Here is a 144,179-nt window from a genome sequence, read left to right as displayed (position 1 = left end):
CCTGATATTGACAACTGCGAAGCCACAACATTTTTAATTAAAGTTGTCAATTTTGTTCCATCAGGCCTACATCGTTGGAACATTAAAATGACATACTGGCCATATGTTTGTATAAATAATGTAGACAACATTGCAGACTTACATTGGCTACACTCCATATTGTGATCGGCTGCTTTTACTAGCTTATTAAAGGACACTGATTTACTGTCTGGCAAAGTTAAATATATAAATCTTTCTGAGTCTACACTAGTAGTACTTGATACCCTACAGTTCTCGCAGTCATGCTGCCATTGATACGAAAGGCCAAACAGATGATCTACATCTACACCTTCATCTTGCAATACATCAAGCATATACATTAAAAACTCCTGACAATCTTGCTGAATATTTTGAGAGAATTGCGTTTGACCTGAACATTTGTCTAACAGATTTCGAACTTCAGACACACTTTCTATTTTTGTTCTATCAGTGCTACATTTCTCTAACACAGAATTCAACAAACTGCAAAATCTTTGATCCGAATTGACCACAATCTCTTCTTTTAAACTTTCTAGAGAAAAGACAACATTAACCACTACATTAGCATAGCAGTTGATACCAGAACTATTTTCAAATTGAAAACCAACAACATCTTCAACAGAATCTATTTATTTTCTGCTTATAATTTTGGGTTCATCAACTTTTCGTCTTTTTGCTACAACCTCCCTACTATTGGTCACATTTCTTCGTTTCCGGCCTACCACACGTTTCTCAAACAAAGGATATTGAGGCAAATGTGGGGCATACTCTCTTCTTAACCTATTGTATTCCTTAATACAATCTAGATCCGCACAAATGTTTGTGACATCACACTCAATCAAGGACAATCCCGATAAAGTTCTGACTCGTGACAATGCCACATATGCCATACCCTCCTTGAGCACAGAACTGCCAATATTCACCAATGCACTGTCTACACTTAAACCTTGCGATTTATGGATTGTCACCGCATATGCCAAGCAAACAGGAAACTGCTTACGGCGAACATATAAGTCTTTTACAAGCAAAAACCTAGCAGAGCAACGACCAATTAGCTGTACTTCCTCAATGCCATCAAATTTAATTTTTAAAAATTCAATTCCATCTCTATTTCTGTATTTCTCAAAATCAACAACATTACCCATTGATCCATTTACCAGACCTCTTTCAACATGTAAATTCCTTCTTAAAATTATACGGCAATTTAAGCACACATTCAGAGTCTTTTCAAAACCAGCAGTTTTAGATATAGTCTTCTCTAATTAATCCAATTTTGATTTCAAATTCTCAGACAAAATAATTGTTGCTCCCATATGCTCTATTCTGTCAATAGCTTCCAGTTTCACAATCTCTTGGTTTTCTAAATTCAACATTTTGTTGTTGAAGATGGCACATTCTGCAGGAGTTGGCATCAAACATATTCCAGATTTCTTCTCAGTAATTTTCCGAAAAATATTCTCAGGCACAACGTCTTCTTCTGGATACAAATTTGATAGTAATCGTGCATGTAAAGCTTCTTTCCCATGCTCGGTCACTTTTCCGATTCTAACATCTTGTAGAATATTCTTATAATCTTCATCCTTCGCTTGACGCATATTTTCACGCAGTTCAGCATAATTGAAGTTTAACCATATATTAACGTTGCCAATGCTCCCTAGGCACTTCCTGGTATCTTCATGCGTGAGCATTTTGAACACAGGTTGTCCTTTCACTGGTGTCAGCTGCAGAAGATCACCGAAAACAATGATGTGTTTGCCACCAAATAACACATCATACTCTGTTTTGAGAACTTCTTGCATTCTCAAGTGCACAAAGGCAAGCATGACATTGGAAACCATGCTTACTTCATCAATGATAAGAAGTTTCATCTTCTTCAGGACTCTGGAAACTTCACAACAAGCATCTCCAGATAACTTGTGGTATTGTAATTTGTTATCATGCTCCACTGGCAGCATCAGTAGACGATGCAAAGTAATACCTTTAATGTTATGTGCTGCCAGTCCAGTTGGAGCGGTGACAACACAAGATAGCGATGACTCAGTCCTTTTCTGCAAATAGCATGAAATTGCTTTAATGAGGAAACTTTTTCCAGTTCCCGCTTCTCCACTCACGTACAGTCGGACAGGCTTCAACGACGTACATGAGCACTCTTTCTTCTCATGACTTAATCCATGATCAATTTGGTTGGTAACTTCGTCATATATTTTCCTCTGCTCAACGTTGAGTTGTCTTTCCAAGTCTTCTAAGTTAACCGCATCATCCTGAGCATGTGCCATGGCTCTTTCCACTTCAATCATGGCAGTGGCAGCTTCATTTTCGATAACTGGTCCTCCTAGTGGATCCTGACTCAATGAAACAGAACTCTGACTGTCCTGAGAACTGTCTCTAGCAATCTCGGCTGCAATCGTTGCTTCCTGCTCGATTTCCGCATTCAACATTTCTAGATATTTGGGAAAAACAGGACATTCTATGGTCTCCTTGGCGGCATTGAAAGAATCTTCGTAACAGAGGAAATCTCCAAGCAGTTCCTCTTCTGCACGCCAAGGCTTGAAAAGTTGCAAAAGTGCTAAATAGAAAAACTCTTTTCTTTCAGGAGATTCGCCACTCAATTTTCGATGGTTTACCAAGTGGCATTTTCTTTGTTTGACCAGACATCCCTCACTTCCAATTACAGCATACACTCCTTTATCAATATCTTCTTTGATGTTCCTCTTGAATATGTAATTTTGTAGAACCTCATACAGACAAACATTCTCGAGGTGACTGCTTCTATTTGGATAATATGTATCCAACATGTTGGTCTTCAAAATATCGGTACTGTTTGGCTCCTTTTCCGCCAAATACTCAATTTCCCGCACAGGTTTCAGAACTCGATTACGCGTTGCAGCAAGACCAAGACTCGCCCAAATGATACTCCTAGATTTGGCATAGAGACTTGCCGAAGACAACCGGTCAGAACATTCGTAAGCTCCGATCTCTCGATGCGACAACATTTTCAGACTGAAACTGTACAACTTCTTACTGAGGCTCTTTTCATGGGAAATGTCCTCCCACATATCCTTCAATTCTGTCTTTTCTTTTTTGGTGATGTAAGATGTCACATACTGAGCCACAGCCATACAGTTATCAGCCACAAACTGTATATCCATGTTAGCATTCCACATGGACAAAATCACTGGGTTGTAGTCGTTGATGTACTTGGACTCTTCGTTCCTTTTCAAATTGTATGTATTTTTGGGTGATTTCCTCGTCACATTATGTTGCAGCGAAGACATCAAACTGTTCACTCTTCCTTTGGAAATCACCGGTCGTGGAAAGGCGAAAAGACATTTTGTGTAGAACTTGTCCTTGTTTCTGAATTTACGACGACAGTACTTTCCACAACGATGGCTTTGGAAGCGTAAAACTTGTTCTCTTAGGCTTTTGTCTTCCTTTGTCTTTGGAACAGCACATGTAGAATACTGTTCTATGAAACTCATCACTAATTCATCTGGATCTGTTCCAAATTTGGGTGCATCTTTGATCCATAGCAGCATATGTATATGAGGAGCACCTCTTGCTTGGTACTCCTTTCTCCAGAAGAAATCCAACAGCTCTCCAAGAGGTGGATTTTTCTTGTTCATGATGAAAGACATCATAGCTTCAAATCTATGATTGAAGTACCTGCATACATTCACTGGATCCAAAGAGCACAGTTCTCCGGGTGTCTTGAGTTCGATATTTTCAATGTTTCCATTTGCCTCTCGTAGAAATTCAAGTAAGTCTTCCCAGCCATACTCGGCACAGCTGAGAGTGAGGAACCATGTGGGAGTTCCTATGTTCCTCAGCATACATTTTAAATCACCATGACGACGGTACCAGTACTGATTAGTACCACGCTGACACGCCATGAGATTAATCAGGTGAGAATCCAAAATACTGTCTTGCACATTGACTTTATCCATAAAGTCCCTTGCCGAGATATTTTGCATCTGTACACCACTTTTCAAGATGTGGTTCACTGCATATGACAGTCCAGACAGATCGCTTTCAAACAGTAGATGAAAAAAATAGGGAATGCATTGACGCAACCTAGGATCTTCTGCATACAATCGTAAAGTCCGGTATTCAGAAGCAGGAATTTGATCAGGTCGCTCATCATATCTTCCTCCTTGACCTGTTGGAAATAGTTGTGGGAAACACCGAGCTTCCAAACTTTCCTCCCAAACACTAATGGGACTCCCTTTGGCTTGTTTCATTTGAAACAATTCAATAGCATTCTCCATGACTTCCTTGGAATGCAAAGGATGAACACTATAATGTTCATATATTTTAGAGGCTTCTACTTTCTCAATTTGACCAGCACACAAATCGCTATCCTCTTCTTCACTTACTTCCTCTTCTGCTACATATACATTCTTGTAGTACTTATTGTTTTTCTTCAAATACAATGTTGCCTTTTTGACTTTCCTAACATCCACTAAATCTTGCCAGATTTTCTTACTCTTTGTCGGAACCCCATTAACTAAGATAACCAGAGGTTCCTCTTCCACTTTCTCTACTCCAATTGTATTAATGTTTTTCTTCAAATCTAGAGGCAAATAAACAACTCTTCCCTTTAATCCTCTCTGTTAATCTGATGGAGGCAATTTCCCAGTCTTTGGCTCCAATCGTACAATAGCCTGAAAGGGATGGACACTTTGAATCAAAATAGATTCATAAGTATTTAAATCCTTCAATTCAGAAGGAATGTCAACCAATTCCAGATTATTATGAACCGCTCTAGCAGGCATCTGGTTTTGATTTAATTTGTTACAAATCAAAACAATTTTCTACCATCAAGTATGTTGCGAAATCCTTCCATTCACTATTATTTTCCCTTTCACTTTTTGCATATAAATCCACTAACTTAGGGGCCGATTAGGATGGCGGTTTTTCCGCATCCTCCGGGCCGGCGGAAGTGTCCGCCGGCCTGGAGGATGCGGAAAAACCGCGGCGGAGACTCCAAAGACCCACCGCCAAATTAGGATGGCTGGTGGGTCTGATAATCTGTCCGCCGCTTTTCCGCCGCGGTCGGAAGGCGACCGCGGCGGAAAAGCACTAACATGTCTGGTGGTGTCTATCAGACACCGCCAGGCATATTAGGATGTCTGAAAATATATGCTTTTCCGCGGCGGCTTTACCGCCGTGGAAAAGCATACGGACCTTCACTTCGGGGGCCCGTTGCGGGCCCCCTGGGTGAAGGTGGGGTGGGGGGTGCACATGGGGGGTACCTATGGTATCCCCCTGCATTTGCGTGCACAATGCAGCAGGCACCGCGCGGTGCCTGCCGCTTTGTGCACGCAAATGCTGTGCATGGATTTTTTACATTGCGGCGGGTGCAGCTTGAAGCTGCACCCGCCGCAATGTTAGAGATAGAGGATGTGACCGCCACCCTGGCGGTCACATCCTAATTTGATCGGAGGGAACGCCGCAGCCCATGCGGACGTTCCCTCCTCCTCAGGGGTTGCGGACGGACTCAAGTCCGTCCGCGATCCTAATCGACCCCTTAGTCTGATTCTTATAATAAGTGCGTCAACAACACACACAAGTGAAATTAGGCCTCTCACTTGATTTCACCTCAAACGTGGCAATTTCCTTCTGAAAATTATCTGTACTGGAAACCAGTACACTCTCTTCCACATTACCTTCTTTTTCTGGGTTAATTTCAACATTCTCCTCTTTACTTGTAAAGTAACAAAACTCAATTTCTGCACAAATATTCTTCACATCTACTTTTGAACCATGCAAAAGAGCAGTGCATAATTGTTTAAGCATAATTGCTGGACTCTTAGCATAATACAACATTCTAACTAATTTCCTCACTTTATTATGATGCACTGCTAGCATCCTGAAATGATGAAAAACACTCTGGCATACACTCCTGGAAAGACAAGCCAATGAATGACCATGCAAACCTGTCACTTCTCTCACTCTGCAAGGATCTAATTCTTGCAACAACTTCATCTTCTGTTTCAAACTTTTCCTATTAAATGTTCGTACAAAATCACAAAGCAAATTGATGGAATCCTGTCGCACACTGCAAATACTACTACACTTCCAGGTATACACTGGTCCCTTAGGACGTTTTCCTAAAACCTCATTACCTAACATCTCTTTTGCCTCTGTTGTCATAAGTTTTTCTTTTTCAACCGGACTACCATCTTTCACCTCATAAGCTCGACCACTGGTGTCAACTGCATGCACCAAATCATTATCCTGGAAATAACTCTCCTCATTAAAAAATGCCTCACAACTTGAACTATGCATCCATTCTCCTGAAAATACTTCACAAAAATTACTACGATTAACTGTTCTCTTCCATCTACTATTTGATTTAAAATCATAAATTGCCTTGTTTAGTTTCCTAATTCTAATGATTATCAAAATAAATAACTTTCGCTTAATTTCGAATGCCTCATCAATAATTTTCTCAATATTTTTTTTTCTTTTATAAAACGCCACTTTCTGTGGACCTTTCTTAATATTTTTTAACAAATTGCCAATTATCCTGTTGCGGAACATTCGTCTACGAATGTCCCTAAACTGATTTTTCCTTCTACTACCATGCACAGAGTTATCTCCTGCTCTAGCAGGAACATTTTTGATTGGCCTTTCCTTTCCGTTTAAATTGGCTCTCTTTTTCGGGACTAAAACATGTTCTGTAGTAATATTTTTTTTTCTGAAAATATTTCTTAGGAATGATTTCGTTCTCTTACCCGGAGCTTTCTTGGTGACTTGACGAGTTTTTATTGTAGAGGACTGCTGCAAGCATGTACTAAGCTGCTGTCTTTGACGTTTTGTAGCCTTTCTTGTTCTCTCTTTAGATGGCATATTGTAGTTTTGAAATGATCTGCAGTTGAATCTGTGGTAAAATATAATAAACATTTTTTTTAACCAATATTACCAAACAGTAAATCAATAACAGTAGTCAAAAAATTAACATACTAGTTGTCAATTCTACATACAATAATTTTTAGTGCATTTACAAATTTAAAACTCACAAATAGTAGCAAATAAATGGAATGCTTCTACATTTGACCTGTGCTCTTTTATATGTGAATCTGAACTAATTTTATGAGCATATTTCACTATTTTATTAAACACTCTTCACACAAGCTGTTTTTGAAGTTGTATTTAATTTTAAATGAAACGGTTTACATGGTTACTTTTCATTCCCCAGGGAAGCACCAGTTAATGTGCGCCACTGCTCTGCCACCCATGATGTGCCGCATTTACAATGCGGAGCACCATTGAGCAAAAACAGCACAGATGCGTCACGCATCTGTTCCACAAAAGCGGCGCATTGCAGGAATCACGACATAAGCGCGACATATCTACTGCAATGCACAGGGGCAAGCCACACATTGCATGGTGCCTCACTCCTTATGCCTGTTTCAAACAGGCGTAAGGATTTGATTCAGCAATGCCATAAAGCTGACTCAGTGAAATCTTCTTAATTTTACTGTGTTACTTTTACAGGGCTTTCATGCAAATGACTGCCCACCCTGCAACAAAACACCCACATGAAACCTGACACAGGTTTCATGTGGCACAGGACTTTACAGCGTGACACATCTGCCTAGATGCATCAAGTTGTAAATATGTCGCAACATAGCACATCTTTTGTGCCGCCGCTGCGTCACAAAAGTGACGCACAGCGGCGCAAAAGAGTTGCATGGCCATCATAAATCTGCCCCTAACATTTTAAATGATTGATTCAGGATGCCGATAAGGTGTGGCCTATCCAAAGGTTTGTTTGAGGTGAGGCCTACTCAGGTTTACAGATGAAATTTAGGCTTGTTAAACAGTACAGAGGAGATAGTACATGTGCAGGCCTACCAATGAAGTGAGTCATGTCCACTACACTCTTGAACAAAGGCCAGACCTCCTCTGTGTCCCTGACCAGGCCTAAACCTCATCTGCACAATGTGATTTGTAATGTTAGGAAACACAGGTGATGTAATTGAAAAATATGCAATTTATTTTCCTCATTTCACAATCACATCACTTGTCTTTCCTTTGCTTAGGTATCTCATTGTGCAGATGTAGTCTACCATATCAAAGAGTACGCAGAAGGTGACCACGGTATGCATCAATTTTGACACTAACAGAAGATTCAGCTTCTCCATGCCCCCTACACAGTCCTAAATGTTTACAGTTTAAACTGACAGTATGTTGTTGCAGATGAAGTGAGGCCTATCTTGCAACATGGTGCATCTTTTGCATCACTGCTGCGTCACAAAACTGACGCAAGAGCGGCACAAAAGAGGCGCACGGCCATCATAAATCTGCCCCTAACATTTTAAATGATTGATTCAGGATGACGATAAGGTGTGGCCTATCCAGAGGTTTGTTTGAGGTGAGGCCTACTCAGGGATGCAGATGAAATTTAGGCTTGTTAAAGAGTACAAAGGAGATAATACATGTGCAGCCCTACCAATGAAGTGAGTCATGTTCACTGCACTCTTAAACAAAGGCCAGACCTCCTCTGTCTCCCTGGACACGCCAAAACCTCATCTGCACAATGTGATTCGTAATGTTAGCAAACACAGGTGATGTAATTGAAAAACGTGCAATTTTTTTTGCTCATTTCCCAATCACATCACTTGTGTTTCCTTTGCTTAGGTATCTCATTGTGCAGATGTAGTCTAGCATATCCAAGAGTACGCAGAAGATGAGGAATGTATGCAACAGAGCAATGTACATTACTCACCTCCCTTGACACTTACAGAAGCCTCAGATTATCCATGCCTCCTACACAGTTCTAAATATATATCATTATCATCATAGTGACTATGAAACTCTTGCACAACATATTGTGAAACCTTAATGAGTTCAAGAAACGTGTTTTTAAACAGGCAAACAAGGAATATTATTCTCACAGATTCATGGTGGAAACTGAAATATTTATTTAAAGAAACAGACACCAATATGACCTCATAAATGTGAAAAGCATTTTTAAAAAAAATAAAACGATTTTCTGGTCATAATTTGAAAACACAACACAGGTCCTATGTAGAAGCACACCCTGTCAGTACTTAAATTAGCCAAGCACACATGGGGGCGTATTTACAAGAACCTTGCACCAAGGGTAAATGTCTTAAATTAAAATGGGGAAAATAACATCAAAGGGACTCAAAGGCCTTGTAAATATGCCCCAAGCAACCTATGAAACTCTAGCACTACATATGAAGAAACCTACTTGATTTCAAAAAACGTTTTTAAACACATCAAATAAAACAATTAATTACCCACATTCATGGGGAAGTTACTTAAAATGCCCTAACACACATTAAAGCTTATTTTTAAGGCCCTAGCACCATTTTTGCATTACTTTTAACCTGGCTATGTAACTCAAAGAAACAAAATCTAAATCAATCACTGCTACTGAATCATTAGCACAGAAACTCCACATTTTTTTTCATTATAAACTCTTATTTTTTCAACTGCCATTTCATACCCACACTTCATCTGACTGCAGCAGAACCTCCTCTCACCATGTTTTCTGTCTGGATTGTTGGACATAGTTACATCCACTGGGCTGAAACGTATGCTGATAACAAAAATTTACACAACCTCAATTTACAAAATGTGGAAATCAAGTGGATTGGCCACAGAGGATTAAGATGTCACCAATTGATACCATTGGTGAAAACCTTTTTGCATTTGCCAAAACCTGACCTGTTAATTGTGCACTGTGGAGGAAATGACTTGGGCACTTTGAAAGGGGTAGGTCTGGAAATGCTTTTAAAGGACACCTTTGACCAATTGATGGCACTTTTTCCTCAAACTGCCTTGGTATATTCAAATATATGCCAAAGACAAAAATGGAGGTGGTCGAACCAATTTTGTCCACAAATTGAGAAATCGAGGAAGCATGTAAATAAGTCTGTTTCAGCTTACATGAGAGACCATGGAATGGGCTCCATGTACAACAATAACTTGCGTTACTACATGCAAGATATCTACAGAGGAGATGGAGTTCACTTCTCAGATGAGGGGAACAGAATTTTCATCCTGAATTTAAGACTATGTATTGGTACCTACTTATAAGTACCTAAATCTACCACAGACCCAAAAGCTCTTCTCAGAGCTACCCTAACTATGATCTCTATAAACAAATTTTAAATGTAACTTTTTTTTTACTAATTTTCATAATTTACGCTTTCCGGAGCGCTACCCGGTACGCGCACCGGACGCTAACCGCGCGACAATTTGAAAAAAAATTGGGTTTTTTCGCACATATGGGCCTCCTCAGCAACCCTCAGAAAACATAGGGGGTCAGGATACGTCTACCGTGCCCCCTTCTACCCATTCTGAACATTATTTGCCCTCCATCTGTTGTATCTCAATTCTACCGAAACACAAAATGGAGGACTCCCGTAACGCTGCCGGTTTGCGTACCGGGGCGCTCACCGGGAAGCGCTCAATTAAAAAAGGTGGGAAAGTAATTTACAGAAAAACCACTGGAGACAATTTCACCAAATATAGATTAGCTCATGTAGGAGAGTAGGGTCTGCAATCCTATGATCACCCAGATTTTTGCTTTTTGCTGCACTGGTTTACGACTTTCCCTGGCTGTGGGCCTGCTAATCAGACCCACAGCCTAGCTGTTCTCTCTATCCAGATTGTACTCAGGTACTGAATTGGCACTGGGCCCTCTCCAAGTCCCTGTACCCAGGGCTGAGGTGCACCCAGAAGTCTCCCAGGGGCTGAAGCATGTATTGTGCCACCCCTAGATTGACTAAGTAAACTGACACAACTGGCTGCACGACAGCTGGGGCAAGGAGGTGTACTCACCCTTTGCTTTAGATATAGTATACCTATATCTAACCCTAAAATGGACACACAGATCTCCTATCAGTCACTCCTATGGCAGGCCTTAACAATCCTGAAGGCAGAGTGCTTGGAATCGTGTGAGATGGTGCTCTGGCATGAGCTGAGCCTGTCTGCGGCTTTCGGGATCCATCCCTTAGCCGTTTCCATGATATCGCATACCATATACTCTTAAGTGCATTATAATCCTCGCGGTTAAATGCCAACTCTGGTATCGCTTTATCAAAACATGTCGAGTAAGGTGTCATACGAATTGGAATACTAACCCCTCGCCAATTCTGGCGACGGGGTTAGCATTCCACCCTTCTAGAGGGACACGACATGCATGTAGCCTGTAACCCCGGTTAAAGTCAAACAGAGCCTCAGCTCCACAAAATGGATGCTGCCACCGAGACACAAGTCTGCCCTCCTGCTGCTGGGAGTCCTCCCAGAGCAGGAGATAAGGACAAAGGGTTTCCTGCCAGGGGCGGTGCCAGCACCGTCCCAGACAGGATTTTGTGTATTGTAGGTAGGCAGGGCTACAGAGGAAGGTGACTGCACGTGGCACCCCGGTGCTCACTGTGCATAGGCTGGCTTGAACCAGTTCCAGGGACACTCCAGACCCTGTGCTGGGGAAAAGCCCGCCAAGGAAGTGGGTGTAACCACCCCCCTCCTGGTCCCACCCATAGGGCAGGACCTAGTCGCGTGCCAGCCCCCTTTTCCCAGATAAAGGTAGGGACTGGCCCCCTTCCAAAACAGATCATCTTTGAATCCTGAAACTACTTTCCACGAAAGGAAATCAAGACTTCTTCCTAAGATTTCTCCCTTGTGACTAAGGAGTAGTCACCCTGCATCCGCAGGCACCATCCTAAGAACACTGCGGTCTACTGCAAGTCCTTCCTCCGGAATCCGACTGCCCAGCTCGACGAGAACCGGCTTCCCTGGCACCTCTGACCTCTACCCACCTCTACAGCCCAGCTGAGAACCGTGGGTGCGACGAGACCTCGAGGGACCGGCCATCTGCAAGACTGCACGACTTCTGCACAGCAAGCCCGCCAAATAAATTCCTGGTGAGTGCTTTGGGGTCCGAGAAGCCCCGACCCTGAGCAGCTCCAGCACTGAAGTGCAGCCTCCCAGCATCTCCACGATCTGCGTGGGGCCCTTCTGCTTTTTGCTGCTCACCGCGTTGTTTGGCTACTAGCCCGCTGGCTTGTGGCCTTCTGAACGACGCCCGATGACATCACTGCTGCTGGTCTGGTTGCTCCAGACTGGCCCTTGCTCCCTTCCCGAAGAGGAGCACCCCGGACCCTCCTGGTCCACTCAAGACGCCATTTTGAGTCCACCGCGTGGGCTTGAATTAGCCAAGGCTTGTTGCGCAATCCTGGGTAACTTCGACGCCGACAGCTTCATCCATCGTGGGACAGCTCGCCTCTCCATCCTGGTCGCCGACAACGCCTCCTGGACCGTGAGATCTGCAGAGCCAGCGTCACCCACTCACCTAGTCGAGGTGACTGCCATCCGGTGCCCTCCTGGTGCCCACTGACTACTGGCTAGTAGTCACGAACTTGGTCCCCTCTGCTTTCAGGTGTCATCCATCTTCGATCCAGGCTTGGATCACTCGAACAATCTTCACTGGTCGCCTGCCAGCAACTCCTTTCTTCCAGGCTCCTGGTCCGGCAACGAGGATTCCCGACGTCTTTTGAGACCTATGCAGCTGCAGCCCCTGGGCTAGGTAACTTCGGCACTTCGGTGTCCCAGTATCGCCTCACTATCCAAGGGTCAGGATCCACTGTCGTTTTCTCCCTACCAGGTCGGGTTCGCCCGTGAACACTAACTGTAACTTTACTAGCTTCCATAGACTTTGTCCCGCATCCCGCGTGAGAGTGCACACTCTGCACCCGAGTCCCCTAGGCCTCCTAGAAGTAATCTAACGATTCCCTAGTCAAGTCCTAGCGATTCCAAAGCCTATTAGTACTGTACTTACCTGCTAGTAATTTCGCATTCCACTTTTAGAGTATATGGTTTTTCGTGCCCCTTGGGCATTTGTATATACTGTGCTAACTTAAGTATTTTCGTAAGAGTTTTGTTGTGTGCCTAGCACCCTGTCCTCATAAAGAGTACAGGGTTGTTGTGATTCTAATAAATACACTGTTTATTTTCATAACACTTGTGTGGTGTCCTTTCACTGGGTGTTCAAGGGGTAATGTGATGGTAAAACAGCTGGCTTAACACGCCCTCTAGAGTCTTAGCCTTAGACTGCTCGTATCCATGCTACTAGGATAGCTGGTCTATAAGGTTGACTTACAACCAATCATCAATAAGGGTTGTTTGGACTGATATATAGTGATCACTAGAATAGTGAGCACTGCACATCAGGCCAACTTCTCACATTGGTGAGTAGCGGTTGGGATTTGAGCTTGCTGTTGTTTTACCACACATATCCTAAGAATATCTTGTGAAAGATCACATAAGTACTAAAGGTACATATAACTTAGCTTAGAATACTCTGAGTTCTACTGAACCAGCTGTTGTAGCTCCTAGGGCCTAGCACACCCTAAACTACAACTCTAGCAAGGGATCAGTAGGCAAACATATAGTGTAGGTAAGTACACCACTTACACCTCACTAGAAAAGCATGTCTACCCAGGGAGAATCTACTGAGACTCCCCTGGTCAGTGTTGACCCTCCACAGGTCACTTCAAGATATGCAGCTCTCAGTTTCCAGGAGATGAGACAAGTCTGTACCTCCAGGAAACTGAAGCAGGGGTCTAACCCCACCATTCCCTTTCTGATAGGTCTCTTAGAGACATATGATGCCAGAAAGATTTCTCAGTTGCATGAGAATATGCCAGCCTTAGAGGGAACCACTGGGGATCCAGACCTCCCCAACACTGCTACTGCAGTTGAGGAGGAGGATCAAGAGGAACTCTTTGGGGATGAGGTAGACAAAGGTCTTGAGGTAGTCAGAAGGCTAACCAGTGCCAACTTAGACTTAATTGGGCTAGGATCTGGGGGACCCCCAGTACTAACCCTAAGTGGGCCTAACCTTGGAGTTAGGAGAGATAGATCTCTTTCTAGGGACTCCAATAGATCTCTGCACTCTAATGCCTCTTCCCAGAGGAGAAGGAATCCTCCACAGAGGAGATTCACTTCCCCTCAGAGAATGGAGCATGAAGCTAGGATGAGACAAGCTGAACTGAGGATTGAAAGGGAAGAGCTTGCCCTGGCCAAAGAGAAGCTTGCCTTTGCTAGAGAGCAGCAGATGAGTGGGCTAGCTCCCACTGGTGGCAGAAATCTCCCAAGAGATAGAGAGAAGGGTTTAGATACTAAACACCTGACTAAAATAGTGCCCCCCTTTAAGCAAGGGGATGATATCCAGAAATGGATGGCTGCTCTGGAGAGGGCCTGCACTGTGCAGTGCATTCCCCAGAGTCAGTGGGCAGCTATACTGTGGCTCTCCTTTGATGGTAAAGGTAGAGATAAGCTCCTCACTACAAGAGTGGAGGATGCTAACAATTACCAGGTCCTGAAGAATACACTGGTTGATGGGTTTGGTTTAACCACTGAGCAGTACAGGTTGCTGTTCAGAGACACCCAGAAAACTCAGTCTCAGGACTGGTCTCACTTTGTGGATTGTGCCACTAAGGCTTTGGAGGGCTGGTTGCTGGGTAGCAAGGTTACAGATTACACAGGATTGTATAATCTAATGATGAGAGAACAAATTTTAAACAATTGTCAGAACCAGTTGTTGCACCAGCACCTTGTTGATTCAGATCTGACCTCTCCCCAAGAATTGGGAAAGAAGGCAGACAAATGGGTCAGGACAAGGATCAAGCAGAACCAGAACCAGAACCAGGGTGGTCAGAAGAAAGCAGACCAGAAGGGTAATGTTAAGAATGAGCAAAATGACCAGAAGTCTTCACCAGGTCCCCAACAAACCAAAGAGGGTGGGGGTCAGGCTTCCCAGAAGAAGAAGACTCAAGAAGGCCAGTCAAAAAGGTGGTGCCAGTACTGTAAAAGTAAATCTCACTGGTTTAGTGAGTGCACCAAAAGAGGAGGACAAACTCCTGCCACTACAGCCCCTAAGGCAACTGCACCCCCTAGTACAGTCAGTAGTGGTAGTGTACCTCCCAAGGCATTAGTTGGGTTAACCTTGGGTACTGAGGGGTCTGACAACTTAGTTGGCACACTCACTCAGGCTGTCCTTGTCTGTACAGGGGATATGGATATGTCCCCTGAAATAAGTCCCAATACTTTGGGCAAATACAGGCAGACACCTTTGATAAATGGCAAAATGGCTCAGGCCTATAGGGACACTTGTGCCAGTGTCACCATGGTGACACCTAACTTTGTGGACCCTGGACAGATCATGCCAGGTACTGATTTCCTGGTGACCAATGCCAGCAATGTCACTACTAGTCATAGTGTGGCAATTGTGGCTTTCTCCTGGGGTGGAGTGAAGGGACAAAAGAAAGTTGTAGTCAGTTCAGACCTCCCAGTTGATTGTTTGTTGGGCAATGATTTGGAGTCATCACAATGGTCAGAAGTGGAGCAGAGGACTCACATGGAAATGTTAGGCTTGCCAGCACATGTGCTTGCTGTGACTAGGTCACAGGCCAGAAAATGCCCCACTGAACAGGTGCTGGATCCTGAAATTATGGACCAGACACCTCCCAAGAAGAAGAGCAGTAGGGTTAAGGCTTCGCCTTCCCCCTTGCCCCAGGTTGAGGATCAAGTCTCTGAGGAGGCTGATCTGAGAGAACTGAGGGAAACTGAGCCTAAAGAGCTTGAACTTGATCAAGTTGAGTTTCTGGGCTCAGGGGGACCCTCCAGAGCAGACCTGGGGAAGGCACAGTTAGACTGCCCTTCCCTTGAACCCCTCAGACAGCAGGCTGCTGCTGAGGCTGCAGGGAATGCCACAGGTGCCCACAGGGTATACCGGGAAGATGGACTCCTGTACTCTGAGTCAAGAGACCCCAAGCCTGGTGCAACCAGGAGGCTGGTCATCCCCTTGTCTCTGAGAGGTTTCCTTCTCACCTTGGCCCATGAGATTCCCCTTGCAGGTCACTTAGGTCAGACAAAGACTTGGGACAGGCTTGTCTCACACTTTCACTGGCCCCATATGAATGAGAATACCAAGGAGTTTTGTCGCTCCTGTATCACTTGCCAAGCCAGTGGTAAGTCAGGTGGCACAACAAAGGCCCCCCTCATACCACTACCTGTGGTGGGGGTTCCCTTTGAAAGAGTGGGGATTGACATTGTTGGTCCAATGGAACCCCAGACAGCATCAGGGCACAAGTTTATACTGGTGGTGGTGGACCATGCCACCAGGTATCCTGAAGCTATTCCCCTGAGGACCACCACAGCTCCTGTGGTGGCAAGAGCCCTAGTTGGAGTGTTCTCCAGAGTGGGTTTTCCAAAGGAGGTCGGTTCTGACAGAGGTACAAACTTCATGTCAGGATATCTGACTGCAATGTGGAAGGAGTGTGGTGTGAACTACAAGTTCACCACACCCTACCACCCAAAATGCAATGGGCTTGTTGAGAGATTCAACAGGACCCTGAAAGGGATGATTCATGGACTACCTGAAACTCTTAGGAGAAGATGGGATGTCCTGATCCCCTGCCTCTTGTTTGCTTACAGAGAGGTCCCACAGAAGGGGGTTGGCTACAGCCCTTTTGAGCTTCTGTATGGGCATCCTGTAAGAGGACCCCTGTGTTTGGTGAAGGAAGGATGGGAGAGACCTCTCAAAAAGCCTGCAACCAACATAGTGGACTATGTACTTGGTCTCCGCTCCAGGATGGCTGAGTATATGGAAAAGGCATCTAAAAACCTGGAGGCCAGCCAAGAACTTCAAAAAGCTTGGCATGACCAAAAGGCTGTTCTGACTGTGTACCAGCCAGGACAGAAGGTGTGGGTGCTGGAGCCAGTGGCCCCAGCAGCTCTGAAAGACAAATGGTCTGGGCCCCACACCATCATTGAGCAAAAGGGAGAGGTTACCTACTTGGTGGACCTTGGAACTCCCAGGAGCCCTCTCAGAGTGCTCCATGTTAACAGGCTCAAGGCATATGTTGACAGGAAGGACATGAGCTTGCTCATGGCCACAGATGAGGGACAGGAGGAAGAGAGTGACCCTCTCCCAGACCTGCTCACTCAGAATCCTGATGATGGATCAGTTGATGGTGTTGTCTTTTGTGGCAGCCTCACTGAACATCAGCAACAGGATTGCAGGCAAGTTCTGCAATCCTTCAGACATATGTTCTCTCTGACACCCAGCCAAACTGATTGGTGTACCCATGATGTTGACACTGGAGACAGTCTGCCTGTCAAGAGTAAAATCTACAGACAGCCTGATCATGTTAGAGACTGCATCAAAACTGAAGTGCAGAAAATGTTGGAGCTGGGAGTCATTGAGCCCTCAGATAGCCCTTGGGCTAGCCCAGTAGTTCTAGTGCCAAAGCCTCACACCCAGGGTGGTAAGAGAGAGATGAGGTTTTGCGTAGACAACAGAGGCCTCAATGCAGTCACTAAGACTGATGCCCACCCAATTCCAAGAGCAGATGAACTTATAGATAAATTGGCTTCTGCCAAATTCTTAAGTACATTTGATTTGACAGCTGGGTATTGGCAAATCAGGTTAGCTGAGGAAGCCAAACCCAAGACAGCATTTTCTACCCCTGGTGGGCATTATCAGTTTGTGGTAATGCCCTTTGGTTTGAAAAATGCACCTGCCACCTTCCAAAGGTTGGTGAATCAAGTCCTCACTGGGCTGGATGACTTCTGTGCAGCATATCTTGATGATATTGCTGTCTTTAGCTCCACCTGGGAGGATCACCTGGTCCACCTGAGGAAAGTGTTAGAGGCTCTGCAAAAGGCAGGCCTCACTATCAAGGCCACAAAGTGCCAGATAGGGCAGACACAGGTTGTATACCTGGGCCACCTTGTAGGTGGAGGCCAGGTTCAGCCACTGGAGAGTAAGATACAGGCCATCAAGGACTGGACTCCTCCAATCACCCAGACTCAAGTTCGAGCTTTCTTGGGCCTGACTGGGTACTATAGGAAGTTTGTCAGAAATTATGGGTCCATAGTGACCCCTCTTAATGACCTGACAAGCAAAAAGATGCCAAAGAAAGTTCAGTGGACAGCAAGCTGTCAGAAAGCATTCAATGACCTAAAGCAGGCCATGTGCACAGCACCTATCCTAAAGAGTCCAGATTACTCCAAGCCATTCATTGTCCAAACAGATGCTTCTGAGTTGGGTGTGGGGGCTGTTCTGTCTCAACTGAATTTTGATGGTAATGATCAGCCTATTGCTTTCATTAGTAGGAGGTTGACACCCAGAGAGAAAAATTGGTCAGCTATTGAGAGGGAGGCCTTTGCTGTGGTCTGGGCCCTGAAGAAGCTGAGGGCCTACTTGTTTGGCACTCACTTCACCATTCAGACAGACCATAAGCCCCTCTTGTGGCTAAATCAGATGAAGGGTGAAAACCCCAAACTGCTTAGGTGGTCCATTTCCCTACAGGGGATGGATTTTACAGTGGAGCATAGACCTGGTACTGATCACAGCAATGCTGATGGGCTCTCCAGGTATTTCCACTTAGAGCAAGAAGACTCACCTGGTCAAGGTTAGTTTATTGTCCCAAAGTTTGGGGGGGGTCATGTAGGAGAGTAGGGTCTGCAATCCTATGATCACCCAGATTTTTGCTTTTTGCTGCACTGGTTTACGACTTGCCCTGGCTGTGGGCCTGCTAATCAGACCCACAGCCTAGCTGTTCTCTCTATCCAAATTGTACTCAGGTACTGAATTGGCACTGGGCCCTCTCCAAGTCCCTGTACCCAGGGCTGAGGTGCACCCAGAAGTCTCCCAGGGGCTGAAGCATGTATTGTGCCACCCCTGGATTGACTAACTAAACTGACACAACTGGCTGCACGACAGCTGGGGCAAGGAGGTGTACTCACCCTTTGCTTTAGATATAGTATACCTATATCTAACCCTAAAATGGACACACAGATCTCCTATCAGTCACTCCTAAGGCAGGCCTTAACAATCCTGAAGGCAGAGTGCTTGGAATTGTGTGAGATGGTGCTCTGGCATGAGCTGAGCCTGTCTGCGGCTTTCGGGATCCATCCCTTAGCCGTTTCCATGATATCGCATACTCTTAAGTGCATTATAATCCTCGCGGTTAAATGCCAACTCTGGTATCGCTTTATCAAAACATGTCGAGTAAGGTGTCATACGAATTGGAATACTAACCCCTCGCCAATTCTGGCGACGGGGTTAGCATTCCACCCTTCTAGAGGGACACGACATGCATGTAGCCTGTAACCCCGGTTAAAGTCAAACAGAGCCTCAGCTCCACAAAATGGATGCTGCCACCGAGACACAAGTCTGCCCTCCTGCTGCTGGGAGTCCTCCCAGAGCAGGAGATAAGGACAAAGGGTTTCCTGCCAGGGGCGGTGCCAGCACCGTCCCAGACAGGATTTTGTGTATTGTAGGTAGGCAGGGCTACAGAGGAAGGTGACTGCACGTGGCACCCCGGTGCTCACTGTGCATAGGCTGGCTTGAACCAGTTCCAGGGACACTCCAGACCCTGTGCTGGGGAAAAGCCCGCCAAGGAAGTGGGTGTAACCACCCCCCTCCTGGTCCCACCCATAGGGCAGGACCTAGTCGCGTGCCAGCCCCCTTTTCCCAGATAAAGGTAGGGACTGGCCCCCTTCCAAATCAGATCATCTTTGAAACCTGAAACTACTTTCCACGAAAGGAAATCAAGACTTCTTCCTAAGATTTCTCCCTTGTGACTAAGGAGTAGTCACCCTGCATCTGCAGGCACCATCCTAAGAACACTGCGGTCTGCTGCAAGTCCTTCCTCCGGAATCCGACTGCCCAGCTCGACGAGAACCGGCTTCCCTGGCACCTCTGACCTCTACCCACCTCTACAGCCCAGCTGAGAACCGTGGGTGCGACGAGACCTCGAGGGACTGGCCATCTGCAAGACTGCACGACTTCTGCACAGCAAGCCCGCCAAGTAAATTCCTGGTGAGTGCTTTGGGGTCCGAGAAGCCCCGACCCTGAGCAGCTCCAGCACCGAAGTCCAGCCTCCCAGCATCTCCACGATCTGCGTGGGGCCCTTCTGCTTTTTGCTGCTCACCGCGTTGTTTGGCTACTAGCCCGCTGGCTTGTGGCCTTCTGAACGACGCCCGATGACATCACTGCTGCTGGTCTGGTTGCTCCAGACTGGCCCTTGCTCCCTTCCCGGAGAGGAGCACCCCGGACCCTCCTGGTCCACTCAAGACGCCATTTTGAGTCCACCGCGTGGGCTTGAATTAGCCAAGGCTTGTTGCCCAATCCTGGGTAACTTCGACGCCGACAGCTTCATCCATCGTGGGACAGCTCGCCTCTCCATCCTGGTCGCCGACAACGACTCCTGGACCGTGAGATCTGCAGAGCCAGCGTCGCCCCCTCGCCTAGTCGAGGTGACTGCCATCCGGTGCCCTCCTGGTGCCCACTGACTACTGGCTAGTAGTCACGAACTTGGTCCCCTCTGCTTTCAGGTGTCATCCATCTTCGATCCAGGCTTGGATCACTCGAACAATCTTCACTGGTCGCCTGCCAGCAACTCCTTTCTTCCAGGCTCCTGGTCCGGCAACGAGGATTCCCGACGTCTTTTGAGACCTATGCAGCTGCAGCCCCTGGGCTAGGTAACTTCGGCACTTCGGTGTCCCAGTATAGCCTCACTATCCAAGGGTCAGGATCCACTGTCGTTTTCTCCCTACCAGGTCGGGTTCGCCCGTGAACACTAACTGTAACTTTACTAGCTTCTATAGACTTTGTCCCGCATCCCGCGTGAGAGTGCACACTCTGCACCCGAGTCCCCTAGGCCTCCTAGAAGTAATCTAACGATTCCATAGTCAAGTCCTAGCGATTCCAAAGCCTATTAGTACTGTACTTACCTGCTAGTAATTTCGCATTCCACTTTTAGAGTATATGGTTTTTCGTGCCCCTCGGGCATTTGTATATACTGTGCTAACTTAAGTATTTTCGTAAGAGTTTTGTTGTGTGCCTAGCCCCCTGTCCTCATAAAGAGTACAGGGTTGTTGTGATTCTAATAAATACACTGTTTATTTTCATAACACTTGTGTGGTGTCCTTTCACTGGGTGTTCAAGGGGTAATGTGATGGTAAAACAGCTGGCTTAACACGCCCTCTAGAGTCTTAGCCTTAGACTGCTCGTATCCATGCTACTAGGATAGCTGGTCTATAAGGTTGACTTACAACCAATCATCAATAAGGGTTGTTTGGACTGATATATAGTGATCACTAGAATAGTGAGCACTGCACATCAGGCCAACTTCTCACAGCTCATACTACATACCAATCCCTACCATTTTCACAAATTTGGTTGGAATTCCATTTAGCCATTTAGCCTGTACACCTCTCTAAATACCCTGAGGTAAATTACTTCACAAAACACATCTGAAGTGTTGGAATTGACAACCAATTAAAATGTTACTTTCATTTTCTACTTTTTTTACCTGACATTTGATTGGTTATGTACCTGAATATATATATGAAGAAAGAGAGAGAAACACAGCCATTTTGACTACTACTTCCTGAAGTACATTGCAAGAGCATTTTCACTGACAACTTAAACTTGTTTTTAAAAGGTAAGATGTTATTTTGAAAACTGAAGTATATTGTGCACTTTAAGTTCATATGAAAAACTTATTCTGATAGTTATATACTATCCCTCTATAATAGTTATAGATTTAGATAGACTTCTCTGTTATAGTTATGGATGGATTTAAGCTTCTCTTGTATAATTATGAATTTACTTAGGTTTCATCACATACACTTTTTTAAATTTCTGCTTCTAGTCTGATGCCATACACTGCCCAAAGATAAATTCACTGTTAAAAACTACCTATCTAAAATTAATCCCAACAGTGACCTATCTCTACTGATATATATATATTTTTTATGCAATTTTCAGGCAAAATGGAAGGAGAACAAAAAGTGTCATTTGAAATTGTCCTTGCTGACACCAATCAAGAAAACATTGAACCAAATGACATTGAATTCATGGATGAATCACGGGACCATGAACTACTACAATGTGTACAATCTGTAGATTTACTCCTTCAAAATGAGGACATTTCAGACACTCAAATGTTGCAAGTTATGTTCACTCAAAATAATGACATTTCGGACACTGAAAATGACGACATTTCGGACAGTCAAATGTTAGACATTCTATTAAATTTTGAAAAACAATCACAAAAATAAATTTATATTTAATAATCATAAATACTGCTACTTAAATAAAAAAAAAAAAAAAAGAACAATCAATAAACATACAATATTTCAAAAGTCTATCATAGTCTATCATTCTTTTTTCCTCATAGTACGCTTCCCGGTGCGCGTACCGGGCGCTCCCCACGCAAAAAAAACAAAAAAACATTTATTTTGCCCCGCGGGGCCCTTTTGAAGCCTCTACATCAAACTTAGGGGGTCACGGAGGATCTACTATACCCCCTTATGGTCATTTCCCCCCTTAGTTTTGGCCTCCTCTTGACAAGATGGCGGCCGCTCCGGACTGTTTAGAATGTTGACAGACACCGGAGAGCCAATCAGCTTCGCTTCGCGAAGTTCTGTTACGCGTCAGGTACGCGAACTGGAGCGCTAACCGGAGCGCTGTTACAGATATATATATTTTTTTGAACGTTCATTTCTCAAAATCCACTGAAGCACATATATTGAGACCTAGCAAAGGCACATCGGGCAAACAATATCTCCAATTTTGCCAAGTTTCGTGGAAATCCATTCAGCCGTTCGAGCTAAAAGTGAGTCCAACTATGGAAAATTGCATGGGAAAAACACGTTTTGGGACCCCCCTTTTTTCTCGGCCCCCCTTCGACGAACCCCCCCCAAATTTTAAGGGGCTGCTCAGAAACAAAATGTGCAAATTCCATCCACAAACGCCAAAGTTATTAGACATAGAATTTTCAAAAATCCCATAGAGAAAAAATCCTAACTATATATACCTACTGGCGACCGCCAGTAGGTAATATATATACACACACATATATATATGGAAAGCAATCCTGACCGCTATCAGCGCGGACACAGCAGGAGCAGACCACTTCTCCAAGGAAATCACTTCAAACAGGAATTTCAATGAATCGCCATCACACTGTTAGTCGTGTTGCAGTGAAGGTTTATTTGCAGCATGACGCGTTTCGCTCCGCAGGCGGAGCTTGATCACATGACGCGTCAGGAGTAGGTGTTACATTTAAAGAGATTAAAAGCCCTAACAGCCTTAAAAAAAACGGATGAAAGGCAAAAGTGAAAGTGAAGGCACGATGACTGACATAAAATTAATTTGACAGATTATACAATTCATATGTCAAGTGTAAAAATGGCAGTAATTTGGGCATAGTGCTCATATTCAAATCTACTATAAAGGAACAAAGATGAATTTAAATAAAATGGGCATGAGTAACAAGACAAAAATATATATACATTATTATATTGAAAGCAACGCCATGCAACAAATGAGTTAAGAATAAAGTGCAAGTGCAAAAGATTTCATTCTCAACTTATTTACAAAGAGCTATATAGATAAAATATCTCATGACTCAGACTCTATGCTGAAGTAAAGTGCAGATGTAAAGTGCATATAGACTAAATGCATATAGGGCGTTTGAAATTGCAATCAAAAATAGAGTAGAGTGCCAAGGTACTCATTATATCCATTTTTTCAAAAGTTTCTAGTTTTGCAATTTAATGATAATCACGGTCAGCTCCTGGCCTAATGTAACAAAGTGCTAGTGCTTAAAAAGTGGAAACACTCTCTAAAAATAAGAGTGTAATGGTGGTGGCTGCGCCTTCTATTAAGCAACCTATAAGTTCTATGTGTCTTATATAGGTTGATCCCAATATTCAAGAAGAAATTCATATCTATTTACAACAACCAATTAACAAATAAGACGTCTTAACCACAAACCTAGATTAAAATGAAAACAGTTTACACAATAGTATCTTAATTACAGTAAGTTGTGCAATTCATCAATTACATTTAATCCATTTGGGGCCCGTGAATCTAACAGTAAAATGAAGTATGTCTCTTTTTGCCTGAGGAGTTTTTCACGATCACCTCCCCGTCCGGGGTTGGGGACCGAGCCTAACAGTGTGTATTGTAAATCTGCCAGTTTATTATCGTGGATGGCTTTAAAATGGCGAGCCACTGGGTAATTGCTATCCGAGTTGACTATGGCTCGCACATGTTGCAGAATACGTTCGTTTGCTGGCAACTTCGTGCTGCCAATATACGACAGATTACAAGTGCAGGTTAGTTTATATATGACAAATTCACTGCGACAAGTTAGATGTTCATTAATTGCAATGAGTTTGTCACTAAATGCCGATTTGTAATGTGTTCCATTTTTAGCAAAGGAACAAGCACGGCATGAAGTGCACTTGTAAAAACCTGTTTTGGCCAACCAATTGGGTTTAGGAGTTAACTCAGGCTGAGACCTCCTAAAGGTGATAGCAGGTAATTGTGGCAGAATTGGGCCTAAGATAACATCGGTTAAAACAATAGGCCATTCGGAATTAATGATCAGTCTAATCTTACGTTCTTGTGTGCAGTAGTTAGTAATGAGACGTACAGAACAAGTAGAATTAGATTCAGATGTGGTCGTATTGCTGGGAGTCAAAAGTTCATCTCTCGAGCGTAATAACGCTTACGAGAGTGCATCGTTTAAAAGTTTTAACTTGTAACCCCGCTTCAAAAACCTCTGCACTGATTCTGCTAAACACTGGTTGGAGGTGTCATTATCCCTGCAAATTCTCCTAATGCGAATAAATTAGCCATATGGAATGCTTTTAATGGTGTGGGACGGATGGGCACTACGAGCGTGGAGAATTGCATTTCCCGCCGTTGATTTCCTATGTAGCTTAGTATGAAGCTGGCCCTGTTCAATGTAAATTTGTACATCTAGAAACTCAGCCGAGTTTGTAGTGATCGTGGCTGTGAACTTTAGGTTGCGAGTGTTGATGTTAATATCATTAACAAACAACTGGGCCTGATCCTGCGAGCCTTTCCAGATGACGAATATGTCATCTATAAAGTGCCAGTAATGGGCTAGATGTGGGAGCCACTGGCGATGTATTTTATGTAGCACGTGCTCCTCCCACCTGCCAACATGTAAACATGAATAACTGGGGAAGAAGCACGAGCCCATAGCCACTCCTCTTTCTTGATGGTAAATGTCCTTTTCAAACTGGAAATGATTGTTGGTGAGACAGATTTTTATCATGTCCAGTAACATGGCATTGTGCTCTCGCAGGACAGCATCTTGTGTGTCCAAATAATATTTAGAAGCCTCTAAACCATGGGAGAGAGGAATACTAGTGTACAAAGATTCAATGTCCATCACCAAAAAACAGAAATCAGAGCACCAATTGACGTTTTTGATTTTAACTAAAAAGTCTGTGGTGTCCTTTAAATAAGAAGGGAGTGAGGTCATGTGTGGTTGGAGGAAAAAATCAACATATTTCGATACATTTTCATTCATGCTACCTCGTGCAGAAATTATAGGGCGACCAGGAACAGGGGAGATGAGTTTGTGAATTTTGGGAAGAAGATAAAACACTGGGGTGATTGGAAATGGAACATTTAGAAATCTGACCTCTTCTTTTGTGAGGAGCCCCTGTCTTTGCCAATGATGAATGCTTTTGCATGTTGATTCATTAGTTTTCATCATGGCAAACTTGGTGGTTTTAGTATAACACATGGGATCCCCCAAATGTCTTGCGGCTTCTAGTAAATAGTTAGTTTTAGCCCACAAGACAGTATTTCCACCCTTATCAGCGTTCTTAACAATCACAGATGGATCATCTTGTATTTTCTTTATTAGCGTCAGGTACTGTTTGTTGTTGTACTCTTGTTGTTTTTTTCTTCCCAAAATATTCCTGTTTAATTTTTTTAGTTCAGTGACTACTCTGTCACTGAAAACATCCAGTGCGTCCATAGGCATCAGAGGTAGAAAAGTTGATTTGCCACGAAAAGGGCTAGATGCCAGTTTGTTGACTGTGATAACTTGGCTCACAGTTGGTGTTTCTTGTGAGCTGTCCTCGTGTGATAATGAAAGAAGCGTTTGTAGGCCTCCAAGATTTTTTACTTGTAGTGAAGTACTTCCTAGGCTTCCTTCAGGGTTTATATATATATACACATACAGGTAGATTCATCATCGGCATGTTTTGCGAGTCTGTAATAGCGATTATTAAGGAATCGCTATTACAGACTCGCAAAACGGGATTCATGTAAAAATCGCAATATTTATTGCGATTCCTACAGCTTCCTTATTTGCGATTAGATAATTGCTAATCGCAAATAAGGAATAACTCCCCATTCATTCCGATGGGCCTAAAGGCCCATAGGAATGAATGGGAAGACATATCAATGTGCGAATCGCTGTTAGTGATTTGCACTTTGAGTTTGCGATTTCAAGGGTGCAGGGGTGTCCAAAGGCTACCCTGTTGCACACCTGAAATGATATTGGATGCTGGTGTTACGCACACACATGTCCCAAGGACATGTGTGTGTGTAACATGCAACTTAGAAAAATGCACTTAAGTGCATTTTTCTAGGTTTCCGCTATTTACCACGAGGTTTGACTTCGCGGTCCATAGCGGCCCAATATTGCGAATTCACAATTTTTAAATGTTTCATGAATTGCATTTAAGGAATCTCAAATAGAGATTCCTTAAATGCAGTTCCTCGCAGATTTGCGAATTCTATAATAGCGAATTTTGCATTTGGGATGATGAATCCCAAATGCAAAATTTGTGCTCGCAAAGGGCCAGATTCTCAGAATCTGTATAGTATGTACCTGTATAGTACTTTTACAAAGTCTATGCCTTCACCATGCATGCCTTTGCGTTGTAATGACATGCGTGGTAAAGGCATATGCGGAGTAAATGTTTGCGGGGTCAAGGTAGGTCGGAGTAAACGCACTTGCGTTATAAAAAATGCGGTGTAATGGTATGCAGGATATTATCCCACGGAATAACATCACATATTCCACATAACACCTACCATCTACCTAAGCCAACATGTAGACATCAAAATGGGCAACAAGTGTTTTCATACACGTCCCGTAAACTTTCCAAAATGACATTTCCCAGTAACATTGCCACCCACTGCTGAGTCTACAACTGGCTGTGGTTACAATTCACACATACCCCTTCACAACAACAGCATTATCACCAGACAATGGGTATGTTGTATACTCTCACCCACCTTCAAGTGAAGTAGTGGGTGAAGAGCTGTTGACGGCTGTCACCACCTTCTTCCTCTCCACTTTCCTCATCACTGGACTCAAGTTGGTGTGCAGGCGGGGCCTTCGGTCCTCATCATCATCCAGGAGCAGGGGAAACTCCTTACAAATGGCCAGCATTTGGAGCATGCAGCATGCCACTACGATCTGACACACCTTCCTGGGTGAGTATGCCAGTGCACCTCCTGTTTTGTCCAGGCAGCGGAAACGTGACTTCAGCAGACCAGAAGTACACTCCACCACACGACGTGTCCTCCCATGGGCCTCATTATAGTGGACTTCAGCTAGGGTCCTGGCATTCTGCAGTGGGCTCAGCGGCCAGGGACGGTTGGGTTATGCAGAGTCACCTAGGTATGACAAATAGACATTGCAATGTTGCACAGGCAGAGGGCAGTAGGTCACACACCCAGCACGTCATACAACTAGGCATACTCACCCACAATCCATGCATGCTCGGGAAGTAGATTAGCCATCAGCTGGGGCACAATGCTGTTCCGAGGGATGTGGGAGTCATGGGCTGAGCCAGGGAATCTGGCACACAAGTACGAGATGATCATATCTGCCAGGCACACCACTTGCACATTAATGGAGTGGTAATGTTTGTGATTCCTGAAAATGCGCTCACTTGCCTGTGGTGGTACAAGACCAACATGTGTGCAATCAATGGCACCAACAACATGGGGGATTTGACCAAGGGGATAGAAACCTCCCTTCACAGCTGGCAACTTAGCACCCCTAAGGAAATGGATATATCTGTCCTTGTATATCATCATGGTGGACAGAACATCTCGCAGCACCATGCTGAACATCAGTTGTGACATCCCACCAGCACTGGCCACTGTCTCCTGGACTGATCCAGTGGCAAAAAAATGCAGGGCTGCCATCACTTTATAAGTTGGGGTGAAAGCTGTTGGATATGTCCGGCGAGGCTGCAGGTGGGGCTCCAACATATCACAAAGGGTGTTTAGGGTGGCTCTACCCAGACGGAATTTGCGGATGATCGCCACATCCTCCATGTCCTCCAGCACTGTCAAGTGAAAAAACAGATTTGGCCTCCTCCTAGTTGAGATGAAAGTGGACACATGTCAATGAAATACATCATGAGATGAGCACAGCATATCACGTTCTGGATGACACAGCGACAACAAAGACTGACTTAATTCTTGATTGACACACCAGCTTACATGTGGGGACGCCTTCAGCTACAAAAAGGCACACCTCTCTAATTACAAGACACAAGTACCTCAAACACCACATAGGTCAATATGAATGCACAGTGATAGGGCCACATTTCACATGTGCACGCCTGGGAGCATGGCATCCAGCAAATGTGTGACACATCAACACCACTGTCTCATACTGCTGCTGTACCTGTCACACCTTAATGCATCATTTCAACCTGGCACACATCCACAACACAATGACCACAGTTGGTGCATAAATGACAATTGTGTGTATGAGCAGACATAACAGGCCATGCAAGAAACTACATCATACAGTGAGACGACCATTGCTCTGATTATCACTGCACCTCAACACATTGACATGTGTACACATTGTAGAGTCCACACCAACACTGCCTGGCCTCATTATCCATCAAATTCATAAGTGACATGTGAGGGAGTACAGGTCAATGTACCACACACATACACAAACATGGAATGTGTAGTCACCAGTGGAGTCAATGATACATTGGCATTGTGTGCAAAAATATGTGCCCTTGACCATTTGGCCACTGTGCGCTGTTGATGACTGGCAGATGGCCTTTGCCATTGTATGGCACCCATATTGCGGTAGCTACCGCCTGTCCCCGGCGGTGTATCACCAGCACCTCCCATTCACACATGTGCTGTAGTCATTGGCATGGAGACATGTCCAAATGGCGGTTTGCATGCTCCGCCACACAAATCGCAGTGCCTCATGTGATTGTATGGCACCCAAATCGCAGTAGCTACCGCCTGGCTCCGGCGGTGTATTCCCACCATAGAGCATGCCCTAGAGCCAATGGGAACAATGATTGCGGTAGCATGATGCAATTTTGAAAATCGCGGTAGGCGTGCTCTGCCACCGTGGAGGCCTTCATTGGATGCTTTGAAAAGATGCACCATCGCGGTAGCCCACACCGGGCCCCTGCGGTGTATCACCACCATGGAGCATGCCCTAGAACCAATGGGAATGATGATTGCAGTGGAATGATGCAATTTTGAAATTAGCGCTAGGCGTGCTCCGCCACCGCAGAGACAGTCATTGGATGCTTTTGGAAGAGGCAGACCTGGACCACCAATTGCTGCAGCTTGGCACCTTTGAAACAACACCAGGGGGCTATAAATGTGTGGGAGTGTGCTTCACATTTCCACTGCTCACAGACCCTCCTGCCAGAGAGCCCTCATCTGCTGCTGCCTTCAGGGACTGCTGCCTGAGACCCCTCATCTGCTGATGCCTCCAGAGCCTGCTGCCAGAGAACCCTCATCTGCTGCTGCCTCCAGGGACTGCTGCCTGAGACCCCTCATCTGCTGCCACCTCCAGAGCCGGCTGCCTGAGGCCCCTCATCTGCTGCTGCCTCCAGGGACTGCTGCCTGAGACCCCTCGTCTGCTGCTGCCTCCAGAGCCTGCTGCCAGTGTGCCCTCATCTGGTGCTGCCTCCAGGGACTGCTGCCTGAGACCCCTCATCTGCTACTGCCTCCAGGGACTCTTGCCTGAGACCCCTCATCTGCTGCTGCCTCCAGGGACTGCTGCCTGAGACCCCTCGTCTGCTGCTGCCTCCAGAGCCTGCTGCCAGTGTGCCCTCATCTGGTGCTGCCTCCAGGGACTGCTGCCTGAGACCCCTCATCTGCTACTGCCTCCAGGGACTCTTGCCTGAGACCCCTCATCTGCTGCTGCATCCAGGGACTGCTGCCTGAGACCCCTGACCACCCAATTTCACCACAGTTGTTCCATGTTCACAGTGATGGCAAGGACTGAGAAGATCCGTGCCAGTCTATTTACAGCTGGAGCTCCTGGTGGACGAGGTGCTCACACAGTACCCAAGCCTGTATGGGGCCCCAAATGTCGTGGTATGTCCTCAAAAGCGGGGGTGTAGTGCAGTAGGGGCACACATGTAGTTGGACTGATACAGTATATGCCTGAGGGTGTGGGGTTGTGTCATGCACTGCATTACATGCTGTCTCCAGGGGGAAGGTGTGTGTCCCAATGTGACAGGTTTCCCTGCCTGCAGTTGTAGGTATGAGTGAACTGTGTTGCATTGACACCCATGCAGTGAGGCAGTATGTTGGTCATGAAGGAGCCAGGACAGTGATTGTTTGGCAGAATGGCTGTGTGTGCCCCTGTTGTCCATCTCAGTTTGAGCCCAGATGGCCAGCACAGTGCCCGCCCACCAAGACCGGGACACATCACTTCACTTACTGTGTAATTCCTAAGTTTCTTCGCAATGCACTCCAGCTATGCACCATCTCAGCCCTGTAGATTGCACATGACCGGACTTGTGTTGAGGTATTGCTATTTGTGAGTCCATGTTCCTCAATGCCACACCCATGACATACTTATTAGATCACATGGCAGGGACATTGGGTGCTGCACAGTCTTGGACACAGTGAGTCCACCCCCAGACACAGGTTGATATGTGGTGTATGTGTTGCTCAACCATGCAACGGACTGGAGATGTGTGCAGGCCACATAGGGGTTTCAGTGCTGGCATCCTGTATGTGTATGAGATGTGCAGAGACTGTGTTCCCCCTCACAACTGCATGCAATCACATCAGCTTATCCCATGCAGAGTGCCAATGTGAGATGTAGCCTAGTCTCTGATGGACATAGCGTAGAATTTGTAATGAATTTGTATCTTGCTACTATACTTGTACTTATATGTTGGTATATAACACTGTGTCACTGATCATTTCGCCCTCTTGTCCCCCATGCCTGCAACTCCAGGTACACCAGTTAAAGGACGTATGGAGGGCCATTGCAGCATAGGTGCAAGCTCTGGGGGTGGCTAACCAACGGCGCACCCCCTGCCACATGAGGTGGGACAACATCAGCCGGCTGGCAAAGAACGTGGCAGAGATGACCTTGGGGATGCTTCCTCGCGCTGGGCGGTAGGCATGGCACAGCATGACACCACTGATGGGCCACATCTTGGCAGTGACTCAGCCTGAGATGGATGCACATTTGAAGGAGCATCAGCAGCAAGGCAGGGGTGAGTATTTGAGGAGTTTGACTTTGGCTGGGAGAGGCTGCATGTGTACAGAGACTAAGCCAGCGCTGGCCTATGTGATGTTGTTGGTGTGATGCAGTATCATGTAAGTGGCTGCTGGGCTGGGTGACAGTGTCAGGCATTTGCCCTACCTGTACTCAGAAAACTAATTATCCATGCTGTGCATTTCCATTGCAGTATGAGTTGTGCTCTTCAGGTTTCTTCAGCATTGGGGTAGTCTGGGGAATCACATTGGGAGGGAACAGCAGTGTTCCTAATCTGAGTGTGACTTCATCAACACATCCATTGCATGCACCCAGATTGTTGAGGCCTAGACGTCTATCAACAATGTGCACCAGTCTTAGGGCCCCAAACTACAACATGGTGGTTGGCATGGGCTCTTCGCTATTGTGGACTGTCATGTTGTAGTCTGTGTATGTGTTGTCCCTCCGGTTACATCCAGGTCTGTCAGTGGCAACAAGTGGTGTGCCCCCATCATGTCCCTAGGTGTGCGCAGAGCTGGTTGTGTGTCTGGTAGACTAGAGCCACAGGCAAGGTGTTGTGCTGTGTGGCCATCACATGGCTCAGTCATGACAGAATATCCGGGTAACACGCACTGTTTGGGTCTATGTAGTGAGCTACTGCAATGTGAATGCAGAGGGTTGTGTGCAACATGTCGATTTGGTCCTCTTTTGTACTACATTGCTTGCATTGGTTTGTTCTGTTGCGGACACTGACCTGACCCTGCATCTCTCTCTCATGCAGAATCACCTGTGGGCACGGAGGGACAAGAGCCGGACACCAGTGGGGGTGAAAGTAGCACTACAGCTGCACAGGAGCCCAGTGACACAGATGTCACCAGCGCCTCAGAGGGGGACCGGAGTCTGCAGGAGGAATCCCAGCCTGAGCTGCAAAGTACCACGTCATCTGATGCCAGCGGGGATGCATCCATGTTGTCAGCCACAGGGAATGGGGACTCTGCATCATCTTCAACCACACAGCGGCCAGTGCCCACCCTCCCAGCCACTTCCACTGGTGCTGCCCGTGTCCAGGTCACTAAGAGGGGACGAGTTTCCTTCACACCTGGCACCCCTGCTCCTGTCCCTCCTGCTGCCCTCAATGCTGAGTCTGTGGAGCTTTTGTGTCAGCTGTGTGTAGGCCAGACAGCTCTCTTCAATGCCTTAATTGACCATGACAATAAATTGGCCCAGGTGGTTGCTTTCATGGAGGGCATACATTCAGACGTGGGTGGGCTGCACCGTACTGTCCAGGCTTTGTCCTCCGCAGTGATGTCTGCCCTTCAACTGGCACATATTCCCAGTCCTGCTCCAGGGCCTTGGTCCACACCCAGGTTGTGGCCCCTCTGATGATAGTGACCTCGGTTCACATACGTCACAGTCACGATACAGCACATGGAGCACACAGCAGCAACAACCCAAGCGGTCCCGCCGGCAGACACCATCCCCACAGAAGAGCAAAGCCACCCCAGAGCACAAAGACAAACCCCCGTCAGGCAAAACCAAGACCCAAAAAGCTAAGAAGCAGACATGCTTTAGAGGCATGCCCATCTAAGGACTCTCCTGTCCCTAAAACATCTCGCAAAGAGAGGCATGCAGTTTCTGTGCCCACTGAGGAGGTGGTGCATGGCAAGGGTACACCTAAGAAGGGCTCCAAGGCACATTCACCCACCACCTCCACTCCCATTCAAAGCCCAGTGAAGCAGGGGAAGGAGGGCACAGTAGGTGTCACACCTGGCAACCAGGGGATGGAGGGTCAAAGGTGAAGCCAGGGGAAGCGTTCCGCTGGATCCAGCACATCCCCAGAGGGAGTGCCAGCGACTGCACCTGATGCAGCTTTGGTGGAGAGTGTGCCTGTTGTATCCGCCCTACCTCCCACTACTACCAAGACAGTGAGGCCATTTAAACTCCCAAAAAAGTGGAAGGGCACCCCTCCACAATCTCCCAGCCACACTGCGTCTCAAGTCTGCATGACACCACCTCCACTTGCCACTACACCACCTGGTCCAAGCAGCCCTCCAGCTTGCCAAGCCACTGATAGCTCTACCTAACCTGCTCCGCACTCTCCCCAGTCCAGTGCTCCTACTGTTACCGATACACAGCCAGCTCCCAGTCTGCCTGACAGCCAAGTCTGAGTGGTAGTCCCCCTCACACACCTGTCTCTCACACAGGTGGGCCTGTACTGCCCGTTGATACCCCTTTGAATGTGTTGATGACCATGGAAGGGTACAGTCGCACACATTCCCTGTGCAGCCTCACATGTACTCGCTCTGCACTTTGCCCTGGACACTGGCCTTGTTGCTCTTTGCTGTGTTGGACCATTCCCTGTGCTGCCTCTCATGTACTTGCTCTGCAATTTTCCATGGACACTGGCCTTCCTGTGTTGCCCTTGCCTGTGCATATTCTCATGTACTTGCTCAGCACTTTGCCATGGACACTGGCCTTGTTGTTTTCACCTTGCCTGGGCAGATTCTCATGTACTCGCTCTGCACTTTGCCATGGACACAGGCCTTGCTGTTTCGCACTTGCTTATGCAGATTCTCATGTACTCACTCAGCACTTTGCCATGGACACTGGCCTTGTTGTTTTGCCTTTGCCTGTGCAGATTCTCATGTACTCGCTCAGCACTTTGCCATTGACACTGGCCTTCCTCTTTTGCCCTTGCCTGTGCAGATTCTCATGTACTCTCTCAGCACTTTGCCATGGAAACTGGCCTTCCTGTTTTGCCCTTGCCTGTGCAGATTCTCACGTACTCACACTGCACTTTGCCATGGACACCGGTCTTCATGTTTTGCCCTTGCCTGGGCAGATTCTCGTGTACTCGCTCAGCACTTTTCCATGAACACTGGCCTTCCTGTTTTGCCCTTGCCTATGCAGATTCTCATGTACTAGCTCTGCAATTTACCATGGGCACTGGCCTTGTTTTGCCCTTGCCTGTGCTGATTCTTATGTACTCGCTCAACACTTTGCCATGGATACTGGCCTTTCTGTTTTGCCCTTGCCTGTGCAGATTCTCATGTACTCACTCTGCACTTTGCCATGGACACTGGCCTTCATGTTTTACCCTTGCCTGTGCATATTCTCATGGACTTGCTCTGCACTTTGCCATGGACACTGGCTTTCCTGTTTTGCCCTTGCCTGTGCAAATACTCATGGATATGCTCTGCATTTTGTGCCTTGCTCTTCTCTACTCTTGGTGTCAATCTGTTCAATATGTGAATAAAGACAGTTACTCCTGTTGTCTGTTTTGTCAGTGTCCTTAATGAATAAAGTTATTTTGTTGTGTGTATATGGTTGACTGTGCCCCATGCTCTGTGCGCCACCTCAACATTGCCAATGTCTTTGCTCGCCTGCTCTTTTTTTCACAGGGGTGACAGGGACTTCATATCTTCCTGACACTGATACTTGTGGTGTCTACGATGTCAATTTTACCTGCACTGCAGTCGTCATTCTCATGGTTTTTAAATGTTGGCTATATTCTTCACATGTCAGGTTAGGGGACACTGCCAGCACAGAGTGTGATTCTGTCCACAGGTTTGCAGGCAGGCTGTGCAGTATCATCATTAATGTGGGTTATTCCTTTATGTGGACCCAGCTGTGTATGTGTGTGGTCATCTTGTGATGGCAAGTCATCTTGGTCCCATGACCTACCTTAGATGTGTGCTCTTGGGTAGTCAACAAGTGTGCAGTGTGAAGGGTTTGACTTTGTAGGGAGTGTTGATGTGTGTGTGCCCCTGCATTGTCAATAACACACGTGTGTCATCCAGGAGTTGGGTGCCTGTTGTTTTGATTGTTCAGCCCTGTGGATGTGGTTGTATGCACATGTGTGAGTTGTGTGTTGTGCACTGTGCAGTGTGTTGGTTTTGCCATGCAGTTCTGTCTGATTCCTACTTGTTGTTTTTGTCACTTGTGAGTATGCAGATTGTGCGACTGGCACGACAGTGTGGTGTATGGTTGCTCATCCATGTGTCCGGTTTCTTTTTGTGTAAGCTGTGCAGGCCTGCTGCTCCACACTACCATTGTGGTTGTGTTTTCCCATGTATTGCTGTCACATGGTGCCTTTTTGCCTCCAGTATGGCATGTGTGGTTTCAAGCCATCCCCCATCTGTGCTTCAAATGCCTACCCATTGTGGGTCTGTACTCCCTCTGTTTCCTGCCATGTCCACTACTGATGTGCAGTACACTTCACTTAGATATCAGCTGTCCCCTTGGTTTCTATGTGTGTGTGAGCGCCTCCTTGTCACTTCATTTGTGACACTGTGCTTCGTGATGCAGTTCTTTGGCCAGGAACTATGTGCCACTCAGGATATACCCCTAATTGTTTATTAGTGATGTCCCTGTGCTGTTTCGCAGTCATGGTTGCTCATCTGCTGTTCTGCTGTGTGTGCTGCCCAGTCCTCTGGTCAAGTTGATTCCTCCTTGTACATCTGTTGTTGTTGTGTTGGATGTATATGTGTTGGCTGTGGTATTGCTTTACTTCCTGGGTGTGCTGTTGTGTTTGTGCTGTGCTGATTTGTTTGATGTGGGTTGATGTTGTGTCACTCATGTCTGTGTAGACTGCTATGCTTGGTGTGCACACAGTGCTTGTTGTGCGTGCACTGCTGTGTGTATGTTGCCTTGTCATTGCCTGGTGTGCATCCCCTGATGTCCTGCAGTGTTTGCTCTGTTTTCTTGCCTGTGCATCTGTTGTTTATTTGATGTGGCTGTGTTGTTCTGTGATGGTGCTCTTCTTTTGTGTGTTGTGGTATGTTGTCTGTGCATTATTCCTGAGTGGTTAGGTTGTTCACTCCTGTTGTGTGTGTGCTCCCATTGCCTTTCCACAGTTTGGCTGCACAGAGCATGTATGTTTTTGTTGTGGTTGTGTGTGTGTTTCTGTTGGGTGATGTGTTTGTCTGTTGTTTTTATGCAGACATTCGTTCTGGCATCCCTGTGTGTGTGATGTGTGTGGCTACACTCAGGGTGTGTGTTTGTTTGTGTGTGTGTGGACTGGTAAGTATTGCCTGCCTTCAGTATGTTTGGCACTGGTGTTGTGTGCTGCTGGTGTGAGGGTAGTAAATGTGTATATTCTTCCTGGTGTTTGGTAGTCATGGAGTGTGTCAATGGGCCCTGTGTGTTGTGCTCCTGGTGGACTCCTGTGAGGTGGTTGTATGCACGAGTGGATGTTCACAGTTTGACTTCAGGGCCTTCCTTTCATCCTTGTGCCTATACATGGTTTGCCTTGCTGTCTTCCTGTGTTGTTGCACTATGATGTCTGTGGTTTGACTTCACTGACTGTACCAGCATGTGTGGTTTGATGGTCTGGGGGGGTGTTGTGTGTTCCTTGTCTTGCATGTGGTGTGCACATGAGTGTTGTGTGTCTCCTTGGTCTTCCATTTGTGTGCATCCCAATTTGGCTTTCCTATTTGTTGTGCTCCATTACTGTTGCTGTTGTGCTCCATTGCTGTTGGCATTTGGGGTGTGTATGTGTCTGTGTGTCAGTCTGTGGTATGTATGTGTGACTATGCAGGCTGTGTGTCCATTTGTATGTTTGTTCCTTGTATGTGTTAATTTGGTACTTGTACTCATTTTTGTTTCCATGTGTGTGGTGGTGTTGTGGTGTGTGTGTTTCTCTGGCCCTATCCTACTGTGCTGTGTGTTCCTGTGCAGCCACTCCTGCTGTGGCTATCTCCCTGGTTGTTTGTTGTGTGGTGCAGGGTGTGGTTTGATATGTCTTGTTGTTGTGCATGGAGGTGCACAGGATGGGCACGTGGCATGTGACTTCATGGGGTGTGCTAATGTGTGGTGGGAGGAGGTGTGGCCCTGTGGTCTTTGTGTCGTGCCCATGACTTGGACTGGTCCTGCCTTCTGCCTTCTTCATTGCGAGCATGTATTCCCTTGTGTTCACTGCTGCGGTGACGTGACCGGGACAATGCTGCAAGATCGCGGTGGATATGTATCCTGGATGCGGAGGGGTGACTTGGTGGCAGGTGGGTCATGTGTGGGTGCCCTTGTGGATGTGCTCTTGTCCCCAGTAGGGTGTCTGATGTGGATTTGGACCTTGTGTCAGACCAAGTGTTATGTGTTGTGTTTGTGTAGTTGCGTACCTGCGGCAGCGTCCGCAGTGGTCCATGACTTGCAGGTGATGTAGCAGGTACAGCACCGGAAAAGCATGTAGAGCTGGGTCCATGGCGGTCGTGACCGGGGGGGGGGTGGACCGGGACTCTGGATTCGCGCTTCGCTGTCGTGCTTCCGCCGTCTCTGATTGTGGGGTGTCTCCGCTGCGGAGCGTCTGCTTGTTAGGGGCATCCTAATTTATGGAGCGGAGTGGACGTCATCCCGCACGGCAGTGAGTCTCCATTGGCTCCCACCGCCGCGTAGGCGCACTTTAATGGCAGTGCGTGTCGCACCACGGCGGTCGGGAATTGGTATATGTTTGGCCATACTAATAAGTGGGACATGAGTACCGCTGCTCGCGGGTGGTAGAAAGCATTTTTCTGTTCCGCCAGCACTGCGTTGGTGCCACCGCCCGACATACTAATAGACTCCCAAGTATTATTAAATCTTGAAATTTGTACTTGAACCATAGGTACTTCCAGTGCACATTTCTTTCAGTATATACACATTTCCAGACAGGCCCGCTCTCTCCTTAAGCTTAGGGAAGTAAAACACTTTATACAGCATAATGCCAAAATTTGGTAGCAAGAAAGAGGGTTGTTTAAAAAAAAAATCAGAGGAATTAATTTTACTTGCATTGATTTGAAGGCAATTTTAGGGACGATACAGGAAAAATAAAGCTGTATGTGGTTTAAAAAAACGGGAGTCACCCTGCTGAGATAGGTGTGTTGGCATGTATGACATGGGTAGAAATGGAAGTGCATGCAAATATTCTTCAAGTGCAGAAACACTTTAGCAATGGGGCCTACATGCATAGGAATGCTATCTAGCACTGTAAGTGGGATAAAAAAGTTTGTGAGGGTACTCTAAAAAAGGCATGGGCAAAGAAGTGTAACTAGGAATATTTTAATGGAGGCACCGTCTTAGTAGTAATAAAAAAATCACCCTGCGTATTTGATTATATAACTTTCATCAGATTCATCCCAATTTTCAGGGAGAAAAATGCAAGCACTCCAGAGGCCGGGCTTACATCCCCCACTCCATTAAAAGTAACAGTGTGGAGCCACGGGCAATGGCCAATGGGTCAAGGGAGCCTCGGGTCAAAAAAGTTTGGGAATCACTGCCTAAATGGCAACTAAATGAAAACTAGCCTGAGGATTCTTAGAATGTCAGCAGGACCACCATCTCCTGCATAATAATTATGTATAAGGGTCATTCCTTCCGTCATCCTAGTCCGACATGACAAAGCAAGGTATATCCCCTGAGGGTACCGCTTTGGGTATATAGACACCATATCTCTGCTAAGACAGAGAGAGGACTTGCATGCTGACACACTAAACCAAGACGCGGAGGTTCCTGCATGCAGACACTCCAGCACGTAGTGGTCTAACATCCCTCGCGGGGTGTCCATCTCGAGACCAAGATGGGGTCCCAGAGTCTCTCAATTCAGGTAATGGAGTTGGCTTTATCCTAGGGGGATTCTTTGCTCTACACCCACAAACATGCTAGGTACACTTAGGTATATCTAGTTAGGGTGCATCGCAGGAGTGCGCATTATTACAGTCATGTATTTTTATTCTTGCCTGTATTCATTGTTTTAGCACTATGGTAGGAATCTATTGGTGCTTACAATCAATTCTATCTATTTCAGTCTTATGGTTGTTTCAGCACACCTATTTTACATTAGAATGATGCTGGTTCAATAAATACTTATTGAAAAAGTCCCCACCGTTTATTCTGTGTGGTTCTCTGAGACGAAGAGAGCACGAGTGACTGAGCGAAAAGTACTGTACTGTTTCCACGATCCCTGATGGAACAGGGTTGTCATGTTCGATAGTTTCCAAGAACTATTCTCTGCTTGGTTAGAGGAGTTTATATTGGCACTGTGAGCTAGATGATATACAGGCTAACGTACTCCGTGGGCATGTCTGGAGTCAGTCTGGACACCAATCCCGCAGTGTATGTTGTCTAAACGCGCAGATCCTATATAGGTTTATAGGAACTACACGATAACCTCAAATAGTTAATAGTGGTACGGGAAAATGGGTTGATAAGATAATGATTCATTTACTTACTGGCAATCTTCATTACTACAAATACTCGTTTTCTCATACCAATACTTACGACCCTCCCTCTCCCTCCTCCCCTATGCTCAAACTGAATCCCAAATTTCTTTAAGCTTGTGTTCAAGCAGGAAGTGTAAGGGGTTTCAGACTCTATTATTATCATATTGGTGGGAGGGGAATGGAAGTGGAGGTGTAGGGTTGTTGGGTTCCCTTTACTTTCTATTGGGCAGCTAGGTCATGTGGCACCTGGGTAAAAGTTAGACATCACCTGTAATAAGTATTGATAGGGGAAAATGGTTTTCGGAGTAATGAATATTGCTGGTAAGTAATTGAACCATACATTAAGTTCTCAGAACATCTACTTTCAGATAGACTGTGTGATGTGTGAAAAAACGTGGGAGTCATGTATATGAGGAAGGGTGCACAATTTGAGCATTTGTCTATCCTACCTTGCATTTTACACTCAGTTAAATCTTATTTGAGTCGGTTGTTGTTCAATTCATTACATTGCCCAAATCATGTGCAAACTGCAGGGCTTAGAGTTTTAGAAGTGTCCACTTGAGAAGACCCTCTTATCTTTTCACATATATTCTTCTGATGTAGGTGTCATGCCTTGGAAATCTAGAAAATTGTATTATATAAAGCAAAGATGTGAAACCTCATTTGTTGCATTCAGGGCCTGATGTCCCTTTAGTGTTCCTTTCCTTCTGTTTGGAAACACTTATAAGCTGCATAAGTGATAGATGCAAGTAATGTTCTGCACAGTCTCTGCAGACACACATGTGTGATATTACACAGCAGCTAATCTAATATCATCCTCCATGATCATCGGGGATCAGACTTGGCAGAGACACTGAATCCACACTGACTGATCGAGGATGTCTCCAAGCCTCAGTGGATGCTGGCCAATCCGAAGTGATAATACATCAGAACCTGTCAAAGGCCTGTAATGAAATAATGAAATCCTCATATATAGACTGGAGGAATGAGTCGGCATCACTGCGTCGGCTTTACCGTCCGAGCTTTAAATCCTTCAGGAAGGAATGAAGCATCACATTAAAATATGTAACGCGAACTGCACTACCAAAGAGAGATCACATCGAAGACCCCCCAGATATTCCCGATCTCCAATGCCTTTCACCTTTATATGAGCTCGATAGTGGAAGTCATCTGCAACTACAGCCGATCATTTAAAAAAAAAAAACAGATGACACACAGCTCCACAGAGGACTAAAGAAGACTTGTGAGTTCCTAAAGCTGCAGGCCTGCTGCACATTTACTACTGGGTGAGGTACAACATTGTATGTTAGAATGGATCCAGAAAAGAAACCACTTGCGAAACCACAACGTCCAGTAAATCCCCCTTCAACAGTGCTTAATTTGTAAAAAATGAAGTGCCTGGGCTGAAAATGCTGCCAAGGAGGCTGCAGCCCACTTCTACCTCCAGTGTGCCCAACTTTCAAAACCCGCACTGCCTCCATCTCTATCCTGTAACCATGCTCTGCTGTCTGTCCCCTAAGACATGCGTTTTACTTCTTTACCTACACTGACAGATGAGTGTGAAAACAAAATGTACACCAAAGACATTTTTTTTTTAACATATTAATCAGTGTGGTCTGACTGGGTTTGTTGCAGGTTAAGAGGCTGCTTGAGCACAGCAGGTGCTGCCTGTAATTAGTTTGGTCCAGTTATGATGATGGCATAGGCATCCACTGCTCAGCTTGCCGAGACACTGCCTGCCACTGCACAAACACTGTCCCCAGACGCAATGCTGCAATGCCTGTGAGATGTGAGTATGGCTGTTGCACCTACTGGGCTCAAGCACACTCAGCAATTAGCATGCTTGGAGGCAGCGCACGGAAACTACAGGTGACTCCATAGCGCACAAAAGTTGCGTTGGGCCACCGCCAAATCAAGCACGTTGAGGATAGTAGCAATGCAGGGCTGCAGGACCCTACTATTATTATCCAGTGGGAGGCTTTGGCTCAGGCAGTGGCTGGATGCAGCAGACTCCGGAAATAGAATAGAATCATTCGTTAATGATGACTTGGATTCATGACAGACGTGACAACATCTTCACTAAAGTGATCATACACAATCATGCCTGCCTGAACAGACGTATGCCTGCCTATAAAAACATACCAGACCGTCACCATGCAAGGTATGTGGTTCTTTTTATTTTAAATTGGGCAATTATTATTGAGACCACCACCTGCAGGACCAGAATTCATAGTCCCGGCCCTGTGAAAGAAGTGCCGGTGCTGAGCACCAGAAAGCACCTGCTCAAATTAAGCACTGCCCTTCACTAGCCTGCTGAGCTGAGCACTGCTTCCACACAAGTAAACAAGCATTGTGAAAGCCAAAGGTCTAGCGTCATCTGCCATCTTTTGGCAATTATTGTTTCAGTTTGTAATAACTTTTGCAAAACTTTATTTTTTTGTACACTGCCGCACACTTTTCAATTTAAAACAAAAAAGCCTTGACTACATCTAAAAATATGTTTCGGTTTAAAAAAGCACACATTTCAATAGTATTCCCTGGCACCCAAAAAAACTGTGTGAGTGCAAAAATATGCTCCTTGGGAAAGTGTGGTACAAAAGGGGGTGGTGATGGACGGAGTATCTGAATCAATCAAACATTCACACCCAGCGAAAAGATCTGGGGTTAATCCATCACCGTTCTTTAGCCCACTCTGCCACCTCAGTTCAGACATGGTTATATGCAAATCAGTCTGACCTTGTGCCTCATGGGAACAGTCCTGCCCGAACTGCCAAGCCATGTCTTCCCTGGACCGGAAAAAAGCTTCTGAGGACCGGTTTCTGGCATTCCAGCCGTCTTCAGCCCGGCTTGCTTGAATCCAGTGGCAAAGTGAGCAAGGGACTCACGTCTGAGCATACCCTGCCACACTTATGGCGGCCAAAAGCAGTACAAAAGGGGGTGGTGATGGACGGAGCATCTGAATCAATCAAACACTCACACCCAGTCAAAAGATCTGGGTTTAATCAATCACCGTTCTTTAGCCCACTCTGCCACCCCAGTTCAGACATGGCTATATGCAAATCAGTCTGACCCTGTGCCTCATGGGAACAGTCCAGCCCGAACTGCCAAGCCATGTCTTCCCTGGACCGGAAACAAGCTTCCGAGGACCGGTTTTTTATTTACAAATTAAGCTATGTAATCAGGAACTCAAAATAGTCACTCTGCTAACATAATCAATGTATCAAAAGAAGGCAAACATAGAAAAAGTACAACCTATTGCCCTGGGGAAAGCATCCACCTTTATTTGTACCTGCAGGCTTGGAGAAATGCAACATAAACAAATAGATCTCAGACATCACGAAGAGTTTTTTGTCAAAATATTTGACCCTTGTCTGGGAACTATGCATGATTCTATTTGTCATCAATATGTTATCTGGACCATAGTTAATATTTCTTTTAATTTGTCCTACCGTTTTCATCAACATATTACATAGGACACGAGTTCAAGATGAGGATGATGCTACATGCGTATGTTGCATTTTCCGCACATGTCACATTTCAATGTGCAAAGCTTCCAAACGTAATCCCAGCTTTGTGGGTGAAGAGTTCATTTGTCAAACCCTTGTTATGCCCGAAAGACCCGTCAAGCGACGTAGTCACAAGACTGCATCTTCTGCCAATGGCACTTATACAGCACTTCCCTTTTTGTTCAGACCCTGCACTGCTCTGTCTCACTGTGCATCTCTTGCACAGTAATACGTCCCTTGGTCGTCGGCTGTCATCTGCCTCAGCTGCAAAAACACATGGTTTTTGGAGGTGTCTCTCGTGACAGTGCATCGACTCTGTAAGGACTGGGGGTAGCGGTGAGTACCATCATGCCAAATTCCCCCTACCCACTGCAGCCCTTTCCCCGGAGGCTGCCGGGCCCACTGAATTGAATTAATTTTCCTTTGTTCGGTGATGGAGGCTCCAGACACCACACAGGTGAGCTCCAGAGACTGTGAGGGCTTCAGAAGTCCTTCCCCAGACTGCACCAGTGTTAACTGGGAGAAGACACCTACAGGATGGGAAACAGCATGCATTACTGTTAGTAATGTGACCCATAAACATTATTACCTCCCCCAACTTACGACCTGCGAAAAAGCCTTACTTACATGTGGGCACAGCCAGGAGAAAGCACAATACACACAGAGAGGTCATGTCTGTGCAGGTGAGAGTCACTGCTCAGCCCTGTCCTTCTGCCTGGGTCCGGATATAAACAGGAAGAGGGACAGAGATTTGCATACAGAGTCCCGCATTGGAAATAAATAGGGGTGGACAATACTGTTTAGCATGGAGACCAAAGATCTTAAATGCCCACATGCATCAAAGGGAATTGCATTCGCAAACGGTGCTAATCGCAAAATTCGGCTGTTTGCGAATGCAATTTCCTTTTTTGGGATTCATCATTTTTTAAGTTTTTTCTTCGCAATTTAAGAAATCGCAATTTATTTGCGATTTCTTAAATTGCAATTGCAGTTAAGAAATTGCAATTTTGCGATTTCTTAAATGCAATGCATGATTTTTTTTAAATTGCGAAATCGCAAATAGAAAGAGGTAAATTACCATGAAGTTGAACTTCATGGTAATTTGCGAAAACTTTCAAAAATGCACAAAAGTGTATTTTTTAAAGTTTCATTTTACACACACACATGCCCTTTTCGGGCATGTGTGTGTGAAAAATGTTCTTAAAGTTACATTTCAGGGGCGCAACCTGCACCCTTGAAATAGCATTCTCATTTTGCGATTCCTTAATTGCGAATCGCAAAATGAGAATGGCTTCCCATTGATTCCTATGGGCCTCAAGGCCCATAGGAATCAATGGGAAGGGATTCCTTAATTGCGATTCGCAAATTGAGAATCGAAATTAAGGAAAATTAAGAAATCGCAAAAGAAATTGCGATTTCTTAATGCATAGCATTTTGCGATTTCTTAATTGTGATTCCTTAATTTTCACAATTAAGAAATCGCTAAATGTTACAATGATGCATGTGGCCGCTTGTGATTTATTTTCTTAGTTTGTGTCTTTCTTTCAAGCCATACTCATGTGCTCCCATGGTTCTTCACAAAGCACTCAGCGTGGACATTTCTCAGATTAGGTTCTGACTTACTTTATTTTATTCTAAATGTCCCTGTATGGTACATTTGGTTGAGCTGTTTAAGGCTCGAGCCAGGCTCGGACCAGATGCCTCACTCTGACTCGGCTCTGGTTCAGCTCGAGGTCCTCTTGGACCTTTGAGCCCAAAACGAGCTGAGCTTAAATGAGACTTCTGTCTTGCACCTATGTTCTGCCATTCTGTGCGAAGAATTAAAAATCAAGCAAAACCCCTTGGTATTAAAAGAGATAGAAAGAGGTAGCCGTCGAGTGGGTGGATTGCATAAGGTGAAACAAGAACACCTTGGACCAATCCTGGCTTCCCTGCATGACCAAATTGTGTGATCCTAGTCAAATATTTTAGTTTACAGAGCCTCTTTCTTCTTCGCTATCAGATATGAGAGCAATTTCCTATTCCTGATTTCAGGGTGTGTGCCGGACACAAATATTCAGAATGAAGGTGAAACGCTTTTTAATTTTAAAGAGGCTATCATATTTTCTATGCTGTTTGTTGCATAAGTTATGTAACAACTATTTTTAGGGCTCAGCTCATGCATTGGCTCTTAGAGACCAGACAGCCAGACCCTTTGGCTCGGCTCTGGCTCGGCTCTCCCTGTTAATTTGATGGTTCGCCCAACTCTGTTCCATGGACTTCGAAGACACAAGGTGCGACTTTTGGAAAAGCTCCGGCAATATCCACTGTTTAGTTAAATTGGGGAATTTCTGTACACTTCCTTTATTTTACTTGATTTGAAATATTTTATTAAAACAAAACAATACAACAGGAAGGGTATCTCGTGCATTATTGGACTGATGAGTCATTGCCAGGAGCCACCTTTCTACTCATCTTGGGAATCCTTTCATGGACGTCCTTGGGTCTCCAAGAGTAAATTTGGGGCACGGTTGCTCTCTTGATTGGTGTTTGCTATGTGCTATAACATCGCCGCGCATACATTAAATGGGAAAGAATGACACGAGGTCTAGCCCTAAAAATCCAACTCGTTGCAGCTGTTGCAGCTGTACCCTGAGCTAATGCTTCTTTACTCTAGAGGGAGAGGTGTGGCGCCGTGGCTGGAATCTGGGGATCAGGGTTCGATCCCCGGCTCCGGCGGCAGGTTAGTCCAGCACCATGTGACTCTGGGCAATAGCTCGCTTAATCTTCCCGACGGCCCCCAGCGCCTAGAGACCGTTACGGGGATTGTGCGCTTTACAAATGTGGATTATTATTATTATTATTACTCTCTCCTCTGTGGCATCTTCACCAGAGGGGTGTTGCTTCTTACCCCAAGTTATCCTCATCTTCGCTGGCCCAAGAAGCCCTGCCAATGAACTGCTTCCAATCAGATTAAGTCTCTGGCACTTCTTGAGAAAGGCTAGTTTATGCTAACAACGGTTGCAGAGTAGTACAGAGCTCACACCACTGCTATTTCTCATGAGAAAGAAAAGCAACATAACCCAACACTGACAAAATATTACACATACTTTCCTCCTATCACGCTACAAGCGGACTACCTCAAACCGGTACGCCCCCTGTGCCAGGAACCTCTACTAATGCTTCCCAGTTCATCATAGTAGCTGGTGAGGTCGCCCACATCTCCCCACTAGGATTACACATTATTTTTCTCACTGTCGGAATTATCTTTATTTCATCTACTGTGTGTCTGTCGCAAAACCAGCCTTTAAGTCCGCGTCTGAACTGCTAAACTGCTGCTGCCTCACCAGGGACAAAGGATTCAGACTGCTAGAGATTCAAGCAAACACCACTGCAGCTCACAACCTTTAAACACCCTGGGGCAAATGTACAAGCCCCTATTGCCACCAGAACGTCACCTATACTGAAGTTGTGGTGGCGATAGGGGCTGCGCCATATGTACAAGGCAGCCGTAAGCCACTTAACGCTCCCTTGTACATAAGGCCCACTTTCTCGCTATGGTTAGCGTGAAAAGGGTGGGTAGTGGGTGTTGCAGTGGGCATTCCACCGCGACACCCATTCATTTTGACGCTGCCCCTTGTGTACAAGTGTGACATACATAGGGGGCAGTGCCAAAATAAAGACCAGGTAAAAACTGGTCTTAAGGTGGCGAAACGAGGAGAAACGAGGAGAAATGCATTATTTCTCCTAGTTTATGCTTTTTCCGTGTGTGCTGCCTTGTGCAGCACACATGGAAAAAGCAAATTGCCATTGTGTGTTTATGTACATGAAAGTGCCTCTTCATTTTTTTTTTAAATGCCATTTTGTCACTTTCATGTGTGCTGCATGAAGCAGCACACATGAAAGTGACAGAATGGCATTTCTAGGATTGTTTATGTGCAACAAGGGACACCTTCCTACACATAAACAATCCTCTGCTGCAGGTAGACACCCTTGCACTCTGGTGCAAGGGTGCCCTTTTTTGGTGCTAAGTTGCTAAACTTAGCACCATCGCAGGAGGAAATGAAAGGCTGGACCACATTCTTGTAAATATGGTGCAACCTTGCATTTCAGAAGCGGAGGAGAGAGGCGTTAAGCCAGGAAGGCTAACGCCTCTCTCCTCCACTTCCTTGTACATGTCCCCCCTGTATGCCCATATACCACACTTTTTGAAAAAAACTAAGGCCTGCCACTTGACGTTTCATAGAATGCTCTTTCTTTGCCGCTTTTGGGAACCTACTGCCGAATCCAATTACGGAGGACATACCGCAATTGACTCCCAGCTGCCCTGCTCTTTGTGGGTGCCAGTGGTTTCCCCCCGCCGCCGCTGTTTGTTGCCACTCTACGCGGCCGCCGAGCGGGGGAAACCACATCTACCACAAACCCCTCCAGACCACGCCCACAAGCGCCCGGTGGCGCATAAAACAGCGCGAGACCTGCTGCAGAGTGGGTGCTCTTTCTTTGCCACTTTTGGGAACTTACTGCCGAATCCAAGTACGGAGGACATACCGCAATTGACTCCCAGCTGCCCTACTCTTTGTTGGTGCCATTGGTTTCCCCCCGCCGCCGCTGTTTGTTGCCACTCTACGCGGCCGCCGAGCGGGGGAAACCACATCTACCACAAACCCCTCCAGACCAAGCCCACAAGTGCCCCGTGGCGCATAAAACAGCGCGAGACCTGCTGCAGAGTGGGTGCTCTTTCTTTGCCGCTTTTGGGAACCTACTGCCGAATCCAAGTACGGAGGACATACCGCAATTGACTCCCAGCTGCCCTGCTCTTTGTTGGTGCCATTGGTTTCCCCCCGCCGCCGCTGTTTGTTGCCACTCTACGCGGCCGCCGAGTGGGGGAAACCACATCTACCACAAACCCCTCCAGACCATGCCCACAAGCGCCCGATCTCCCGCATCGCGGGACGCGCGCGGGAGAAGCCCGGGCAAAGGGCGGGCCCTCTTAGGCCCTCAGAGGCCAGAGGAGGTCGGGTCGGGCTTATCCTCTGAGACATTGGTCGGGACTGATCGTGTCTTTCTGTGAGGTGCGTCATGGTCCTGAGTCCTGTTAAATGTATATCTTTGCTAGAAGGGGGCCCTAATAGAGGAACTCTAAATAATTATTTCACCAGGGCTCCTTTAGACACTGAGAGGGAGCGCGCACTAGCGACCGCCGGGCTGAGCGTCGTCGCTCGGTTGAATCTATTAAAGGCAGTCGCTCTTCCTTGGACCCCCAGCAGTCACTCACATCAGTACATACGACGTCTTTTACTGCAAATGAGGATCCTGATATATCACTTCCGGATAGCATTCCTATGCTATTTCGCGAGGCTACTCCCTTACCCGATAAGTCCAAAACTCAGCCAACTAACATCTTACCCTCCCTTAGTAACTCAATTGCAGTGGTAGAAATATTATCCAAGCGGACCCCACTAGTAGTTAAGGAAACTCATAAAAAGGCCCAAAAAAAAGAGATTCCCAAAGTGCAGGGTTCTCCGCCAAGGAAGAGGAGAAAGAGGAGGAGTGACCCACAGAGATCTAAAATCAGCCATACTCATTTTGGAAAAACTTTTAAAAATTCTAAAATCTCCACTTCGAAGGTAGTTAATATAGTAGGCTTAGCTACTCCACCACACCTCACGGCAAATGAAATGCCATGTCCTGCTTTACTAGGAAGTATGGAACAGATAATTAGATCCCTCACACTTCCAATTGTAGAAAGGCTAAAAAATTTGGAATTAAGGTTAGGGAATTTGGAGCAGGCCATCAGTATAAATACAGGGCTAATTAAGGATTTAGGGAAGTCGGCATTGTTACATCTATCCCCCGCATTACCTCCAAAATCTAACTCTCAGAAGGAGGTAGCTAAATCGACTAAACCAATCACCTGCGATCAACAGAGGGCAATCCCTCCCAAACTTGTACATAACCCAGTGCAGAATGTTGTTGTTAGAGAGGTACAGACGGGAATTAAACCAGTTCATCCAGGAACGGCACAAAAGGGGAGGAGCAGTACTAGTCCAGTTAGGGTAGAGAAGCCTATGGGACGCCCAGTGGAACTGCCCCCAGAAGCGGTACCATTTGTGGTGGTCCTTACAGGAGTTCCAAAACTGGCAGAGGGTAAAAGGGAGGGCTTTTCCCAGTTAAAATACAAAGTCATTCACTGGCTTAACCAGTATAGACCACTCCCCTATAACACAAATGTAGATATTCTGCACTTTAGGTGTCTCCCCTGGTTGGGAAACAGAATTAAAGACATCGAGGGGGACATCATTGTTGTTAATTTTAAAGATCATGGAGCTGTCAGACACATTTTAGGTTGGTTCCCAGGAAATGGTAGTAACTCTATCATACCTACCGACCTGACGTACTTTTATCCAAGATCCTTAGTGGCTCCTACAATGCATTCTTGGGTTCAAGCTTTCGATCACCCCAATTATCCCATTCCATCTAAAAATCCCTACACTCCCCATGTATCCTACTCCATAGCTCCTGTTAGAGCATTTGGGTGGGATACTGGTCCATCTAGGCAACATAGAAGTAGGTGGACTGATTCATTGTGCCCGCTGGAGGAGTGTGGCTCACTGATTAGAGCGGCAGACTCTGATGCAGAGGTCTGGCCTGGGGCCAGGGTTCAATTCCTGACGCGGCAGGGTCCTGAGCCCAAAAATGTCCACGGACTCGATAATTCTTGCCTCGGTGCCTATTCTAATCATGGGGTCCCACGCTGCAACTCTGGGCAATAGTTGCTTAATCTCCACTACGGGGGCCCACCCACTGCGGGATGCCTGGCTTTCACCCTGGGGATACCCAGTAGGGGTTATCTCACAGGGAAAAGCCAGGACGGGTTCCCAAGGCAAGCGCCTTGATGCCTTCGGGTGATACGTGCGCTATATAAGTCACAATACATTTACACATTTACACCCCACTTGAGGTGACAAATAGATTCAATGCCCTTTCAGGCATTGATGACTGTGATTGACAGACTGGGCTCCCCGGTAGTCTTTTGTCTACTGTTGAAGACACCGAGGCACTTATAAAACATACTTCCACTGGCAAACTCTTAGCACTGGAACAGGTATCCCAGTCTCCACCCCTTAGTCCCCTTGCTGATAAATCTATTTTAATTGGTGAGCCAGAGGAAATTGTGAATGTGAGCACTGAAGTAATTAACGAACCTCTGGATTCATGTGACTGTATACCGATTAAGCGAGGTTTAGTCGACTCACACATTAAAATCCTTTCCTGGAATGTGGCGGGATTGAAGAACAAATTGCCCATTCCAGCTTGGAGTTCCTTTATGTCCCTACATGATATCTGCATGCTACAGGAAACCTGGGCGTTAAGAGAAACTACAGCCCTTGGTTTTGCAACTTTTAATGTCTTAGCAACTATGGGCGGTCGTGGAAGGCCATCGGGTGGGTTGTCTATCTGGGTTGGCACTCATCTAGGGGTCAAGGCAACGCATATTAATGCTAATTCTTTAGACGTCCAGTGCGTACTTTTAACCACACTAAATAGGCAAAGGATAGCATTGATTAATGTATATTCAAGGCCAGTTAGGAGGGGCTTGGAGTCCGAGGTTATAAAAACTCTATCTAAATTTATCCAGATGATTGATTCCTCCACTGCGATAATCTTGTGTGGAGATTTCAATTGTCATTTTGAACCTCTTGTGGACCCAAGTTTAGGTGACCAAGATGAAGTTGACTTGCTGTGGTCTATCCCGGACCCGTTGATTCCCCAGGTTAAGGCTTGGACCCCACTTGTACTACAACTGCAGTCATTGCCGTTAGTCACTTCATTACGAGCATGCAATGGGAGGGTGGAGCCTGACATGTTGAAATTGACAATGTATATACACATAAGCGGCGTTCATTTGTGTTCACTGTACCTCTTGTCGTAAGCAGAATGGACATTGCAAATCACTGACCGTGTTCTCCCGCCAGCATAGACCCATACACACATATATACAGCAGCCATTTTAGGTACCATGGTCTCTCTGTTTGCGATCGATCATCAGCCCCTTCCCTGACCCTGCAAGCTTTCCCCATGCACCCTGACCGCCCCCGCTCTCACATGCACAAGTCATGAGCCCTCCCCTCCCGCATGACTCTGTCTCTGAGAATCACACCCCGCGCCTGACCAACACCTCCTTTCCTTCCATGAATACCCCTCCTTTGATGACCCCGACCTCTGAGCCTGAATATCTGCACGGACCGCTGGTCATCCCTTAGCCCGAGGATACAGTTTATTGCCCACTACTGTATGCACTCGCCTCTCTTGAAAGGAGCCACTATTGATCATGACCACCCCACCCCCTGAGATTCGATCAGGCGCACACATTCCAAAGGAATCAGCAGAACACTCAGCTGCGTGACAGCCCCCTCCTATTGTATGGAGGATAAGGGCCCCTACTATAGCCACGTGTTGGAATATCTTCATACTTCACAATGTCTTGATTGTAATGAAGGATGTGTGTGTGCCATAAACCTGTGTATAAAAGACGAAGCCTCAGAGAAACTTGTTAGAGCACCTCCCGAAGACACTATGCGAGTGTCCCAAATGACAGGCTCTCCTCATGAGAAATAAAACTCTTTCCTTGTCTTCCTGCTTCCAGTGCCCGTCTCTTTATTTGGTAATCATTCAAGATGGGAACTAAGAGGCGTCTTGCGCCAGCAGCCTGGGCATCAGGAGCGTTATGGGCTGACTTTTCCACAATTGGCGTCCCAACGCGGGGTCCATCAGCGACATAAGGTCCGGTAAGAGAGGTCCAGACGATGGGGTGAACATCTAAATGATTGGAGTATACCTGCCTTGAGAGGGCCCTCGTCCGGCTGCCGATTGAATGAACTTCACCGATTCCGAACGGACCTCTCTCAAGTGACCTATTGTCCTGACTGGAATCCCACAGGAATGCTGCGGTAAAAACATGGAGAAAGAGAACGATCGGGCGCTGGAAAAAGGAAGGCGAAGAACTGTCCACATGGTCCGGTCCGGGTAAGGTCGTGACACACGACAAATTGCGAAATTGATTGATTGATTGTTTGAAAATACTAGTATTACTCACTTTATTGTCTCTGAGAGATTCTCTTTTTGCAAACAAGCACAGAGTCGCCATACTCTGTTTAGTCTTTGCAGATAGTGAAGGATAGGTAATGCAGACTTTTGTCCCCATTGTAATCCGTCATACCTATTTTTCTCCCCATTGATTGATTGTTTGATCGAACATTGAATTGTTCGAAGTTGGTTCTCTTAAGGATCTTCTCTGCCTACAAACGGGGAGGAATAGGAATATTCTCTCTCCCTTTGCAGATAGTGAAGGGTAGGTAACGCAGGCTTTTGCCCCCAATTGTAACCCGTCGTGCCTATTTCGTTCCTCATTGATTGATTGTTTGTCCGAACATTGACTGTTTGGAAATTGGTTCTTTTCTTGGAGGTATTCCCTGTTTGCAAATAACGTAGGAAAAATCTTTGCAAGTAGTGAAGGGTAGGTAATGCGGACCTTTGTCCCCCGTTGTAATCTGTCATGCCTATCTACTCCCCACTGATTGATACGCCAGTTTCACCCGGACCATTTACTAGAGGTAGGTCATCTGGCCCGACCAGAGAGCACCCCTAGTGAAAAGGACATATACAATAATAACGAAGTGATCACTGTATCCTGTTAACAGAAACTTTAGCATGAAATAAACTAGAAAGAAAGGAATAGGAAAACGGAATCAGTAGGCCACTGATGAACTTTTTATTAAATAACGAACAAGGAAACGATAACAATACTTAGTGAGAAAACCTATTATTGTCCTAGAAACAAGAAACGTTAGAAATAAGCCCGTAATAAGAAACCTGAAAATGATAAGAGAAGCCAAGCTTGACATTGCGACAGCCATGAGGCAACGAGGCTTCACCGCCCCTCACTGCTTCAAACATGCCTGTCCCACCGCCTGCCACGCCCAAATAACGTCAACCTGGTAAAGATACAAGTCAGCAGATATCCGCCCCCATTCTGGAAACTTCCAAAGTGCAACAGGTTTGCGGCTACGCCCAGCAACACATGTAGGGCGGGTCCTGCTGCCAACCGTCGGCCGGAGATCATAAGAGGCCGAGGCCGACGGGATCCGGCCGCGGTGGCTGCTACGACAACCCTGGAGAGTTGCAGGGGGGGGGGGAATGTCCATGTCCTCGACCCTCCCCTCTCTCAGACAGTCTGGATCAGCTTCCATGGGAGGCCTGGGGGTGGAGAAGCCACTACGTTAACGGCCCGAAGGAGAGGCGCCACGCGCCAAGGTCTGTCCCCAGGATGGACTAAGGGACCCGTTCCTGGGGCCGTGGCAAGGAGCGTCCGGCCGCCATCAACCAGAAGCCCGGCCCAAAGACGTACCGGACATTTCTTCTTTCTTCAATAATGGCTGCGACAGCACTGGGGGGGGATGTCTTGCACATGCCTCCGACCCCCCCCCCTCGTCCTCATCGCCTGGTCCGGCCATAACAAATGTCAAGCAAGACACCGTGGGGTGCACCGGGAGGGAGAGGCGGTGCGAACAAGCCTCTCCCGCCTCCCCAGGTGGAGGCTCCCCAGCTGCACCCTAGGCGCTCCACGCACCCGGAAAAAGGGTTCATCCACTGTGGCGATGCTGCGACACCTCGCCCGGCAGGTTGGAGCCCGTCTGCTCATTTGACCCCGCGATCGCCGGTAGCTGCCGAACTCTCAAAATGGCGGTCGACCTTGCAAGAGCGGGCCCAGCATGAAGGAATGGCCCGGTTGCTTGTGGATGCCACCGTCATAAAAGTTCTCCTCGCCCTTGAAGATTCTAGAGGAGCCGCGGGAGTCCCGACCCCCGCAGACACCCCCGATGGGGAATGACTGCCATGATTGCCCACGGAACGATGGAAATGTAGCCGCAGGACGTCAGCGCTCCCATGCTGGCGCCAGCCTCAGTTTGAATGACTAGAATCCTGCAGACTACAGTTCGGATCAGTTCCGGTGAAAACCCAGTATGACCCGGTAGGAAAATTGTTGCCTCCCTCCCCCTTTTTTTTTTTGACTGATAGTTCAGACCGCCGATCCTTTCTTTTGCCCTTTAACGGAACTTTTGGACTGCCAAAAGAAGCTCTGGGCCAACCGCGAGTTAGTGGAGATTTAGACTATGCCTGGATCTGCCTGACTGCACCCAAAATGGCGCCGATGCAAAATGAAACTTTCAACTCCTTGTTGTACCCCGATTGTTCAGCCCTGGTGTCATGAGATATGTATGCAGGTTTTTTTTAACCACATGGATTGATATAGGATGTGTACTGATTATATGTTCGGACAATTAATTGATTCAGGATGTGTACTGTCAGTTCGGGAAATGAATTGATATGGGTTGGGTACTGGTTATATGTTCGGACAATGAATTGATATTGGATGGATACTGATTATGTGTTCAGACAGTAAATTGACATCAGATGGGTATTGATTGAACATTCGGACAATGAATTGTTGTTAAGTTTGGCGCATCATGATTATTGAAAGTTGGAAGCCCAACACTCATGACACTCGCTCACACTAAAGTCTCAACATGATTTTATTTGCACTTGTCGCACTTTTTATTATGAAATAAACGACCACCGACTCCATTAAAGTTTTCTGCTAATAAGTATCCCCACATATACAGTTCCAGCCTGCTCCGTGGCCGGCCCACGGGGTTGTAGGCCCGTATTTATGCACCGACATTCTTATTAAAGATTTTTGGAAAAAGCAAACATAGTTGTCACGCGTAAATTGATAAGTTTCGAATAAATGATCACTATTTCCGAAATAACTTAAGTACAGGTGTAATGACTCAGCTCGATTAGATAAGGGTTAAAGGGTATAATGCGCAGAAATACTGCAAATATGAAGGGTCCAAGTTTTAGTCGTGTATTTTTCCTTTTTGGACAGCCAAAAGCAACCGCTAAAGATCCTGGTATTTAGCCTATACTGTATATGCTACCCGTATAAGAAAAATCACACTAACGGTCCACCTGGGCTTGAACGCCCAGTTGGCAGTGACTGCATCCCGTGGAGATAGGCCGAGTACGCAGTAAGTAAAAGCCTTTCTGGGTTTATGCGCGCTAATGTGTCTATCAATGTAGCCCCTGCCCCCTTCTCTTTCCCTCTCTCTGCAGGTCACATCGGAAGGTCGATTAATGTACAAAAATGGTGATCTAGCGGACGAAGAGACGGGAAAGAGGGTCTGATTATGGTACCTAACCGCGACAAACCCCGAATAATGCAACCAAAAATGACGCACAATAATGAATACATTCCTACGTTTAACTAAATAGGGAAAGTTTAAGGAATATTCCGAGGTAAGGTTTACACAAGTACCCCCCGCCGGGAGGACTAGGAATATTGCCAATATTTAAAAACCTACTACCTCCTTTTCGCATCCTCATAGACATGTAACTAAAATATGCCCCATTGTTCTCAAATTGACACCAACTGTTGTCTCAGCCTGGAAACACATTTGCTAAAATGACTCGAAAATACCACCGTGAGCATCAGCCTGACTAGGTCAGTTCATGACCAATTGCCAACGGCGTAAGTGTGTACAATTAAAGCCACCAGTAAAGGCAGCCGACGAGTAAAAGAGAAGAAAAAGGTAAAAAGAGCTTAGGATGATAAGGATGCACAGCATACAGAAAAAGATAATTTTGGCCAATAACTGTTTTATGTTTTGTCTTGGATTTTTGTATATAATACATGTACTGTCTCCCTCGTCTGAGTTTGTGTGTACGTGATGTATGGATCTACGTCATCCCTTCGCTTGTGTTTCCGTATTACTTAACCCCTGTTGTTCTATGTTGTGCGCGCACTGAATGGTCCATTATAGTACACGTCTCTCTCTCTCTCTCTCTTTCTCTCTCCATGTCATACGTGTACTGAATGGACCACTTAGAGTGCGGTCTCACACTCCCTCTCTCTCTCTCTCTCTCTCTCTCTCTCTCTCTCTCTCTCTCTCTCTCACTCTCTCACTCTCTCTCACTCTCTAAAGCCCCCCCGTTCCCTCCTTCCTTGTATGGTAACGTTGTGCCCCCCGGCACAACACCTAATTGGGTCTCCTCGAACACAAAGATGTTTGGAAAAATTGACCGGAACTAAACGATTGTGACTCGCCATATTACTACCTCCCCTTTCCTGCAAAACGATAGAACCCGAGTTGGTAATGAAGGAAAGGACGGGTAAGACGACGGATGTCCCCTAATCTGGCCTTTTATGGGGGGACTATAACGTCAAATGGCCTTCTGTTTTTCGGTTTGCTAAAAATGCAATTCCCAATGCACAGATTACTTCGCTCCTCTGCCCTTGAGTGCGGATGTCCAGAGAACCCCACTCCTCCCGATCGACCCCAGCTCCCTGTCCAAAGCGTCCCGTTTCCCCCGATTAACCCCAGCTTCATGTCATCTACCCTCGAAAGCGAAATTGATGACTTTGATTAACGTTCACTCCCCAAGAAAAAGCATGTTTATCATCCGCCCCTCCCCCTTCTTCATGACGATAACGCCCCTGCTTGCAAGTATTAGCCGACTCCGAAGGGAAATGTGAGATTGTCGATACTTGGGTTAAAGGGAAGGGCGAGTCTCTACATAAGGACTCGATTTTGAATATAACATAATACACTGTGTATAAAAGTCTAATTTCTCTCACCATACGTCGCGAATGAACGCCAAACAGGTTTATGAATTCAATAGCAATGCACTCCTACAGACTCCATAAGTGACAACTTCTGACTGTGACCGATGAACTTATCCCCCACCTACACAGGATTGGGGACGGAATTGAGATGTATAAATGTCTTCTCCTGCCAGTTTTTCTAAAACTTGTTTTCTACCCATTCAAAGATACAATCACCGGGGGGGCGTGGCTTACCGGGCGATCATGGCGGACGTGGCTTCTTAGAGCTCCCGCCGGCCCGACGATTATCCTACCGATTCTCCTGGCCCCCGGACCCGGAAAGCATATCGGAGTTGGGGCACAGGTGGCGGACGGCTCAGGGCGCATTCCGGTGCCGGGACTGGCGAGCCGCGACCCTCCCTGGTGGTGAAGTGAGCTGGAGCGGCGGGCGGCCTAGAGCCAGTCGGCCGAGCCGGGGCCTCGATTTTGGCGCACCCGGATGGGGGAGCTCGTCCTGGGGTCAGCGGCGCCGCTTACCTGCCACTATCCGGCGCAGCCTACAGCGGGCGGACCTTCACGAGCCCCCACTGCCCTTCCACGCGGAGCAAGCACGGTGTCCTGGTGCTGAGGGGCGCTTTGGCGACGCTGCGGCCTACCTGGCCTTGGAGGAGCCGGGGCCTCGAGTTTGGCGACCCCTGCCCACAATCGCCTGCACGGATCCTTGGCCCGGAGGTGCAGGCGCCTGGGAGCCCCGGGGACCGAGGGGCCAGGGGCGAGCCCTATCTGGTCTGCTGTCTCTCCCAATCCGAGGATCGCCGGAGCGGTGGGGCCCGGAGGCCTGGACTGCAGTGGCCCGTGCCGCATTGGGGGTGCCCGGCGTGGACCTGGTGCTGACCCTCAGCGAGACCCGACGAACAGTGAGTGTTGGGCCCCCCCCCCCTACAAATGGTGATGTGGTGACTGCGTGACTGCTGAGGGACGCTGTGCCCGGGGGGGTCATTGGGGGCCTGGCCCAGACTGCCGGACCTGGGGGGTCCCCTGGCGGCCGCTGAGACACACGAGGTACACCAAAGCCAGCTGGCATAGAGCGGAGGGTGCCCCGGGAGAGGCTTGCACGCGCTGGGACCTGGCCTGCGGGGGTCGGCGGAGTCACGTCTGGGGAACACCCCCCCCTTATCACCTGGAGTATACGACAGCCGGGGGCGTGAGGAGGCCATCGCTTGTGAGGGTGCCCTGCTCTTGATAGCTGTTGGAGTGAAGGGTGCCCCGCCGTCGGCGGCCGCCGGCGCGTTTGGGGACGACTCGGCCGGACTCAGCCTTCGCCATGACCAGGGGGGGAGGAGGGCCCGCTAAGCAGGGGCCCATCGACAAATTCACGGAACCGCATGGCGGGGCCGGAGCGCAGGGTGGCCAGGGACCGGGGCCGGACAACGCGGCGCTGATGGCAGCTATCACCCAGTCGAGAGACATGCTGGATGCAAAGATTGGGGCTGTTGGGGCCGATGTGACACTTCTAAGGCAGGACCTGCGCAATGCAGTGGAGCGCATAACTGAAGCAGAGTCCAGGGTCTCAGTTGTGGAGGATGATGTCGGGACCCTGAAGAGGAAAATGGCGGCGATGGAGAGTATCCAGAAGGGTCTAGCACTTAGGGTGGAGGACGCCGAAGGGCGGGCGCGCAGGAACAACCTTCATTTTGTGGGTTTTCCGGAGGATTGTGAGAAGGGGGACATGGGACGCTTCCTTTCTCGATGGCTGGAGAGCTGGCTCCCTCCGGATACCCTGTCCAGATGCTTCGTAGTCGAACGCGCGCACCGGGCCCTGACGCAGAAACCGCCGACAGGTGAACGACCCAGGCCGGTGATCGCCAGGATTCTGAACTTTCACGATCGAGACGTTATCTTGCGAGAGGCGAGGGCCAAGGACTCTCTTTCATTTGAATCCCACAAGATCATGGTCTTCCCCGACTACACCAAGATGGTGCAGCAACAGAGACGCTCTTTCCTAGACGCCAAGGCTAAACTCCGGGGCCTAAAGATACAGTACTCCTTACTCTATCCGGCCCGCTTGCGGGTGGTCTTCCAATCTAAAACTCACTTCTTTGAGACGCCGGAGGATGTTTTCAGGTGGACAGATGAGACAGTGAGGGTCAGGCCGCATCCCCAACCGGGCCTTGATCCAGGCCACACGAGTGATTCCTCGCAAACCCAGAGTGATCACCAGGCCCGTAGCCGGAAGAATAGGAAGTCCAGGTCCAGGCGCCGCAACGCCTCCAACACTGTGCGCAGTACCGCTGAGCCAGCTGATCCAGACGCTTCGGGGGGCATTGGATGAGGTGCAATGGGTGGTCCTGACCGCCTACGGTTACCAGCCGCTCCAGCGGTGGACGGGGTTCCACTGGGGCCTTGCATACCTGGGGACTGCAACATGTGCTAACTGTTACGTTTTCTGACTGTCCCGCAACAGGTTCAGACTTTGGGACGGGTTCGGGGTGCTCCGATACAGGGGCTGCTAGCCTCCTGCATAGTTGGGAGTAGATAGGGGGAGGGGGGAGGGGGGAAGCGTTAGAGTAAGGGGGTGTTCGGGATCCATTGGTATGGTAGGCTTTGGGCGCTCTGTTTTGGGCCCGAAGCCGCCCATATCGCGACAGGTACTTCAATGTTTGGTGAGGTATAGGGGGGGGAGAGGGGGGCAGTTGGGGAGATGGGTTGGGGGACAGGTTGGGGTTGGGGTAGTTGGGGGGGTAGGGGAGGGTGGCACAGTGTCTGCTTTACTTAGGCTACTTTCTTGTGTGTGTGTGTGGCTCCGAGAGCCCGGGTCCTTACATCTCCTCCCCATTGACTATGGTTGATCACCAACGGTCAGGCCTACCAAGGGCAAAATTGCGAGTGGTGAGCTGGAATGTCCGGGGGATGCTGGATAAAATTAAGCGAGGGACGGTGCTGCAGCTGGGGAAGAGGGAGGGGGCGGATGTCCTCCTCCTCCAGGAGACGCACCTTCAGGGCACCAAGACCCTTAGTTTACAGAGGTATGGTTATCAACAGGTGTTTCATGCCGGGTTTGCAAGGGGGTCCCGGGGGGTGGCGGTCCTAATACACCGAAGGCTCGCATATGTACACGAAACTCATTGGGTCGATGCACATGGTAGATACGTGTTTGTTAAAGGAATGATTGGGAATGAGCCGATGGTCTTTGGTAGTGTGTATGCCCCACCCCCGCTGCAAGATGCCCTTATTGAGAGGTTGTTCGAAGTGTGGATCGGTATCCCGGATGTTTTGGCGATTGTGGGAGGAGACTGGAATGATGTGATGGATGGGCGGATGGATCGCTACAGGCCCGGCAGGGAACCCCAGACAGCGGCGCCGACGAGGCTTCATGGCCTGGCACAGGGCATGGGTTGGACCGATACATGGCGCTACCAGCATGCCTTGAGCCGAGAATACTCCTATGTGTCGGCTGTGCACAAGTCCTTCTCTAGGCTAGACTACCTGTTCGTACCGACTCCTTGGCTGCCGAGGGTCGCTACCACAGCCGTGCTCCCCCGTGGCGTCTCGGACCACTCCCCCGTGTCCCTGGACCTGCTGCTGGACAGGAGGCGACAGCCCTTTCGTTGGCGCCAATCAGCGTGGCACCTACAGCAGGATGGATACCGCACACGTTTGCGCGAGTCTATCTCCGATTATTGGGCAGAGAATGGCGGGCCGGAGGTCGACGCCGTCACCCAGTGGGAGGCGATGAAGTCGGTGCTCAGGGGAGTGGACATTGCCTGGTGTGTGGAGGCCCGAAGGACCCGTCTGCGCGAGGTGGAGGAGGCGGCGGGGCGGGTTCGGGACCTGGAGAGGGACTGTACCGCGAGTGACACGGACGAGGCGGTGGGGCCGCTCCTACAGGCACAGCAGTTGTACTCCTCCCTGCTGCGCAATGAGGCGCGCCAGCTTTGGCTGGCCACTCAGAGCAGGATCTATCAATGGGGGGATAAATCCAGTACCATGCTATATAGACTTTGCCAACACACCTTCCGGCCCCAGGCTCTGCCGGGCATTAGGGATGTCCAAGGTGTCCAGTTGGCGGCCCCTGAGGCCATAGCTGCCAGCTTCGCGAGGTATTATGCCGATCTTTATGCCCCCCGCGAGGTCCTCTCTGCGGAGGATATAGACAAATTTTTGGCAGATCTCCCGCCGCGCGCCCTCCCAGAGGAGGCCAGGGATCGGCTGGACCTTCCCCTCTCTTTGGAGGAACTGGGCACGGCACTTGGGGAATTGAACACCGGCAAAGCCCCGGGACCGAACGGATTTCCGTGCGAGTTTATGAAGACCTTTCACATCCAGCTGGAGGGGCGCTACCAGTTGGCACTGGAGGCGGCCAGGGAGAGTGGACTCCTACCAGCGGATTGGCGACACGCAGAAATTGTTGTTTTCTGTAAGCCAGGGAGGCCCCCGGAACAGCATTCTTCGTACAGACCGATTTCCCTCTTAAATTTCGAGGCAAAAATATTGGCCAAGGCCTTGGCCAACCGCCTTCTCCCGTACATCACTGACTTAGTACACCCTGACCAGGCGGGGTTCATGCCCCATAGAGCAACTCGGCACAACATTCGCCGGGCGCAGGTGGTGGTAGAGACAGCCCGGGCCGCCGGGATCCCAACGGCGCTCCTCCTGGCAGATATCGACCGAGCCTTTGACTCGCTCAGCTGGGTGTACCTTAGGGCACTGCTGTCCCGCCTCAATCTCGGGCCGGTCTTCCTCTCGTACTTGAGCTTGCTCTATACGGACCTGACCGCGTCGGTGCGGGTGGCGGGAGCGGCGTCCGAGTCCTTCCCCATCGGACGGGGCACCAGGCAGGGATGCCCTCTCTCCCCCTACCTATTCGCCCTGGCCATGGAGCCTCTGGCGGCGTGGGTGAGGATGGATGCGCAACTCCGGGGACTGGAATGGGACATGGGCCCCTCCGACCGCATTGCGCTCTACGCCGACGATGTCCTGTTCTTCCTCACGGACCTCAATAGGTCCGGACCCAGGGTCCTGGAGATAATGAAAATCTTCGGGGAGGTTTCGGGATTGTATCTGAATGTGCAGAAGTCCAAGCTGTGGGCTCTGGGCGGCGGGGACGGGCCGGGTGATTGGGCCTTGACACTGCAGAGCGCGGTGGGGGGCCTCAAGTACCTGTGTATCTTTCTTACAGATGTTCCAGACTTGGCATGGGAGCGCAATGTGGTGCCTGTGTGGGACAGGGTGCGTTCGGACATAAAAACCTGGTCCAGAATGCCGCTGAACATATATGGCCGGTCGGCGATCTTTAAAATGGTGGCCCTGCCGCGCCTTCTATACCACTTGCAGAACCACCCATACCCCATTGCCCCGCAGTGGTTTCGCCAAGTGAACGCCGCCCTAAGTCATTTCCTTTGGGCTGGGGAAGTGGCGAGAGTGGCTCTCCGCACCTGCTTTCTTTCTACGTACTGCGGGGGCCTGGCCACCTCAGACATTTTATCATACTATCAGGCGGCGCACCTGCTGGTGCTCAACGACTGGTGGTATGGGGATCGGGGCGACCCGACTTATGCCCTGGAGCGGTACCTGATGGATCCAGATACGGTCCACACCATTCTTTATTCGGCAGCTATCAGGAAACGACTCCCCATGGTCACTCAGGTGGTCTTCCGGGTGTGGCGCGCTGCCTTGCGCCGCATGGGATGGTGGAATAGATTGACGGGGGAGACCCCGCTGTGGCAGAACGGCCGTCTCCCGGAACTGGCGTCCCTACGGGGATTCAGGGCCTGGGATGATATCGGTATCTCCACGCTCGGCAGCGTCCTGAGGGGCACCACCCTTAAGTCTTTCCAGATGTTGCGGGAGGAATACGACATGCCCAAAACTCAATTCTTTAAATATTTGCAACGACGCCATGCACTATCTCCCTCCCTGGTGGGCTTGGAATCTCTGCCCGAGTTCAGCCCCCTGAAAGGCCAAGGTGTTCATGGGGGAACTAGAGGAGAAAAAGATTTCCAATATATACCGAACTCTGGTCACGCACTGTTCCTCCTCTCTTGATGGGTTACGTACTGCATGGGAGAGAGATCTTGGTGCGTTCGAGGAAGAGGACTGGAGAGAGGCCCTGGAGGCCCCTAAGGGGGCAGCCATTGCGATGCGCCTCCGCTTTATTCAGTTTAAATACTTACATAGGGCCTACTTTACCAGAGAGCGGTTGTGGAAAGCAGGTTTGATTGCCTCCCCCGAATGCTTGAGATGTGGCCGGGCGGTTGGAACGTTTGTCCATACTGTGTGGTCATGTGCGAACCTGGCCAGGTACTGGGTGGGGGTCTGGGACTGTTTGGCTGAGGTTCTGGGCTGGGACCTTCCCCGAACACCGCAGCTTGGCTTGCTTCATGTTATGGAACAGGTGGGGGGCAACATTTACAAGCGTCACTTACTGGTCCTGGGCCTTACTGTAGCCAAGCGGGACATAGCCAGGGCCTGGAAGGACCCCAGGGCCCCTTTGTTGGAGGTTTGGAGACGAGGATTGGACTTTTGCATGGGACTTGAGCGCCCGATCTTTGAGGCCAGGGGATGCCCCCGGAAACATTTTAAGATATGGAAAAGATGGGCGGAATACAGGGGACTGTGGCTGGAACCACCGATGGCCCAGGACACTGGGGAAGACCTTTAACTACTGTACCCGGGGCGACAGGGAGTACGCACACTGGCTATTATTATTTTCTATGCCTTGAGATTAGCAGACACTGGGTGGAGGGCGGGGTTGGGTCAGGGGAGTTAGGGAGTTGGGGGGTTGGGTGTTTAATGCAATAATGCTTGTACTGAATGCATATCCTTTTTTCTATATGCTTATGCTCATTGGTCCTGCGTTGTGATGCGGGACGATGTCCTTATACTCTGTGCAATGTCAGTACTTGAAAAAATAAAATTTTGTTCTGAAAAAAAAAAGATACAATCACCGGAGGAGAGGAGCTGGACGTGACGCACAGCCTGGCCACAGATCATGAAGCACATGTGACCGCAACCAAAGGTGGAGCCGCAGAGCAACGGGACGCGGGACGCGGGACGAGGCACAACTCTCAAACTCGGCAGATGAAGGAATGAAGGGCTGCCTTGAAGCCCTCGACTTGCTGACCCACTCGTGCCTGAAGTCCCCGTCCCTTTTTTGAGTCCGACTAATGGGCCTGCCTGCTCAATTGTCCTTCGCTCCCTTGGTCCCTTGGTGTATTCGAAGATCTGGCCCCACTCCGCCCTCTCCTCCCTCGATTATTCAACAAACTCTTTCATATAAGCTTTGACTATAGAATTAGGTTTTGCCACGGAAGAAGAGAGATACGCAGGTGCCCAGCATAAGGCACCCCTAAGAAGATCAGTTAGGAAACAGGAGTGTGATCTAACAGCAGAGGACTGATCGCACCCTGCAACGCGTAAGGATGATTCCGAGCTGGACTTATAGCTCCACCGCCGGTGCTCAAAAGCGCCAACGAAAAGAAAACGGACTACCAGAGTCTACCAGTGGTGGCTCGTCATTGAAAAAAGACATTTTCACTAAGACCCCCCCTTCCTGGACTTTCTACCCACCCCTTGACTAGTTGTTTACATCGAACTGAATTCCTCCCTCAATTTTATTGCTTTCAAAAATGTTTCATCGGTCACTCAAGTCCAAAAGTCTCATATAGCACTTTTTACTGTATGTTGATGTCATCGGAGAATAAGTCAGAACCTGATTCCTTGGTTGACCCCGACTTAGTGTTATGCCGATCTCTAGATTTGTATGAATAACGCAACGAATGTAAATTCATATGTACCGCATTCCGCCAATTGTATTGACTGCATATGGTTACACGCAATTTGCTAGCATCTGGCGAACGTTATTTCATTGGCCACACATGACTATATGTACACTCCATCAGTTGGGGTAAACACAAATGTACTAGCTATGTTTAAAAGCAGCGACTGTTGAAATTGACAATGTATATACACATAAGCGGCGTTCATTTGTGTTCACTGTACCTCTTGTCGTAAGCAGAATGGACATTGCAAATCACTGACCGTGTTATCCCGCCAGCATAGACCCATACACACATATATACAGCAGCCATTTTAGGTACCATGGTCTCTCTGTTTGCGATCGATCATCAGCCCCTTCCCTGACCCTGCAAGCTTTCCCCATGCACCCTGACCGCCCCCGCTCTCACATGCACAAGTCATGAGCCCTCCCCTCCCGCATGACTCTGTCTCTGAGAATCACACCCCGCGCCTGACCAACACCTCCTTTCCTTCCATGAATACCCCTCCTTTGATGACCCCGACCTCTGAGCCTGAATATCTGCACGGACCGCTGGTCATCCCTTAGCCCGAGGATACAGTTTATTGCCCACTACTGTATGCACTCGCCTCTCTTGAAAGGAGCCACTATTGATCATGACCACCCCACCCCCTGAGATTCGATCAGGCGCACACATTCCAAAGGAATCAGCAGAACACTCAGCTGCGTGACAGCCCCCTCCTATTGTATGGAGGATAAGGGCCCCTACTATAGCCACGTGTTGGAATATCTTCATACTTCACAATGTCTTGATTGTAATGAAGGATGTGTGTGTGCCATAAACCTGTGTATAAAAGACGAAGCCTCAGAGAAACTTGTTAGAGCACCTCCCGAAGACACTATGCGAGTGTCCCAAATGACAGGCTCTCCTCATGAGAAATAAAACTCTTTCCTTGTCTTCCTGCTTCCAGTGCCCGTCTCTTTATTTGGTAATCATTCAAGATGGGAACTAAGAGGCGTCTTGCGCCAGCAGCCTGGGCATCAGGAGTGTTATGGGCTGACTTTTCCACAGACAGGCCCGGGAGAACTACCTTTAATCGTTTAAACCAGACTTCTGTGATAGACTATATATTCATGGAGGCCAGGCATTGGGATATGTTTCTTGAGTTTAGGGTCGTTGACAGGTACGATAGCGACCATAATGCTTTGGTTCTCTCTCTTAAACCAGGGAGCTTTGGGCTAAATAATCCACCACCCACCCAAAAAAGTGCCTCACAAAAACTAATAATTTCCAATTGTAGGCAAAGGGTTAAATGGCCAGATTTTCAGGATTCCCCGAGGAAACTTGCTGACTTGTATGAGACTGTAATTCCATTTATTGCTGAAATGGGGGACCCTGAATGCATGGGAAGGGCCACTGATATACACAGCCAATTAGTGGCCACTTTAAAAGATGCCCTTTGCCCCTTGGTAAGGACTAATCAGCCTCGGGCCAATAAACATTTGTGGTTTAACGCCTTATGCCGTAAGTCTAAAAAAGCCTTGTTGTCAGCATTAAAAACCAATGACGTTGGAGCTATTAAAGTCCAACGTACTCTGTACAAGAAGGCAATTAGTGACGCCAAGAGGGAACGGGAGGTTCTCCTGTGGGAGGAGTTGGGAACTGCACTCACATCTAGGGACTCCAAATTATTTTGGTCTATTGTGGCAACCGGCCTTCATGGCATTAATCCTGTCCCTGGCCCCAATATTTCTCCGGGAATTTGGGAAAGGCATTTTGCTGGCCTATATGGAATCCCTGAGACAGACATCACAATCCGTGATATTTCCGATTCCCAAAACGTCCTTGATCCTGAAGAGTGTGGAATGGAGTCAATAGAGGAAATCGTGAGTGCAAGACCTATAATGTACTGGAAGAGGTTGTGGTCAACTTTGGAATTGGCCGCCTACAGAGCAGAACTATCTGAGATCTGGACTTCTCTTAAAAGTGTAAAGATACCGTGGTTGGAGCATATCAGGACAGACAGTTTTCGGTTGGGTCTTCCGGACCTGTGGGAAAAACCGGAGACTTTTTGCCCTGGATTACCAAAACTAGAACTCCGTGCTCTGATACCTATCCAGAACACTCAAATACTTCTGAGCTCTGCAACTATGGGCAGGCTAACGTCTGAGTTCCTCTTAGCTAAATCAGAGTTTAAAATCGAGGAATTCATGGATTTAATTGAACCACCTCTCGCCAGAAAACTGTATCTTCAGTTAAGGCATGGCACCTTACCCGTCAGGTCACTTACATCCAAATGGTCCAAAACTGACATTGTAGCGTGCCCTGCTTGTGACTACAGAATTGAAGATGTACCACATGTTTTTTTTTTGTCCTGCTTATTCTGTAATTAGAAACTGCTGGCTGATTCCGATTTGTAAGAACCTTAAATTTCTGCATTACTTTCAGGCATGTAGAATATTGACTTATGACACCCACCCCCCATTGTGTTCGCCCTATCTAGTTATCTATTTAGCATGTGGCGTAGGAGACAAATATTTTTAACTTAAATGTTAGTATTCATGAAATTACTGTCTTTTCTTATTGATAACTTATAGTTTAATTCTCTTTTTAAATCTTTTAAATGACTATTTATTGTTTTAATAACTTGTGCTGGCTTTTTATGTGCACTTTTATGGTCTCTGACCGAAATAAAGTTATCAGCAACTGAATGCTCTTCAAATTTGAGACTTTCGCCAAAACAAACCGTTTTTTTCAGGTTTCTTCACCTTCTATACCTCCCAAAAAAGAGCCAAATCGGCCAAAGTACATTACCACCAGTGTCTGCGTAAAAAGTCAGCATCTGCACATAATGAAGGTCAGGAAACTATCCCTGTGGAGGGTTTATAAATATGTCTGTAAATATCAGATTTGAAAAGGCATTTGGAATCAGTGTTGAGGTAAAGCAACAAGCTAATGGAAGCCAGGTAAAGGTATAGGAAACTGCAGTTCATCAAGAGTATACCAGGTCTCACCTGTATCACCTGTGCTAGTTCCATTGACTGCAAGCCTCCTGCTGACATCATTCAGTCAATTTCCAATGTTATGCTAAAGGACAGATTTCTTTGACTGCGCTCCGAGACTCCCTAAGCCAGTTGATAACGCTGCCTTGTGATCAGGGGTGACTTTAGGGCAGTGCGACTGGTGCGGCCGCTCTGGGCGCTGACCTGGGGAGGGGGCACCGACCTCAAAGGGGGGTGTGCTATGTTTAGCAATAGTTTATTACTGCAAAGATGAGGGACACCTTTGCCCGGTGGTAGTGAGAAAATCCGAGGACGTGCTCTATGGGTGTGGGGGCGCCGAAAATGATTGTTGCACCGGGCGCCACCAGCGGTAAAGCTGGCTGTGGTTGTGATTGGTTCCCCTAAACCAATAACAATGCTGCAATGCAGCACTGTAATTAGTCTTAGCCTGTGGTTCGGGGCTCAGACATTGACAGGGAGCCTTTGCATGTTCTCCACCAGGCTGTGCAATGCAGCTGGTGGGGAACATGCAAAGTGCGCATGAATGTTAAGCCGGCCCAAAACGGTCGGCCAAACAGTCAAGCGCACTTTGTGTGTGCTCACCGTTCCTCCACCTGGACCCTGCTCTGGCCATCCCCACCCCTCCTGTACCAAGGAACTGAAAAATAAAAGGTCTTTAACATTCCGTTAAAGATGTCGCACTTGCGACATGACTCCTGCAATGCGCCGCCCGTACGCCGAGAGATGCGTCACGCATCCTCACTGCCTTGCACCATGGTGCGCCGCATCATAAATGCGGCGCACCATGGGTGGCGGAGCAGTGGCGCACTGTGGCACATGTTAACTGGGGCATCCCTGGAGATGCGCCAGTTAACATAAATCTGCCCCTAATACTTTCAGGAAACACCTGTTTTTTTAACTATTTTCTAACCCTTTTGTATGACTACAATGTAATGCATTTCCTCTCTGATGCCATGTGAGAATGACAACAGCGCCGCTGTGTGGCTACCACAGTTATTACGCAGTCGTGTCACTATCTTGCAACGTTTAAAATATCATCATATACTGCAGTCTACAAGCTGAATTTTACGCACAGGTATTACACTGTTTTGCAAAAGGAAAACCCAAAGCCGGATGAGAACAAAAACAAATGAATCACCAGCACCAAACAGCATAAAAACAAGATGGCAGCGTCAAGTGGAGAGTATTCCGCTCACAGACTGTGAGGACAGCAGGGGCGGAGCCAACACTTGTGTGGCAGGTGCATCCGAACCGATGCCCAGAGGCCTCAAGGGCCCACTAAACACTGAATATTGCTGCATTTCACTTCCTAAACAGCTGACATATGGTGATATTCCTCGCTTGAAGTCTGGTCCATCACACCCTTGCTACACTGCTGAAGGACCTGAAGAAGTCACAGGAAGGCTCAGCAGGAAATTGAGGGGTAAAGAGACCTCCAAGTAAAAAAATGGCAAGTTAACTAAAGTATGCAGAATAATCACAAATAACACAAAAAGAGATTAAACATTGAGATTACCAGGTAATCAAACAGCAGTCTGAAATGATCAGGCGCATTATTATTATTTTGGACCTTAAGAACCGGTATCCTCCTGGAGAGAGGGCATATGATACAGGATTTTAGATATTAACAATAAATATCCAGACACAACTCAGTCCTAAAGGAACACAAGCGATGTTGCGATAAGGGCGATTGAGAAATGCTTGTCACCATGAGCAGCTCGACCTACTGTTGTGAGCATAAACTTTCACACAAGGCACCACTTAGCTATACGATAATAAGAATACTAGTAAGTACAGAGTTACATTTGTCACAACAATACAAAATCCCTCCTAGAAGAGCCTAATAAGAAGTACTGTAAAGCACATCTTCTGTTCCCATGGCTTATTTAGGTGGTTCCCAAATGCTAACTACCCCATGACTTGTACCGTAACAGACCTGCCAACTCACACGGTGGCACCGTGTGGCACACAGTATCAGCTCTCATCACATGGTCACCGGTGAGTAGCCGATATCACACAGCGGCAAGAAAAAAACAGCTGAAAACCACTGTAAATAGTGGGTTTTCAGCTCGTTTCCGAGGCTTTGAACGTCTGGGGTCCATTAAGGGTGTGAAAATACCCCAGGACATCCCCACCAGTCTTACCAAGCTTTCTGTTTTTGTTTTGGGAGGAGGGGGCTAGGGGGCCGGCTGGGGGCAAAAGTGCCTCTCAGGAACTTTTAGGCATGATGCCCCTCCAAGGTCTGCCTCCTCCCGACATGATGAGATTTTTGTTCAAGTTGGCAGGTATGCTGTACTCTGTGAAATTGCATGTAATAAAATACCTGTCTACTGCCTTCTGCAATCCATAATTAAAATCTATTGCCTTTAACAAATGATTTTCACAATAAGTAAATCTGAGCTACTAACTTATGGAATTTGGCATTACTTTTCCAAGTGAATTGATGAGGCCTTTTCCTTTACTTTACGCTTGATGCCAACAAAGGCCTATTCAAATACTCATCAAATGGCAATCATCATGCATACAATTATAAAATGTAAAATATGAAGAGCACAGCTTACAAATCAACATCCAACTTCTTTGAATGAAGTCTAACAAGAATCATCACGGTAAAAACCGCCAGGGTTCGTCACAGTGGGTAGTATAAATCCGAAACAGAAAAATTTAAAAAAATACATGTCTATAGCCTGTGACATAATGTAATAGCAAGCCACTGTTAAAGTTCTACTAGCATTGTTCAGTGCTTTTCACAACAAATATGCTAGACCTCCTGTCTTTGTCATAATATGTCTTAATAAGCAGATTAGATCTGACATTGGGAATATCCTTTACCAGTACACTGATTAATCATTTAGCTTGTCATCATGAATGTTAGACTGGCTCTTTCTGCGGGGTCACCCCAGATGTTTGCCTCCATTTTACTGAACCCATTTTTTTAGGCTTTTAGGACTCCGCAAACATTTTCCTTGCTATTCGGTAGTGAGGAGTATGTGCTTTCTCCCTTAAACATGGTAAAATTGGTGTACTCTCAACTGGTACATTTTATTTAGTGACAAAATAGAAAGAGATTTTCAGCATACCCTTATGGTTACAAGTATGCCTTAGATTTATGAAATCAATATTTTATCTGCTAATTTCCTTAACACGAATAGACCAATCCAAATAAAATAGGTTCTACTAATAAAGCAGAGTTCACAGCGGTGGGTCCGCGTTGGTGGGATTTTGAGGGACATTACAGAGAGAAAATTAAATAAATAATACATTTTTCTTCGGCATCGTCCCTCAAAATCGTTGCGTCCTTACTGAATAAAGTTATTTTGTTGTGTGTATATGGTTGACTGTGCCCCATGCTCTGTATGCCACTTCAACATTGCCAATGTCTTTGCTCGCCTACTCTTTTTTTCACAGGGGTGACAGGGACTTCATACCTTCCTGACACTGATACTTGTGGTGTCTACGATGTCAATTTTACCTACACTGCAGTAGTCATTTTCATGGTTTTTAAATGTTGGCTATATTCTTCACATGTCAGGTTAGTGGACAATGCCAGCACAGAGTGTGATTCTGTCCACAGGTTTGCAGGCAGGCTGCGCAATATCATCATTAATGTGGGTTATTCCTTTATGTGGGCCCAGCAGTGTATGTGTGTAGTCATCTTGTGATGGCCAGTCATCTTGGTCCCATGACCTACCTTAGATGTGTGCTCTTGGGTAGTCAATAAGTGTGCAGTGTGAAGGGCGTGACTTTGTAGGGAGTGTTGATGTGTGTGTGCCCCTGCATTGTCAATAACACACATGTGTCACCCAGGAGTTTGGTGCCTGTTGTTTTGATTGTTCGGCCCTGTGGATGTGGTTGTATGCACATGTGTGAGTTGTATGTTGTGCACTGTGCAATGTGTTGGTTTGGCCATGCAGTTCTGTCTGACTCCTATTTGTTGTTTTTGTCACTTGTGAGAATGCAGATTGTGCGACTGGCACGACAGTGTGGTGTATGGTTGTTCATCCATGTGTCCGGTTTCTGTTTGTGTAGGCTGTGCAGGCCTGCTGCTCCACACTACCATTGTGGTTGTGTTTTCCCATGTATTGCTGTCACATGGTGCCTTTTTGCCTCCAGTATGGCATGTTATGTGTGGTGTCAAGCCATCCCCCATCTGTGCTTAAAATGCCTACCCATTGTCGGTCTGTACTCCCTCTGTTTCCTGCCTTGTCCACTACTGATGTGCAGTACACTTCACTTAGATATCAGCTGTCCCCTTGGTTTCTATGTGTGTGTGTTTGCCTCCTTGTCACTTCATTTATGACACTGTGCTTCGTGATGCAGTTCTTTGGCCAGGAACTATGTGCCACTCAGGATATATCCCTAATTGTTTATTAGTGATGTCCCTGTGCTGTTTGGCAGTCATGGTTGCTCATCTGCTGTTCAGCTGTGTGTGCTGCCCAGTCCTCTGGTCAAGTTGATTCCTCCGTGTACATCTGTTGTTGTTGCGTTGGATGTATGTGTGTTGGCTGTGGTATTGCTTTACTTCCTGGGTGTGCTGTTGTGTTTGTTCTGTGCTGATTTGTTTGATGTGGGATGATGTTGTGTCACTCATGTCTGTGTAGTCTGCTATGCTTGGTGTGCACACAGTGCACTGCTGTGTGTATGTTGCCTTGTCATTGCCTGGTGTGCATCCCCTGATGTCCTGCAGTGTTTGCTCTTTTTTCTTGCCTGTCCATCTGCTGTTTGTTTGATGTGGCTGTGTTGTTCTGTGATAGTGCTCTTCTTTTGTGTGTTGTGGTATGTTGTCTGTGCATTGTTCCTGAGTGGTTAGGTTGTGCACTCCTGTTGTGTGTGTGCTCCCATTGCCTTTCCACAGTTTGGCTGCACAGAGCATGTATGTTTTTGTTGTGGTTGTGTGTGTGTTTCTGTTGGGTGATGTGTTTGTCTGTTGTTTTTATGCAGACATTTGTTCTGGCATCCCTGTGTGTGTGATGTGTGTGGCTACACCCAGGGTGTGTGTTTATTTGTGTGTGTGTGGACTGGTAAGTATTGCCTGCCTTCAGTATGTTTGGCACTGGTGTTGTGTGCTGCTGGTGTGAGGGGGGTATCTGTGTATATTCTTCCTGGTGTTTGGCAGTCATGGAGTGTGTCAATGGGCCCTGTGTGTTGTGCTGCTGGTGGACTCCTGTGAGGTGGTTGTATGCACGAGTGGATGTTCACAGTTTGACTTCAGGGCCTTCCTTTCATCCTTATGCCTATACATGGTTTGCCTTGCTGTCTTGCTGTGTTGTTGCACTATGATGTCTGTGGTTTGACTTCACTGACTGTACCGGCATGTGTGGTTTGATGGTCTGATGGGGGTGTTGTGTGTTCCTTGTCTTGCATGTGGTGTGCACATGCGTGTTGTGTGTCTCCTTGGCCTTCCATTTGTGTGCATCCCAATTTGGCTTTCCTATTTGTTGTGTTCCATTGCTGTTGGTATTTGGGGTGTGTATGTGTCTGTGTGTCAGTCTGTGGTATGTATGTGTGACTATGCAGGCTGTGTGTCCATTTGTATGTTTGTTCCTTGTATGTGTTAATTTGGTACTTGTACTAATTTTTGTTTCCATGTGTGTGGAGGTGTTGTGGTATGTGTGTTTCCCTGGCCCTATCCTACTGTGCTGTGTGTTCCTGTGCAGGTACTCCTGCTGTGGCTATCTCCCTGGTTGTTTGTTGTGTGGTGCAGGGTGTGGTTTGATATGTCTTGTTGTTGTGCATGGAGGTGCACAGGATGGGCACATGGCATGTGCCTTCATGGGGTGTGCTAATGTGTGGTGCTAAATAAATAAATAATACCTCTCTTTTTGAATGCATAAATGAATAACAGATAGCTCAATAAATAAGAGTCAAGATTCGAGGTAGTAGGAGTTTGCAGGTTTAATACAGCATAAGGACAGGAACAGGACAACCTGCACAGGAATAGGATGGCAAGCCCTGGCAGCGCTGCCGGGGTCAGGATCTGGACAAGAAGGCTAGCGTGGTATTTAATAACAGATACATGAGCATATATACATAACGCAAACACATAGCATTACATTGCAATAGGCGTAGCAGTGGGTGGAGCAATAGGCATGACGCGTAGCAGTCGCGAAAGATAAGGGTGAAAAGAGGTGTAACAGGGCGTATACATAGACATGTGATGCAAACGTAACAGAATATGTCATGAATGGGGTGGAAACCATGGAGGGGGCTACCTAAGGAGCCGGGACCTCTAACCTGATGGTGCGCGCAAACTGGCAATGACGTGTTACTAGGAGAAGCTGGGGGCTACGAACTCTGTGCTAGGAGCAGAGACTGAAGTCTAGAGAGTCAGGGCGACATGTACCTAAACAGTATCTAGTATCTGATGTTTAGAGAACATGTTGATAGAATCCAAAAGTTATCGGGGTAAAGGCGAACAGACTCTAAGACTGGAGCATGCATTATTCTACATGTAGTGCGTGATGAAGAATATTAAATGACCATTAAATGCAGTATTTCTCTTACATAGAGACGTAGAGGCTAGACAATGACGGAAACTATTGATGCGATTCAGTAGCTTTAGGAATGCAGAGAAGGAGGGCTGTACTGATAACTCGAATCATAACATACTCTTGGCAGACTCAGAGGCAGAGCCAGGCTGAACCGGGCACTGTGAGGCAGGAAGTAAGTGAAGGGTCGAGGATACAGGTGGGGGCTGTATCGCTCCTCAGCGAGGCTTCGGGAGTCAGAAGCTGAATCTGGTGTCCGGGCCCTTTTGAGGCCTAGAAACGGAGACTTTACAATGGAATAACGTGCACACTGAGAAACGTGGCAACGTAGCTTTACATAGGCCTGATATTCGTAGTATTCACGAGAACTGGAAACTGACATACTAAAGGTGGACACAACTATAATTGCGTCTTTAATCGAACATGGGGAATAACATATGCATATTAATCATGCACATATAACATATGATGGAGGACGCGTAGGGACACAGAACATGGCAAAATTTACTTTTCCACATTCCCTCCTTGTCACTACGTTTCCTTCAGGAAACATCAATATTCATGATACCATCTATTATTTCATACAGTATCATTTGCTCGTCTCGAATTTTCTTGGAACGGGTTTTAGAACGGGGCTTGGGACTAGGAATACAAGAGGTAGCACAGATGCCGCAAATCGCAGGGCCACATTGTATACAGAGGCAGCAGCTGAATATGATCGCTACTGCAATACCTAGAAAGGACAAGACTTTCCATCCCCAGGCGGAAACTATATTCCAGAACCAACCGGACCATGTCCAGGTGCCTGGATCTTGGTGTAACAGATGGGCAATTTTATGGAGTCTGGTTATAGCTGAATAAACAGACGGCGCGTTATTTGGAATGAAAATGCAGCAACTAGATCCGATGACTCTACAGGCCCCGCCCCTATCGGCCAATATGACGTCAAGGACGAGACGATTCTGGAGCACGACAATTCTCATAAAGGATTGTTCCTCGGTTAAATTACTTAGAGCAGAAGTAGTCTCAATTACTACTGCTTCAAGGGTTCTGGTTAACCTACGTATCAGTTTACTATTCACAACTGTACCTAAATAAGGGAAGACACCTTTATTGATATCTATATATTGTTCTAGAGCAGTTTCAGTATAATCGACAATCGGGAGGTTTCTCTTGTGTCTAGTATGTACTAGGTGGGAATTCCTATGGTAGTCGGGTGGGGCTAGAAAAACCGGTGGCAGTAGGAAGGCAATGTAACAGGTTCCCTCCCAATCGAGGGGCAGACGAACATATGCGGTCTGACCACAAATAAAATAAGAATGACGTGAAGCTTTGAAAATAGATTTCCCACTGTCACTATACTTGACAATAGTAGTACAATCACTATGTCCTACATGTACGGAACCATTATTTCGGACACATAATTCGCCTTTGACTGGTAGTACCGAAATTGCAGGTAAGTCTGGAGTAGTATCAGACTGAACATTCAGAACCATGAAATTCGAAGAATAATTACCTAAATTATACACTTCATTTTCTAGATCTAACCCGGTTCTGTGGGGGAGACCTTGCTTGTCTGGAAAACATGTACTGTTAAGAAAAGACATATCTGTTGAGGATGACGTTAACGTGGACCATGCTCCACACGAACCATTATGTGAAAAAGGATAAGGAAAGAGTGGCAGAACTCCCTTCGGTGTCTGAAAAGGGGGGAGTCGACCACACACCCAACAATTAGTGGCATTGCTGGTCTGGTGTGAATAATGTAACATGCGGATGAAAGAATTATTACGCATAGCGAGGCGGTAAGAGAGTTCATGAGGAGGCAGATCACTAAACGTGTGCTCCACCGTAACATTAGCAGACTTATTTACATGAGAAACTGGAAAATACAGGTAAAATGCATAACTGGTGCAGGAAATCATAATGCTGAGAAATAATATGAAACATAGAAAAACGATACATCGGATTGAGTTTTGACTAACTCTCTCACTATGGGGGTCTATTTTATACATGTCAGAAACAGTCTAACCGTTTCACCTAGGGGAGGACTTAGACAATCAAACTGGCTGACTTATTTTACTAGACCGGAGTTTCAACTTATACTCCTGCTGCGGAGTTTTCTCTAACGGGGAGGGTGCAGTATCATTGTTCTTTGCGGGACAGTCCTTAAGAATAGTACTTTGGTAATCCTTCAAATCCTGGGAAATGTTCTTTGAGACCGGTTTCAGTCCATAAAACTTCTTTATATGTGAAAGATGCACCCAGCCTTTGCGTCCCTCCAACTTCACGGCTGTACGGGTGGCGAGGAGGACCTGTCGGGGCTCCTTCCAGCGAGGCTCTAGCGGACTTGAGCGGTCAAAATTTCGCACCAGGACCATGGATCCTGGAACGATTTCATGCGGTGCCACCTCGGTATTGTCTGGAAATGCGGCGGCAACCTGTGAACGACAAGAGTTGAGGGCAGACATCAAGGAAGCTAGGTAATCTGTCAGCATATTACTTGAAACATCGGTAATACTTCGGGGTCTGGGTGTACCCCACATGTTAGGGGGGCGGCCGAAAACGACCTCATACGGGGACAGACCTGATCTGGAATGTACGACCATGCGCATATAGAACAAAGCGACTGGCAGAGCTACTAGCCAGTCCACACCTTTCTCTTTACATACTTTGGCGATGCGGATTTTCAGGGTCTGGTTATGTCTCTCTACGAGACCTGCTGCTTCAGGGTGGCGTACACAATGGAACTTCCACTGGTACCCTAACAAAAGGGAAACATGCTTCATTAACTCTGAGGAGAATGGCTGGCCGTTATCAGAATATACGACCCTAGGGAGTCCATAACGGGGGAAGAACTCACGAACCAACTGCTTGGCAGTGGTCGCGGCTGTGTAATCTGGGACTGGATATGCTTCTGTCCACCTGGACAAAGCGCATACAACTACAAGGACATACTTGAAACCTCGACATCGCTCCATCTGAATATAATCCATCTGGAGGACTTCAAAAGGGTGGTCAGGAGGTTGGAATCCCCCTTGTTCCACCGGGACACTTTTACCTGGATTAAACTGACAACATATCATACAGGTACGGACTTTCTGCTTGGCTGCAGCTCGTAAATGCTTGTTGAACCAAATGTTCTGGATACTGTCTAACATAGCTTTTTCTCCTAAATGTGCTGGACTATGTGCAGTATTGATAATGACTTGAACCATAGAGTCGGGGAGAAACCATGTGGCTTTTCCCTTCGTCACCCATCCTTGATCTGTCTGGACCCCTCCTTGTTCGGACCATTTCTTGATTTCTTCGGGAGTAGCATGTAACTGGATATCTATGACATCTTGAGTAGGGTCTTTAACTGTCATACATGTAGTCGGATCTGGAGTGTGTGTCATGTTAGCTGGAATGTCTGGAGTCTGAGCTGTAAGCTTGGCTATGCGATCTGCTAGATCGTTACCCTGGGAAATAATGTCAGTAACTTTCGTATGTGCTTTGCATTTCATGATAGCAATGGATGTCGGTAAATGTATTGCATCTAACAGAGCTTGAATAAGGAGACCATGCTGAATCTTGGTTCCATGAGAAGTCATGAAACCTCTCTCTTGCCAGAGCACTCCAAAGTCGTGTACAACTCCAAATGCGTAACGTGAATCGGTGTAAATATTAACTTTCAAGTTCTTGGCGTGTATGCAGGCTTGTGTCAGAGCAACTAGCTCTGCTGCTTGAGCGGACAGGGTGTCAATACGGTGTGTCTCAATAACTTCAGTGTCAGTGGTCACTGCATACGCGGCGACTAGTTCTCCTGTACTTGTTCTCATACATGAACCATCCACATAAAGTGTCAGGTCGGGATCTGGTAATGGAATATCTGTCAGATCTTGTCTTGGCTTGGTCGTGATGTTGACTACTTCCACACAGTCATGTGTGTCAGAATTCGAAGTAACTGACGGTAACAGTGTAGCAGGATTTAAAACGTTGCAGCGTCTGATTTCTATATGTGGCTGAAACAGTGTCAATTCATAACCTGTTAAACGTGCAATTGTCAAGTGCTGAGTCTGTGTTCGGTTTAAAAGAACTTCCACGGAGTGTGGGACTTGTACTGTCAGGGAGTGTCCTAATACTATGGAATCACTTTGTCTGATAGCTAGTGCTGTGGCTGCAACTGACTTGAGGCACGCAGGCAGAGCCTGGGCTACAGGATCTAATGTGCTCGAAAAATAAGCACATGGCTTGTATTGTCCTGCTTGATCTTGTGTGAGGACAGATAATGCTGTACCTTCGCGTTCTGTGACGAAAAGTGTAAAAGGCTTACTGTAGTTTGGTGTAGCTAGAACTGGAGCTTGGCATAAAGCTTTCTTTAACTCATTGAAGCTAAGTGTATGTTCAGATGTCCAAGGGAGGACAGTCGGTACGGCTGCCTCCTGTGTCGTTAACTGTATCAGTGGCTTGGCTAGAAATGCATACTGAGGAATCCATTGTCGGCAATAAGAAGTAAGGCCGATAAAAGCACGTACCTCCTTCTGGGTCTTGGGCTGAGGAAGACTCGCTATTAACTGGATACGGTCAGGTGTCAACTGCCTACCCCTCTTGGACAGTAAGTGTCCTAAGTAGACCACTTGCTGGACACAGAATTGAAGCTTAGAAGGGGACACCTTGTGCCCCATCTCGGCTAGGAAATACAGAACTGTGAGGGATGCTCGCTCGCAAGCACGTTCAGAACGGGCTGTGATCAATAGATCATCGACATACTGGAGCAGGGCAGTGTCAGTTGGCATGTGAACATTATCAAGTTGTCTCTTAAGTGCTTGACTGTAAATACTAGGGCTTTCTGTGAAACCTTGAGGAGCTCGTGTGAACATATAGCTCCTTCCATTTAAACAAAATCCGAAAAGAAACTGGCTGTCTGGATGAATGGGAACACTAAAAAATGCGTTCTTGAGGTCGATTACAGTAAAGAACATGGCTTCGGAATCAATGGCTGTTAATAGGGAAGAGATATCTGGGACAACTGGGTACTGGGGAATAATACATTTATTAAGTTCTCGGAGATCAATCACTAATCGATATACTGGGGGTGCATTTGGATCAGTACGTTTCATGACTGGAATGATCGGAGAATTGCATACATTGGAGTCAGTTTCTACAACCACTCCTTGAGCGATGAGCTCGTCAATAATTTTGGATAAAGCTGCTACAGCCTCAGGTGGCAATCTGTACTGCCTGATTCGTGGTAACACTACACCTGGCTTGAGAGTCACACGATGGGGTGTGATTTGCATGTAACCTACATCAGTTGGACCTTGCGCCCATAAATGCTGCGGAACATTAGACAATCTGGGATCAAAATCTCGTAATACATAGTGACCCTTAAAGTCACGCAGGAACAGACGTATTCCCTCTGGGGAACAGCATATAACTGCACCTAACTCTTTCAGTGTTTTAATACCTAATAGATTTTCTGGACATGACTTAGTAAGTAACAGATCAGTAGTACGAGACAATGGACCTACTTCTAGAGTAACTGGCTTTGATATTTCATTTACAATGGGTTTTCCTGAAAATCCAAGGGAAACATTTCTTGAGCCTGAGAGCGGAGCCCCTGGAACTTCGGCGTGACTTATTGTGGTCCTACTTGCCCCTGTATCAATCAAAAACTTTCTGTCTTTCCCTAATACTTGACTGTGAACATAGGGACCTTCTTGATCTACAGGTATCTCGATGAGAGGCAAGCCTACCTCCCTCTCTAGGCTGTTTCATGAATACTGCTGGTACTCTGGATACTCGGACTGTGCATACTGATACATTTGCTGTGTAACATGCTGTGTTGCAGCGATGGGCTGCGGTGCTGTAACTGTCTGTGGTGCATTCTGTGGCTGAGGAGTCTGTGAAACTTGTTCTTGTCTAGGTGGACGTGGTCTTTCTTTAGTCTTACCAGTAGCTATGTTGTGTTTCAGAACTGCACACTCGTTTATAAAATGACCTGGCTGTTTACAATAATTGCAGTTCCCTTTAACGGGAGCTGCAGGATGACTGGCTTGATTCGGACCCCTCTTCTGGCTGTCTTGTGGAATAGATTGTGCAACTAGTACTTTCATTTTCGTGTCTTTCATACGCTTTCTCTCGTGTTCTTGTTCTTCCCTGATTCTATTCTGGTGGTATTGGAGCATCTGTAACATCTGGGACGGGGTATTAGCTTGCCAGGTACTTTCGACTTTCAAAACTCGATTTTTAATTGGTGGACTTGAATTCTCAACTAATTTAGTAACAAAAAGGTGAGGGTATGACTCACTACTTGTCTTGAGGCCACTGTTGATGCTAAAACATTTCTCAAATCTAGAATAAAAATCACTAATGTCTTCGTCTTGTTTCTGTTTACAGGCTGAGATTGCATCCCAGTCTTCCTTTTTAGTTGTTAACAATCTGGGTAAAACTTGAATCAATAATTCAGGTAATTCTTTACATTTCGCTCCAAGACCGGTACCTGGTACTCGTGCCTTATCTTCAGCTTCTAGAACTGCCCAATCTATCTTTTTCTCTCCCACCTCCCATTCTTTTTCCTTGAGCTTTTCATACACCCCTGCGGGCAGCAGAACCTTTAACATTTTAATTATATCTGGATACGTGTATTCTCCCATACGGAGCATGTCTTTTAATTCTCGATGGAACCCTGCTGGATCTTTATCATGACAGGGAATTAATTTTTTCATCTCTAAGAGTTCCATCTTTGTGATCGGGGTGTAAACAAACACTCGTTCTAGTTCGCCACCCGTTCCTCTAACTGGGTGGACTTCTCGTAACGGATTCTGTCTCTCCATGTAAAATGGTTTACTTTCTGGGGGTGAGACATGAACAAAATGCGGGTTCAAAAACGTTCTATATTTGTGACGCTGTTCTAGAATGACACTAATTAAATCGGTACCTAGACCTTTCCATCTATACTGGAGTAACTCGTTCAGGATATCATGTAACGGGCCTGGATCAGAGTGCTGACCCTCATACAATGTAATGAGGTGCTGGATCATATACATACCCGCCAGTCGCTGCTCGGCTGGGGGCAATTTCAGAAACATTTGTGCCACTATTTCGTCTGGAAAAGTGGTAGAATCAGTAATCCATCGGACTGCTGATCGGGCTAGTTCTTGTTCATGCATAGTACTTAACTCGCTATAACCGATTCGTGATTTCAGAATGTGATCGGTAGCTTGAAACACTTGTTCTAGAGAACCTTGTTCTGGTGCTGGATGATGGAAAGTTGACTTGTGTTCTAGGCGTAAATGGCGATCTGGAAATCTAGATTTTCCTACATACGCTATTCTGGCGGGATTCTCGTCGTCTACCTCTTCAGTATCAGAGTTACTTTCTTTCTCGCTTACTTGTGCTGCTTTACGCTGTTCGTGTAACTTTATTATTTCTTTACGGATTTTCTTGTACATACTTTCCATAGCACTGATGGTCTTGTGCTTACCCTCGGCTATATTATCACTCCACTTTGTCAGGGTTCTCATTTCGGCTTGATCTTTGGACGGGTAATCTTGTTCTCTTATTAAACAATTAATCAAAAACTTTAGTATCATGAGCTGGGTCTCGGCTTTCCTTTGAGACATGACTTCGCCAATGCTTTCTGGATCATCCCCTGTACGGATGAAACGATATATTCTGTCTAGATCTTCTTTCATATTCGGTAGGGTGACTAGATACTCGGCCACCTTTCTTACGCGTAATGAATATAAAACCATATTATCCTCGCCTGGGACTGGATCATAGCCGCATTCATTAAGGGCTTTCCTTATTTCTGCAACAGACTGATATCTGGGCGTACGCTGTGACGCTTGAGCATGTAATTCGACTAACGTTAAACGCTTGTGTGGCGGCGGGGTTTGAGGAGGACCTCCTCCTGCGGCCCCTAAACTAGAATCGTCAACTGATACTCTTCGTCCTGGCAGAGTGGGAAATGGAAATGCAGACTGGACTTGTATGGCGGGCTGGACCGGGGGTACCGTAACAGGTACTCCGGTGTCTGGAGGAGCGGGAAGTGCCTGATTTACAGGGACTGGCGGAGTAGTAACAGGATTTGCGTATTCTGGGACTGTGTCGTCCAAATAGGACGAGATGAAAATATCAGCTGCGGTCGGTTTGTGACGTAACTTGGTCGGAACTAATGGTGGCGGAAAGTTACTGGATGCCTCCGGGGTCGCTTTTGGCAGGCCCTCGGCAAGAAGAGGATACATACCCTTAATAAGAGCATGCCTCTGTCTGTCTGACTGTTCGGTTTTAACTCGTTCACCAATCTCGATTAATTCCCTTTCTTGGGCTCCTTCCAAGGATTCTCTACTTAATTCTGACTTTCTGATTTCTTTTTCGGTTCTTTTATGAGATTCTTTGCGCCATAACTCGATGGCATCTTTCTGTGACTGTCTGGCTTTCTTTTTCCATAATGCTTCTTCTACTCTCATGATGCACTCGGCATCCCATGTGCCTGACACAGGCCATCTATACTTTTCTTCTAACTCTTTGGTATACTCTACCCATAAATCTAGATATAATATGGCACTTATGCCATGCTTCTGATACATAAAATGACCTGGACTGTCCCTAGGCGGGACAGGAACTGCTGCTTCCAGCAGACCCTTTCTAGTTTTTAACTGACGTAACTTAGAAAACAAGGGCATGACTGAACTGTAACTGAGACACAATACGTAATTACACAATAAACACGATAACTACTTCACACTCATACCACAACATCAAAATACATGAAGAACATTTAGAATAACAGTTCGAACAGAATACAACCTGGAATACGGAACACAGAATACATGAATTTTCTCGAGAACAGAACTGACTAGAACAGAAACCAGATGCACTGCTGAAACAGTACGAAACTTACCGGTCTCATAAAGAGACACGTCAGGACCCGCATCCACCGAAGTGGACACTTCGTTTGTGGGTCTGTGTACCACCAACCCACGGACCAGAGTCAATTAAATTGACCCTGTCTAGATACTACCCCAGTAACGGTACTCACCGGGCAGCAAGAATGGAAGGCCTCGGACTGGACTGGACTGCTACGACGACGGACGACGAACTTCGGACTTCAGTTACGGGTGGACCTCCGGATACCTCGGACCTTGGACTCTCGGCTTGGGCTCTGGTCGGGACTCGCCGCGTTCCTCCACCGCCTCGTCTGGATGCTGGACCGCCTCCTCCGTCTCCTCCGTGGGCCTGAGGGATACTTGAAGCAGAAATATCTGCACGTGCACGGTATGGTTCCGTCACGGCTGCAGAGGGTCAGGGGGCCGGCGTGGCTTCACCGGCGCGTGGGGAAAGGGCAAGTCCCTATTCGGGCGCCATTATGTGGTAAATAAATAAATAATACCTCTCTTTTTGAATGCATAAATGAATAACAGATAGCTCAATAAATAAGAGTCAAGATTCGAGGTAGTAGGAGTTTGCAGGTTTAATACAGCATAAGGACAGGAACAGGACAACCTGCACAGGAATAGGATGGCAAGCCCTGGCAGCGCTGCCGGGGTCAGGATCTGGACAAGAAGGCTAGCGTGGTATTTAATAACAGATACATGAGCATATATACATAACGCAAACACATAGCATTACATTGCAATAGGCGTAGCAGTGGGTGGAGCAATAGGCATGACGCGTAGCAGTCGCGAAAGATAAGGGTGAAAAGAGGTGTAACAGGGCGTATACATAGACATGTGATGCAAACGTAACAGAATATGTCATGAATGGGGTGGAAACCATGGAGGGGGCTACCTAAGGAGCCGGGACCTCTAACCTGATGGTGCGCGCAAACTGGCAATGACGTGTTACTAGGAGAAGCTGGGGGCTACGAACTCTGTGCTAGGAGCAGAGACTGAAGTCTAGAGAGTCAGGGCGACATGTACCTAAACTGTTGCAGGGTTTCTGTACTCACACAGAACTGTGCACAGAGGAGTGGAACCTCGGCAAATTAGGATGTCCCAAAACTTACCTTAGCAACCAACTCACCCCTTACCGAGCTAGCTACAGTGTCTCATTGGACATATCAAACACCCAATGTTTAGACAAACCAGAACATGAACTTACAGTACCTCAGGGTACGTGGGACTCATGAACACTCTTTCGTTATATTATCATTACAAACCAGAACATGGAGTAAAGAAGACACATGTGCATTTGAAATGTTTATTTACTAATGCCGTCTTCTCAGGCGCAGTATCTTTGATAATACAAGTATACTTATTATCAGTAGCAAAATTATCAGCATAGTTACTAAGACATAAAAAGCGAATGGTGACAGCATGTTAACATGCTGTAATGAATAAGAGTTAACAACACTTATATCTCACCCTCCCTAACACATATATTATATTATTATCTAAGAAGGTCTCTTTGGGTTGTTTTAGGGCGGGCCCATACCTTAGTGTCCTAGCATGAAGGAATCACATCAGCATACACCAGCTCTCTCTGCATGTGCACCGCATCAAGTGTGTTAACAATTCTCGTGCAAAGCAATATCAATCCCGCCTAAAGCCCAAGTTGGCAAGGGCTGCACTTGTGTTATGACTATGAAGGCGTGGAGATCAGACCTCATAACAATTCCATATCGTGTTGCTCCTGAAACTTCAGCACTCTCCGTGCAGACATGTTTTATTAAACAAAGCAGATATCAGAGCAATAACATATTATTCTCACATTCACCACGGCAAACTACTAGGTTGAAAGCTAAGTCAACAAATGAGGGTCGTGTGCAGAAGTTGCAAGAAAGGAAAAATGGCGTTTAAATCTGAAATGTACCTATGCTAACTTAACACGAAATATGGATATATAGGAGCTATACAACACCCCCCCATGATCCGAGAACGGACTAAATAAGGTAACAGAAGTGCCATCACATGAGAGCAGAATCCATTTATAAACGAGCATGAATAAAAATTCAATTATAAAAACTAATGCTAAAAAATAGCCCACAAATATAATGTGGCTCAAGCCAATAGGCAAGCAAAAATAAAATGTCTTGACCAAAAGTCAATAAAATCAAGGAAATGCTATCAATCAGCATGCCAATGATCAATAGGTATTTCCAATGCCCTGTATGGCGTATATTCAGCCGGGACATCCGAGGCGGTGTAGGAGTGGTACAAACCAGAATTAGCGTCCACAGCCGGAAACGTAACCCAAGAGTAAAACAACTCGTAAGGAAACGCCGGATCTGCACTTACCACGAAAATCACAGCCATCCCATCTACTGGGACCTGGTACGTCTGAAGATGGTTGCGTATCGCAACGCGACTATGCTGCGCAATAGCCACCGCTGCCGCCATCACAGAATTGGAAACAAGAAAACACAAAGAATACTTTGTAGCACAACTGGGTAGTAATTCAAAGAAACCGTTTAAGTAAGAATCAAGCTTGAATAAAGACCTATTTCAAAAAATAGGTAGGTTTCACCAACACCCCGTTTTCCGGAAACGGATGTGAAGGGGTTAAGGCATGAACGATAAACTACTCGAGTGTCATGATATAAGACCACCGAAACCGTTGGGCGCCATGTTGCAGGGTTTCTGTACTCACACAGAACTGTGCACAGAGGAGTGGAACCTCGGCAAATTAGGATGTCCCAAAACTTACCTTAGCAACCAACTCACCCCTTACCGAGCTAGCTACAGTGTCTCATTGGACATATCAAACACCCAATGTTTAGACAAACCAGAACATGAACTTACAGTACCTCAGGGTACGTGGGACTCATGAACACTCTTTCGTTATATTATCATTACAAACCAGAACATGGAGTAAAGAAGACACATGTGCATTTGAAATGTTTATTTACTAATGCCGTCTTCTCAGGCGCAGTATCTTTGATAATACAAGTATACTTATTATCAGTAGCAAAATTATCAGCATAGTTACTAAGACATAAAAAGCGAATGGTGACAGCATGTTAACATGCTGTAATGAATAAGAGTTAACAACACTTATATCTCACCCTCCCTAACACATATATTATATTATTATCTAAGAAGGTCTCTTTGGGTTGTTTTAGGGCGGGCCCATACCTTAGTGTCCTAGCATGAAGGAATCACATCAGCATACACCAGCTCTCTCTGCATGTGCACCGCATCAAGTGTGTTAACAATTCTCGTGCAAAGCAATATCAATCCCGCCTAAAGCCCAAGTTGGCAAGGGCTGCACTTGTGTTATGACTATGAAGGCGTGGAGATCAGACCTCATAACAATTCCATATCGTGTTGCTCCTGAAACTTCAGCACTCTCCGTGCAGACATGTTTTATTAAACAAAGCAGATATCAGAGCAATAACATATTATTCTCACATTCACCACGGCAAACTACTAGGTTGAAAGCTAAGTCAACAAATGAGGGTCGTGTGCAGAAGTTGCAAGAAAGGAAAAATGGCGTTTAAATCTGAAATGTACCTATGCTAACTTAACACGAAATATGGATATATAGGAGCTATACAACAAAACAGTATCTAGTATCTGATGTTTAGAGAACATGTTGATAGAATCCAAAAGTTATCGGGGTAAAGGCGAACAGACTCTAAGACTGGAGCATGCATTATTCTACATGTAGTGCGTGATGAAGAATATTAAATGACCATTAAATGCAGTATTTCTCTTACATAGAGACGTAGAGGCTAGACAATGACGGAAACTATTGATGCGATTCAGTAGCTTTAGGAATGCAGAGAAGGAGGGCTGTACTGATAACTCGAATCATAACATACTCTTGGCAGACTCAGAGGCAGAGCCAGGCTGAACCGGGCACTGTGAGGCAGGAAGTAAGTGAAGGGTCGAGGATACAGGTGGGGGCTGTATCGCTCCTCAGCGAGGCTTCGGGAGTCAGAAGCTGAATCTGGTGTCCGGGCCCTTTTGAGGCCTAGAAACGGAGACTTTACAATGGAATAACGTGCACACTGAGAAACGTGGCAATGTAGCTTTACATAGGCCTGATATTCGTAGTATTCACGAGAACTGGAAACTGACATACTAAAGGTGGACACAACTATAATTGCGTCTTTAATCGAACATGGGGAATAACATATGCATATTAATCATGCACATATAACATATGATGGAGGACGCGTAGGGACACAGAACATGGCAAAATTTACTTTTCCACAGGAGGAGGTCTGGCCCTGTGGTCTTTGTGCCCTGCCCATGACTTGGACTGGCCCTGCCTTCTGCCTTCTGCATTGTGAGCATGTATTCCCTTGTGTTCACTGCTGCGGTGACGTGACCGGGACAATGCTGCAAGATCACGGTGGATATGTATCCTGGATGCGGAGGGGTGACTTGGTGCAAGGTGGGTCATGTGTGGGTGCCCTTGTGGATGTGCTCCTGTCCCCAGTAGGGTGTCTGATGTGGATTTGGACCTTGTGTCAGACCAAGTGTTATGTGTTGTGTTTGTGTAGTTGCGTACCTGCGGCAGCGTCCGCACTGGTCCATGAGTTGCTGGTGATGTAGCAGGTACAGCACCGGAAAAGCGCGTAGAGCTGGGTCCATGGCGGTCGTGACCGGGAGTCTTGATTTGTGCTTCGCTGTCGTGCTTCCGCCGTCTCTGATTGTGCGGTGTCTCCGCTGCGGTGGTCTGCTTGTTTGGGGCATCCTAATTTATGGAGCAGAGTGGACGTCATCCCGCACGGCAGTGAGTCTCCATTGGCTCCTACCGCCGCGGCGGCGCACTTTAATGGCAGTGCGCATCGCACCGCGGCGGTCAGGAATTGGTATATGTTTGGCCATACTAATAAGGGGGACATGAGTACCGCTGCTCGCGGGTGGAAAAAAGCATTTTTCTGCTCCGCCAGCTCTGCGTTGGTGCCACCGCCTGACATCCTAATAGACCCCCAAGTATTATTAAATCTTGAAATTTGTACTTGAACCATAGGTACTTCCAGTGCACATTTCTTTCAGTATATACACATTTCCAGACAGGCCCGCACTCTCATGAGCTTAGGGAAGTAAAACACTTTATACAGCATAATGGCAACATTTGGTGGCAAGAAAGAGGGTTGTTTGAAAAAAAATCAGAGGAATTTATTTTACTTGCATTGATTTGAAGGCAATTGTAGGGACGATACAGGAAAAATAAAGCTGTATGTGGTTTAAAAAAACGGGAGTCACCCTGCTGAGATAGGTGTGTTGGCATGTATGACATGGGTAGAAATGGAAGTGCATGCAAATATTCTTCAAGTGCAGAAACACTTTAGCAATGGGGCCTACATGCATAGGAATGCTATCTAGCACTGTAAGTGGGATACAAAAGATTGTGAGGGTACTCTAAAAAAGGCATGGGCAAAGAAGTGTAACTAGGAATATTTTAATGGAGGCGCCGTCTTAGTAGTAATAAAAAATCACCCTGCGTATTTGATTATATAACTTTCATCAACTTCATCCCAATTTTCAGGGAGAAAAATGCAATCACTCCAGAGGCCGGGCTAACATCCCCCCCTCCATTAAAAGTAACAGTGGGGAGCCACGGGCAATGGCCAATGGGTCAAGGGAGCTGCGGGTCGAAAAAGTTTGGGAATCACTGCCTAAATGGCAACTAAATGAAAACTAGCCTCATTCATTAGGCATGAGGATTCTTAGAATGTCAGCAGGACTACCATCTCCTGCATAATAATTATGTATAAGGGTCATTCCTTCCGTTATCCTAGTCCGACATGACAAAGCAAGGTATATCCCCTGAGGGTACCGCTTTGGGTATATAGACACCATATCTCTGCTAAGACAGAGAGAGGAGAAAAAGGACTTACATGCTGACACACTAAACCAAGACGCTGAGGTTCCTGCATGCACACTCCAGCACGTAGTGGTCTGACATCCCTCGCGGGGTGTCCATCTCGAGACCAAGATGGGGTCCCACAGTCTCTCAATTCAGGTAATGGAGTTGGCTTTATCCTAGGGGGATTCTTGGCTCTACACCCACAAACATGCTAGGTACACTTAGGTATATCTAGTTAGGGTTGCATCGCAGGAGTGCGCATTATTACAGTCATGTATTTTTATTCTTGCCTGTATTCATTGTTTTAGCACTATGGTAGGAATCTATTGGTGCTTACAATCATTTATATCTATTTCTGTCTTATGGTTGTTTCAGCACACCTATTTTGCATTAGAATGATGCTGGTTCGGGCGTGGCTTGGATGCCGCGCAAGATGGCCGGCTAGATACGGAGCTCCGCCGCATTGATTCCTCACGGCGTGATTTCCCGATGTGACCGGGACTGCTCCTGAACCCAGCTGCTGGATTTCTTTGGCGGAGTATTCGAGGAGTCAGCGGAGCGGCTTTCCGACGCTTTTGGTGCCGTTTTCGATCTTTTCTAGGATGTTCTCCCAGCCCCTCACGGAGCCGCCATCTTAAGACTCTCCCGAATCTCGGAGCCTCAGCTGTCAGGCTTTACCGCCACACGAAGTGTCACCAGACACCAACGACCTTCGCGACGCTGTTTCTATCTCAGGGGTGAGCAGTCTCTATTATTTAATAGACCCTTTTGCTGCGTTTTTGGTCTCCTCTTATTCTGTTTTGGAGCACGCGGCAACTACGCACTTTCCACGATGTTTCACCCCTGACGACTGCTTTTTCATGAGCTCACATGGTTACAGCTCTACATTACTTTTTCTCCTACATGTCTTCCCTCATGGCGCTATAATGACACTTTTTCTCTGACAACTTTCTGTTCATTCTCCTGCGCCTCAGCTTTTTCAGGATCCCCCTTCGCATGCTGCCATTTTAGTCGCCCTCTTTTTTGTGCTCACTGAATATTTCGCGCTATTTCCCAGAGGCTCTCTCACATAACTCACTTTGGTGCGTCACCCCTTCTTCGGAGTTATTTCCGGAACGTTCCAGCACACTTTTGATTGCCTCTCTGGGAATTGAGCCTATTTCACGGTACGACCACTCATTTTTATGGTCAGTTTACGTAAACCGCAATTTGTCTTTATATCAACGGTGAGCACATCAAGGGCTTCTTCTTCCTCTGGTACGCATAAAGCCAATTCTACTACAAAAATGACCTCTCACAAATCATCTTTGGCTCATACCAATACCAGTAAATCTTCCCCGCCTGCTCCAGCGGGCAAACGCCTCAAGCAACATTCTCCTACACCAGAAGACAATCCTACAACTTCTCCTACTGATCAAATTCTGGAGGAGCTGCGAGCACTGCGTCCATTTATAGAAAAAACAAGTACAGACATGCAGCTTTTAAAAGATAAGTGGGAAAACATGGATGCCCGACTTTCTACTGTTGAACAGCAACTCCCTGACATTCAGTCCAACGCCCAACGTATAGACACCTTAGAAAAAACTGTCCTCTCACTTCAAAAACACACGGAAGATTTGGAAAATCGAAATAGGAGGAACAACCTCCGTATTTACAATTTGCCGGAAAATCTTGAGGGGGACAATCCGGTGTCGTTCTTCACCACTTTTCTGCCAAAACTTCTGGACCTCCCACCTTCTACCTCCATTAGTATTCAAAGAGCACATAGACTAGGTGCCAGAACGGATTCTTCCTCAAAACCTCGTGGAGTTATCATCCTCTTTTTGAAATACACGGATCTCCTCTTGATTCTCTCAGCTGCGAGGAATAAGAAACAAATCAATTGGCAAGGTCAACGAGTGTATTTATCTCAGGATCTTTCTAACGCCACTGCATCCAGACGTAAAGAATTTCTAGCTATGCGTCCTTCTCTGCGCTCCTTGGGAGCAAGATATGGCTTGTTTCACCCTTGTACTTTCAGAGTTACCTATCGGAACAAGACTTGGTCATTTCAGGAACCTGGAGAATTAAGAAACTTTCTTCTTCTTCAGAGTGACGACGGGATGGATGCCTCCTCTTCTACTTCACACAGTGGCTGAAATAGAACTTTTCCTGTTTTTATGATTGTTCTTCTACTAGTTTGTCTTTGACTTCATGTACTTCTCCATTTTTCTTCTCTCCATTTCCCACGTTCTCATTTTGCGTAGCTTTTCTCTGATATCTTTCTCTTGCGTCTTCTATATATCTTTTTTCTTTTTCTCACCTTTGAATCTATCCCTTTATGTTTATGTCACATATTCTATATGTTAACAATTTTTCCTTTTTTCCCCAGACGGATATGTTTCGGATACTCCTTTCACCTTTTTGTCCCATCCCATGTTCCTTTTGTGCGGTTTCGATGTGGTCCTGCTCCTGATCCTGGTCCGTCCGTCTTGTAACGCATCACCACCTCCCCACCTTCCCTTTGTGTACATTTCCCCTTCCAGGTATGTTCAATACAGTCATCCTTTTGGATTTGTACTGTCTCCTATGCTTTCTCTCTTTTCTTCCTTCTTCCTTCCCTGCTATTTATCTTTCCCTGTTCCTTCCCCTTTCCCTCTCCCTTTTTTCTTTCCTCCTTCATTTTCTACCTGTTCTTCCTTCTACCTTTTTGACGAATTTTATCGTTATTATCTCTTTACAGTTCGAATTAATATATATACAGTATGTTTCTGCATATTTCGCTTTTGATCAGTTTACCAAGTTTTCACTTTCAAAGTTGTTTCATGGAATGTGAAAGGATTTAATCATCCTATCAAAAGGCAAAGAGTACTCTCCCACCTCTCCTCATACAACCCTGATATTGTTCTTATTCAAGAAACTCATCTCTCAGATATTGAATCTTTGAAACTGAAGCGATTATGGGTTGGAACTGTTTTATTTTCTCCCGCTTCTCACAAAAAGAATGGGGTAGCCATTTTGATTCATAAACGCCTTCAATGTAAAGTACTTCTAGAGGAAAAGGATGATGAGGGGCGATGGGTTTTGGCTAAACTACGAATTAACAATATCCCAATTACCGTATTCAATGTTTATGGCCCTACATGTTTTGACCCCTCTTTTTGGCCCTCCGTTACAGCAAAATGTATCCAATATAAACATGACTCTTTCCTACTAGGTGGAGACTGTAATCAGATCGTTGACCCATTTTTAGACCGTAGATCCTCAGTTCGTTTTTCCCCTCACAAACCACATAAGCAATTCCTTGACACTATCACTCAAACTCATCTTGTGGACTCATGGAGACTCACACACCCAGATGTTATGGATTTCTCCTTTTTCTCTCCTCCTCATACCTCTTTCTCTCGTTTGGACTACATTTTTCTCTCTTCATCTCTCTCTCAACACCTTATTTCCTCCTCAATTGAACCTATAGTTATTTCTGATCATGCCCCTATTGTTACTGTTTTTGATCTCCTTCCTCCTACTCCTAAATCTTCTCGCTGGCGTTTTAACCCTTCTCTTCTTACTGATCCTCTTTTTTCTTCCTCTTTTCGTTCTTTTGCCTCTGAATTTTTTCATCTCAACTATACTCCTGATACCCCCCCTCATGTTCTTTGGGACTCTTTCAAGGCCACGGCCCGAGGTTTCATTATTGATTTTGTCTCTAGGAAAAAGAAACGATTCCTTCAAAAATGTAAAATTACCCTTGCACATATTAAATCTCTGGAACATCAATTCTATACTTCTTCTACTAAGATTATGTCTCCTGAATTACTTAAGGCTAAGATTGATTTTAATAAGCTCACTACAGACTCTGCTTCCTCTTTTCTCCTTCGGAGCAGTGCCCGTTACTACGGAGGTCGCAATAAATCAGGCAAATTATTAGCCAACTATTTAAAGTCCCGTAAAGAACGCACTAACATTGATTCAATTTATTCTCCCTCTAATACTCTTCTTCATACCGACGCGGAAATTTTAGACCAATTTCATTCCTTTTATAAGAATTTATATACTCCGGAAAATCCTCCCACTCCGGAACTAATTCAATCTTATTTTGATAATTTACCTCAACCAGATACCTCTCACCTTAATTTTTCAAAGGTCGATTCTGATCTCACTCTTTCGGAGCTTTCTTCTGCCCTATCCTCCCTCACTAAAGGCAAGACTCCAGGACCCGACGGCTTTCCGGTTGAATTTTATTTACACTTTTCAGACCTCCTCTTACCTAAACTTCTATCTCTCTTTCAGTCTTTTTGTTCTACTGGATCAGCCCAAGGTTCATTCCAGGACGCTACCATATGCCTTATTCCTAAAGATGGTAGAGACCCTAAGTTCTGTAAAAACTACCGACCTATATCCCTAGTCAATGTGGACTATAACATTTTTGCAAAATTACTAGCGCTTCGCCTTGACCCGCTCCTTCCACATCTCATAGGGAAAGAACAATGTGGCTTCGTTAAGGGTCGCTTGACATCGGATAACTCTAGGCTCTTCCTTAATGTCTTAAGTAAAGCCCCTTCCCTATCAATCCCCCTTGCGGCCATTTCAGTAGACGCTGAGAAGGCCTTTGACCGGGTTGACTGGTCCTTTCTCATGGCTTCCCTAAAATGGCATGGCTTTCATCCTAAATTTATCTCTTTTGTTTCCTTGATTTATTCTATGCCCAAAGCCTCTGTTCTTGTTAATGGTCAACTCACTCTCCCATTCATACTTCAACGTGGTGTCCGTCAGGGCTGTCCTTTATCACCTCTTTTATTTATTTTGGCGCTTGAACCCTTCCTTACTTCCATACGTAACAATCCATCCATCTCGGGTTTCCCATATGGTACACAACATCTTAAACTTTCTGCATATGCAGATGATATTCTTTTATTTATTTCAGATCCAATCACCTCTGTCCCTTCTTTATTAAATGAATTTGAGAATTTTTCTTTGGTTTCGGGTTACAAAATAAATTCTGACAAAACAGAGATCCTTCCCTTAACTAAATTTTGCCTTCCCCACTTCTTCACGACCACTGGCTTTGCTTGGAATTCTACAAAAATTAAATATCTGGGTGTTCTTTTCTCTAACTCTATTTCTTCCTCTGTTCAACTCAATATGAATGCAGTTATATCCAGAATTGACTCCTTACTCAATTCATGGAACCCACTATTTCTCTCTTGGTGGGGCCGTCTCGACTCCATTAGGATGATGATTGCCCCCATTTTAATCTACTTATTATCCATGCTTCCCATTCGCATCCCACTCTCTTATTTCCGTCGCATTGACTCTGTTTTGTCCAAATTCCTTTGGAAACAGAAAAAAGCCCGCATATCTCTTTTACACCTACGTAAATCTAAACTTACTGGTGGCACCAACTTTCCAGACTTTCGCCTTTACCACACCTCCTTCTCACTTCGACAAGCCTCCCGCTGGTTATCTCAGGAACCCTCCCCTTTTTCTCCCCTCTGGCTTTCTGTGGAGCAGGAGTTATTGCTTCCATATTCTTTACAAGAAGTAATTCACTTTACTTCCAAAGCCCCATGCCTTAACCCTCTTCTATTCAAACATACTTCCTCTCTTCTCCGACCTTTAGTCTCCCCTACCTCGATGACACAGGACTCCTTCCTTCTATCGCCTATATGGTACAACTCACTTATATTGATCAATAACAGACCTATTGCTTGGCCCTCATGGAGAGCAAAGGGTATCATTTGGGTATATCATCTTTTTGATGGTTCATCCCCTCGCACCTTTCCTGAATTTCGCTCTCACTTCCATTGCCCTCCTACTTTTGCAAAGAAATTCCTTATCCTCATGGAAGCTATTCTGGATCGTTATTATTCTCTTCCTTCTGATGGACTTGCAGCTTCATCTTCACCTTTACTCGCCGTCCTGTCTACTATTCCTAAAGCTTCCCTCATTTACCGGTACTTCTCAGCCCCCAATCCAGATCGTCCCAAATCGAAATTGGAATTGTCCTGGGAAACAGACTTACACTCTTCATGGTCGACTACTCTCTGGGACAAAGTCTGGGCCAGATCCCTGAAGGTTTCCCGTACTGCCTCTCTTACTCAATCCCTCTTTTTCTTTTACCACAGACTATACCTTTCTCCTCTTTCTATTTCTCGCTTTCAATCTACTGCTGCATCTAATTGTTGGACCTGTAATGCCCCTTCTGCAGATCTTTTACACCTCTTCTTTTTCTGTCCCTCAACTCGTATTTTTTGGTCTCAGATATTCTCTCGCCTTTCTCGTATTTTTAACATTTCTATTCACTTTTCTACCTCCTTTGTATTTCTTGGTAGCCTTTCAGAAGATTTGGACCTCCCACCACATTCCCACGGTCTTTTTGATCTTATGCTCGCTCTTGCATTACAACATATTGTCTCTAATTGGAAATCCTTGAACAAATTGTCCCTCAATTGCTGGTGGAATTTTGTATGTCAATCACATAGACTTGATGTTGCCTTTGCCTCCTCTTGCAAACCCTCCCGCAATGTTGAACTTTACTGGCTACCTCTTACTCTATACTTGGATCATTCTGCCAAAAAGACTTACTCTCCACTTTCTTCAGAGAATTTCAAACCCCCCTGAACGCATATACTCTTGCCTATGGTTTTTATGATGTTTTTTATGATATTTTCACTTTTACTATTGTGATTTAGCTTTATATTGGTTTCCAATATTACTTGTTCTTCATTCTAGTAAGTACTCCATGTGATGTTTTCTACTGTACTTTTTATTGCTATCCATTGTATTTTTATCATTTTTCTTTCTCCATCCTCAAAGATAATAATATGTTTTCTCTCCCTCCCCCCTCCCCCTCTCCCCCCCACATAATTCAAAATGCTTTGTTTTTTATTGTGATATTGGCTGCTTTTATTTAACTTTATCCCATCATATACTCCTTTTCTCCTATTTTGCTGATGTCACCTTTTTGTACTACTTGTTTTTCTTTAATAAAGCTTTCAAACTGAAAAAAAAAAGAATGATGCTGGTTCAATAAATACTTATTGAAAAAGTCCCCACCGTTTATTCTGTGTGTTTCTCTGAGACGAAGAGAGCACGAGTGACAGCGAAAAGTACTGTACTGTTTCCACGATCCCTGATGGAACAGGGTTGTCATGTTTGATAGTTGCCAAGAACTATTCTCTGCTTGGTAAGAGGAGTTTATAGTGGCACTGTGAGCTAGATGATATACAGGCTAACATACTCCGTGGGCATGTCTGGAGTCAGTCTGGACACCAATCCCGCAGTGTATGTTGTCTAAATGCGCAGATCCTATATAGGTTTATAGGAACTACACAACAACCTCAAATAGTTAATAGTGGTACGGGAAAATGGGTTGATAACATAATGATTAATTTACTTACTGGTAATATTCATTACTACAAATACTCTTTTTCTCATACCAATACTTACGACCCTCCCTCTCCCGCCTCCCCTATGCACAACCTGAATCCCAAATTTCTTTAAGCTTGTGTTCAAGCAGGAAGTGTAAGGGGTTTCGGACTCTATTATTATCATATTGGTGGGAGGGGAATGGAAGTGGAGGTGTAGGGGTGTTGGGTTCCCTTTACTTTCTATTGGGCAGCTAGGTCATGTGGCACCTGGGTAAAAGTTAGACATCACCTGTAATAAGTATTGATAGAAGAAACATGGTATTCGGAGTAATGAATATTGCTGGTAAGTAATTGAACCATACATTAAGTTCTCAGAACTTCTATTTTCAGATAGACTGTGTGATGTGTGAAAAAACATGGGAGTCATGTATATGAGGAAGGGTGCACAATTTGAGCATTTGTCTATCCTACCTTGCATTTTACACTCAGTTAAATCTTATTTGAGTCGGTTGTTGTTCAATTCATTACATTGCCCAAATCATGTGCAAACTGCAGGGCTTAGAGTTTTAGAAGTGTCCACTTGAGAAGACCCTCTTATCTTTTCACATATATTCTTCTGATGTAGGTGTCATGCCTTGGAAATCTAGAAAATTGTATTATATAAAGCAAAGATGTGAAACCTCATTTGGTGCATTCAGGGCCTGATGTCCCTTTAGTGTTCCTTTCCTTCTGTTTGGAAACACTTATAAGCTGCATAAGTGATAGATGCAAGTAATGTTCTGCACAGTCTCTGCAGACACACATGTGTGATATTACACAGCAGCTAATCTAATATCATCCTACATGATCATCAGGGATCAGACTTGGCAGAGACACTGAATCCACACTGACTGATCGAGGAGGTCTCCAAGCCTCAGTGGATGCTGGCCAATCCGAAGTGATAATACCTCTGAACCTGTCAAAGGCCTGTAATGAAATAATGAAATCCTCATATATAGACTGGAGGAATGAGTCGGCATCACTGCGTCGGCTTTACCGTCCGAGCTTTAAATCCTTCAGGAAGGAATGAAGCATCACATTAAAATATGTAACGCGAACTGCACCACCAAAGAGAGATCACATCGAAGACCCCCCAGATATTCGCGCTCTCCAATGCCTTTCACCTTTATATGCCCTCGATAGTGGAAGTCATCTGCAACTACAGCCGATCATTTAAAAAAAAAAAACAGATGACACACAGATCCACAGAGGACTAAAGAAGACTTTTGTGCTCCTACAGCTGCAGCCCTGTTGTACATTTACTAGTGGGTGAGGAACAACCTTCTATGTTAGAATGGATCCAGAAAAGAAACCACTTGTGAAACGACAACGTCCAGTAAACCCCCCTTCACTTGCCTGCTGAGCTGAGCACTGCTTCCACGCAAGTAAACAAGCACTGTGAAAGCCAAAGGTCGAGCGTCATCTGCCATCTTTTGGCAATTATTGTTTCAGTTTGTAATAGCTTTTGCAAAACTTTATTTTTTTGTAAGCTGCCGCACACTTTTTAATTTAAAACAAAAAAGCCTTGACTAAATTTAAAAATATGTTTCGGTTTCAAAAAAGCACACATTTCAATAGTATTCCCTGGCACCAAAGAAAACTGTGTGTGTGCAAAAATATGCTCCTTGGGAAAGTGCAGCATGCCGTAACTAGTAGTGAAGACAGTCAATAGCTCGAGTGGGATGACACATTGCCCATTGATGCATGGTCGGGTTGGTTGGAGAAGAATGTGAATGACACAACCGCAGACAAATGGATTAATTGTGGTTGAAAGCCACTATAAGTAACTACATTAAAAACAAAATATTGCTAGAATCAAAAAATCTTAGCTAACACAGACGTAAAAAAGCAATTTTTTGTGCCAGCCTGTTGCCTTTGAGAAAGGAAGTAGGAAAGAAAAAATGAAAGAAAGAAAAGAGTAGGAAAAGAAGAACTATTAAAAAAAGAAAAAAGAATGGAAGAAATAAAGAAAGGCAAGAAATAAGAAAATCAAGGCAATAAAGAAAGAAGGAAGGCAAAAAAAGAAGGAAAGGAAGGCAAGAAATTAGGAAAACTAGAAAGAAGGAAAGCAAGAGAATGAAGGAGAGAAGGACATACAGAAAGAAGGAAGTAAAGAAAGGTAGGTATGAAACACGAAAAGAAGGAAAGGAAGGCAAGAAAGAAGGAAGACTCGAAAGAAGAAAAGAAAGAAAGAATGAAGGAGAGAAGGAAAGAAAGAAAGAAAGAAAGAAAGAAAGAAAGAAAGAAAGAAAGAAAGAAAGAAAGAAAGAAAGAAAGAAAGAAAGAAAGAAAGAGAGAAAGAAAGTTTTTCTTCCTGGGCAAAGTTTTTTAAAGAACCATTGGTGAGATTGAGCGCAAAATAAATATGTTCTGAAGTATTCTCTTCTTATGAATCATAATGTAAAAGTTTAATACAGAGCAGTTTAATATGTTATGCTGCGAAATACCAGCAGTTAGATTAAGGACACTCAAAGGAATTTTCAACAGCATTGGCAGAGACAGGAAATCCAAATGTGCAGAATGTGGCCTGTGTCATCACCTGGTTTACGGGTATAAAGCAGCAGGCTGTCTCATCAGACTTTAAACAAAAAGAGAACATCAAAGTAATACATTAGAAACAAAATGATTGCCTCAGAAGGGACCTAGCTAGTGTACAGATGTGCTCCTTGTGAAAGAGAAAAATGCAGTCACTCTAAGTGAAGTTATCCTGTGGCTGAAATGGGCTGAACCTCTGCCCACGTTGTATGCTGTAGTGGGTGGAAGCAAAATGTGAATGAGACACAAACAGACCAATGGATGAAGAAAGCTGGCTGAAACCCCCTTTAAAGAACTATAGTATACATGAATTGGTTTGCAAATTGAAAGGTGTCGGCTAACACAGGAGTTGAAAAATAGGAACCTGGGAATATGGCTTGGTCAAGACCTCTTCTTCAATTTCTAAATGACCACAGCATTGAAGAACATCAACCTCAACCAAGAATCTTGGAGTATCGAAGTTTTAGCCCGGTGCAAAAGCCTCACACTCTCAGCTACCACTATGGTATAAATATATTTAAAAAAGCCAAATACTTAGATGGAGGCAATTTTTCAGTTAAACGTTCCAGATTAATTAGAAATTTCACCTGATTTCCCCTATTTTTATTAGTGTTGATAATATAAAAGTATCCAGTTTATCTTATCAAACTTGATATAACAAAAATACATCTAAGATTCCAATATGGTGTCTTAGTTTGACTAATGCAATACTCAAAAAAACCTGGGTATTTTGACTTTGAATTGCACCCTATGCCAGCTGGAGGAAAATATTGTCTCTATTTCTCCGTGGGTCAATTCCTTTTAGAACCAAGACCGTCACCCACCCTTAGGTGGCATGCTTCATTATTATAGGGTTACTCCTAAGTCTACAAACACAAAGGCGCCGATTAGGATCGCGGACGGACTCAAGACCCACCAGCCATCCTAATTTAGCAGTGGGTCTTTGGAGGCTCCGCAGCGGTTTTTCCGCATCCTCCGGGCCGGCGGTGGCTTCCGGAAAAACCGCAATCACAATCGGCCCCATGGTGTGGTGTGGGTTACAACTCATTGAATCAGGAAGAGGTCTTCTGGATAGATGGTCCCTAGATAAGTAGCAGGTGGGTGACAGTACAAACTGCAGCGGGAAGATAATGTGAAATATAACTACCTCTTGGTTGAAATTCGCTATTTTATTGTGTCCACAAGGGATAGTATTGAAAACTCTAAATAAAGGGGAAGGACTTCAAGCCCAAGGTGAGTGGGCGGTTAATAACTGCTGCCCGAGCCATTCTTATAGCTTTGGTTGACTTGAAGTAGTCTGAATTCTCACACTTATAGGAGTGTGATGATTAAAAGAGTTGTGGATACTGTAATTTGCAGCGCTGGCAGGGGCAATGGGTGGTGCAATCTCATTGCCCTCCTGACAAAAGCCCTGGCACTTTTTTTTTTTTTACAAATTAAGCTATGTCATCAGGAACTCAAAATAGTCACTCTGCTAACATAATCAATGTATCAAAAGAAGGCAAACATAGAAAAAGTACAACCTATTGTCCTGGGGAAAACATCCACCTTTATTTGTACCTGCAGGCTTGGAGAAGTACAACATAAACAAATAGATCTCAGACATCAGGAAGAGTTTTTTGTCATATTATTTGACCCTTGTCTGAGAACTATGCATGACTCAATTTGTCATCAACATGTTATCTGGACCATAGTTGATAATTCTTTTAATTTATCCTCATGATACCGTTTTCATCAACATATTACATAGGACACGAGTTAAAGATGAGGATGATGCTACATGCGTATGTTGCATTTTCCGCACATGTCTTCTTTTCAAAGTGCAAATCTTCCAAACGTAATCCCAGCTTGATGGGTGAAGAGTTCATTTGTCCACCCCTTTTTATGCCCGAAAGACCCATCAAGCGACGTAGTTCTAAAGACTGCGGGGCAGATTTATGATAACTGGCGCATCCCCAGGGATGCGCCAGTTATTTTGCGCCGCTGCTCCGCCACCCATGGTGCGCCGCATTTACAATGCGGCGCACCATGGGGCAAAAACGGCACAGATGCGTGACGCATCTGTGCCGCAAAGGTGGCGCATTGCTGGAGTTGCGTCACAAGCGCGACACAGCTCCAGCAAGGCTCGGGAGTGCCCCATCTTTACAATGCTGCGTCAAGACCTACGCCTGCTTCAAGCAGGCGCAGGGTTTTGACGCAGCATTGGCCTGAAAGTGACTGAGTGAAATCTTATAGATTTCACTCAGCCATTTTAGCGAGGCGCACCTGCCCCGGAACACCCACCCTGCGCCGGAACGCCCACAAGTGGTGCAGCTTTACAACGTGACGCATCTGCCTAGATGCGTCACGTTGTAAATGGGTCGTAGGGATGCGCCACGTTTACGCCGCAGTTGCGTGACGCAAACATGGTGCATTTCCAACTTAAATCTGCCCCTGCATCTTCTGCCAATGGCACTTACACAGCACTTCCCTTTTTGTGCAGACCCGTCATTGCTCTGCCTCACTGTGCTTCTTTTGTACAGTAATACGTCCCTTGGTCGTCGGCTGTCATCTGCCTCAGCTGCAAATACACATGGTTTTTGGAGGTGTCTCTCGTGACAGTGCATCGACTCTGTAAGGACTGGGGGTACCGTGGAGCACCATCATGCCAAATCCCCCCCACCCACTGCAGCCCTTTCCCTGGAGGCTGCCGGACCCACTGAATGGACCAAACTTTGCTGCTGTCGGTGATGGAGGCTCCAGAAACCGCACAGGTCAGCTCCAGAGACTGTGAGGGCTTCAGAAGTCCTTCCCCAGACTGCACCAGTGTTAACTGGGAGAAGACACCTACAGGATGGGAAACAGCAGATATTAGTGTTAGTAATGTGATCCATAAACATTATTACCGCTCCCAAAGTACGACCCGAGGAAAAGCCTTACTCACATGTGGGCACAGCCAGGAGAAAGCACAACACACACAGAGAGGTCATGTCTGTGCAGGTCAGAGTCACTGCTCAGCCTTGTTCTTCTGCCTGGGTCCGGATATAAACAGGAAGAGGGACAGAGATTTGCATACAGGCTCCCGCATTAGAAATAAATAGGGGTGGACAATACTCTTTAGCTTAGAGACCAAAGATCTTGTCATTTGTTTTCTTAGTTTGTGTCTTTCTTTTAAGCCATACTCGTGTACTCCGTGGTTCTTCACAAAGCACTCAGCATGGGCATTTCTGGGATTAGGTTGTAACTTAGTTTATTTTCTTCTAAATGTCCCTGTGTGGTAGATGTAGTTGAGCTGTTTAAGGCTCGAGCCAGGTTCGGGCCAGATGCCTGCCTCTGGCTCGGCTCTGGTTCAGCTTGAGGTCCTCTTGGACCTTTGAGCCCAAAGCGAGCTGACCTTTAATGAGACTTCTGTCTTCCACCCATGTTCTGCCATTCTGTGCTAAGAACTAAAAAGAAAGCAAACACCCTTGGTATTAAAATAGATAGAAAGAAGTAGCCGTCGAGTGGGTGAGTTGCATAATGTGAAACAAGAAAACCATGGACCAATCCTGGCTTCCTTGCATGCTCAAATTGTGTGATCCTAGTCAAATATTATAGATTACAGAGCCTCTTTCTTCTTCGCTGTCAGATATGAGAGCAATTTCCTATACATGATTTCAGGGTGTGTGTTCACATTCAGAATGAAGGTGAAACGCTTTTTAATTTTAAAGAGGCTATCATATTTTTCTATGCTGTTTGTTGCATAAGTTTTGTAACAACTATTTTCTGGGCTCAGCTGGTGCATGGGCTCGTAGAGACCTGACAGCCAGACCCTTTGGCTCGGCTCTGGCTCGGCTCTCTCTGTTAATTTGATGGTTCGCCCAACTCTGGGGCATATTACCAACATCTAGCGATAATTATCGCTATGTTGGCTTAGCGGCAATATTTTTATCGCCGAGCTGCGGCGATTTTTATCGCTTAGGAACCTTGCTATTATCAAGGTTTATCTCCTAAGTGATAAAAATCGGCCGAAATGCATGAATATCGCTGAAAAGTCAGTGATATTCATGCATTACCGAGCTAATGCTCTTAGCCATGTTATCCACCTACCATTGGATAACATGGCTAAGAACTGCTCAGGGGCAGGTGTTAGCTTTTGGAGATATTCGCGCTTAGCGCGAATATCTCCAATAGTTGGTAATAGGAGATAGCGATGTTAGCTTGGCACACCCACTTTGCATGTCATTAGTGATAAATTTCACTGACATGCAAAGCGGGGCCCAAGATGGTCGCTATCTCCTACTAGCTGTCGCTAACTGGTGTTAGCGACAGCTAGGTAATAGGGAGATAATTTTATCTCCGCTTTCTTGGCTTTTAAAGCCAAAAAAGCGGAGATAAACCCCCTTGATAATATGCCCCTTAGTTCCATGGACTTCGAAGACACGAGGTGCGACTTTTGGAAAAGCTCCGGCAAGTTCCACTGTTTAGTTAAATCGCGGAATTTCTGTACACTTCCTTTACTGTACTTGATTTGAAATATTTTATTAAACAAAACAATACGACAGGAAGGGTATCTCGCTCTTTACTGCACTGATGAGTCATTGCCAGGAGCCACCTTTCTACTCATCTCGGGTCGGGAATCCTTTCAAGGACGTCCTTGGGTCTCCAAGAATAAATTTGGGGCATGGTTCCCCCCCTCTTGATTGGTGTTTGTTATGTGCTATAACATCGCCTCGCATAAATTAAATGGGAAAGAATGACACGAGGTCTAGCCCTAACAATTCAACTCGTTGCAGCTGTTGCAGCTGTACCCTGAACTAATGCTTCTCTGCTCTCTTTTCTGTGGCATCTTCACCACTGAAGTGGTACTTCTTACCCCAAGTTATCCTCATCTTCGCTGGACCAATAAGCCCTGCCAATGAACTGCTTCCAATCAGATTAAGTCTCTGGCACTTCTTGAGAAAGGCTAGTTTATGCCAACAACAGTTGCAGAGAAGTACAGAGCTCACACCACTGCTATTTCTCATGAGAAAGAAAAACAACATAACCCAACACTGACAAAATATTAAACATACTTTCCTACTATCACGCTACAAGCGGACTACCTCAAACCGGTACGCCCCCTGTGCCATGAACCTCTACTAATGCTTCCCATCTCATCATAGTAGCTAGTGACGTCGCCCACATCTCCCCACTAGGATTACACATTATTTCTCTCACTGTCGGAATTATCTTTATTTCATCTACCGTGTGTCTGTCGCAAAACCAGCCTTTAAGTCCTCGTCTGAACTGTTCAAACTGCTGCTGCCTCACCAGGGACAAAGGATTAAGACTGCTAGAGATTCAAGCAAACATCCCTCCAGCTCACAACCTTTAAACACCCTTGGGCAAATGTACAAGCCCCTATTGCCACCAGAACGTCACCTATAGTGAAGTTGTGGTGGCGATAGGGGCTGCGCCATGTGTACAAGGCAGCGGTAAGCCACTTAACGCTCCCTTGTACATAAGGCCCGCTTTCACGCTATGGTTAGCGTGAAAAGGGTGGGCAGTGGGTGTTGCAGTGGGCATTCCACCGCAACACCCATTCTTTTTGACGCTGCCCCCTGTGTACAAGTGTGGCGTACATAGGAGGCTGCGCCAAAATTAAGACCAGGTAACAACTGGTCTTAAGGTGGCGAAACGAGGAGAAATGCATTATTTCTCCTAGTTTATGCTTTTTCCATGTGTGCTGCCTTGTGCAGCACACATGGAAAAAGCAAATTGCCATTGTGTGTTTATGTACATGAAAGTGCCTCTTCATTTTTTTTTTAAATGCCATTTTGTCACTTTCATGTGTGCTGCATGAAGCAGCACACATGAAAGTGACAGAATGGCATTTCTAGGATTGTTTATGTGCAGCAAGGGACACCTTCCTACACATAAACAATCCTCTGCTGCAGGTAAACACCCTTGCACTCTGGTGCAAGGGTGCCTACTTTGGTGCTAAGTTGCTAAACTTAGCACCATCGCAGGAGGAAATGAAAGGCTGGACAACATTCTTGTAAATATGGTGCAACCTTGCATTTCAGAAGCGGGGGAGATAGGCGTTAAGCCAGGAAGGCTAACGCCTCTCTCCTCCACTTCCTTGTACATGTCCCCCCTGTATGCCCATATACCACACTTTTTGGAAAAAACTAAGGCCTGCCACTTGACGTTTCATAGAATGCTCTTCAAATTTGAGACTTTCGCCAAAACAAACCGTTTTTTTTCAGATTTCTTCACCTTCTATACCTCCCAAAAAAGAGCCAAGTCGGCCAAAGTACATTACCACCAGTGTCTGCGTAAAAAGTCAGCATCTGCACATAATGAAGGTCAGGCAACTATCCCTTTGGAGGTTTTATAAATATGTCTGTAAATATCAGATTTGAAAAGGCATTTGGAATCAGTGTTGAGGTAAAGCAACAAGCAAATGGAAGCCAGGTAAAGGTATAGGAAACTGCAGGTCATCAAGAGTATAACAGGTCTCACCTGTATCACCTGTGCTAGTTCCATTGACTGCAAGACTCCTGCTGACATCATTCAGTCAATTTCCAATGTTATGCTAAAGGACAGATTTCTTAGACTGCGCCCCCAGACTCCCTAGGCCAGCTGATAACGCTGCGTTGTGATCAGGGCTGACTTTAGGGCAGTGCGACTGGTGCGGCCGCTCTGGGCGCTGACCTGGGGAGGGGGCACCGACCTCAGGGGGGGTGCTAAGTTTAGCAATAGTTTATTATTGCAAAGATGAGGGACACCTTTGCCCGGTGGTAGTGAGAAAATCTGAGGACGTGGTCTTTGGGTGTGAGGGCGCCAAAAATGATTGTTGCACCGGGCGCCACCAGCGGTAAAGCTGGCTGTGGTTGTGATTGGTTCCCCTAAACCAATAACAACGCTGCAATGCAGCACTGTAATTAGTCTTAGCCTGTGGTTCGGGGCTCAGACAGGGACAGGGAGCCTTTGCATGTTCTCCACCAGGCTGTGCAATGCAACTGGTGGGAAACATGCAAAGTGTGCATGAATGTTTAGACGGTCAAAAATGGCCAGCCAAACAGACAAGCGCACTTTATGTGTGCTCACCGCTCCTCCACCTGGACCCTGCCCTGGCCATCCCCACCCCTCCTGTACCAAGGAACGGAAAAATAAAATGATAATAACATTCCGTTATCATAGTTCTATTTTGAGTCATGATGCAAGCAGGTTTAGACATCATCACACTAGGGTTGACTTTTTCATCTTTTTTATTTTTGCTGCGGCTGTTCATTTTCACAGTTTTTTCTTTTATCTGATGCTATCCAGTATTGGTAAAAGTCATTGTCAAATCCAAAATATTGGCTAACCGCTTACAAAGGTGAGACCTATTGATTTTACCAAAGCTTGTTTTGAATACATAACTTTCTACTGCACTTGCAGCTGCTTCATAGCACTGCACAAGTTGTAACTATAACCCAACTGCAAGGCACGTTGCGTTGTGAATGCTTAACTCATATAACCATTTGTGGACAGATTAACAGAATTATCATGCAGATAATTATTACAATTTCTGAAACACACACAAGTATTAATGGTTTAAATTAAGTAAATATTCTCGTATGACTAGAACGGAGGCCACCTTTCCTCTAACAGCTCCCCCTCCCCTCTCTCACCCCATTCACTACCCTCCCCACGCCCTCCCTCCTCGTCCAGCGCCCACAGTTACAGATTAATACTTTCAGGAAACACCTGTTTTTTTTAACTATTTTCTAACCCTTTTGTATGACTACAATTTAATGCATTTCCTCTCTGATGCCATGTGAGAATGACAACATCGCCGCTGTGTGGCTACCACAGTTATTACGCAGTCGTGTCACTATCTTGCAACGTTTTAAATGCCATCAGATACTGCAGTGTACAAGCTGAATCTTACGCACACTGTTTTGCAAAAGGAAAACCCAAAGCCGGATGAGAACAAAAACAAATGAATCACCAGCACCAAACAGCATAAAGACAAGATGGCAGCGTCAAGTGGAGAGTATTCCGCTCACAGACTGTGAGGACAGCAGGGGCGGAGCCAACACTTGTGTGGCAGGTGCATCCGAACCGATGCCCAGAGGTCTCAAGAGCCCACTAACCATTGAATATTGCTGCTTTTCCCTTCCTAAACAGCTGACATATGGTGATATTCCTCGCTTGAAGTCTGGTCAGTCACACCCTTGCTACACTGCTGAAGGACCTGAAGAAGTCACAGGAAGGCTCAGCAGGAAATTGAGGGGTAAAGAGACCTCCAAGTAAAAAAATGCCAAGTTAACTAAAGTATGCAGAATAATCACAAATAACACAAAAAGAGATTAAACATTGAGATTACCAGGTAGTCAGACAGCAGTCTGAAATGATCAGGCGCATTATTATTATTTTGGACCTCCTGGAGAGAGTGCATATGATGCAGGATTTTAGATATTAACAATAAATATCCAGACACAACTCAGTCCTAAAGGAACACAAGCGATGTTGCGATAAGGGCGATTGAGAAATGCTTGTCACCATGAGCAGCTCGACCTACTGTTGTGAGCATAAACTTTCACACAAGGCACCACTTAGCTATACGATAATAAGAATACTAGTAAGTACAGAGTTACATTTGTCACATCAATACAACATCCCTCCTAGAAGAGCCTAATAAGGAGTACTGTAAAGCACATCTTCTGTTCCCATGGCTTATTTAGGTGGTTCCCAAATGCTAACTACCCCATGACTTGTACCGTAACAGACCTGCCAACTCACACGGTGGCACCGTGTGGCACACAGTATCAGCTCTCATCACATGGTCACCGGTGAGTAGCCGATATCACACAGCGGCAAGAAAAAAAACCCACTGTAAATAGTGGGTTTTCGGCTCGTTTCCGAGGCTTTGAACGTCTGGGGTCCATTAAGGGTGTGAAAATACCCCAGGACATCCCCACCAGTCTTACCAAGCTTTCTGTTTTTGTTTTGGGAGGAGGGGGCTAGGGGGCAGGGTGGGGGCAAAAGTGCCTCTCAGGAACTTTTAGGCATGATGCCCCTCCAAGGTCTGCCTCCTCCCGACATGATGAGATTGTTGTTCAAGTTGGCAGGTATGCTGTACTCTGTGAAATTGCATGTAATAAAATACCTGTCTACTGCCTTCTGCAATCCATAATTAAAATGTATTGCCTCTAACAAATGATTTTCACAATAAGTAAATCTGAGCTACTAACTTATGGAATCAGGCATTACTTTTCCAAGTGAATTGATGAGGCCTTTTCCTTTACTTTTCACTTGATGCCAACAAAGGCCTATTCAAATACTCATCAAATGGCAATCATCATGCATACAATTATAAAATGTAAAATATGAAGAGCACAGCTTACAAACCAACATCCAACTTCTTTGAATGAAGTCTAACAAGAATCATCACGGTAAAAACCGCCAGGGTTCGTCACAGCGGGTAGTCAAAATCCGAAACAGAAAAATAAAAAAAAAATACATGTCTATAGCCTGTGACATAACGTAATAGCAAGCCACTGTTAAAGTTCACTAGCATTGTTCAGTGCTTTTCACAACAAATATGCTAGACCTCCTGTCTTTGTCATAACATGTCTTAATAAGCAGATTAGATCTGACATTGGGAATATCCTTTACCAGTACACTGATTAATCATTTAGCTTCTCATCATAAATGTTAGACTGGCTCTTTCTGCGGGGTCACCCCAGATGTTTGCCTCCATTTTACTGAACCCATTTTTGTAGGCTTTTAGGACTCCGCAAATATTTTCCTTGCTATTCGGTAGTGAGGAGCATGTGCTTTCTCCCTTAAACATGGTAAAATTGGTGTACACTTAACTGGTACATTTTATTTAGTGACAAAATAGAAAGAGATTTTCAGCACACCCTTATGGTAACAAGTATGCCCAAAGTAGCTGCCTTAGATTTATAAAATCAATATTTAATCTGCTAATTTCCTTAACACGACTAGACCAATCCAAATAAATAGGTTCTACTAATAAAGCAGAGTTCACAGCAGTTGGGCCACGTTGGTGGGATTTTGAGGGACATTACAGAGAGAAAATTAAATAAATAATACATTTTTCTTCGGCATCATCCCTCGAAATCCCCCCCCCCCGCGCCCGCGGCCCCAATGCCCCACCACTGTTACCTTCATGGACCGCAGCTGTCAGGGCTGCCAATGCAGCCTGTAGTACAGTTTTAAACTGACATTTCGACCTGGTAAAATAAAACATTTGACAGACCTACACCTTCCTTTTTAATACTTATAAGTCATTCCTAAAATAGATCCTGAATGCTCACAGGGCAGAGTGCATGGTATTTAAAAATTAGGATACGTGTACTTACGTTTAACGTGTCCTCACAGTGAAAAAAACGAAAGTAATTTTTCGCAGTAGCAAGGCTATCTCTCTTGTTTGCTAACACTGGGTTACCTTATTACACTTAATAAGTGATAACTTCAGTTGTGGGAAGAAATTGAGAGATGTTTTTTTCCTCGGACTTGAATTGTTACTTAAAATCCTCTTGAATTGTATAGGCTGATTTGAAGTTACTTTTTGGGAAATGCCACTTTTAGTAAGTTGGAAGTTTTCTGCCTAAACCAAATGTGCCTTTCTGCCTGTGTATAGGGCCACATTAGTGTGAATGACTCTCATGGGGTGTGCTGTGAGTTCCTACCAGACACGGGAACAAATGGCCATGGTATTGGTGCATGGTGTTCTTCTCCTGGGCACGATGGGGGTTGTAATTAAACCTTTAAGGGGTAGTCTGAAGGCTGTCCCTACCCCCTTCCTGACTTCTAAAGGCTGCCTAGCCCACCACTGACAAATACAGCTCTCATGTAGGCTTGCCTGCCTTTGTCCCCTGAGAAAGACTGGAGCCGTACCCAGGAAAAGGGATAGGTTAGATAAAGGGAGCATCCCCTACCCACAGACTGGCCCTAGGTACAAGAACCTTACCTAAACAACCTCTCATAAGAACATTCCTGAAACTGTGGAAACATTTGAAGTAGCACTGCACAGAGACACAACACGATTCCAGAGGCTTTCCTGCAACTGCCTGCTGCTCAGCATCACCTGCACCTGCCTGAACCCTGCTGCTGCCCTCTACTGGAGTGAGTCCTGATCCCTGAGAGATGCTCCATAAGTCCCAGGCCCTTGGCTTTCTTCAGTGTACTCCTCCTGCCTTGAACCAACAGAAATCTGAACTCCAGGAAAAATGCAGAAGTTTGGGGCTCTTCATAACCAGGAACAGGCCACCCACATTAACAATTGTCACAGGGACTCTCGCCAACGGGAAATGTCAACAGCCACCTGCTCTCTGCTCCAAATAGCAACTGACTGCATCAACTGTCAATGCAAAGCTCCAGCGACAACTGCTTCTGGCACCAACATTGACCTCCTCTTGGCCACCGCTGCCGTGAGGCTCCAGCCGAGGTTCCTAATGTGGTCTTGGATTTTGAGACTCTAAACTCTTCAGCAGGATACACCTGGTCTGTGTTTCTGACTTGCATGCCATTGGAGTGGGCCTGAACTAGATAACTGCGAGTTGAGCTTGGTTCCTCTTAGTGGTGTTTTTACCTGTAAATGTAAAAATTCATAATTCTGGTTCTATAGATTGAATTTTTGTCATTTTACTCAAGTTTTTAAAATTACTTTTGGATTTTACTTTTGTCGTGTTCCCACTTTATTACTGTTTGAGTGCTGTATAAATACTTTAAACATTGCCTTTCAGATAAACATGACTATTTTTGAGCCAAACTACCAGAGAATTAAGCAGAGGTTTATTTATTGACTTTTGTGGTTCACCCTGACAAGTATTGTGTTTATTACTTGTGTGTGGCTCGCAACGCCTTCAAATAAAATCCCTGGGGCATATTTATGACTGGGGGTGTGTCACTTTCGCACCACGAAATGTGGTGCATGCACTTCACAAGCCCAAAATGAAATGTATGCAGCCGCTCAAGGTCACCCTGCATGTCATTGAGCGGCTTCAAAAATCCAGAGTCATGCAACGTAGAGTATATCATTGCATTGCGTTGCATTACTCTACCCTGGGAATGCATTCCATGGCATTGCATGGGTGTTCACATGCAACTTCCATGGACTTTAACACATTCGCAGATTCACCACTGCAGGTCGACCTGGGAATGCACCGAATAGATACCTTCCGAATTGAGGCTTACCGTAGAGAAATATTTGTATTTCTCCTCATAACTTACTATTCTAGAATTGCTGCATTCTGCAGCACACCTAGAATAAGAAATGAGGCAAATGCCTCAGAGGATTGTTTTTGTACAGGAAGGTGCCCCTTCCTGCTCAAAAACGATACTCCTTACAATGCAGGCACCCTTGCAGCAAGGTGCAGTGCTGCCTGGGTAGGCGCTTGGCATCCCAATGACACTAGCGCCAGGACAAAGGCAGAAATTTGTCATATTCTTTTAAATATGGCACATTCTTGGCCATTCCCTTCCATGCAATGCCCCAATTTCTTACAACGACCAACTCGCGAATGCTGTTTCAGTGTACATTTTTCAAAAAGGCAGCCAGTAGAGATTCAGTTAAAAAATTACAAAGGTATACAAATTACATTTGGTTAATAAAAATAAAATGTCTTCTAACGTTGGCTAATAACGATGCTCACTGAGCAAATCATCCATACCCATGGTTTGTCAGACAGGGCAAAGCTACAATATTGGGTTATTAGTTGTGAACCTCATTAGTTGTGAGGTCTACAATTTCCTCTTTCAGGGAACTAAGCACCCCATTACAGCACATGACTCTCTCAGGGCAGCAATGCAGAAAAGTTCAAGGCCTACTAAGGGCAGATGGTGTGGGTTACTATTCAACATTCTCTGACATGTAATATTTAAACCTAATAAATGATTGTTTAGTCAGTGTAGAACAATTTCACCAGCCTTGGGAGTGCTTGACAATTCATTGAGAAAGCAAGGGGGAGGGGTCATTACTTTGTGTAACCTGCAAAGTTCGGTTCACTTTTATATATCCTTTAGATTTCCTCCGTGGGGGGGAGAGTTGTTGCACTCCTGAAGCTCCTCCAAGCTATGTAAAGCTCCTGCCTTCCCGGTAACACCACAAAAAAGCAATATACTTTGGCAATTTCAATCCCCACGGAGTATTATGGGGTGCTCCCTCGTAGGAGAAAGAAACATAAATAGTGGCTCCATGCAGCTGCGTTCTTTTGTTGTGCCGCACGGCCTGGCGCAATTTGGCTTCCCATTTCTTCTGTTACTGAGGGTGCCCGGTTAGGGCCATAGTTGGGGGCAGATTGAGGAGCTCAGCCCTGGCTGCCCCTGTCAGGTCCCAACCTGCTGACATTCTCCTTCTGCTGCCATGGGAGCCGGCAACACTCCTTTAACACTCCTGCAAGCAGGGCATATCTTTATGTGGTGGCTGCCTTGCTTCCCCCAGAAATGGGCATTGGGAGATGGGGCTGGGCCCAGCAGAGGGGAGGGCGGTACTGCTCACCTTTGACCCTAATAGTAGTTTGGGGCATGGAGGTCGGTCCATTTCTTCTTTGTTGGAAGGGTGCAATAGTGCTTCTCTGCTTCTTTGGTGATGGGGGTCTTGAGATTGGGTCCCAGACTCCTATTTACATAATCCGGCCCTGGGTTTGGATCCCTGGGCTTCCAGCACTTTAGGGAAGCACCCCATGCATGCTCCCTCCCACAGTTCATTAACCCCTTCGCTGCTAGGCCTTTTCCCCCTCCTGTGCTAAGGCTTTTTTTGGTGTTTTGGGGTAGTGCGCGCTTAGGCCCTTGTAACTTTTTGACCACATAAGGGATCCGCGCCAAATTTGCGTCCTTTTCTTCCAACATCATGGGGATTCTAAAGGCGCCCAGGGTTTGTGGATTCCCTTGGAGGGGTCCCAGAAATTAACCAAAATATAGTGTTTTTTTTTGTTTTTTTCAGAAAAATGGGAAAAACGGGCTGCAAATGAAAGCCTCTGGCTTTTTCCCTGAAAATGGTATCAAAAAAGGGTTTGTGGGGCTGAATTCTCCATTTTCTCAGCTTTTGGGGAATGACAGTGTTTTGTCAGAGAACCGACATTTTTCACTCAGTTTTGGCATTTTTCTGGGACATAGCCTATTTTTGCTATTTTTAGAGCTTTCCACCTCCTTCCAGTTAATGGTAGAAATGAGTTTGAAAGCAATAATGGATCCTGGAAAGCTTTACATTTTCGAAACATAGACAAAATTCTGAATTCAGAAAGGGGTCATTTGTCTAAATCCATGAAGGTTTCGTTATAGAAACTGACAGTTAGATATTGGAATATTTGAAAATTTGTTGAAAACAACAGCCTTTTGTCTCAACGTTTTCACCTATAACTTTCTCTAATTTTGACAGCTCTTGGAAAGCAATATACCGTTACATCCGTTAGACCTTCCTGGTTGTGGGGATATATGGGACTTGTAGTTTCACCAAGAACCCGACGAACCCAGATCCAAAAACTGAGCAGCAACTTGCAATGGTATTTTTTCATTTACTGGGTATAGTGCACTTTGTCTTGGAAAATGTACACATGGAATAATCTGTATGAAAGACACCTATGTATGTATGAATTGGGTACAAATTATAGAGTTCAGAAACAGTATATAATTGCACATTTTCAAAGTTGGGAATACTCATACTAGCATGAGAATTATTGGTCATTTTTCATAAAGTTTTTTTTTCTACACAATATCTTTCATTCAAAGGGAGAAATGCAAGAAAGCTCAATTGGTAATAACAGTTGATTTACAAATCTGAATTACCCCAAGTGTCCCGATAAAAACGGTACCTCACTTGTGTGGGTCGGCCTTGTGCCTGCGACAGGAAACGGCGCAAAATGCAACGTGGTCACACCTAAATTTTGCAGTTACAAATTGACCCTTTTTTGGCAAAGTGCCTACCTGTAGTTTTTGCACCCTAGTTCTTCCGGCACCTAGGGAAACCTAGCAAACCTATACATTTTTGAAAAGTAGACACCCAGGGGAATTCAGGATGGGATGACTCGACTGCCTACCACCAGGTTTTGTTACCCAGAATCCCTTGCAAAACTCAGATTTTGACAAAAAAAACACATTTTCCTCACATTTCTGTGGTGGAAAGTTCTGGAATCTGCGTGGATCAACAAATTTCCACCCACCCAGCGTGCCCCCAGGTCTCCCGAAAAAAATGGTACCTCACTTGTGTGGGTCGGCCTTGTGCCTACGACGGGAAACGGCACAAAATGCAACGTGGTCGCTCCTCAATTTCCCAGTGAAATCTTAAGCTCTTTGGACAAAGAGACTACCTTTTGTTTTTGAGCCGTAGCTCAACCAGCACCTAGGAAAACCTAGCAAACCTATACATTTTTGAAAACTAGACACCCAGGGCAATTCAGGATGGGGTGACTCGTCTGCCTACCCCCAGGTTTTGTTACCCAGAATCCCTTGCAAACATAAATATTTGACCAAAAAAACACATTTTCCTCACATTTCTGTGGTGGAAAGTTCTGGAATCTGCGTGGATCAACAAATTTCCACCCACCCAGCGTGCCCCCAGGTCTCCCGAAAAAAATGGTACCTCACTTGCGTGGGTAGGCATAGTGGCTGCGACATGAAACAGCGCAAAACGCAGCATGGTCGCACCTCAATTTCCCAGTGAAATTTAGCACGATTCGGACAAAAAGACTACCTTTTCTTTTTGCGCCGTAGCTCTGCCAGCACCTAGGGAAACCTAGCAACCCTATACATTTTAGAAAACTAGACACCCAGGGCAATTCAGGATGGGGTGACTCGTCTGCCTACCCCCAGGTTTTGTTACCCAGAATCCCTTTCAAACATAAGAATTTGACCAAAAAAACACATTTTCCTCACATTTCTGTGGTGGAAAGTTCTGGAATCTGCGTGGATCAACAAATTTCCACCCACCCAGCGTGCCCCCAGGTCTCCCGAAAAAATGGTACCTCACTTGCGTGGGTAGGCATAGTGGCTGCGACATGAAACCGCGCAAAACGCAGCATGGTCGCACCTCAATTTCCCAGTGAAATTTAGCACGATTCGGACAAAAAGACTACCTTTTGTTTTTGCGCCGTAGCTCTGCCAGCACCAAGGGAAACCTAGCAACCCTATACATTTTTGAAAACTAGACAAACAGGGAAATTCAGGATGGGGTGACTCGTCTGCGTACCCCCAGGTTTTGTTACCCAGAATCCCTTTCAAACAAAAAAATTTGACCAAAAAAACACATTTTCCTCACATTTGTGTGGTGGAAAGTTCTGGAATCTGCGTGGATCAACAAATTTCCACCCACCCAGCGTGCCCCCAGGTCTCCCGGAAAAAATTGTACCTCACTTGCGTGGGTAGGCATAGTGGCTGCGACATGAAACAGCGCAAAACGCAGCATGGTCGCACCTCAATTTCCCAGTGAAATTTTGCACGATTCGGACAAAAAGACTACCTTTTGTTTTTGCGCCGTAGCTCTGCCAGCACCTAGGGAAACCTAGCAAACCTATACATTTCTGACAACTAGACTCCCAGGGCAATTCAGGATGGGGTGACTCGTCTGCCTACCCCCAGGTTTTGTTACCCAGAATCCCTTTCAAACAAAACAATTTGACCAAAAAAACACATTTTCCTCACATTTCTGTGGTGGAAAGTTCTGGAATCTGCGTGGATCAACAAATTTCCATCCATCCAGTGTGTCCCCAGGTCTCCCGAAAAAAATGGTACCTCACTTGCGTGGGTAGGCATAGTGGCTGCGACATGAAACAGCGCAAAACGCAGCATGGTCGCACCTCAATTTCCCAGTGAAATTTAGCACGATTCAGACAAAAAGACTACCTTTTGTTTTTGCGCCGTAGCTCTACCAGCACCTAGGGAAACCTAGCAAACCTATACATTTCTGACAACTAGACACCCAGGGCAATTCAGGATGGGGTGACTCGTCTGCCTACCCCCAGGTTTTGTTACCCAGAATCCCTTTCAAACAAAACAATTTGACCAAAAAAACACATTTTCCTCACATTTCTGTGGTGGAAAGTTCTGGAATCTGCGTGGATCAACAAATTTCCATCCATCCAGTGTGTCCCCAGGTCTCCCGAAATAAATGGTACCTCACTTGCGTGGGTAGGCATAGTGGCTGCGACATGAAACAGCGCAAAACGCAGCATGGTCGCACCTCAATTTCCCAGTGAAATTTTGCACGATTCGGACAAAAAGACTACCTTTTGTTTTTGCGCCGTAGCTCTGCCAGCACCTAGGGAAACCTAGCAAACCTATACATTTCTGAAAACTAGACACCCAGGGCAATTCAGGATGGGGTGACTCGTCTGCCTACCCCCAGGTTTTGTTACCCAGAATCCCTTACAAACATAAAAATTTGACCAAAAAAACACATTTTCCTCACATTTCTGTGGTGGAAAGTTCTGGAATCTGCGTGGATCAACAAATTTCCACCCACCCAGCGTGCCCCCAGGTCTCCCGAAAAAAATGGTACCTCACTTGCGTGGGTAGGCATAGTGGCTGCGACATGAAACCGCGCAAAACGCAGCATGGTCGCACCTCAATTTCCCAGTGAAATTTAGCACGATTCGGACAAAAAGACTACCTTTTGTTTTTACGCCGTAGCTCTGCCAGCACCTAGGGAAAACTAGCAAACCTATACATTTCTGAAAACTAGACACCCAGGGCAATTCAGGATGGGGTGACTTGTCTGCCTACCCCCAGGTTTTGTTACCCAGAATCCCTTACAAACATAAAAATTTGACCAAAAAAACACATTTTCCTCACATTTCTGTGGTGGAAAGTTCTGGAATCTGCGTGGATCAACAAATTTCCACCCACCCAGCGTGCCCCCAGGTCTCCCGAAAAAAATGGTACCTCACTTGCGTGGGTAGGCATAGTGGCTGCGACATGAAACAGCGCAAAACGCAGCATGGTCGCACCTCAATTTCCCAGTGAAATTTTGCACGATTCGGACAAAAAGACTACCTTTTGTTTTTGCGCCGTAGCTCTGCCAGCACCTAAGGAAACCTAGCAAACCTATACATTTCTGAAAACTAGACACCCAGGGAAATTCAGGATGGGGTGACTCGTCTGCCTACCCCCAGGTTTTGTTACCCAGAATCCCTTGAAAACATAAATATTTGACCAAAAAAACACATTTTCCTCACATTTCTGTGGTGGAAAGTTCTGGAATCTGCGTGGATCAACAAATTTCCACTCACCCAGCGTGCCCCCAGGTCTCCCGAAAAAAATGGTACCTCACTTGCGTGGGTAGGCATAGTGGCTGCGACATAAAACAGCGCAAAACGCAGCATGGTCGCACCTCAATTTCCCAGTGAAATTTAGCACGATTCGGACAAAAAGACTACCTTTTGTTTTTGCACCGTAGCTCTGCCAGCACCTAGGGAAACCTAGCAAACCTATACATTTTTGAAAACTAGACACCCAGGGGAATTCAGGATGGGGTGACTCGTCTGCCTACCCCCAGGTTTTGTTACTCAGAATCCCTTGAAAACATAAAAATGTGACCAAAAAAACACATTTTCCTCACATTTCTGTGGTGGAAAGTTCTGGAATCTGCGTGGATCAACAAATTTCCACTCACCCAGCGTGTCCCCAGGTCTCCCGAAAAAAACGGTACCTCACTTGCGTGGGTAGACATAGTGGCTGCAACAGGAAACGGTTCAAATCGTACGGTGGTGAATTTACATTACCTTATTGCAAAACTACCTTGATTTTTGGGGGGGGGATCTGAATTTGTGGCCCGGGGCTCGGTGGTATTCTTTGCAAAGTAGCAAACCCAAACAGTTCTGAAAACTAGACACCCGGGGGAGTCCAGGGAGGTATGGCATGCATGGGTCCCCCAATGTTTTCCTACCCAGAACTCTCTGCAAACCTTAAAATTAGGTAAAAATTGCACTTTTCCAAACTTTTTGGCGTGGGATCGCCGTGCCGGCAAAAAAGTCGTACCACCCTGCGTTCCCCTTGTTCTCCCGAGTAAAAGGATACCTCACTTGTGTGGGTGCCTCAAAGCAGAACACCCCAAAAATGAATTTTGAAAAAAGTAGTTTTTACTCATATTTACGTTTTACAAATTAAGCACCCCAGCCTAAGTCACTTGCCTTTGGCCCACCCACACAAGTGAGGTATCATTTTACTCGGGAGAACAAGGGAAACGCTGGGTGGTAGGACATTTGTTCCGGCAGCGAGATCCCACCCAAAAAAGTATGGAAAAGTTGGTTTTTGGACCAAAATTTCAGGTTTGCAGGGGTTTCTGGGTAGGAAAACATTGGGGGACCCACGCATGCCATACCACCCTGGACTCCCCCGGGTGTCTAGTTCTCAGAACTGTTTTGGTTTGGTAGTTTCCAAAGATGCCTGCCAAGCCCCGGGCCAAAAGCTCAGGTGACCCCCTCAAAAAATAAGATTATTTGGCTAAAGGTAATGTTTTCGTCTCCACAGTATGAATTGGGCCTTTTCCTAAAGCAGCCGCTATGCCTACCCACGCAAGTGAGGTACCATTTTTATCGGGAGACCTTGGGGAACGCTGGGTGGGAGGTAATTTGTGTGAGCCCAGTGATGCCACGCTTTCCCACACTAAAACGTGTGAAAAAAAATGATTTTTTCCAAGCAAAAAATGAGGTTTGCAAGGGATTCTGGGTAAAGGAACGTTGGAGGATCCACGCAAGCCATACCTCCTTGGAAGCCCCCGGGTGTCTACTTTTCAGAAATGTGTGGGTTTGGTAGGTTTCCCTAGATGGCTGTCTCGCACGGGGCCAAAAACCCGGGTAACCCCTCTTGCAAAAGCTGGTGGACATGAATTCTCCAGCTTTTGCAAGAGGGGCTACCTGGGTTTCTGGCCACGTGCGAGACAGCCATCTAGGGAAACCTACCAAACCCACACATTTCTGAAAAGTAGACACCCGGGGGAGTCCAGGGAGGTATGGCATGCGTGGGTCCCCCAATGTTTTCCTACCCAGAACTCCTTGCAAACCTTAATTAGGTAAAAATAGCACTTTTCCAAAAATTTTGCCGTGGGATCGCCGTGCCGGCAAAAATGTCCCACCACCCAGCGTTCCCCTTGTTCTCCCGAGTAAAAGGGTACCTCACCTTAACAGAGTTACTCAAAAGTCAAACATTCAAGCACGGCTATCTATTCCTCAAAGACACACACATACAGGTTGGATTTGGCACGAGGGCGAGTTATGGTTCAGTATATACAATTTTATTAACAAGATATTTCAAAAAAATGAAATGCTCTGTCAATAAATAAATGCATAAAAACCGAACCAGTGACTCGCAACTCGTGAGCTGTAAAGCCACGACAAGGCACCAACCGTTTTACAGGCCATTCACGCACCTTTCATACCTGATACAAACAAGACCACTGACACCATCTGGAATAAAAGCAACACATTACAACAATCACAATAAGGGACAAGGTACACCCTAATGCAGAAAGAGAAAAAAAACAATTATTACTGCACACCCATCTAATCCGCAAGCACACACACATACTGGTTGGATTTGGCACGAGGGTGAGTGATGATTCAGTACATACAATTGTATACGCAAGTAATTTCACAAAAATGAAATACACTGTGTATAATTGCAAGTATGATAAACTGAACCACTGACTCACAGCTCGTGAGCTGTAAAGCCACGTCAAGGCACCAACCTCTTTACAGGCCATTCATACACCTTTCGTACGTGTGACACATTCAAAACATTCACACCGCCAGCCGCGGACCCATCACATTTCAACACTCACACCAGCAAACAGCGCCATTCAAAGGCCCATCACTTTCACACGCCCACATTTCTGACACTGGAACTACACAAATTGATGGACTGCGTGGAGTGTCACTCAACAAGCAGTGTGTGCAGTGACCAACAGAAAGTAACTACTCACACACCGCCAGCCGAGCGCCAGTCCACCCACACCACCAGCCAAGCACCAGACCATGCACACCGCCAGCCAAACACTCAGCGCACACCACCAGCCAAGCGCCTCTCCACGCACACCGCCAGCCAAGCACCACTCCGTGCACAGACAGCTAAACACCGCTCCACGCACACCCTCCAGCCAAGTACCACTCTACAAACACCACCAGCCAAGCGCCACTCCACACACACTGCCAGCCAAGCACCATTCCACACACACTGCCAGCCAAGCACCACTCCACACACACCGCCAGCCAAGCAGCACTCCACACACACCGCCAGCCAAGCACCACTCCACACACACCGCCAGCCAAGCACCACTCCACACACACCGCCAGCCAAGCACCACTCCACACACACCACCAGCCAAGCACCACTCCACACACACCGCCAGCCAAGCACCACTCCACACACACCATCAGCCAAACACCACTCCATGTACAGACAGCCAAGTACCACTCCACGAACACCACCAGCCAAGCGCCACTCCACACACACCGCCAGCAAAGCACCACTCCGTGCACAGACAGCCAAGCACCACTCCACACACACCGCCAGCCAAGCACCACTCCACACACACCGCCAACCAAGCACCACTCCACACACACCGCCAGCCAAGCGCAACTCCACACACACCGCCAGCCAAGCACCAGCCGGCACACACCACAAACACATTTAGAATTCTTTTTTTGAAAATAACACTAAACAAATGGAAATACCTACAAATCAGGTAACACAAATTCTTAAAATAAAAACTTTGCACTAATGCCAATCCTTGAAACAAACTAAAAATGTTTTACAGAATGCAGACCAGGCAATTCACTTTACAGCTCATTCAAACTCCCAATAGTTCTTTTGCGTGTGGTACGATTTAAAACAAGCTGACATACACAATGCAGGCTTAGAAGGACAGTCAGGACAGTATATACGAGACTCCTTCCGCACACCTCTTCGCCAACAGACTCTGCATCTTCTAGTCGGAAAGTCTCTAGCAGTAGTGGAAGGAATAGATTCAGGAAAGTGGCGATCTTGCAATCTAGCCACTTCCTCCACCACTCCAAATCTAGGAACACTTGCCTGCTGCACAAGTACAAGGCTGCCTATTATAGACTCCTGAAACTTAAGAAAAGTCATCTTCGTCTCAGGACAAGACTTCTGGTACACAACGAAAGCATTAAATGATGCCAAGTGGAACAGACGGATAGCCAACTTCTTGTACCAAACGTAAGCCTTTCGAAGAGCAGCATAAGGTTCCAACCTCTGATCTACTCTGTCAACACCACCCATGAACTTATTGTAAGCTAGAATGCACACAGGTTTGCGCACTTCAGCACCCTGACCCCAAACAGGCACAGGTACAGTACTTTCATCGTGGATAGTAGTCAGCATGTACACATCTCTCTTGTCTGAATACTTCACAGCTAAAAGCTCCCCACATCGCAATGCCGTAGACTGTCCCCGCACAAGCCTTTTGCAAACAAGTTCCTTTGGGAAACCTTTACGGTTACTGCGCATTGTGCCACAAGCAACAGTGCCCACTTTGGCCAACTCCTTGAACAACTGCACACCAGTGTAGAAGTTATCTACATATAAATGATGGCCTTTGTTAAATAATCCTCTACCTAGTTCCCACACAATTTTCTCAGTTACTCCAAAAGTAGAAGGACAACCAGGAGGGTTAATGCGGGACTCCTTACCAGTGTACACCCTGAAATTGTAGACATATCCAGTCTCACTGTCACACAGCATATACAGTTTGATTCCATAGCGTGACCTCTTACTAGGAATGTATTGCCTAAAAACCAAGCGGCCCTTGAACAACACCAAAGACTCATCCACTGCAATTTCTTTACCAGGGACAAAAATCTCAGAAAAACGATCAACAAAGTGATCAAGGACAGGCCGAATTTTAAACAAACGGTCACAATCAGGGTGATCGCGTGACAACGCTAAACTATTATCAGCAAAATGTATCATCCGAAGAAGAAGCGTATACCGATCACGACTTATGACTGCTGGAAATATAGCTGTTACCATCAAGGGACTAGTGGACCAATATGAAGTAATTGATGACTTCCTTATCAAGCCCATCAAAAAAGTTAATCCCAGAAACTTCTTCATCTCTTCAACATTGGTGGGAGTCCACCGGATTGCTCTACAATAGGGCTTAAGGCTGGCACTGTTGGCCCTCAAATATTGTTCTGCATACAAATTGGTGTGCTCAACAATCTCTTGCAAAAACACATCGTCAAAAAACAACTGAAAAAAATTAATTGGTAGAAAATTCTCTGTATTCACTCTACACCCAGGAACACCAGTGAACTCTGGCAATGCCGGCTGCACCAAGCCAGGGGGAACCCAGAGGCCATCCCTATCAACGGGGGGAGCAGCCACCCCAGCCTGCAGCACCGAAACATCTTGCTGCTGTTCTCCAACGGGAAGCCTAACAGCCACAGATACTTCTGGCTGCACAACACCAACAGAAGACGTAGCATCCCCAGAGGGCTCTTCCTGCACTACACCAACGGGAAGCCCAGCAGCCTGAGATGCTTCTTGCTGCACTACACCACCGGGAAACCCAGCAGGCCCAGATGCCTCTTGCCGCTCTACACCAATGGGAAGCCTAACAGCCCCAGATGCCTCTTGCTGCACTACACCAGCAGGAAGACGAAAAGCACCAGATACCCCTTTGTGCACCACAGCAATGTGAAGCCTTTTGGGTGCAGGCTCCAGCCCACTTGCCTCTTGCCGACGTAAAAAGAAAGGAAACCTTGCAGCCCTAGGCAGCAACACAGGTGCCTCTTGGCCCACTACCGGCAACACAATGTCCTCCTGTACCATAGGCCCTTCATCAGCACTAGAAGAAGAGTCATCATCCGATGATGATGATTCCATGCGAAGAGAAAACTCACTGCCTGAATCTTCTGCCGCTTCCTGGGAGTCCGAATCGGACTCAGACTCTGAACCATGGTCCGAGGAAGACTCAAAAAGCAAACCAAGAACCTGCTGAGCAGTAATCCTGCGACTAGCCATTATCCTTACAAAGCAAGAAGACTGCACACACAAGTGAACAACAACCTACACTGTGCAAAGTAAGAAGTAAACAAGGTAAGGCTTTCACTAAAAGATAAATACAATCCAAAACAATTTCACTCTTACAAAATATAGCTACACTCACCAGCACCTACTCTGTTGAGACACAGCGAAAAGAAATGAAATCCCACTAGAAAGAAAAAAAGAAATGACATTAGAAAACAAAGTGCACATCAAACACTAATGCTGAAAAAAAAACACAGAGCCACACAAACTGCTAGAAGTACAACCTTTTTCAAAAAGACAAACATCAAGGGGAAGTAGTACAAAATACATTCACTTACCAAGCACAAGCAACTACACAAGCTGCAAACAGACACGCAACCTACAACAATCCAAACAGCAAAAGCCTGGAACAAGACAAAAATAGAGAAGAAAAAAAAATTACTACCACATTTCACAAACAATATAACAATTAAAAAAACAACACACAAATTTGCCCCCCAAATTAAAATTCGGCCAGATGGGCCATCAATTAGGGCTTAGACCAAATGAGATTAGATGAGGTTTAACATCAAGACACTGGATAATTTTTTTAATTTTTTTAAAGTGCCTGACCACTTTGGTGCCAGTCAGTCTTTTGCTACTACCAGTACCCATATCACACGGGGGCAGTAAGGACATTCATACACCTTTTGTACGTGTGACACATACAAAACATTCACACCGCCAGCCGCCCATCACTTTCACACGCCCACATATCTGACATAGCAACTACAGAAAATGATGGACTGCGTAGAGTGTCACTCAACTAGCAGTGTGTGTAGTGACCAACAGAAAGTAACTACTCACACACCACCAGCAGAGTTCCAGTCCACCCACACCACCATCCAAGCACCAGACCATGCACACCGCCAGCCAAACCCCACTCAGCGCACACCGACAGCCAAGTACCACTCCACGCACACCATCCAGCCAAGTACCACTCCCCACACACCGCCAGCCAAACACCACTCCCCACACACCGCCAGCCAAACACCACTCCACACACACCGCCAGCCAAGCAGCACTCCGTGCACAGACAGCAAAGTAGCACTCCACGCACACCACCAGCCAAGCGCCACTCAACACACACCTCCAGCCAAGCAGCACTCCGTGCACAGACAGCAAAGTAGCACTCCACGCACACCACCAGCCAAGCGCCACTCCACACACACCGCCAGCCAAGCAGCACTCCGTGCACAGACAGCAAAGTAGCACTCCACGCACACCACCAGCCAAGCGCCACTCCACACACACCGCCAGCCAAGCAGCACTCCGTGCACAGACAGCAAAGTAGCACTCCACGCACACCACCAGCCAAGCGCCACTCAACACACACCTCCAGCCAAGCAGCACTCCGTGCACAGACAGCAAAGTAGCACTCCACGCACACCACCAGCCAAGCGCCACTCCACACACACCGCCAGCCAAGCAGCACTCCGTGCACAGACAGCAAAGTAGCACTCCACGCACACCACCAGCCAAGCGCCACTCCACACACACCGCCAGCCAAGCAGCACTCTGTGCACAGACAGCAAAGTAGCACTCCACGCACACCACCAGCCAAGCGCCACTCCACACACACCGCCAGCCAAGCAGCACTCCGTGCACAGACAGCAAAGTAGCACTCCACGCACACCACCAGCCAAGCGCCACTCCACACACACCGCCAGCCAAGCAGCACTCCGTGCACAGACAGCAAAGTAGCACTCCACGCACACCACCAGCCAAGCGCCACTCCACACACACCGCCAGCCAAGCAGCACTCCGTGCACAGACAGCAAAGTAGCACTCCACGCACACTAACAGCCAAGCGCCACTCCACACACACCGCCAGCCAAGCACCACTCCGTGCACAGACAGCAAAGTAGCACTCCACGCACACCACCTGCCAAGCGCCACTCCACAAGCACCACCAGCCAAGCACCACTCACCGCCAGCCAAGCACCATCCAGCCAAGCGCCACTCCACACACACCGCCAGCCAAGCGCCAGTCCACACACACCGCCAGCCAAGCAGCACTCCGTGCACAGACAGCAAAGTAGCACTCCACGCACACCACCAGCCAAGCGCCACTCCACACACACCGCCAGCCAAGCAGCACTCCGTTCACAGACAGCAAAGTAGCACTCCACGCACACCACCAGCCAAGCGCCACTCAACACACACCTCCAGCCAAGCAGCACTCCGTGCACAGACAGCAAAGTAGCACTCCACGCACACCACCAGCCAAGCGCCACTCCACACACACCGCCAGCCAAGCAGCACTCCGTGCACAGACAGCAAAGTAGCACTCCACGCACACCACCAGCCAAGCGCCACTCCACACACACCGCCAGCCAAGCAGCACTCCGTGCACAGACAGCAAAGTAGCACTCCACGCACACTAACAGCCAAGCGCCACTCCACACACACCGCCAGCCAAGCACCACTCCGTGCACAGACAGCAAAGTAGCACTCCACGCACACCACCAGCCAAGCGCCACTCCACAAGCACCACCAGCCAAGCACCACTCACCGCCAGCCAAGCACCATCCAGCCAAGCGCCACTCCACACACACCGCCAGCCAAGCGCCACTCCACACACACCGCCAGCCAAGCAGCACTCCGTGCACAGACAGCAAAGTAGCACTCCACGCACACCACCAGCCAAGCGCCACTCCACACACACCGCCAGCCAAGCAGCACTCCGTGCACAGACAGCAAAGTAGCACTCCACGCACACCACCAGCCAAGCGCCACTCCACACACACCACCAGCCAAGCAGCACTCTGTGCACAGACAGCAAAGTAGCACTCCACGCACACCACCAGCCAAGCGCCACTCCACACACACCGCCAGCCAAGCACCACTCCGTGCACAGACAGCCAAGTACCACTCTACACACACCACCAGCCAAGCGCCACTCCACAGACACCGCCAGCCAAGCACCACTCCGTGCATAGATAGCCAAGTACCCCTCCACGCACACCGCCAGCCAAACACCACTCAGCGCACACCGACAGCCAAGTACCACTCCACACACACCGCCAGCCAAGCACCGCTCCACGCACACCATCCAGCCAAGTACCACTCCCCACACACACCACCAGCAAACATGCCCAAGGGGTCGCTTCCTAAAAACTTTGCGTTAGTGGCCATTTTCCGCCCCCCCTGGGGGCAAAACGGCAAAAAAAACAGGCCAATTTGCCCCCAGGGTGGACAGAAAAACAAAAACACAATCATGTCCACCTGGAAGCGACCCTTACCCAAGGGGTCGCTTCCCAAAACAAACACATTGCCCCAACAAAAATCCCTGGTTCTAGTGGGTAATTTCTGCCCCCCCTGGGGGCAAAACGGCCGAAAAACGGGCCGATTTCCCCCCAGGGGGGGCAGAAAAACGAAAACATACTCAGACCCCGCCTGGAAGCGACCCTTGCCCAAGGGGTCGCTTCCTAAAAACTAAAATTACATCCCTGGTGTCTAGTGGGCATTTTCTGTCCCCCCTGGGGGCAAAACGGCAAAAAAAACGGGCCGATTTGCCCCCAGGGGGGACAGAAAAACGTAAACAAAATCAATGGCCGCCATCTTGGCTATAATCAATATCCCTGGTGCTAGTGGGGAATTTCTGCCCCCCCTGGGGGCAAAACGGCCGAAAAAACGGGCCGATTTCCCCCCGGGGGGGGCAGAAAAACGAAAACATATTGCCAGCCAGCCTGGAAGCGACCCTTGCCCAAGGGGTCACTTCCTAAAAACTAAAATGATATCCCTGGTGTCTAGTGGGGGCATTTCCGCCGCACAATCGCGACGCTGTGCGCGATCGTGAGGCAGAAATGCCCTGCAAAGAGACATCAGGGGAAAGGAAAATCTCTTTCCTCTCCCCTGATGCCTCTTCGCTGCCCCAAACCCCCGCCGAAGTCCAGAACACCTACCTTCTTCTCCGGCGCTCAGGAAGCAAATGGCTTCCCGAGCGCTGGGAATCCCTGATGATGTCAGCGCGCGCTGTGCGCGCTGACGTCATCAGGGATTACCATGGGGGGGGCGGGGGGGCAGCGGAAGCTCTTCCGCTGCCGCCCCCATTGCAAAAACGAAGATCAGAGAGCCTCGGAGGGAGCGCCAGCGCTTCCCCCGAGGGTGGGGCTGATGACCAGCTGGCCTTGTCATCCGCGCAGGACAGGTAAGTGCGATGACGAGCCCAGCTCGTCATTAGCCCCGAAGGGGTTAATAAATAATGATCCCTTGCATCAACCCCCGGGCCGTGGCTTACCCGTTTGGATAATTTCTTACCAGGCAGCGGCACCCCATGCCCTAGATCTTTGCAGGGGAGTTAAAGGTCACTAACCGTAACACAGGCCAGTTCCAACATTTGAAAGCTCATTTTACTCTTGGAGGTGAGCTGTAGCCCCCAGGAGCAGTTTTGGCAGACATTTTCATCTCCAAGGTGGTGTGTTTTGCAGGGAGTGGGATCTACTAGCTCCCTGCACCAGAGTTAATCCTGGTCTTAGACTCCAGTTCTCATTCTCTCCTTCTGACTGCAGAGGTCAGAGCCTTCTCCAAACTGGTCCTCGGGGTTGTAAGGGTGCTAGCCTCACTGCCCCATGAAGAGACCCACTGGCCCTGGTGTCAAATGGGGCAGACCTCTTAGCCCCTTAGGGCATCAGGGGATTTTTCCTTCCAGATTTCTGTGGCTGCTGCTTTCATCCCAGTCCCAGTGTAGAGACTCCACCAGCCAAAAAGCACAAAAGCCTTGCTTCTGCCTTGTGCATGAGTTTTTAAATGGGGTTGGAAGGTTCTAGAAGCCAGACACCCCTGGCCAATCCTAGAGTTCAACATCACCTCCCCACCCATGTCCCAACCCTCATGCACTGCATGCTGGGACAGTCCAAGATGGTGCTGTCTAGAAGTCACTGTTCACATATCTTCTGGGAGACTCAGCTCCACCTCTCACTGACATCCCTGCCAGGGCTTTTCCCCCTAAAATCTCACGTAAGAGTCCCCTCCTGTGCTATCTCTGGCGGCCTGGGTTTCTTCCTTTGCTTAGTGTGTCTGGGCTATCCCGAACCCTGGTACACTGTCAAAGGTAGCTAACAGATTCATATTTTCTTCCCTTCCCCTTCCTCTTCAGGAGCTGAGGGAAGCAATGTTAATTACTCCTTTTGTGTGGGGAGGCCTTTGTTCCCTCTCCTGGAAAGAAATGTAATTAAATTGGCCCAGCAGGGTGACAACATGCCTGTGGGTTGATCCTGAGCAGAACTAGAGAAATATAAACATTTTGGACAACCCATATAGTGTACATGTAATATCTTGAGAGCAGCGTATATGAACTGGGTGCACACGTTTCACCCCAGTTTCATTCCTCTTTGGACTTTGTAGACTTAAATGAAGCTCTACTGCACACTAAGGCAGATTTCACGCTATGTATATTGTAGGAATCTGGAATTTTGTTGGAGTTGTCCCTCCAATGTATGCCCCTATTAGAACCACTAGGTGCAGGTATTTGACTCTGACAGTGTACCGAAGCCTGCTGCTCAGGAGCCAGTGCCAGAGCTCTTTCCCTAAAACAAGGTAAAGCCTGATTGTTCACCAATTGGGAAGGACCTTAGCACCACTGAAAGTCCCTAGTAAATTGTAATGTTGGCACCCGGGCATGGGTATTTAAGAGGGTCCCTTACAGCTTCAGCATGTATTGTGCAAATCTAAGGGACCCACACCCAAAACCATGCAGACTGCCATTGCAGGTTGCATGAAACGGTGTAAAACATTTCGAAAATAAGACATGGCACACTCACCAGGTGCACTTCGAAATCATTGTATAATGTATGTATGCCCCATCCACAGCAGGCCTTATAGGTCTTAGGCATTTTGCATAAAGTACATGTGGGGACCTATCTGCCTGAACAAATATGCCCCTGTGCTAAAAAGTTCAAATACTATATAGTGCAAGTGAACGGGAAACAGCAACTATAAGGCAGGCATCACATCGCAATGCCATTACAACGTTGTTGTTACAACGACTGCGTTGTTACCATGCAATGCCATTACTATGCAAGTCATTACACCGACTTGCAGTAGATAGTAGTGTGCTAACATTAGAAATAGTAGAGTTCACTATTCCAACGCCTTCCCTACTGTTACGTAGGCTGGAGTTTTATTAGTAAATTATACATTTCTAATGTCAGCACGCCATCTACTTCAAGTCGATGTAATGACTTGCGTAGTAATGGCTTTGCGTGGTAACAACGCAGTCATTGTAACGACCGCGTTGTAATGGCACGCGTTGTGATGACTCGCGTTGTAACGAGTCAAATTCCTAGTGAACAGGGAAGCCATCATAAGTATATGTACTGGGCACTATTCATTACGAGTTTCCCAGTCACATGATGGCTTTAGTGAAAACTAAAAAGTTTGGTACCAAACACCTTGTCTTAACAAATCTGTACTGTTGCCAGAGCTAGGTTTAAATTCATATGCAACCAGAGTGCCTCTTAGAGGTGCTCCCTGAAAAATATACCGGCACCTAGTGTGGTGGCTGACTGGTATCGGTCTGCCTGCCACCATAGACAAGTTTCTGACCCCCTGCAGGTGAGAGCCTGCACTCTCTGAGGTCAAAAACAATGCCTGCTCCAGAGGAAGGCATCTACAAGTTCTCCAGCAGGATGGGTACTGATTTAGCATATCAAGATCAGGGGCTTCAAACCCCTGCCACCTTTGAAATGTGACCCCGGTTTCCCCCATATCTGGGAGATGTCATCCCCTTCCCTGAGGCCAATTTGGCACCAGGAGAGTAGGGAACTTAGCTATGCACTAGGTGTGTGCACTACCAGGCTAGTCAACCCCTCAGGAGGGCTACCAGATGTGCTCCACAAAAGAAGGGTTCCACCCTCTTTTTTTTGGTGGAATCAGTAACTTAGGAGCAGCATTATGCCCACTCCCCACAGGAAGTGGTCATATAGAAACGTGGTAAACCCGGGGGTAAGTAGCCCTTTGACTTCTACTCTTTACTCTCTTAAAGACCCCTAAATGTAGTATTTAGGTGGCCCCCTGATACCACAAACTCATATTTTATTTTTATTTTTTATTATTTGTTCATTAATCAGCTATCAGAAAACAAAGTAGGTCCTCTTGCAAGAGGCCAATGCTGACATCAAAAAGCAATAAGATGTACCAAGTGATTGTTTATGCCAATATAGCAAGGTAACAACCCCCAGAACACCTCAGCATTCTCCAACCCATGAACCCCAGGGCACTGAAAGGGGAAGATCAGGATCCCCACGGAACATCTTATTACATATAGTAGTATGACAGCAAACGGCAGTCCCAAGAGAAAACATAGCGAGAGCATCAGATGAAATAATCTATTATACAACAGGATTTGTAAGAAGGTAGAAACCAAGGACCTGTTCACACATATAAATCATACATATGATATATCGATTAACAGAATAGAAAGACAAATAGTTGATTTAATGCTTAGTCGCAAAAACGCCGGCCGACACGTGTTTCATCAGAGTACATTCAACTCTGACTCTTCAGGGCCAGATCCTAATGGATGAAAAAATAAATCCCAGAACCGGTGATAATTCCAACCCGGTTGGGGTCTGCGCTGACTCCTGGGTAAGTCAAAATCCAGTAAGGTACCAAAAGCTCCGCTGTACGGTACACAGTGGGCCTGAATGTTGGCCGATCACAAGGTCTGCACGAAGACGGTGCGTCCTAATTTGTTTAGCAAGAATTTAAAATGTGACCATCCAAGTATTAGTGGCCCCCAGGGGAGGACCTGGAAATCCGTGCGTCCCCGTGAAACGGTGTTCCTCGTGTTGTCCGAAGGCAATCTAATTTGTAAGAAGGTATACAGAGAGTGGAGCCCAAAAGTCTTTAGGGCGGGACGTGTCGGGCAATTCCCCGGCATAGGACTCAAAATTCTCTTTGCACTACAGCAGGTCCTGGACCCATTTAATCAGAGTTGGGGTGAGTCTGGAGTCCCAGCCCTGTGCCACCACCCTTTTTGCCAATAAGGTTGAGACTGCTACTAGTCTACGATTACAGGGTTTTTAATACTTTACCCACCCCAGCAGGCACACATCGGGGGTACATTGCTCAGTCTCCAACTCTACCTTAGTAAGTAGGCTTGTAACGTTACCCCAAAAACTATATACCTCCTTGCAGCTCCATGCAAGATGTAAAAATTCCACATCAGCCTGACCACAACGAACACAGCAGGAGTTCTCCCGCAGACCAAACCCCATCAACTGCATCGGGGTATAATATAGCTGGTGCAGGTATTTGATGATGCAGAAGGTTACAATTTGCCGTTAACTGGCCAGTAAAAACACAGCAGAACCTCTAAATTTCCAGTGAGAATGAGGTCCCCAGGAGTGCCACCCATTTATTATATGAAGGGGAGTCGAATTGTTCTCTTTCCCCGAGAGACACCGTTTATAATTTCATGCTCAGGCCTGTGCAAATCGCACCCGCTAGCACCTTCTGCAGTGCTAACAGTGGCTGGGGTTCCGCTGGGTAATCAGGATAAATGGAACAACTAGCCTGCCTCACGCACACATTCGTGAACCCGAGCATGGACCCACGGTCCCTACCACCTTGTTTGTCAGAAAGAGATCTGAACCGGCCTTGTCTGAGAAGATCCCACAATTGAGTAATTCCCACCGAGCTCAACGCTTTAAGGGTAGCCGGCTCTTTAGCAGCAGAGATTTTCGGGTGCGCGGAAAGCGATAGTCGCGCGGCGTAGAGGTATTGTAAATGTGCACACGTCACTAGCGTCTTCCACGCCCATGTTGTGCAAAGTACAGGGTTGTTTTCAGTTCTTGGTCCACCACTCCCACCAGACAAGGCGGTCACGGCGGGGGCCATCGGGAGGACAGCGTCAGCTTCAATAGCCACATGTGGCTGGAATTGTTGTGTGTAGAACCAGTAATGGGCAAACTGGGCCTGTGCACAGAGATAATAGAGGTGCATGCAACAGGCTTTAAAGCCTCCCCTCTCGAACAGCAGTACCAACACCTCCCAGCTACAGCGGGCCTTCTTGCCACCCCACAGGAAGGAGAGCAGCGCTGACTGGAGGGAGTTAAACAATGCAAGATTAAGACGGATGGGAATATTAATGAACAAGTAAAGAAGTTTAGCCAAAATAGTCATTTTGACTACTGCAATGCGATCCACTAGAGAGAGCAGGATTTTGGCCCAACGTGTTGCTCGTTCCTTGATTTGGACCAGGGCTCGCCCATAGTTTTCCGAGATATGAACCTCAGGGTCTCTGTGAAGCCATACCCCTAGATACTTAACTGGGTCAGTGGACCTTGTGAGTGGGAAGTCCAGCTTGACGCACCGCGTACCATCGTGAGGGGGAACACCGTTGATTTTTCCCAGTTTATGCCGAGCCCTGAGAAAGGTTTGAATTTTATATATTCTCATAGCAGTGCTGGGAGAAACGACGCAGGCTCTCGGACATACAAAAGCATATCATCGGTGTACATCGAGACTACTAATGAGTGCTGACGGAATCACAGTGCTGCTGGTGGGTGGTTTTGATGGAGCTTGCAGGCGCCACATATAGGAGATGCATCCACTTCAATAAAAAGGGTGGTAGTTCCATACGGAGTAGGACCATGAACATAAATCCCCTCAGCAGGGAACCAAATGCTTTTACTGCGTCGAGTAGCACAGCAACGGCTAGAAAATCTGCCTCACAGTAATGTAGGGTGGAAAGAACCATATGTAAATTGTGCACCGTAGAACTGGCAGGAACAAATCCCTGTTTTATCCAGGACGACCAGGTTAGTGATGAGGGGTTAAAGCCGACTGGCAATCATTTTTGCCAAAATTTTGGCGTCAATATTAATAATGTAGAGTGGGCGGTAAGAGTCACTTTGGTTAGCGGGCTTGTCAGGCTTAAGGAGCATAACCAATAAAGCCTCCTTTAGCAAGGGGGGGAGAGTGCCGCTGTCATGAGCTTCGACAAAGACATCCAAGAGCCTGGGTGCTAAATCATCAGCAAAAGCCTTATAAAACTCACTAGGGAGTCCGTCCAAGCTCGCAGCCTTGCAAGTGGGCAGCGACTTAATAGCCATTTAGACATCTTCCACGACAAAGGGCTGAGTGAGATATTCGAGAAAGCCAGCCTAATGTGACGTCATCTAGGTAATCATCTATGTCGGTCGCAAACACATGCCCACGCTCTCCATAGAAGTTGGAGTAGAAGTCCAGCACCACCTCACTGATTTCAGGGGAGGTGTAGTGCACTATTCCCTCAGGGTCCAGCATTTCCGTGATTTAATCCTGAGTCTACGGCCCCAGTAGTTTCTGAGCAAGCGAGCGACTGGGGCGCCCCTCCTCCCCATAGTAGCGCGCAGTAAAGCACCAAGACCTATGCTTTAGGTCTTGATCTGCTGTTTCATTGTATTCCGTTACAAGCTCATGTATGGTTGCAAGTATAGGGGAGGCTTGGTTCTGGGCATATTCGCGTTCTAAAGCGGAAATATTGTCAGCCATTGTATGCACACAACGTCGTACGTCTTTTAGGACCCCCCGAGCTCCCATGCAGATACCCCTAATAGTTACTTTAAATGCCTAGCAAAGGGTACCCGGGCAGTCCACCAAACCAGTATTTTCTTTTTTTTTAAATCACTTATAGCAACACCCACAGTGTATCTGAACACCTGATCCGTAAGTGAGGAGGGCTGTAATCGCCATTGAAAAGTGGGGTGCTCACAAGTAGGAGCATATAACTCTAGAAGCACGGGGGAATGATCCGATAATGTGTTGGCCAGATGGCGAATGTCCACAACCCATGTGCCGGCAATCTCAGAAAGGAGCCAGTAGTCCAAGCGGGACCATGTTCCATGCACAGTAGATATGAATGTGCTTTCGTAGATTCCCCGGTGACCGGTGGGCCCTGCCCTGTGTATCCATTTCCGTATGGAGCACAGTAAAAGGGACTCCTCGTTTCACCAAGATCATAACTCCCCGTGCATAAGAGGATTAAGAAGAGGCAACCCTAAGGCCAGCCCAACGTGTGCCAATATGTTTCTCTGATTGCTGTGTAAGATGCGTCTCTTGTAAGAATGCCATCTAATTGTCCAATCTGTCTAGCTATGCTAGCACTGAATGTATTTTCTTGGGACTGTTCAAGCCACGTACATTCCAGGTGACGAACTTCATGTAACTGCCCATAGACTGCCGGACTTAGATGTATTTAGTAGTGTGAGAGATAATGCTTGAATCGGACCGAAGAGGCACAATGAAGTGAAAAGAGAAAAGTGCCCAATTAGCCCCACTAGCCTATCCCCCACAATCCCCCACCCATTTCAGCACCCCAGACATGATAAAGCCATGCCACCCCAATCGTAACAATCCCTACATGGAGAACAACACACCCACAACTGTTTGTGGGGAGCACCCATGGGGGGAACACCAGAGGGCTATAAACCTCATACATGACAGGAGGTGGCTGAGCTGGTAAGATAAATGTGCAAAGATGACAAGCAAACATCCATAAGCATTGAATTAACACATTCTGTTCAAAGTACGGTGCTGTCCCTACAAGGCCATTGAACCATGTGATCGAGTAGTGTAAGGCATGCGGGTAGTGTAGATAACCCCAGTGGGTAGACATCGAGAGCCACAAAACCGAGCACAGAGGCGGTTACTGTCAGGCGAAGTCTTCCTCAGGGTCTGTCGTGAAGTAATAAGGACCCACCTCTCGATACCTCCAATTCCGAATGTAGTAAATACACAGAATCTTGGAGTGATCAAGCGGGGGGGAAAAGGGAATTAGGAAGGGAACAGCAGGGAAGGAGATCTGAAAAGGAAAAGTTAGCAACACACTCTTCTTGTTGAAAGTCTGTTTCTTGACCTTTAACCCCAAACCGGGAATTACATAAATACAAGACTATAAACTTATTATCATTAGTTTTTCCATAGGTTTCTTGTAATTCAAAGCATTACACAATTTCCTATTTACTAATCCGTTTATTCCTTTGGTTGCGAATAGCGACAGATTCTTCCCTCAAAAGAATTAGAAATATACTTTAGTAAATTGTCTCCTTTACCAAAGTTGTAGGGATTACATATCATATCACACAGTTACACGTTTTCATATACTCAGAAAAAACCACCTTTACGCAAAATATCTCTATTCTGAATTGCGCCAAAATCACAATATTACCCTTGTGAATACGCGACACAAAAAGCTATGCACTACACGTATATCATTTAACAACCATTGCCAGCAATGAAAAGAATTACGAGTGCCAAGCAGAACATGAATGAAGAGCCAAAGATCTTGTGTATTCAAACACTTAATTAGTTTTTAGATTTATACCTTTAACATAAATCAGGAATTTTACCATTTAGTTTAATAAAGCGCAGTTTACTCTGATTTCTTTTGCCTACCTGCAGAGTACGACCTACTCTGCTTTCTGTGAAGGTCTCTATCTTCTCTGGACTCACAGGATGGTCATACTCCCAAAGAATCAGCAAAACGGAAGGAAGCTGGAACTGACACACCCCCTGGATTCCTCACCGAAAGCCTCCGATGACGATCTCCTCCCAAGGCCTGGATCTGCAAAGGCAATGAACACGGAGCACAAGAAACCACCTGCTGCCTCTCAGAAAACACTAGAATAGTGAGCACAGGCAACAGGGCGCGGTCGCGTAGGTTAACGTGCCTACGGCGCTCACGCACGCGACCAGGCTACAAAAGCTCACGCATTAGGCGGACGCTTCCGACATGCCAAACCTCACGCATTAGGCGGAATAGCATTAAACAGCAGTTTAAGGACAGGCAGCCTGCACAGACAATCTAATAGGGATGTAAGACAGATGTACAAGCAGGCCTAGAGCACATCAGCCACCAGCGCCCTCCCAAGGACGACAGATGCATCTTGCCACACGGGAACCCCCGAACACTGAGTGGGGCGGGCCCTAGACCGCAAGCCACCCTAGCCCTGACAGTACTCCCCCCTCCCAAGAGCGGTCTAGGGCCCGGCTTCAGAGGGTGAAGGAGGTGGAAACGGCGTAACAAGCGAGGGGCATGAACATTGTCAGCCGGCTCCCAGGAATCATTCTCAGCACCGTACCCCTTCCAGGAGACAAGATACCAAAACCTGGAGCCTCGACGTTTAGAATCCAAAATGTCCCGCACCTCATATTCCCAACTGCCATGAACCAAAATTGGTGCTGGACGGGGAGCCAGGTTCTGATTAGCAGGCTTAAGAAGGGAAGTATGAAATACCGGATGAATGCGCAGAGACCTGGGCAACAACAGTTTGAATGTCACAGGGTTCACCTGACGCAGGACCGGATAAGGACCAATAAACTTAGGTTGAAACATACTCTTGTGTTTAAAGTTCAAGTTCCTTGTGGATAGCCAAACTTTGTCTCCAGGGGCGTACTCAGGACCCGAACGATGTCTTTTATCATACTGCTCTTTATACTTTCTTTTGCTTTGTAATAAGCGATCTTGAATCCGACGATGAATGGTCTGCATAAGTTGCACAGAGTCTCTAACTGCCGGCACACCACTCCCATCATTGGGTAGAGTCAATGGAATGGTGTTAGGTGCATAGCCGTAAAGAGCCTCAAACGGAGAGGATCCGGTTGACGAATGAGGCGAAGTATTGTATGCAAACTCAGCGATCCAAAGTAAATCTAACCAAGATTTCTTAGAGTCCGTAACATAACATCTCAAGTATTGCTTCAAAGTTTGGTTCAGTCTTTCAGTCTGCCCATCAGTTTGAGGATGATAACTGGTGGACATATTGGAAGTAATCTGTAGATTTTTACACCATTGTTGCCAGAACTTGGAAGAGAACTGAGAACCACGATCTGAAAGCAAAACTGAAGGTAAGCCATGTAAGCGCACCACATGTTGCAAGAATAACTGTGCTAATTGTCCAGCAGAAGGTAATTGCTTACAAGCAATGAAATGTGCATATTTGGTTAAACTGTCCACAACTACTAGAATCACAGTATGCTGATTGATTGGTGGCAAGTCAGTAATGAAATCCAATGAAATATGTTTCCATGGTTCGGTTGGTGTTGGTAGAACCTGCAAAAAACCTTTTGGTTTCGTGTGATCGGATTTAAATCTTGCGCAGATTTCACAATCATTAGCCATCTTCATTACATCTTTCTGCAGCGTAGGCCACCAAAACATCTTTTGTATTTTCTCCACAGTCTTTCTGGGGCCTGGATGTCCTGCCATAGGATGTGAATGTAACCAGTTGAACACAGTTTCCTGTAATTTCAAAGAGGGCAGATATACTTGCTTTCCATGGAAAGGTATTCCTTCTTTGATAGTTTGATCAATGTTGGGGTTCAACCATAGCTTCCACTGAGAAGGAGGAAAACTTTCATGAATATTCTCCAGAAATTGATCTGCTGAGAGCACACTGATTATTTTGCCAGGATCGATTATAGGTTGAGGTGTTCCTTCAAAGCGATGCAAAGAAGAATCTTTTCTGGACAAGGCATCAGCTTTCTTATTGTCTTGACCTGGACGAAAAGTTACTATGAAATCGTACTCGGCAAAGAACATCATCCACCTGAGTTGTCGCGGGGTTAACATTCTAGCTGAACTCATGAACTGTAGATTTCTATGATCAGTATAAACCGTCACAGTAAATTTCGCTCCCATTATGTAATGTCTCCATTCTTTGAAAGCTTCTAGAATAGCAAGTAGTTCTTTTTCAGCTATAACATAGTTCTGCTCTGCGGGATTTAATTTTCGAGACATGTAAGCAACTGGATGCATTTGACCAGTAGTGGGATGCCTTTGAGAAAGAATGGCTGCAATGGCTACATCAGAAGCGTCAGCTTCAACGATGAAAGGTTCTTCTACATTGGGATGCATGAGAACGGGTGCTTCAGTAAAGGCCTTCTTTAGCTTCTGGAACGCATATTCAGCTTCTGAGGTCCATTCAAATTTCACCTTCTTTCTCAACAAACGTGTGATGGGAGCTACCACAGCAGAAAAGTGATCAATGAAGCGACGGTAAAAATTCGCAAAGCCCAAGAAGCATTGTATGTCTCGAACTGATGTCGGAGTAGGCCAATCAGCAACTGCTTTAATCTTTCTGTCAGTCATTTTCATTCCAGTTGGAGTGAGGAGAACTCCCAAAAATTCAACTTCTCGAACATGAAAATCACATTTAGATAGTTTACAATACAAATTGTGAGACTGAAGAGTGCTCAAAACCTTTTTGACGTGACCTTCATGTTCAGCTTCAGAGTCGGAATAGATCAAAATATCGTCTATATAGACAATAACAAAAAGATCCAAAAATTCTTTCAAAGCATCATTCAGAAAAAATTGGAAAGCCGCTGGTGCATTGCACAGCCCGAATGGCATTACCATGTATTCAAACAATCCATATCGAGTTTTGAAAGCAGTCTTCCATTCATCACCTTGCCTGATACGAACCAAATGGTAGGCCCCTCTAAGGTCCAATTTGGTGTAAATTTCGGCCTTTTTAACTTGGTCCAACAGTACAGGGATAAGTGGTAATGGATATTTATTTTTGATAGTGATTTTATTCAACGCCCTATAGTCGATACAGGTTCTTAATTCTCCATTTGCTTTTGGGATGAAGAACAACGGAGATGCTGCCGGGGACTTGGAGGGGCGGATGAAACCATTCTCTAAATATTGATCAAGATACTGTCTTAAATGTTGGTTCTCTTTTTCAGACAGAGCATAGATGCGGCAATTTGGGACACTAGAACCTGGTACGAGATCAATTTGACAGTCATAGCTACGATGAGGAGGAAGGAGGGCTGCCTTAGCTTCACTGAAAACCTCTGCGTATTCCTTGTACATTTTAGGTAAAAGTGTTTCTTTTTCTTCTGCTGTGGCCAATTGACTTAAAGTTGGTTTTGAGGTGTTTAGACAAGAAGAATGGCAAAAATCAGACAGGAAAACCAGTTCTCTCTTCCGCCAATCTATGGTTGGATTATGTAAACAAAGCCAAGGCATTCCAAGAATGAAACCATATTGAGGTGCTTGAATAACATCAAATTGAAGCTCTTCCTTATGTAATTGCTGCTTAGCATCTTCACAGAACATAACGACTTTAGAAGTTTGCATGGTTACTGGCCCTCCAGCTAATATTTTTCCATCCACAGCTTGGACAATTTCTGGAGTCTCTTTTTGTTCGCAGATGATTCCCAGGCGTTGGGCAGTTTCTAAGTCCACAAAATTACCTGTAGCCCCAGAATCAACTAAAACTTCCATTTGGCATGTTTCCCGAATTAACCTGATTTGCACTGCTAATCTAAAATGTGCTTTGTAGTTAGAGACACATGAATTCACAGAAGGGAAGGCAATGGTTCCCAAGAGATCTCCCTTCAAACATCTTGGGCCAGCTAGTTTTCCGACTTTTGATCTGTTTTTTCCAGAGCTGCTGACTTACTAGGATTAGAAAATCTTCCTTTAGGTTTAGTTAGGCAGTCCTTTACAAAATGACCTTTTCGTCCGCAATAAAGACATTGACCATTTTTACGTCGACTATCTTTTTCTTCTTTTGACAAAGGTTGTCTTAAAGTCCCAATTTCCATTGGTTCAGCCCCAGCTTCAGAGTTTGCGAATTGAGGTCTGGATTTAGTTTCTGATCTCCAAGTAGGTTTGTCTATTCTTTTTTTATCAGATCTTCGTTCAGAGAGTCTATGATCTAAGCGCAGAGTCAGATTAATCAACTCAGAACACACTGTTGGTTGAGGGTCTATTTGCGCCAAAACATCTTTTAGATCATCTTTCAAACCCTGATAAAAAAGAGCTGCCCTTTTTTCCTCAGGCCAGGAAGTTTCGGCAATTAGTCTGTTGAAGTGTGATAAATAAGAGACAAGGTCCCTGTTTCCTTGTTTTAACTGAAGCAGTTCTCGATCTGCTGATAAGGTCACAGTTCGTCGATCGAAAACCTTTTCAAATTCTTCCACAAAACGTTTCCAATTATATAACAAAGTGTCATCTTGTCTGACCAAAGGAACTGCCCAGTTTGCGGCATCTCCGGTCAAATAAGAAATCAAGAACGCAATTTTAGACTGAGGGGTTGGAAACGCAGCCGGTCTACAAGCAAAATGTAATTCAATTTGGGTAAGAAAGATTTGCACCTTGGAGGAATCCCCAGAAAATCGTTCGGGAGCTGCAAGAGGAATCTGGGGAGGAACAGTAACTACTATGTTCGTAGTTCCCCTACTAGCACCAGTTTCCTGTACATCTTCGGGAAGAGGAGTACTCTGTAGTTGAATATTGTCTACCTTAGCTGCTAACAAGGCGGTTGCATTCATTGTTTCTTTTAAATCTGCTTGCATACGCATAAGGGTCGACATTAAATCATTAATGGTAGTCATTATGACTTCACGTACAGACCAGGAGGAATAAAATTCGTGGGCTCACTATTCTGTCAGGCGAAGTCTTCCTCAGGGTCTGTCGTGAAGTAATAAGGACCCACCTCTCGATACCTCCAATTCCGAATGTAGTAAATACACAGAATCTTGGAGTGATCAAGCGGGGGGGAAAAGGGAATTAGGAAGGGAACAGCAGGGAAGGAGATCTGAAAAGGAAAAGTTAGCAACACACTCTTCTTGTTGAAAGTCTGTTTCTTGACCTTTAACCCCAAACCGGGAATTACATAAATACAAGACTATAAACTTATTATCATTAGTTTTTCCATAGGTTTCTTGTAATTCAAAGCATTACACAATTTCCTATTTACTAATCCGTTTATTCCTTTGGTTGCGAATAGCGACAGATTCTTCCCTCAAAAGAATTAGAAATATACTTTAGTAAATTGTCTCCTTTACCAAAGTTGTAGGGATTACATATCATATCACACAGTTACACGTTTTCATATACTCAGAAAAAACCACCTTTACGCAAAATATCTCTATTCTGAATTGCGCCAAAATCACAATATTACCCTTGTGAATACGCGACACAAAAAGCTATGCACTACACGTATATCATTTAACAACCATTGCCAGCAATGAAAAGAATTACGAGTGCCAAGCAGAACATGAATGAAGAGCCAAAGATCTTGTGTATTCAAACACTTAATTAGTTTTTAGATTTATACCTTTAACATAAATCAGGAATTTTACCATTTAGTTTAATAAAGCGCAGTTTACTCTGATTTCTTTTGCCTACCTGCAGAGTACGACCTACTCTGCTTTCTGTGAAGGTCTCTATCTTCTCTGGACTCACAGGATGGTCATACTCCCAAAGAATCAGCAAAACGGAAGGAAGCTGGAACTGACACACCCCCTGGATTCCTCACCGAAAGCCTCCGATGACGATCTCCTCCCAAGGCCTGGATCTGCAAAGGCAATGAACACGGAGCACAAGAAACCACCTGCTGCCTCTCAGAAAACACTAGAATAGTGAGCACAGGCAACAGGGCGCGGTCGCGTAGGTTAACGTGCCTACGGCGCTCACGCACGCGACCAGGCTACAAAAGCTCACGCATTAGGCGGACGCTTCCGACATGCCAAACCTCACGCATTAGGCGGAATAGCATTAAACAGCAGTTTAAGGACAGGCAGCCTGCACAGACAATCTAATAGGGATGTAAGACAGATGTACAAGCAGGCCTAGAGCACATCAGCCACCAGCGCCCTCCCAAGGACGACAGATGCATCTTGCCACACGGGAACCCCCGAACACTGAGTGGGGCGGGCCCTAGACCGCAAGCCACCCTAGCCCTGACAGTTACTACCGGCGCTCGGGTATGCAGGAGGGTACGGGGAGACAGGAACATCCCTTTACCCGCCCCAAGGATCATAGCACCGGGCCAGGAGGGGAAGAAGCATGACACTATCCGGGAGGAAGGGACATGGCCCACTAATGAACCAGAATCAGGGGCAGGGCCCCGTGCCAAAGAAGGGTAAGCATTCAGTAAACAAATAGTACGTGAACAAAAGGCAGGTATCAGTCAGCAAGGTTTGCCCAGGCAACAATATGAGTGGAGAATCTAACATGTCATGTCAGACACGTCACAGAGGCCAGACAGTATCTCACAACCACAGAACAGACTTAGGTACACCATAGCCACTCCTCATCATCATGAGTCTCAACAGTCTCAGAGCGTCAGCCTTTCAGTTTCTTGACATGATCCATTGCTGCCTTGGGAGATGTAAGGATTTTTACAATACCCTTCCTGGCCCACTCGTAAGCGGGCGGGGTGTAGCATGGCATATGGAATGCCTTCAGTTTGCAAGAATATTTTTACTGTGCCAAACTCCTGCCTTGCTGCCTGGACGGCAACCGTGAAGTCCGGGAAAAAAGACACTGTGTTCCCTTGATGGTTAATTGCACCCTTTTCTCTAGCAAGCCTCAGGAAGGCATCCTAGTCATAATAGTTCAATAGGGGTGCTATTATTAACCCTGGGTGAAGCACTACGCTACGCTCGCGTAGTATGCGAAGTTTGCGCTACTTTGCACTACGCGAATTGCACGTAGCACAGTGCAAACACGTGTAGCATAGCGTAGCGCAGTGGTCATTTTTTTCTTGCTTGCGGTCCTCAACATCAAGTTGGCAAGCAAAATGACATCCCGACGAGACTTTTTCCTCATTAGTGATCAGCAACATCAAGTTGCCGGTCGCGACAGTGGAAAATAAACCTCCCGGCGAGATTCTCAATGGGGAAGGTCAGGTTTCTCATTGTGAGTGGTCACGTATGCTCACGACTGCTCACCATGAGAAACTACCATTCCACGTTGAGAAAGCTGCCGCTCGAGTAGCTTGCCTAGAGCGAAGTGCACTTCGCGTAGCTACGCGTAGTGCTACTTCGCGAACTACGCCCGGGGTTAGCTATTATAGGATGCGGTGGGGCACCTGGCACCGGTCCCGCCGCCAGAGAGCAATGGGCCCGCTCAACTATAAACATAGGGGATAAATTGTCCAGGCCAAAGATGTCCTTAATCAGGGATTCAATGAAAATCTCCATTCTGCCCATGATGGTGGACTACGGAAGGCCCGTGATGTGGATGTTGTTGCGGCGAGACCGCGCCTCCGTATCCTCATCATTGGCTTGAATAAGCGCTAACACCTTCTCCATGTGTAGGGTCTTGTCCGTCACCTCACTTAAGCCATGCTCATTTGTGGAGACGCGCTGTTCAATTTCACCCATCCTCGCATTTTGTTTCTCAAGTTGGGAGGACATGTGGTCCAGTCTATGATTTACTGCCGCCATAGTCCCTTCTATGGATGGAAGACTCTTCTGCATAGCAAGCAAGGTTGATTCCAGCGTAAAGGGACCCTCCCCTGGGGCATCGGCCTCAGAGCCCGAGGCCACTCATTGCTGTGACTTGGCGGATTAAAGCGCCTCAAATGTGAGGCGCAGCTGCGTTTTGTCTGTGACACCAAGATGTAAGGAAAACAAGGCTAGGTGGGATAGACTGCTCCATCGATAGGCCCCCAGGGTGTACCAACAATAGCCAGTGGATCCAGGAAACAGCCCTTCACCACGCCTGTGAAGGCCAGTCAACCTCCGACCTCCCCACAGGGACCACCGATGAAGCAGAGGGACTTCAGTGCACCAAGCCCAAATAAGCGCACACAGGTAGACGTTTGTGTCGCTCTGTGGCAGTACAGGGGGACAACCCCGAACAAAACTGTTCGAGTAGTGGTGTAATGCAGCAAAATGCACAGACCTCAAGAGACCCGCAATCCAGGTCTGATTGCAATTAAATAGTGAGGATAGACCATGGCTCTCTATATTGCCCAGAAGGCACACAGTAGATCATCAGCGCAGATAGGGCCCAGAAATCTAAGGCTGAGTCAAAGGGAATGCGCCTGGAGGCACTAGGTCCCAACTCAGACGCACCACCACAGAACGCCTCACACCATACATACAGACCGCAGCTCGCAGAGCGTGGCCTAGCTTGCAGGCCTCTACCCACCACCACAGCTAAGAGATAGGAGCCCTGACGCACCCCACTCACCACCATCTGCAGTCGGCTCCGGCAGTCCCGCACTGTGTAGGGCCCAGGGTATCCACAGTTTGTCTCATTCACGGCCAGGTACTCAGCAAGTCTGCACCGATATGTGCAGCGAAGAGGGGCCGTGAGTTCGCAGACCTCCAGAAGCTCAGCGGCCCGAGGCAGGATCTCGGCGCTCGTACCAGCAGGCAGGGGCAGGGAGTGCAATCTTATCCTCGAGCTCCGGCAGACGTCCCAGCTTGATAGGGATAAGGCCGCTGAAGATGGCACACTGGGTGATCGTCGTCGCCCCCGATCACAGGGCGACACTGGGGGTTGGGAGCCACTCTTCCCTCACGACAGGAGCCACACCAACAGGTCTCATCCATCCACCAACAGAGCTCCACTCGAACATGCGAGAGAGCGGGGCACTGCAATCTGAATGTGGCGGCCGCCATGTTGCCGCATGTTGGTCACCTCTCTGGGTCGTGATTATCAGCACGCGTGATGATCGTAGAGCAGCGCAGATCACGTCATCCGCTGCAGGTTATGCTCAAGTTGTAGGGTGGGCGTGACATGCTTCGATGCAAAGAATTTGAGGAGATAATGGACGGATTAAGTCTCAGCCGCGGCGAAG

The sequence above is a fragment of the Lissotriton helveticus genome, chromosome 5_1 (assembly GCF_964261635.1).
Source record: "Lissotriton helveticus chromosome 5_1, aLisHel1.1, whole genome shotgun sequence".
NCBI lineage: Eukaryota > Metazoa > Chordata > Amphibia > Caudata > Salamandridae > Lissotriton > Lissotriton helveticus.
This window is presented reverse-complemented; position numbering follows the sequence as displayed.